We start from the raw sequence: 127,280 nt of genomic DNA, 5'->3' as shown, positions 1-127,280 counted from the left end.
GTATTTACACACTGATTTCAGTTGTAAAGAAATGAGAAACTTCAAGTATAAAAAGCTTGGGACTATGAAAACCAAGCGTTTTGTCTATCTTTTGTTGTTGTTCTTGTTAAAAAAGAAGGCTTCGGGCCTGGTGGCACGCGCCTGTAGTCCCAGCTACTGGGGAGGCTGAGGCAAGAGAATCGCTTGAATCCAGGAAGTAGAGGTTGCAGTGAGCCAAGATGGTGTCACTGCACTCCAGCCTGAGCGACAGAGTGAGACTCCATCTCTGGGTGGGGGGCGGGGAAACGCTTTCAGAAATTTCGTAAAGTTTTAAGTTTGAAGCATCCTTTGTCAATAGCTCCCCCATCCTCCCGGCAAACACATATGCACACATCCTACCACCACTGCCACAAAAATTGAATAGAGAGTAAATGTCCCAGCTTAGCTAAGGCTAGAGCAATTAAAATGTCATTAGATGCTAGACAGATTAATGGTTTTTTTGTTTGTTTTTTGTTTTTTTGAGACGGGATCTCACTCTATTGCCCAGGCTGGAGTGCAGTGGCAAGATCTTGACTCACTGCAAGCTCCGCCTCTCGGGTTCACGCCATTCTCCTGCCTCAGCCTCCTGAGTAGCTGGGACTACAGGTGCCCATCACTGCGCCCGGCTAATTTTTTGCATTTTTAGTGGAGACGGGGTTTCACCGTGTTAGCCAGGATGGTCTCGATCTCCTGACCTCGTGATCCACCTGCCTCGGCCTCCCAAAGTGCTGGGATTACAAGCATGAGCCACCATGCCCAGCCTTAGACAGACTAATGTTTATGCTAATAATCAACACAACGAGATTTGGGAATCAAGCCTTGCCCTCAACTATTCTGAAGTGGGCTAGTGCAAATGGACTTGGGCCCTGGAGCAGAAGTTGGGGCCAGGGGCCATGGTGAGTGCTGGGATACATCACAGATATTATATTTTATTTTATAATTAAGTTGCTAGTTAAGTGGTGACAGCCTGAGACATGATTTAGAGTAACTGGGGATAGTTCTCTCTGGGAATGCTCCAGCCTTAGCTAACCTGGGGCATTTACTTTCTATTCCCTTTCAGTGGTGGTAGTGATGGGGTGTGTGTGCTGTAAAAGAAACTGATAATTTGGTAAATAGATAATTTTTGTAGAAAGGCACAAAATGACCTTGTGAATCTCTTCTGATTTCCAAAGGCTTCTGATTTGCTTTCATTCCTGGACGTCTAGTCATATCTCCTTTGTATTAGTACTTCTATATATATATATATTTTTTTTTTGAGATGGAGTCTTGCTCTTGTTGCCCAGGCTGGAGTGCAATGGTGTGATCTTGGCTCACCGCAAGCTCCACCACCCAGGTTCAAGTGATTCTCCTGCCTCAGTCCCCCTAATAGCTGGGATTACAGGCATGTGCCACCATGACTGGCTAATTTTGTATTTTTAGTAGAGACGGGGTTTCTCCATGTTGGTCAGGCTGGTCTCAAACTCCCAACCTCAGGTGATCCGCCTGCCTCAGCCTCCCAAAGTGCTGGGATTACAGGCGTGAGCCACCGTGCCTGGCTCTTATATTGTTTTTTTTAGAACTGAAATACATTTAAGTATAACTAAACATATGTAAAATATTATTCATGCAGTCTATTTTTTTTTTGAGGCGGAGTCTCGCCCTGTCCCCCAGGCTGGAGTGCAGTGGCGCGATCTTGGCTCACTGCAAGCTCCGCCTCCCGGGTTCACGCCATTCTCCTGCCTCAGCCTGCTGAGTAGCTGGGACTACAGGCGCCCGCCAGCATGCCCGCCTAATTTTTTTGTATTTTTAGTAGAGACAGGGTTTCACCGTGTTAGCCAGGGTGGTCTCGATCTTCTTGTGTTCGGAATTGGTGGGTTCTTGGTCTCACTGACTTCAAGAATGAAGCCGCAGACCCTCGCGGTGAGTGTTACAGCTCTTAAAGTGGCGTGTCTGGAGTTTGTTCCTTCTGATGTTCGGATGTGTTCGGAGTTTCTTCCTTCTGGTGGGTTCGTAGTCTTGCTGGCTCAGGAGTGAAGCTACAGACCTTCGCGGTGAATGTTACAGCTCTTAAGGCAGCGCGTCTGGAGTTGTTCGTTCCTCTCAGTGGGCTCCTGGTCTTGCTGGGTTCAGGAGTGAAGCTGCAGATCTTCGCTGTGAGTGTTACAGCTCATAAAAGCAGCGTGGACCCAAAGAGTGAGCAGTAGCAAGATTTATTGTAAAGAGCGAAAAAACAAAACTTCCACAGTGTGGAAGGCAACCGGAGCAGGTTGCCAATGCTGGCTCGGGCAGCCTGCTCTTATTCTCTTATCTGGCCCCACCCACATCCTGCTGATTGGTAGAGCCAAGTGGCCTGTTTTGACAGGGCGCTGATTGGTGCGTTTACAATCCATGAGCTAGATACAAAGGTTCTCTAGTCCCCATCAGATTAGTTAGATACAGAGTTTCGACACACAGGTTCTCCAAGGCCCCACCAGAGCAGCTAGATACAGAGTGTCGATTGGTGCACTCACAAACCTTGAGCTAACCACAGGGTGCTGATTGGTGTGTTTACAAACCTTGAGCTAGATACAGAGTGCCGATTGGTGTGTTTACAATCCTTGAGCTAGATACAGAGTGTTGATTGGTGTGTTTACAATCCCTGAGCTAGACATAAAGGTTCTCCAAGGCCCCACCAGAGCAGCTAGATACAGAGTGTCGAATGGTGCACTCACAAACCTTGAGCTAAACACAGGGTGCTGATTGGTGTGTTTACAATCCCTGAGCTAGATATAAAGACTCTCCACCTCCTCACCAGACTCAGGAGCCCAGCTGGCTTTACCTAGTGGATCCCGCACCAGGGCTGCAGGAGGAGCTGCCTGCAGTCCGGCGCCGTGCACTTGCACTCCTCAACCCTTGGGTGGTCGATGGGACTGGGCGCCATGGAGTAGGGGGCGGCGCTCGTCAGGGAGGCTCCCGCTGCACGGGAACCCACGGAGGCAGGGGAAGGCTCAGGCATGGCAGGCTGCAGTCCCGAGGCCTGCCCCACGGGAAGGCAGCTGAGGCCCGGCAAGAAATTGAGCGCAGCGCCAGTGGGCTGGCACTGCTGGGGGACCCAGTACACACTCCGCAGCCGCTGGCCTGGGTGCTAAGTCCCTCATTGCCCAGGGCCGGCAGGGCCTGCTGGCTGCTCCAAGTGTGGGGCCGGCCAAGCTCACGCCCACCCGGAACTCCAGCTGGCCGGCAAGCGCCGCAGGCAACCCTGGTTCCCGCTCACGCCTCTCCCTCCACACCTCCCTGCAAGCTGAGGGAGTGGGCTCTGGCCTTGGCCAGCCCAGAAAGGGGCTCCCACAGTGCAGCGGTGGGCTGAAGGGCTCCTCAAGTGCCGCCAAAGTGGTAGCCTAGGCAGAGGAGGTGCCGAGAGCGAGCGAGGGCTGTGAGGACTGCCAGCACGCTGTCACCTCTCCTTCGGACCTCGTGATCCACCCGCCTCGGCCTCCCAAAGTGCTGGGATTACAGGTGTGAGCCACTGTGCCCGGCCCATGCAGGCTATTTTTTTTCTCCTAGAATAGTGATTAAAAAAAAAAACTGAAAAATTAAAGTGAAAAGAGCATGGGCTTTGTAGCCAGACAGACTCGAGTTTGATTCTCCACTCCACCTGCATATCATGATTATTTACAGTTCCGGGGTGGGTCAGCTTTATGTTGGCATGTCACCAAGTTCAGAGCTTCTGTGCACCTTATTTTCATCTGTGTGTGTGTGTGTGTGTGAGAGAGAGAGAAAGAGAGAGAGACAGAGAGAGTGTTTTGCTTTGTCGCCCAGGCTAGAGTGCAGTGGTGTGATCTCAGCTCACTGCAGCCTCAACCTCCAGGCCTCAGGCGATCCTTCCGACCTCAGCCCTTGACCTCAGCCTCCTGAGTAGCTGGGACTACAGGTGCATGCCACTGCACCCAGCTGATTCTTTGTTTTTGTAGAGATAAGTTCTCACTATGTTGTCCAGGCTAATCTTGAACTCCTGAGCTCAAGCTATCCACCAACGTTGGCCTCCCAAAGTGCTGGAATTATAGGCCAGAGCCACCACACCAGGCATTTTTATCATCTTTTAAGTCGCTATAAAAATATTTATCTTCCAAAGATTTTGATAAAAGTTAACTCTAAAACACATAGAATTGCTCAAAGCAAATAGTAGAAGAGAAGTTTAGTTTTCTCATGTCCCTTTCCAACCCCATCTTTTGGTCTTACAAAAGATGCCCTGCTAACTTTCAAACCTTTCCTAGTGAGTTCAAGTCTCAAACATCAATTGCCTCATTATAATTAGGCCCTCATAACCATTTATTATTTGGGAAACTCATGGTCACTTTTTTGAGGTTTGGTTATTTTTTTTTTTTTCCACTGTGGCTTTCTTTTCATTTCTACTGCTTGGCAGGACTGGGAGGAGATGGCAGTACCTGGCTACATGCCTCACATCCACTGGTCAAAGTATAGGCTTGTTCATTATGGATTCTACTGAGAAATACAGCAAACAGACTCTGTGTTCTGTGACTCCTGTCCCTCCATACGCCCACCTGCATACTTCTAGTCATGGCTATGAAACTTGGTAGGCTATGAGTTTCTAGGTTTCTTTCTTTCTTTTTTATTGAGACAGGTTCTTATTCTGTCACCCAGGCTGGAGGGCAGTGGTGCGATCACGGCTCACTGCAGGCTTGGCTTCCCGGGCTCAGGTGGTTCTCCCATCCTAGCCCCCTGAGTAGCTGGACTACAGAAGTGCACCACCACACTCGGCTAATTTTTTCATATTTTTGGTAGAGAGAGGGTTTTTGCCATGTTGCCCAGGCTGGTCTTGAACTCCTGGGCTCAAGTGATCGGCCCGCCTTGACTTCCCACAGTGCTGGGATTACAGGTGAGCCACCACGTCCTTTTGTGATAAAGCTAATTAAGCAAGAGCAATAGAAAGAGCAATAGAGAAAGCATGCTCTCCCCCGCCCCCATAAGTTTCACTTAATTAAAACTATTCCCATTTTCTAGATGAATAAATTGAACCTGTTGACAAACGTGTACGGCTACTTTTAAAGCCATGGGAATGCCTTTAAACCTTAAGCATGTGCTCCATTTTTTTGGAGTTAAAACATAGCGCTCATGCCTGTAATCCCAGCACTTTGGGAGGCCAAGGCGGGTGGATTGCCTGAGGTCAGGAGTTCAAGACCAGCCTGACCGACATGGTGAAACCCCGTCTCTACTAAAAATACAAAAATTGGCTGGGCGTGGTGGCGGGTGTAATCTCAGCTACTCAGGAGGCTGAGGCAGGAGAATCGCTTGAACCCGGGAGGCAGAGGTTGCAGTGAGCTGAGACTGCGCCATTGCACTCTAGTCTAGGCAACAAGAGCGAAACTCTGTCTCAAAAAAACAAAGACATAGCTACTTATCTGCTTTATCACAAAATGAAGTTGAGTACACTCCAGCTCGCACAGCCACTTTTAGTGAATGGTTTCAGCTTAGATCATAATTCCCTCAGGCTTAATTCTTTAGGCTTTAGCAGCTTAACCGTACACAGTATAAAGAAGGATTTTGTTTGGGGCTTGGAAAACAGTAAATCATTAGACATCTTTAAAATGTTCAGAATAAAAATAAAATAAAATAAAATGTTCAGAATATTTGAATAAATGCAACTGCACTGCAACTTGCTAATGTAACATATTAGATGAACCCTAAGTAACGACAACAGCTTGGAGAGACTCTAATGGTCCCTCTTTAATTTTGTTGCTGACACCTGGCAACATTTGGAACTATAAATAGAGTAGCAGGGGGGGGAAGAAAGCCAAAGAGATTTCCTGTTGCTGTCTCAACACATAAAATGAGGTCTTTAAAGAAAGAAGAAGAAAAATCACATCTGGAAAAAAATCAGGGGCCCATTCTACTAAAAAATGCACCTGCTATAGGCTCTAGCAGAGTATATTGTAGTTTAAACACCCTGAATTCTGGCCGGATTTGCAGGACTTGTCATAATTATGGGTGAAGCCGCAGGAAGCTGCTTAATCGTTCCAATATTAAAGCTTGATTTAGAGCCCCAAGACTTTAGGCTATAAAATTAGGGTGTAGGAGCACTGCCTCCTCTATTTGGATTTCCATTCCCAATTATCCAATGTTGGATAAGGCAGAGGGAGTCGAACAAAGAAGGGAGGTAGAGGGTTACAAAATGGCCTTGACTGGGCCCTGGGTAAGGATCTAATTAGTGGTGTCAGCAAAGTAACCTATAGCCAGAGGGTATTCTAAAAATTCTGCTTAATAGATAGACTGTTAAAGTTATTACAAGGCAGACAGAAACAGAATCTCTGCCTCTGTCTCATGTGAATTGGCTTCTTCCTTAATTCTCCCTCTTTCAGAAATCTAGGAATATATGAAGCAGAAATCATGACTTTTGGTAGACTAAATCAAATGTTAGCAAGTGTGAAGGTGTCAAGAGCATAAACCATGAAGGTTAAGCAGACTGCGCTTCAATCTCAGCCCTGCTTCCACTAGCCTTGTGATTTTTTTTTGGACAGAGTTTCACTCTTGTCTCCCAGGCTGGAGTGCAGTGGTGAGATCTCAGCTCACTGCAACCTCCACCTCCTGGGTTCAAGCGATTCTCCTGCCTCAGCCTCCCGAGTAGCTGGGATTACAGGTGCGCACCACCATGCCTGGCTAATTTTTTGTATTTTTAGTAGAGACAGGGTTTCACCATGTTGGACAGGCTGGTCTTGAACTCCTGACCTCAGGTGATCTGCCCCACCTTGGCCTCCCAAAGTGCTGGGATTACAGGCATGAGCCACTGTGCCTGGCCTAGCCTCATGATCTTACTTAGGCTTCGCAAGTCTTGGTTTCCAAAAATCCCCACCTCATAAATATGCTATGAGAATTAAATAAGATGATCCCCATCAACAGCCTAGTGTAGTGCTGATGCTTAACCCCTTTTAGTTTCTTCCCTTCCCCTGAATACTGAGACATTCATTTTTTGGATACATTTATTTAAGTTTTTTTTTTTTTTTTTGCTTTATTATTTTAACATTGCTATAATGCTAGAAGAGAAAAAAAAATCACATGTTTTCTTACACAGGGGAAACTCCAGCCATCTCAAATTTAGGAGTAAATTTAATGATGCACAGGTCTAAAACATTTCTCTATAGCCAAGTTTCTAATCCTTGTCTTGTACCAAAGGAGTCTAAGAGATTCGAGCATAATATTCAGCTATTTTAATAGGATTTCTAAGACTGTGAATTGGCTTATAATACAGGAAGCTCCTTCTTTTCATGCTAGGATTGAAAGTCAACATTTTTTTCTTGAGGATTATAGGATTACCTTTTATACTGTATTTCATAAACTGTTATAAGAACTAGGGAACTCAATAAATATTAAATAGTGATATCAAATGTGAGTTTTCTTCTTTTTTTTAACACAAATATATTAAATTGTCAATCTTTAAGTTTCTCTACCCAAGCCATTTATTCCAACTTAGTCTAGCAAAACAAACAAACAAAAAAGTGAAAAATTCGCAATATCCTTTATTTGCAAGTGGTCAAGCAAAACCAAATTGACACAGGTATCCCTCTAAACTAACTTGTGACATTTTCTCTGCACGTGACCCAGCCTGAGCAGGACTCTAGTTTCTATCAGTTTTCTTCTATTAACCTCTGATAGCAGCCTCCACACTAGTTTAAAGATCTCTTGCCCCAAATCAAATCTTTCCATGCTACGGAGCAGTAAAAGATTCTGTGTGACACAGAACTTTGCAGGGAAAGTTTTGGTGCACCCATACCAGAAGAAAAGTGACGTTTACTACCATATGTTATCAGTATCGAGACACACATTTAACATTTCTGAAATTGGGATGTGTCTAGGGTGTCATATATGAACGATCGTACCATCTAGGGCATCTTACATTAATTGTCAGCCAGGGTAGATGTGACTAGTTGCCATTACCCGGGTATGAGAGTCCAACATTATTAGGACTTGTTTCGCTCTTGTTGCCCAGGGTGGAGTGCAATGGCGCGATCTCGGCTCACTGCAACCTCCGCCTCCTGCGTTGAAGTGATTCTTCTGCCTCAGCAACCGGAGTAGCTGGGATTGCAGGCATGCGCCACCACACCTGCCTAATTTTTTTGTGTTTTTAGTAGAGATGGGGTTTCTCCATGTTGGTCAGGCTGGTCTCGAACTCCCAACCTCAGGTGATCCACCCGCCTTGGCCTCCCAAAGCGCTGGGATTACAGGCATGAGCCACGATGCCCTGTCGAGAGTCCCACATTATTATTCCTGGTGGAGTGACTGGAAAACTGCAACTCCTCAGCATTGCAACCAATGGATCATTTCAGGAACATTTGAGAACGACTATAAATCCTGGTTGTGGATTAGAAATCTTATAGTGAGATTTCTCTAAATCTCACACTTTATAGTGAGATCACAAAAGCCCCCAGAGATCACAGTGTTCTTTTGCTCTGACGGTATAATGGACAAAGTTGGCGGAAAACCTTGGGCATCAGTAATACTGAGTTGAAAAGTAATTCAGAAAATCCAGCCTGTGAATGTGAAGAAGTGTTAGGAATATCTTGACCAATTTCTTTTACTTACATCGTCCTTTTAATAAAACACAAGAAAGCATATAGATGGTATTTAAAGTCATGAGATAGAATGAGATCACCAAGGGAGTGAAGACAAAGGAGTAGGCGGGTGCAGTGGCTCACACCTGTCATCTCAGCACTTTGGGAGGCTGAGGCTGGGGAATTGCTTGAGCCCAGGAGTTTAAGATCAGTCTGGGCAACATGGTGAAACCCCATCTCTTCAAAAAATACAAAAACATTAGCTGGGTGAGGTGGCATGTGCCTGTAATCCCATTTCCTTGGGAGGCTGAGATGGGAGGATTGATAGAGCACGGGAGGTCAAGGCTGCAGTGAGCCAAGATCAAGCCATTGTACTCCAGCCTGGGAGACAGAGTGAGACCCTCTCCAAAACAAAACAAAACAAAACAAAACAAAACACCAGAAAAAAAACCCCAAAGGAGTTAGGTATCCTGAAAGCTAAGACAGAAAGCATTTCAAGAAGGGGAGAGGCATCAGGTTAGTCAAATGCTTCGATGAGGTCAAGTAAGATGACTGAGGATCGACTAGTGAATTTAGCCCACGTGGATGTTACTGATTACCTGATTGGTGCAGTTTGGTGTTTGCTGTGGGGTCGGCCTGATTGTAGTGGGATCTAAAGAGAATTCTAGGGGAGGAATAGGAGACTGGGAGCATAGATAATTCTTTCAAGGAATTTTCATGTTTAAAAAAAAAAAGAAGGCTGGGCACAGTGGCTCACGCCTGTAATCCCAGCACTTTGGGAGACTGAGGGGGGCGGATCACGAGGTCAAGAGATTGAGACCATCCTGGCCAACATGGTGAAACCCCATCTGTACTAAAAATACAAAAATTAGCTGGGCATGATGGTGCGCACCTGTAGTCCCAGCTACTCAAGAGGCTGAGGCAGGAGAATTGCCTGAACCCAGGAAGTGGACGTTGCAGGGAGCCACGGTCACGCCACTGCACTCCAGCCTGGTGACAGAGCGAGACTCTGTCTAAAAAAAAAAAAAAAAGAAAAGAAAAAGAAGAGAAATGAGAACATAGCTAGAATAGAAGTAGTTTTGTTTTTGTGTATTGATAGAAAAACAGAGTGTTGATAAAATTGTCCAACTGAGGCCAGGTGTGGTGGCTTACTCCTGTAATCCCAGCACTTCCGGAGGCTGAGGCAGGCAGATCGATCACCTGAGGTCTGGAGTTCGAGACCAGCTTGGCCAACATGGCAAAACCCCATCTCTACTAAAAATAGAAAAATTAGCCAGACGTGGTGGCAGGAGCCTGTAATCCCAACTATTCTGGAGGCTGAGACAGGAGAATCACTTGAATCCAGGAGGTGGAGATTACACTGAACTGAGATCATGCCACTGCATTCCAGCCTGGGAAACAGAGCAAGACTCTGTCTCAAAAAACTAAAAAAAAATTGTCCAACGGAAAGACGAGAAAAAAAATTAGAGAGGAGAGATTTGCCTAGGCTGGCGCAGGTTGTAATGGGCAAGTGGAAACACTGGGTTTCATAAGGAGCTACCAAGAATGCAGTTTTCAGACTTTCCAATCATGTTTTGTGCTATTCTCTCCTGTTCTTCTCTTTGCCTGAGTCCATTCTATCTTTCATTGACAGAAGACCCATTTTTATCTATTCAGTAAAGTGTTTCCTTTTTATCCCAGCTCATGAATTCATAGAGATCGCTCTCTCCTCTGAATTCATTGCTCTTGTAATCTGTTCCATTAAATTGATTATTAGTCATTTTTTTCTATGCACAGCTGTCTTTTCCATTAAATTGTAAGCCCCTTGATAGTGGAAATTATGCCCCGCCTATGGTAAGTATCCAGTAAAGCTCGCTGACTCTGTCTCTGCCACTTTCACTGAAAATGATTTCCTTGCCTATAATCCCCTAAGGAGAAAAGCCTATTATTCTCCAGGTAAAGGTCCTTCATGAGTTAAAAAGTACTGTTAAACTGCTGCTTGGTCTCATCTTTTTCATTCTTTATTTTAATTCTCTGTTTTCATCTCTACTTTTTAAATTCTGTTTTTGGTTTCTTTCCTTTGGCACCTCTCCAGATACATCTCTTTTTCTTTTCTTTCTCCTTCTTAAATGTTCTTCCTTTGTTCCTTTATTCCTCTGTGAGTTTAACTGGGGAATCAAAGATGTGTGCAGAAGATGGGAACCCAGAACAGATTGAGGAGTAGCTGCTTTCTACCAGAGAGAGGACAAAGCGTGGGGGTGCTGACCAGATCGTGGAGGGGGGTGTGTGTGTGTATGTATGTGTACGTGTATGTGTACTTGTATGTGTATGTGTATGTGTGTGTATATATGTGTGTGTATGTATGTATGTGTATGTGTGTATGTGTGGACATTCCAGGCAAAGGGAAGAATATGTGAAAAGGTACAGAGATAAAACCATGACATTTTGTCTCATACATAGTTAGATATTTATTCTCTAGCCCTCAAATATTTGTTAAATGAATAAATCAATGAGTTAACTACTCTCATAATGATCAATTTTTTTTCTTTTTCTTTTTTTGAGACAGAGTCTCCCTCTGTTGCTCAGGCTGGAGTGCAATGGTGCAATCTCAGCTCACTGCAACCTCCGCTTCCCGGGCTCAAGTGATTCTCCTGCTTCAGCCTCCCGAGTAGCTGGGATTACAGGCACGTGCCACCGCAGCCGGCTAATTTTTTGTATTTTTAGTAGAGATGGGGTTTCACCAAGCTGGCCAGGCTGGTCTCGAACTCCTGACCTCAGGTGATCCACCTGCCTCGGCCTCCCAAAGTGCTGGGATTACAGGCGAGAGCCACTGCACCCGGCCTCAATCAATTCTTTTTGTTCTTTTTTTTTTTTTTTGAGATGGAGTCTCGCTCTGTTGCCCAGGCTGAAGTGCAGTGGCACTATCTTGGCTCACTGCAAGCTCCGCCTCCCGGGCTCACGCCATTCTCCTGCCTCAGCCTCCCGAGTAGCTGGGACTAGAGGCACCCGCCACCACGCCCAGCTAATTTTTTGTATTTTTAGTAGAGACAGGGTTTCACCGTGTTAGCCACGATGGTCTCGATTTCCTGACCTCGTGATCTGCCCGCCTCGGCCTCGAAAAGTGCTGGGATTACAGGCGTGAGCCACCGCGCCCTGCCACCAATCAATCCTTTTCTATCAGTGACGGCTAACCACCAGTTTCTTTCTATGTAAACACAGGCACAGGCTCATCTTTTATTTATTTATTTATTTATTTATTTATTTATTTTTCAAGGAAGCTTTAGGGGATTTGGGATTGAGGGAAGAGAGAGACCCTCTCATATTGTTTTATATTGTTTTATACTCAGTACCTGTTTTAAGAAAAAACAACAAGGAAGTAAAACCAAAGACAAGCAGCCCGGCGCCAGGCCCGAAACCAGGCCTGGGCCTGCCTGGCCTAAACCCAGTAGTTAAAAATCAACTCATAACTTAGAAACCAATGTTATTCATAGATTCCAGACATTGTACAGAGGAACATTGTGAAACTCCCTGTCCTGTTGTTTTTCTCTTTGACCACCGGTGCATGTAGCCCCTGTCACGTACCACCTGCTTGCTCAAATCAATCACGACCCTTTCATGTGAAATCTTTAGTGTTGTGAGCCCTTAAAAGGGACAGAAATTGTGCATTCGGGGAGCTCGGATTTTAAGGCAGTAGCTTGCCGATGCTCCCAGCTGAATAAAGCCCTTCCTTCTACTACTCGGTGTCTGAGAGGTTTTGTCTGTGGCTCGTCCTGCTACAGGACAGCCCTTACTTTTTTTTTTTTTTTTGAGACAAGGTCTTGCTTTGTCACCCAGGCTGGTGTGCAGTGGCGATCCTAGCTCACTGCAATTTCTGCCTCCCTGGTTCAAGCGATTCTCATGCCTCAGACTCCTGAGTAGCTGGGATTACAGGCGCACACTATCACGCTTGGCTAATTTTTGTATTTTTAGTACAAATGGGATTTCGCCATGTTGGCCAGGCTGGCCTGGAACTCCTGGCCTCAAGTGATCTACCTCCCTCGGCCTCCCAAAATGCTGGGATTACAGGCTTGAGCCACTGTGTGCGGCCCAGGTTCATATTTAGAATATGATTTTAGTTATAATCTGTTCACTACCCTAAATTCCCAAGCAGTAATAGTTAATATTAAGTGAACAAGTATGTGAGACAATAGAGCAGAGTGATAAAAAGTTTATACTTAGGATCCATATGCCAGTTCAAATCTCAGCTCTGCCACTTGGCAGCTGGGTAACTTTTGGACAGATCACTTATCCTTTCACCTGTTTCCTTACTTGTAAAATGGAATTAATAATCATATATATTTCAGCCGGTGGTTACAAAGGTTCAATGACATAAAGTATTTTAGTAATCCTAATCTTAAATCTAAATCTAAATTTAAATCAATATAAATCTTAATCTTATCTTCATTTTTAAAAAGATGAGTTAACTGAGGTTTAGAGAAGTTAAATAGCTTCCCCACAGCTATCCAGCTAGTAAACAGTTAGGGTTTGGTTCATCTTTACTACATAGTCTGTCCACTGTGCTGGCAGGAAAGACCCAGACAATCAAATAAGATGTCTCTACTAAGGCTTTTTTTTTTTTTTTTTTTTTTGATGGAGTTTTGCTCCTGTTGGCCAGGCTGGACTGCAATGGCATGATCTTGGCTCACTGCAACCTCCACCTCCTGGGTTCAAGCGATTCTCCTGCCTCAGCCTCCCGAGTAGCTGGGACTACAGGTGCGCACCAGCACGCCTGACTAATTTTTTATATTTAGTAGAGATGGAGTTTCGCCATGTTAGTCAGGCTGGTCTCGAACTTCCGACCTCAGGTGATCAGCCCACCTCGACCTCACAAAGTGCTGGGATTACAGGTATGCGCCACCACGCCCAGCCTAAACGCCTCTTTTTAACATAAAAAAGCAAAGCTGGAACTGAGGACGCATAGCTGGTGGAAGTAATGTGGTGTTCTTGAGGAAATGACTGTGGGGAGCAAATCTGAGGAAAGAGGAAGTTAATGGAGAAGTAACTAGAATGCCTGAAGTTTGGTGTTCACACAAGCTAAAGGAAAGAGGCAATTGTCAAGAAAGAAGAGGGTGATGAATGTTCCTCCCCTCTGGACTCAACTCACTTCTACTTCCAGAGCTTGTTCTTAGATGCACTGTCGGCTGGGCGTGGTGGCTCACGCCTGTAATCCCAGCACTTTGGAAGGCCGAGGTGGGTGGATCATCTGAGGTCAGGAATTCGAGACCAGCCTGGTTAACATGGTGAAACCCGGTTTCTACTAAAAATACAAAAAATTAGCCAGGCATGGTGGCGCGCGCCTGTAATCCCAGGTACTCCGGAGGCTGAGGCAGGAGAATTGCTTGAACCTGGGAGGCAGAGGTTGCAGTGAGCCAAGATCTCGCCATTGCACTCCAGCCTGGGCAACAGGAGCGAAACTCCATCTCAAAAATAAATAAATAAATGCACTGTCTTGGAAAACCTAAAGACCATATTCCCATTAGAAAATCAAAATTATTTCCAGACTCTCCTTGCCGAGTTACGACTTGGACATTGCATGAGGAAACAAAGCAGGATGGACGGCCTTGTTTCCAAGCCCCATTTGCAGTCTTCATTTCCAAGGATTTATTGCCATCATTTTTCTTGCAAATGACTAAATTATTTAATTATGCTGCCTAAGAATGGCAGAGCTATAAACCTTAATTATTCAACAATTTACCCCTTTAAAGTTGTTCCTGGGACAATATTTTGATAATCTTCAGGAGCTATTCTGGTATTCTGGTATCTCTACTATTTCCATATTCCTTTTTTTTTTTTTTTTTCTTTTTTCTTTTTGAGATGGAGTCTCACTCTGTCGCCCTGGCTGGAGTGCAGTGGCGTGATCTCAGCTCACTGCAACCTCTGCCTCCCAGGTTCAAGCGATTCTCCTGCTTCAGCCTCCTGAGTAGCTGGGACTACAGGCACACGCCACCACAACTGGCTAATTTTTGTATTTTTAGTGGAGATGGGGTTTCACCATGTTGGCCAGGCTGGTCTCAAACTCCTGGCCTCAAGTGGTCCACCCGCCTCGGCCTCCCAACGTGCTGGGATTACAGGCGTGAGCCACTGCGCCCGGCCTCTATTTCCATATTCTTCTCCCTTCATTCATCATAATTCTGAAGGAGGAAGTCTAGAAAGAAAAAAAAAAATCGGAGGTAAGGTTTTGGGGGCGCGGGCTGCAGCTGCCGCTGGGTGCCTGGTGTGAGCTGCCTGAGCCCCGGGCTTACTTGCGCAGGGCTTTCTTCCCGCCTGTGCTTGGCGCTGCTCACAAACGCGCTCTCCTCTAGCACCGCCTACTGGGTCCACCACAAGGCGCCTGGACTCCGTGTAGCGGAAAATGCCGTGTGTTTCTAGGGAGGTGAAAAAGGAGTCCTCCACCGAAAGGCAGAATCAGCCGTTTAAAGTTTTGGCAACGAAAACCGTAAGTCATGAGGCATTAGATGGAGATACATACAGTGCAATTCCAACAGAAAAAGCGGACGGAACATGTTGTTACGTTGCTACTTGCAGAGATACATTTTGTTTTGATTAGATAGAAAACCTAACAAACAACCTGTTAAAAGATTTTAAAATTTTTTAGATTCAAAAGAAAACTTCAAAGAATTTTCTTGGAATGTTGAGGAGTACTTCAAGGCTACTCCAGAGTGCTGGCTAGCAGCAAAGGAAACAGAAAAATTAAACAGGAATCTGGTCCATGATGAAACATGGACACATTCCTGGTTGGGCACCAGTAGAGAAAAATAACAAATAGCATTACTGGCATTCCTCTGTGGTTAATTATGAATTTGCAATTGATCTGGTACTAAAGCATCATCCTGAGGACCCTAGGCTTTTGGAAATTAGTGCAGTGCCATTATCAGATCTCTTGGAACAAACATTGCAGCTTATAGGAACAAATATCAATGGAAACCCATATGGGTTAGGAAGGAAGAAGCATCCACAATATGTTATACTGCATGGACCATTTCAAATAAGAAATCTGCCTACATTGGGCCAAGTGTGGTGGCTCACACCTGTAATCCCAGCACTTTGGGAGATTGAGGTCAGAGGATCACCTGAGTTCAGGAGTTCGAGACCAGCCTGGCCAATGTGGTGAAACCTCTTCTCTACTAAAAATACAAAATTTAGCTGAGCGTGGTGGCGGGCGCCTGTAATCCCAGCTACTCAGGAGGCTGAGCCAGGAGAATCGCTTGAACCCAGGAGGCAGAGGCTGCAGAGAGCAGAGTCGCACCACTGCACTGCAGCCTGGGTGAAACAGCGAGACACTGACTCAAAAAAAAAAAAAAAAAAGAAACCTGCCTATGTTGAAGCACAATGATTTGCTGTCCTGGTTTGAAAGCTGCAGAGTAGGTAAAGTGAAAGGAATAGTATGGGGTTGCAGTGATGGCTGTTTAACTAAGGTCCATTACCATCGTCTATCGTCTTTGTTTACACTGGCCAATTGCAGATGTTTACATGAATTCAAAACCAGTAATTATCAATATGAAACTTAACAAATATGACTATGCTTTTGATACTGTTTTTTTTTTTTTTTTTGAGACGAAGTTTCGCTCTGTTGCCCAGGCAGGAGTGCAGTGGCGTGATCTCGGCTCACTGCAAGCTCCGCCTCCTGGGTTCACACCATTCTCCTGCCTCAGCCTCCCAAGTAGCTGGGACTACAGGCGCCTGCGACCACGCCCGGCTAATTTTTTTGTGTGTTTTTAGTAGAGACGGGGTTTCACCGTGTTAGCCAGGATGGTCTCGATCTCCTGACCTCATGATCCGCCCGCCTTGGCTTCCCAAAGTGCTGGGATTACAGGCGTGAGCCGCTGAGCCCGGCTTGATACTATTTAATAATTTTTTTAAATCAGAAATTTAGTAGGCTTAAAGATATAATACTTGACATATAAAATGCAAGTGCACTTAAAATTAGTTTTATTTATTTAGTTTTTGGAGACGGGGTCACCCACGCTGGAGTGTAGTGGTGTAATCACAGCTCACTGCAGCCTTGACTTCCCAGGCATAAATGATCCTCTCACCTCAGCCTCTTGAGTAGCTGGGACTATAGGATCATGCCACCATGCCTGGCTAATGTTTTTAATTTTTAAATTTTTTGTAGCGACAGGGTCTCAGTGTGTTGCCTAGTCTGGTCTTGAACTCCTGGACTCAAGTGATCCTCCTGCTTTGGCCTCCCAAAGTGATGGGATTACAGGGGTAAGCCACCTCACCTGGCCAGAATTAGTTTTATTATTTAAAAAAAAAAAAAAAGACAATCTGCGAAATAGAAAAAAGAATATGTCTGTTAAAAACTACAAAAGATAGCTGAGTGCGGTGAATTGTTTGAGCTCAGGAGTTTAAGACAAGCCTGAGCAACATGGTGAAACCCCGTCTCTACCAAAAATACAAAAATTAGCTGGGCATGTTGGTGCGTTGCCTGTGGTTCCAGCTACTTGGGAGGCTGAGGCTGGAAGATGGCTTGAGCCCGGAAGGTGGAGGTTATAGTGAGCTGAGATCATGCCATTGCACTCCAGCCTGGGCAACACAGTGAGACCTCATCTCAAAAAAAATTACAAAAGACTGGGAGAAAGCAGAAACAAGTATTGGGAAGATTGTGCTATGTGTAGAACCCTCCTGTTCCACTAATAAAGGAATGTGATCTTTGATAGACTGAGTATAGGGAACATATAATGGAAGCATTAAAGGGGTGCATCTTCCTTACTTTTTGCCTCCACTGTACACTTTTAGGTCAGACATTCCCTGAGAGGGGTATTATCAGGCCTAGAGTAGAGACAGATGAGAGGTGGTTGAAATTACTCTATTGTATAACATAATTAATACAAGCAGTGACTCTATGGGATCCTTTAAAGCTTTTATTTTCTGGGTAAACATTTGCACCGGGGCCAGTGCTGGAATTAGTGACTGCTTCCCACTCTTTCTGCTTTTCTTCTCTTGATCACCAGTGGCAGGAGGGTGAGGCTAGGTAGGAAGGAAAGCTTGATGTAGACTCTGGATGTGCCCAGGGAGGGTTTGGGTTGTAGCTGCTCCTCTAATTCCACCTAGAGGTAAGAACTGGATGTGGTCAGGGAGAATCCTCTTGCTACTGCTCTCTTGCTACAAGCTGGCAGGCTCCAGTTTTACTAAGGAACACAAAAGAGTCCGGAATAGGGTACACACACACACACACACACACACACACACACACACACACACACACACACACACACACACACACACACACACACACACACACACACACACACACACACACACACACACACACACACACACACACACACACACACACACACACACACACACACACACACACACACACACACACACAATCATATTTTTTGGTTCATTTTAAATTTTTTTATTGTCATATAATATACACAATAAAGTGTACCAACCTTAAGTGCTCCATGAACTTTTACATATGAAAACATCTTTTAACCACAATTCCGTTAAAATTATCTGAATACATGCAGCAGCTCAGAAGGTAATATGAGCTGTGTTTTCAGTAAATACTGTCATCCAAAGTAACTAATATTTACTTTTCCACCCAAATATAGATGGGCATTGGATTAACTTCTGGTGTGGACTATTATAAATAAAGTTACCTTAAATATTCGTGTGTGTATGTGTGTGTGTGTATATATATATATATATATTTTGTTTTTTTTTTTTGAGATGGAGTCTTGCCCTGTCGCCCAGGCTGGAGTGCAGTGGCCCGATCTCGGCTCACAGCAATCTTGGCCTCCCAGGTTCAAGTGATTCTCCTGCCTCAGCCTCCCAAATAGCTGAGATTACAGGCATGCGCCACCAAATCCATCTAGTTTTTTTGTATTTTTAGTAGAGACGGGGTTTCACCATGTTGGCCAGGATGGTCTTGATCTCCTGACCTCGTGATCCGCCCACCTCAGCCTCCCAAAGTGCTGGGATTACAGGCGTGAGCCACCGGGCCTGGCCCACAATATACATATTTTCCCCCTACTTGCTTTTTAAATTTTTCCATGTGTCATGAGTATCATGTCATGGCATACACTGAAAACAAAATTCAGATTCCTGGCATCTACAGAAAAACCTCCTGAACAAAAATCTTTAAGAGCAAAATTTAGAAATTCATATTTTTTAAAAGGACCCCAGGGAATTTCGCTGTAAAAACTAGATTTGAGGCACAGGCCCTGATTAACTCCTGGAGAGCAGAAACTAGAGTCACACATATTTTGGATGAACGACTCCAGTGTACTCTTGACTTTGTTAAGTGAATTTTAATGGTTCTGCTTTCTCTTCCATATTGATTTTCTAGACCAGATTTTATGTTTGACCTCTCTGGAGAAATGAGGAGGAAAATCTTGGTCAAAGATAACTTCATTGATGCCATTTTAAACACAAAATAACTCAGGGATCAATTGAGTGTCCCTAGAAAATGGGTTGAAACCTTTTTCTCTGCTGCTGTCTTTATCAGATCATTTAGTTATAAGGTATTAATAACTGAAGCTGGATTGATCAAAACAGAGAGATTTCGTTTTTCACTGTGAAAGCTAAGTTGTGTCGGGATAGGGACTCTTAAAAAATAAAACCCTCTTATCAGGAAGCTTAAAAAGCACATAGTAAAGAAAACTTCAGTGGCCCAGAAGAGTTTGGAAAGAAGTAAAAGCACTGGCAAAGATTTACTTTGCAATTTATAGTACATATGAATTTTTTTTTTTTTTTTTTTGAGACAGAGTCTTGCTCTGTTGCCCAGGCTGGAAAGCTGGAGTGCAGTGGCGTGATCTTGGCTCACTGCAACCTCTACCTCCTGGGTTCAAGTGATTCTCCTGCTTCAGCCTCCTGAGAGCTGGGATTATAGGTGCTTGCCAACACACCTGGTTATTTTTGTATTTTTAGTAGAGATGAGGTTTCAGCATATTGGCCAGGCTGGTCTCAAACTCCTGACTTCAGATGATCTGCCTACCTTAGCCTGTCAAAGTGCTGGGATTATAGGCGTGAGCCGCTGCCCCAGCCAAATATGGGATTGCTGATGTAACTTTTTCTTGAGACCAGATTTCGCTCTTGTTGCCTAGGCTGGAGTACAATGGCACGATCTCAGCTTATCGCAACCTCCGCCTCCCTGGTTCAAGCGATTCTCCTGCCTCAGCCTCCTGAGCAGCTGGAAATACAGGCATGCGCCACCACACCCGGCTAACTTTGTGTTTTTAGTAGAGACGGGGTTTCGCCACGTTGTTCATGCTGGTCTTGAACTCCTGACCTCATGTGGTCCGTTCTCCTGGGCCTCCCAAAGTGCTGGGATTACAGGCATGAGCTAACTTGCCCGGCTTGCATTACTTTCTTTGGACTGCCGTAAGAAATTACCACAAGCTCAGCAGCTTAAAGTAACAGAAATTTATTGTCTCACAGTTTTGGAGGTTAGAAGTCTGAAGTCAAGATGTTGGCAGGGGTGGTTCCTCCTGGGGGCTTTGAAAAAGGATCTGTTCCATGCCTCTCTTCTAGCTTCTGGTGGTTGCAGGCAATTCTTGGAGTTCCTTGGCTTATAGATGCATCATTCCTATCTCTGCCATTGTCTTCACAAAGCATTCTCCCCATGCGTCTCTGTGTCTCCGTGTCTTTACAAGGTCTTCTTAAAAGGACACCAGTCATTGGCTTATGGACCACCCTACTCCAGCATGATGTCATCTTAACTAATTACATCTGCAAAAATCCTACTTCCAAACAAGTTTACATTCTGAGATTCATGATGGACATGATTTTTGTAGGGGACACTATTATTGTCATCATTATTTTAGAGATGGGGTCTTACTATGTTGCCCAGTCTGGACTACAGTGGCATGATCATGGTGCACTGCAGCCTTGAACTCCTGGGCTCAAGCCATCCTCCTGTCTAAGCCTCCTGATAGATGGGACTGCAGGCACATGCCACTGTGCCAGACTGGGTTGACACTGTTGAACCCAATACATTACCTGCTTTAGCAGACAATCCTACTATAGCTGAACTAGAGAAACTGGAGCTGATGTTTTTGTACATTCTCTCTTTTTTTTTTTTTTTTGAGATGGAGTCTTACTCTGTCGCCCAGGCTGGAGTGCAGTGGCGTGATCTCGGCTCACTGCAACCTCTGCCTCCCGGGTTCAAGCTATTCTCCTGTCTCAGCTTCCCAAGTAGCTGGGATTACAGGTGCACACCACCGCGCCCAGCTAATTTTTTGTATTTTAGTCGAGATGGGGTTTCACTGTGTTGCCCAGACTGGTCTCGAACTCCAGAGCTCAGGCAATCCACCTGCCTTGGCCTTCCAAAGTGCTGGGATTACAGGCGTGAGCCACCACGTCCGTCCCATTTCTATACATTCTTAGCAGAAGTTTTAAAAAGGGGAGAGAATATTGTTAGATTCTTTCCTTCTTCTTTTTCCGGAAATGAAGCATTTGGGCTTCCCTCTGTCTTTGTTACTTTGTTAAGGGAAGAGCAGAAATAGGTGCCTGAGAGACAGCAGCAGCCCTGGCACCATCTTTCAGGCCCCCACAAGCTCTGTGCTTATAGTTTCATGGCCCTGCTTGGCTTCTCAGCCACCCCTTCCCTAGAATGCTAACCAATACAATTTCTTGGGGGGCTCCTTTAATTCTCAGTGTGGCCCCAGTAGTGGAGAAAGATAATATGAATTTTTCTTCTTCCTTAAAGAGTTATAGCTAGTTCCTATTTGGCTTTTAATTTTTCTTTTTGGAGTTGTAATCTATATCTTTTCTTTTTTCTTTCCGCTGGTCCCCAAGGCAAATGTCAGGGCAAGAGTAGCTCCTCTTGCCAAGGAAAGCTTCCAGAAGCTGCTGTGTTGGCTCCTATATAAGCTGGTTACATAGGTACTTTAAGTTTTTGTTTTTCTCAGCTTCATTTCTAGATGTCAGCTTGTTATTTTGTTCCTACTGGGCTGTTGCTAATGGTATTCATACTATCACACAGATCATCCAAGGACAAACTTCACCAACCTGCCTAACCTTATAGAGTGGCCTATACCCAACTGCTCCAGCTAAACAATTCTTGGGAAATTTGGCACCTGTATGTATGAGAGAGAGAGAGAGTGTGTGTGTGTGTGTGTGTGTGTGTGTGTGTGTAAGAGAGAGAAGCAGGGGGCTTGTCTGAGTTTGGGCTGCTATAACAAAATGTCATAGACTGAGTGGTGTTAACAACAGACATTTATTTCTCACAGTTCTGGATGCTGAGAATTCCAAGATCAAGGTGTTGGCAGATTCGGTTCCTGGTGAGGGCCCTTTTACTGACTTACAAATGGACACTTGCTTTCTATGTTCTCACATGGTTGAGAAGGAGAAAAAGGGGAAAATCTCTGTTGCTTCTTTTAAGGGCGTCTCTCCCATCATGAGGACCTACACTCCTTGCCCCACATAAACCTGATTATGTCTCCAAATCCCCATCTCCAAATGGGATCACATTGGGGGTTAGGGCCTCAACACATGGATTTTGAGGGGACACAATTCAGTTCATAGCAGGGCTGTTTAATATAATGTGGTTGTCATCTCCTGGACTCAGAAAACTTGAAGGCAACAATAAATTCAATGTTGATAGGAAATTATTTCAGTCAGCTTTCCTTGTTTCCTTAAAATAAAAGAGACTTTTAGGAGATGTCTAATGTTCTCTTCCTTACATTTTTACTTTTGATGATTTTTAATGAATGGGGAAGAGTTACAGTGACCTTCTCTTTTTTTCCTCCCGATCCATTGAGAGAGGGCATTTCAATTTTTAAGCCCAAGACAAACATATTTATTTTGTTTTCCTTTCCTGCCCAGATGGTTAAAGATCATTAGCTTTAGGCCATTCAAACATTTTCAGTCAGGACTCATTTTTTTTGTTTTTGTTTTTTTTGAGATAAGGTCTCACTGTGTCACCCAGGCTAGTGCAGTGGTGCAGTCTTGGCTCACTGCAACCTCTGCCTCTTGGGCTCAAGCGATTCTCGTGCCTCAGCCTCAATCAAGTAGTGGGGATTACAGGTATGTGCCACCACACCTGGCTAATTTTCGTAATTGTAGTAGAGACGGGATTTTGCCATATTGGCCACGCTGGTCTCAAACTCCTGGCCTCAAGTGACCCATCTGCCTCAGTCTCCAAAAGTGTTAGGATTACAGGGGTTAGCCACCGCACCCAACCTAGGACTCATCTTCTAAAAATTGTTGTTTTTGTTGTTGTTTTGAGACAGGGTCTTGCTCTGTTGTTTAGGCTGCAGTACAGTGGCACGATCACTGCTCACTGCAGCCTCAACCTCCCCAGGCTCAGGTGATCCTCCCACCTTAGCCTCTTGAGTAGCTAGACTACAGGTGTGAGCCACTACACACAGCTAATTTTTTTTTTTCAGACAGAGTCTCACTCTGTCACCCAGGCTGGAGTGCAATGGCACCCTGTGGGCTCATGGCAACCTCTGTCTCCTGGATCCAAGCAATTCTCCTGCCTCAGCCTCCCGAGTAGTTGGGATTACAGGCAACCACCACCATTCCTGGCTAATTTTTATATTTTTAATAGAGACGGGGTTTCACCATGTTGGCCAGGCTGGTCTCCAACTGCTGACCTCAGTTGATCTGCCTGCCTTGGCCTCCTAAAGTGCTGGGATTACAGGCATGAGCCACCATTCCCGGCCAATTTTTATTTTATTATTTTTCTTTTTTTTTAATATATATATGTTTTTTTTTTTTTCTTTGAGATGGAGTCTTGCTCTGTCGCCCAGGCTGGAGTGCAGTGGCATAATCTCGGTTCACTGCAATCTCTGCCTTCTGGGTTCAAGCGATTCTCCTGCCTCAGCCTCCCGAGTAACTGGGATTACAGGCATACGTCACCATGCCCGGCTAATTTTGTGTTTTTAGTAGAGATGGGGTTTCTCCATGTTGGTCAGGCTGATCTTGAACTCCCAACCTCAGGTGATCTGCCCGCCTCGGCCTCCCAAAGTTCTGGGATTACAGGTGTAAGCCACTGTGCCGGCTTTATTTTTTCTATTTTTTATAGCCATTGTGTTTTATTTTCTGGAAAGTGTTACTCATTTTACTATTAAGTCATAGGTTTATTTATTTTTATTTTATTATACTTTAAGTTCTGGGATACGTGTGCAGAACGTGCAGGTTTGTTACATAGGTATACACATGCCATGGTGGTTTGCAGCATCCATCAACCCATCATCTACATTAGGTATTTCTCCTAATGCTATCCGTCCTGTTGCCCCCAACCACCTGACAGGCCTCGGTGTGCGATGTTCCCCTCCCTGTGTCCATGTGTTCTCATTGTTCAACTCCCACTTATAAGTAAGAACGTGCAGTGTTTGGTTTTCTGTTCCTGTGTTAGTTTGCTGAGAATGATGGTTTCCAGCTTCATCCATGTGCCTGCAAAGGATCTGAACTCATTCTTTTTTATGGCTGCATAGTATGGTGTATATGTGCCACATTTTCTTTATCCAGTCTATCATTGACGGACATTTGGGTTGGTTCCAAGTCTTTGCTATTGTAAATAGTGCTGCTATAAACATACGTGTGCATGTGTCTTTATAGTAGAATGATTTGTAATCCTTTGGGTATATACTCAGTAATGGGACTGCTGGGTCAAATGGCATTTCTGGTTCTAGATCCTTGAGGAATCACCACATTGTCTTCCAGAATAGTTTAACTAATTTACACCCCCACCAACAGTGTAAAAGCGTTCGTATTTCTCCACATCCTCTCCAGCATCTGTTGTTTCCTGACTTTTTAATGATCGCCATTCTAACTGGCGTGAGATGGTATCTCATTGTGGTTTTGATTTGCATTTCTCTAATGACCAGTAATGATGAGCTTTTTTCCGTATGTTTGCTGGCTGCATAAATGTCTTCTTTTGAGAAGTGTCTGTTTATATCCTTTGCCCACTTTTTGATTGGGTTGTTTGTTTTTTTCTTGTAAATTTGTTTAAGTTCCTTGTAGATTCTGGATATTAGCCCTTTGTCAGATGGATAGATTGCAAACATTTTCTCCCATTCTGTAGGTTGCCTGTTCACTCTGATGATAGTTACTTTTGCTGTGCAGGAGTTCTTTAGTTTAATTAGATCCCATATGTCAATTTTTGCTTTTGTTGCCATTGCTTTTTGTGTTTTAGTCATGAAGCCTTTGCCCATGCCTATGTCCTGAATGGTATTGCCTAGGTTTTCTTCTAGCGGTTTTATGGTTTTAGGTCTTATGTTTAAATCTTTAATCCATCTTGAGTTAATTTTTGTATAAGGTGTAAGGAAGGGGTCCAGTTTCAGTTTTCTGCATATGGCTAGCCAGTTTTCCCAACACCATTTATTAAATAGGAAGTCCTTTCCCTATTACTTGTTTTTGTCAGGTTTGTCAAAGATCAGATGGTTGTAGCTGTGTGGTGTTATTTCTGAGGCTTCTGTTCTGTTCCATTGGCCCATATATCTGTTTTGGTACCAGTACCATGCTGTTTTGGTTACTGTAGCCTTGTTGTATAGTTTGAAGTCAGGTAGCGTGATGCCTCCAGCTTTGTTTTTTTTGCTTGGGATTGTCTTGGCTATGTGGGCTCTTTTTTGGTTCCAAATGAAATTTAGAGTAGTTTTTTCCAATTCTGTGAAGAAAGTCAATGGTAGCTTGATGGGGATAGCATTGAATCTATAAATTACTTTGGGCAGTATGGCCATTTTCATGATATCGATTCTTCCTATCCATGAGCATGGAATGTTTTTCCATTTGTTTGTGTCCTCTCTTATTTCCTTGAGTAGTGGCTTGTAGTTCTCCTTGAAGAGGTCCTTCATATCCCTTGTAAGTTTTATTACTAGGTATTTTATTCTCTTTGTAGGAATTGTAAATGGAAGTTCACTCATGATTTGGCTCTCTGTTTGTTATTGGTGTATAGGAATGCTTGTGATTTTTGCACATTGATTTTGTATCCTGAGACTTTGCTGGTTTCTCATCAGTTTAAGGAGATTTTGGGCTGAGACGAGTTTTTGGGGTTTTATAAATATACAATCATGTCATCAGTAAACAGACAATTTGACTTTCTCTCTTTCTATTTGAATACCCTTTCTTTCTTTCTCTTGCCTGATTGCCCTGGCCAGAACTTCCAACACTATGTTGAATAGGAGTGGTGAGAGAGGGCATCCCTGTCTTGTGTCTGTTTTCAAAGGGAATGAGTGCAGCTTTTGCCCATTTGGTATGATATTGGCTGTGGGTTTGTCATAAATAGCTCTTATTATTTTGAAATATGTTCCATCAATACCTAGTTTATTGAGTGTTTTTAGCATGAAGCAGTGTTGAATTTTATCGAAGGCCTTTTCTGCATCTATTGAGATAATCATGTGGTTTTTGTCATTGGTTCTGTTTATGTGATGGATTACTTTTGTTGATTTGCATATGTTGAACCAGCCTTGCATCCCAGGGATGAAGCCGACTTGATCGTGGTGGATAAGCTTTTTGATGTGCTGCTGGATTTGGTTTGCCAGTATTTTATTAAGGATTTTCGCATTGATGTTCATCAGGGATACTGGCTTCAAGTTTTCTTTTTTTGTTGTGTCTTTGCCAGGCTTTGGTATCAGGATGATGCTGGCCTCATAAAATGAGTTAGAGAGGATTCCCTCTTTTTCTTTTGTTTGGAATAGTTTCAGAAGGAATGGTACCAGCTCCTCTTTGTACCTCTGGTAGAATTCGGCTGTGAATCTGTCTAGTCCTGGACTTTTTTTGGTTGGTAATTACTGCCTCAATTTCAGAACTTGTTATTGGTCTATTCAGGGATTCGACTTCCTCCTGGTTTAGTCTTGGGAGGGTGTATGTGTCCAGGAATTTATCCATTTCTTCTGGATTTTCTAGTTTATTTGCATAGAGGTGTTTATAGTAGTCTCTGATGGTAGTTTGCATTTCTGTGGGATCAGTGGTGATATCCCCTTTATCATTTTTTATTGTCTCTATTTGATTCTTCTCTCTTTCCTTCTTTATTAGTCTCGCTCTGTTGCCCAGTCTGGAGTACAGTGGAATGATCTTGGCTCACTGCAAGCTCCGCCTCCCGGGTTCATGCCATTCTGCCTCACCCTCCTGAGTAGCTGGGACTACAGGCACCTGCCACCACGCCCGACTAATTTTTTTTATATTTTTAGTAGAGACGGGGTTTCACCACATTAGCAAGGATGGTCTCGATCTCCTGACCTTGTGATCTAACCACCTCGGCCTCCCAAAGTGCTGGGATTGCAGGCGTGAGCCACTGCACCCGGCCATGGATTCATTGATTTTTTGAAGGGTTTTTCATGTCTCTATCTCCTTCAGTTCTGCTCTGATCTTAGTTATTTCTTGTCTTCTGCTAGCTTTTGAATTTGTTTGCTCTTGCTTCTCTAGTTCTTTTAATTGTGGTGTTAGGTGTCGATTTTAGATCTTTCCCGCTTTCTCCTGTGAGCTTTTAGTGCTATAGATTTCTCTCTAAACACTGCTTTAGCTGTGTCCCAGAGATTCTGGTATGTTGTGTCTTTGTTCTCTTTGGTTTCAAAGAACTTATTTATTTCTGCCTTAATTTTTTTATTTACCCAGTAGTCACTCAGGAGAAGGTTGTTCAGTTTCCATGTAGTTTTGCGGTTTTGAATAAGTTTCTTTTTTTTATAGTTTAATATATTTTAATAGCATACTTATAGGAACAGCACAGCAGACAGACAACATTAAAAACATGTAATTGCCCGGGTGCAGTGACTCAGGCCTGTAATCCCAGCACTTTTGGAGGCTGAGGCAGGCGGATCATGTGGTCAGGAGATGGAGACCATCCTGGCTAACACAGTGAAACCCCATCTGTACTAAAAATACAAAAAATTAGCCAGTGTGGTGGCACATGCCTTTAGTCCCGGCTACTCTGGAAGCTGAGGCAGGAGAATTGCTTGAACCTGGGAGGTAGAGGTTGCAGTGAGCCAAGATCTTGCCACTGCACTCCAGCCTGGGTGACAGAGCAAGACTCCATCTCCAAAAAAAAAAAAAAAAAGAAAAAAGAAAACAAACATGTACTTGCATGTAGGACAACTCAGAAAAACATAGTGAATGGATGGAATCTATTGTATGATAAAAATGCTACAAACACTATTTAGTTGTTGCCAATAAGAAATTTACTTGTTTTTTTAAAAAAAAAAAAAAAGAATTAATGTAATATATTATGTCTTTAGATGGAAGAAAAAAAAAAGAAATTTACTTGTTTTTAAAAAAATGCTAATGCCGGCATTGTCTAGAAAAATTTAACAGGTTTATTTATAATTATTATAAAGTTGAACTGTTGAAACCTGTTCACTGAAACATTTTAACTTGCATTAATGCTTTACATCTTCACATTTATATTAAAAATTTACACACAAATGAAAATTGAAAAACTACCATTACCTGATTTCTATCCCCTGTTTTTCCACTTGCAATCATATACTTCGGTATCTTTTGACCCCATGGAAAAAAATATCTAAGCTTCAGAACCACCAATAACAGGAAGAAAATTTTTTTCTTTTTGAGAATGAAATGTTTCCCATCATAGTGGATTCTTAAGCACGTCTTCCATGTATGCGGCATGTTAGCTGGATGTCTTTTGGCATAATCGTTGCACGTTTGGGGTGGATAGCACACAGGTTGCTGTCTTCAAAAAGGCCAACCAGATAGGCCTCACTTGCCTCCTGCAGAGCACCCATAGTTGCACTCTGGAAGCGTAGATCTGTTTTCAAGCCCTGAGCAATTTCTTGCACCAGACGCTGAAAGCGAAGATGGCGAATCAGAAGTTCAGTGGCCTTCTGATAACGTCTGATTTCACGGAGTGCCACAGTACCAGGCCTGTAACGATAAGGTTTCTTCACCCCTCCAGTAGAGGGCGCACTCTTGTGAGCGGCTTTTGTACCCCGTTGCTTCCTGGCTGCTTTACCGGTCGATTTGCAGGCAGTGCGCTTTGTACAAGCCATGGTATAGAGGCTTCCCTACTTACCTCCCTTATGCTTCAGCTGGAGCTCTGCCAGCGAGAGGCGGCGCTGGCGTTGGAGAGTGATGGCGGCATGGACGCGCGGAAGCGGCGGCTGCGAACACCTTGAGTGAGTTTCTTAATCCGCAGTTCTAATTTGATTGTACTGTGCTCTGAGAAACTTTGTTACATTTCCGTTCTTTTGCATTTGCTGAGGAGTGTTTTACTTCCAATTATGTGGTCAATTTTACTTTTATTTGTTTATTTATTTTTGAGACGAGTCTCGCTTTGTCTCCCAGGCTGGGGTGCAGTGGCGCCATCTCGGCTCACTGCAAGCTCCGCCTCTCGGGTTCACGCCATTCTCCTGCCTCAGCCTCCCGAGTAGCTGGCATTACAGGCGCCTGCCACCATGCCCGGCTAATTTTTTTGTATTTTTTTAGTAGAGACGGTGTTTCACTGTGTTAACCAGGATGGTCTCAATCTCCTGACCTTGTGATCCGCCTGCCTCAGCCTCCCAAAGTGCTGGGATTACAGGCATGAGCCAACGTGGCTGGCCTATGTGGTCAATTTTAGAATAAGTTCTATGTGGTGCTGAGGAGAATGTACATTCTGTTGATTTGGGTGGAGAGTTCTGTTAATGTCTATTAGGTTTGCTTGGTCCAGAGCTGAGTTCAAGTCCTGAATATCTTTGTTAATTTTTTGTCTGGTTGATCTGTCTAACATTGACAGTGGGGTGTTAAAGCCTCTCACTATTATTGTGTGGGAGTCTAAGTCTCTTTGTAAGTCTCAAAGACGTTGCTTTATGAATCTGGGTGCTCTTGTATTCTTTAATTTTATTTATTTATTTTTTGAGACAGAGTCTCGCTCTGTCGCCCAGTCTGAAGTGCAATGGCGGGATCTCGACTCACTGCAAACTGGGCTTACCGGTTGCGAGCGATTCTGCCACCTCAGCCTCCCAAGTAGCTGGGACTACAGACGTGCGCCACCATGCTGGCTATTTTTTTTTTTTTTTTTTTTGTAGAGACAGGGTTTCATCATGTTGGCCAGGCTGGTCTTGAACTCCTGACCTCAAGTAATTCGCCCACCTCAGCCTCCCAAAGTGCTAGGATTACAGGCATGAGCCACTGCGCCCAGCCTAATTTTTATATTTTTTCTAGAGAAGGGGTTTAACTATGTTGCCCAGGCTGAGAACTCATCTTTCAAGGAAGTACAGCTGTTTGTTTCTGATTAAATATTTTGAATTAAAAGATTACTTTTTTTTATATCAATGGCTTTTCGTAAGTCCATGCCTCTATTTAACCGAGAGGACAATACTGAGAGTTCATACTAAATTATAAACGGGCCGGGTGCAACGGCTAACACCTGTACTCGTAGCACTTTGGAAGGCCGAGAGGGGAGGATTGCTTGAGTCAAGGAGTTTGAGACCAATTTGGACAACATAGGGAGACCCCATCTCTACAAAAAATAAAAACAAAATTAGCTGGGCTTGGTGGCATGTGCCTGTAATCCCAGCTACTCAGGAGGCTGAGCTGGGAGCCCAGGAAGTTGAGGCCTCTATGAGCCGTGATCAAGCCACTGCACTGCAGCCTGGGTGACAGAGTGAGACCCTGTCTAAAAAATATATATTAACACATAATAATATATATTAAATATTAAATAAATAATATATTATATAAGAAATGATCTATAATAATTAATTAATATATAATATGTATATTTATATAATATATATAAATGAAAAATAAGACTATACAGTTCCAATTTCCTGACACGTATCTCACTCTGGGTCACTTTTAGATAGATTTGGATGGTCTCAGGGTTAGGCATTTCTGAGATTCAAAAAGATCACTTTTTTCTGTTATTTGTCATATTTACAATTTTAATAGTAACATGGTCATTACTACTGTTTTCTGCATGTTAGATTCTAGGTTCTGATTTTGAGGTTATAAGCGACCTAGAAAATGATAATATTTAGAGTCGATATAATAATCAGCTTTTGTGTATTTTGTATATTGGGGAGTAAAATCTTGAGTTAGCCATAACCTAGAGTCTAGGACTACCAGTTTTGTCATCATTTTCTGATTCTTCTCAGTTCTCTTTGTTTTGCTACACTAGCGTAAATGTATTCCCTTGTTTCAATATAATAACCCCACATGTACATAGGCCCCTCCAAAACAGACAACAAGCAAAAATGTAGAGTTTACTATTCTAAAGTGTTTAAGATTTCTACTCAGATGCTTTGATTTGCTTCCACAATCAGATACTGAATGTATCTTCTGTTTAAAGAATAGAGATGAGGAAAATAGCACTCTGTGTGTGTGTGGTGTGTGTGTGTGTGTGTGAGAAATAGACTGATGAGATGCATTGTGACAACAGGTTGGGTTAATGACATCCTCTTTTTATAAGGACACCAGTCATATTGAATTAAGGCCCATTTTAATGACATTATTTTAACTTAATTCTTAAAGACCCAATCTCCAAATACAGTTACCTTGTGAGGTACTGGGGGTTAGAACTTCAACATATGAATTTTGAGGGAACACAACTCAGCCCATGATGCACCCATAAAGGTGGAGAAACAAAGGGAAGAATTTGAAATTACCAACCATTAAAGGCTTACAATAAGGGCCCTGCAGATCTAATACTCAGACCTTTGAGAAAAAGGGGGAGTTGGTCTGGTGCTTATATCTCAGAGCTCAAAAACCTATACCACAGCACAAATATAAGATGCAAATATCTCACTACCAAGATGGAATAAGAATTACTGGAGTTTACGGTCTTCTCTGAAAAAACAAAGAAAAAAACCAAATAATAGATAAAAATATATAAAACCTGTTTTTAAGACATCAAGCAATGAAGGGCAGTGATCTTGGAAAATGGGAAACAAATGAGCCCTGTGATTACACAGCCTCCTGAACTGAGGGAGATCCCAGGTTGTGACAAAGAGAGGGGGACCCCAGGCGGGGTCTGGTAGACTCTGTATGTTGAGGAGACAGAGTTGAGAGTCTGGGGAAACGGAGGCAGCTAGCATTCTCAGGACGGAGTGCCAGAAGTGAAGGAGCTGCCCCAGAGAGAACTCTGGAGATCTGTAGAGGGTGCCCCTTAGTATTCAGGAGAAAGCTGGTCAGCACATCCATGAGAAGAAATGACTCAAAGCTGGGGAAAAACCACTGAGAGGATTAGAGAGAAGAGCATATAACACTCACACAAGGCCGGAGAAACTGCTGTCTTACTAGCTAGACTGGAGAAGCTCACAATTCATAGGACGCTGGGGACAATACTGAGAAGGGCCTTGACTCAGTAGTGTGGAATAGTTAAGTTAACCCAAGACTAATCATGGCTCTGGCCATTCCTAATTTTTTTTTTTTTTTGAGACAGAGTCTCGCTCTGTCACCCAGGCTGGAGTGCTGGAGTGCAGTGGCACGATCTTGGCTCACTGCAAGCTCCACCTCCCGGGTTCATGCCATTCTCCTGCCTCAGCCTTCTGAGTCGCTGGGACTGCAGGTGCCTGCCACCATGTCCAGCTAATTTTTTGTATTTTTAGTAGAGACGGGGTTTCACCATGTTAGCCAGGATGGTCTCTATCTCCTGACCTTATGATCTGCACCCCTCGGCCTCCCAAAGTGCTGGGATTACAGGTGTGAGCCACTGCGCCCGGCCCCCCCGGCCCTTTTTTTTGGAGCCTTACTCTGTTGCCCAGTCTTGTATGCAGTGATGGGATCTCAGCTCATTGCAGCCTCCACCTCCTGGGTTCAAGTGATTCTTGTGCCTCAGCCTCTCCAGTAGCTGGAATTACAGGCATGCACCACCACGCCTGTCTAATTTTTGTATTTTTAGTAGCGATGGGGTTTCACCATGTTGGCCAGTCTGGTCTCGAACCCTTGACCTCAAGTGATCTGCCCACCTTGTCCTCCCAAAGTGCTGGAATTACAGGCATGAGCCGCCACACCCGGCCCATTCCTAATAAGTCTCAAAAGCAAGACCAAAAGAGGATCCACCCATTTCCAAGTAACTTAACTATATCTGAGAACAAAGCTCAAGAATATTTATTGAGATACAGAAAAGATGCAGAACTCATCAAGGTGAAATTCACAATTTTACTAGGCATGAAAAAAGGCAAACAACAACAACAACAACAAAAACTGATGCATAATGAAGAGAAAAATCAATCAATTGAATTGGATCAAGAAGTGATACAGAGGCCGGGCACGGTGGCTCATGCCTGTGATCTCAGCACTTTGGGAGGCCGAGGTAGGCGGATCACCTGAAGTCAGGAGTTTGAGAGCAGCCTGGCCAACATGGTGAAATGCTGTCTCTACTAAAAATACAAAAATTAGTACCGGGCATGGTGGTGCGTGCCTGTAATCCCAGCTACTCAGGAGGCTGAGGCAGGAGGATCACTTGAACCTGGAAGGCGGAGGTTGCAGTGAGCGGCGATCACACCATTTGCACTCCACTCCAGCCTGGTGACAAGAGTGAAACTCTGTAAAAAAAAAAAAAAAAAAAAGAAGTAAAGGACATTAAAGCCAGTTATTATAACTCTATTTCATATGCTCAGAAAGATATTTTTTTGTAAAGACCTAAAGTGAGTTTCTACAGGTAAAAATGACAATGCCATCACAACAGCTTTATTTGTAATAGCCAAAAAAATGGGAAATAATCCATATGCCACGAACAGGTGAATGGTAAACTGTAGTATATCTGTACAATGAAATACTACTCAGCAATAAAAGGGGCAAACTATTGATACACACAACAATGTGGATGAGTCTCAAAATAATTATGCTAGGTGAAAGAAACTGGGCAAAAGGAGAACACACAAAATGTGAATTCACCTACAGTAATAGAAAGTAGATTAGTAGTTGCCTGGAGATGGGAGTGGGAGGAATTACAAAAGATTATGAGAAACTTTTCAGGGGATGGTTGGACTTGTTCATTATCTGGATTGTGATGATGGTTTCATGAATATACATACATCTGTCAAAACTTATAAAATTGTACACTTTGAATATGTGATGTGCAGCTTATGGCAAGTCAATTGGTAAAGCTGTATTTTTTTTTAAATAATGATTGACAGGAGTGTTTAAGGTCTGTCTCAAAACTTATCTCTTCTGGAGGCTGCTACACACCAACCTGTACTTGTACTTTATACTCAGAAACACTAATGTGCAGTTGCCCTATCAGTTACTTGCTTTGATGGGTAGTTCTACCCACAGACTCTTAGTAGGAACATTAGCTAGCATTTGCCTTCAGCTTTGCTTCCAGTGACTCTTCTCTTCCTGACAGGATTTTTGCAGCCCCAATAACCTCATATGATATTTAGAGGGTGAGACATTTAGTATTAACTCACAGCATTCTCACTCACTGGGTCAATGGAAAGAAGTATGGACAAGGAATAGAGTCTTGCTGAAATTGTGCTGCCACTAAGCAGACACACGTAGAGGTAAAGCGTTCACTGCATGGTAATGGTCTGTTCTCAGCTTTCTAGTATTGCATTGTCTTCTGTAATTGTGCAGTATCTTCTGCCTGGAAATCTTCCAACTCTCCCACAAGATATTTGATTCCACAACATCCATGTAAAGAAAAGTTACAATAATCATGACTTGCTAACCTCAATAAGGTCAACAACAGGTTTTTAAAATCTTTCTTTCTCTTTCCTTATCTCTGCCATTGTTAAATAATTCAGGAAATACCTAGCGAGGGCTTAGTGCGGGGCACACTTAGCTGTCAGGTACATCTACAGCCTTGTTATTCAAAGGGTATTTAGTGGAGGACAGTCTCTGCATCGGCTGGGAGCTTATTAGAAATGCAGAGTCTTAGTCCTCCTCCAGACATACAGGATCAGTTTCTGCATTTTAACAAGATCCCTCAGTGATTTGTATGTACATTTAAGAAGCTGTATTCTGGAGAATTCTTCTTAGCACTACCACTTAAATACTGCCATGACTTTGAGAAAGAGAATCACTTCTTTAAGTCATTAACAAATGAGGGGTATGGGAATAATAGTAGAACCCACCTCATATTTGTTGGGAGGATTTAGTGAGACAAACCTTCTAAAACCCTTAACATACTAGCTACTAAGTGCTTTTAAAAAATTACCCTTTATTATTATTATTATTTTGTAGTTGAAAGAAAAAACACACTTTTTTAATAAAACATATGTCATAGGCACTTCCTCTGTAGTTTATGTGTTCATAATGACGGCAGAGAGACATTATTGCAACAGACATGAAAAATAAATATGACACTTGATCCTGAATTAGAACTTGAAGAAGAAAGGAAATGAGGGAAAGGGAATGTCTTAGCTTGAACTCTCTTAATAAAATACCACATACTGGGTGGCTTAAACAACAGATGTGTATTTTATTTAATTATTTTTTTGAGATGGTGTCTCACTCTGTTGCCCAGGCTGAAGTGCAGTGACGCGATCTTGGCTCACTGCAACCTCCATCTCCTGGGTTCAAGCAATTCTCCTATCTCAGCCTCCCGAGTAGCTGGGACTACGGGCACACGCCACGACGCGCAGCTAATTTTTGTATTTTCAGTAGAGACAGGGTTTCACCAAATTGGTCAGGCTGGTCTTGAATTCTTGACCTCAGGTGATCCACCTGCCTCGGCCTCCTAAAGTGCTGGAATTACAGGCGGGAGCCACCGGGCCCGGCCTCAGAAATGTATTTTCTTACAGTTCTGGAGGTTGTGGTGCCTGCATGGCTAGGTTTTGGTGAGGATGCTCCTCCTGGCATGCAGATAATTGCCTTCTCATTGTGTCTTCACATCCCCTTTACTCCACAGTTGCACCTGGAGGGGGAGAGAGATTGTTCTTTTGTTCTTTCTCCTTTCTCTCTCTGTTTTTTTTTTTTTTTTTTTTTTTTGAGGTGGAGTCTCACTCCGTCATCCAGGCTGGAGCGCAGTGGCTGTACCCTTGGGTCACTGCAACCTCCACCTCCCTAGTTCGAGTGATTCTCCTGCCTCAGCCTCTGGAGTAGCTGGGACTACAGGCACGCGCCACCACGCCCGGCTAATTTTTGTATTTTTAGTAGAGATGGGGTTTCATCATGTTGGTCAGGCTGGACTCAAACTCCTGACCTCAAGTGACCCGCCTGCCTTGGCCTCCTAAAGTCCTGGGATTACAGGCATGAGCCGCCGTGCCTGGCCTCTTCCTTTCCTTATAAAGCCACTAATCCCATCAGGAGGGCCCCACCCTCAACCATAATTACCCTCAGAGGCCTCATCTCCAAATACCATCACATTGGGGGTTAGAATTTCAACACAGAAATTTTGGGGGGATACAAACATTCAGTCCATAGCAGGGAATATGTTTGTTGATGCTGTTGTTTTTCTTCCTGTAAGTGAGACCATTGGACATTTGAATTCAAGTGATATAGAATTTGATAATGATGAATCTCTTCTAGGTGAAAAGCTGAACAAGAACTTTCAGAAGAGGACTGGATGTATTTAAGGGCTTTAAACAATAATAATGTTGCGATCCAGAGACTGCTCTTGCTGATACCCCCTTCCTTTTGCTCAGTTTCCTCAAGAAAGGGTCTGTGGGTGGCTGGCTACCTTGGACCCTGTAACTAATAAGCTCCAGGTTATACTTGTTCCACTCAAGTCTATTATTCTTTCCTTAGGGACGGGTCTCATTATGTTGCCCAGGCTGGACTTGAACTTCTGGGCTCGAGCAATTCTCCCACCTCAGCCTACCAAGCAGCTGGGACTACAGGTCTGCACCACTGCACCCTACCCATTCAAGTCCACATCCCCAGAAATGAGGATAATGCTTGGCACAAGGTAGGCATTTAATACAAACATGTTGAATGTATGAATAAATATACTGGCTCTTTCTCAAGGCCAGAGAAGCCTCTCTTCTTCTTCCCAGGACTTCCATTACCTACTTTTTTTCTGGAGGGCGGAGGGGGAATAATTTCAACCTACAGAAAAGATGCAGATGCAAGAATAATGAAAAGAACTCTTAGATACCCTTTAACTGCATTCACCAATAATGTTTTAGTTTGTAAAATCTAATTTGAAATAATTTTTTTTACAAACATTTATTTTCTCCTCAAATTTCTTTTTCTTTTTTTGACTTAAGAATCTTCATGTATTTATTTATTTATTTATTTATTTATTTATTTTCTGTTTTTGTTTTTTTGAGACAGAGTCTCACTCTGTTGCCCTGCCTGGAGTGCAGGGCATTATCTAGACTCACTGCAACCTCCACCTCCCGGGTTCAAGTAATTCTTGTGCCTCAGCCTCCTGAGTGGCTGGGATTACCGGTGCACGCCACCACGCCGGCTACTTTTTGTATTTTTAGTAGAGACAGGGTTTCGCCATGTTGGCCAGGCTGGTCTCGAACTCCTGACCTCAGGTGATCTGCCTGCCATGGCCTCCCAAAGTGCTGGGATTACAGGCTCATGCCTGTAATTGTTGCGCCCAGCCTCAAATTCCTTTTTTACCATGAAATAATTTCAAATTTATAGATTTGCAAGAAAAACACAAATAATACAAATAACTACCTTATACCCTTCACCCAGATTTCCTGATTATTAATCATTTACATTTGTCTGTTTTTCTTTCATGTACCATTATTTTATTCCTGATACATTTGAGATTAAGTTGCAGACATGCTGACAAATTACCCCTAAATACTTCAGTGTGTATTTCCAAAAACAAGGATACTTTTCCATATAACCTCAATACTCTCATCAAAATCAGGGTATTAACATTGCTACAATACTTTAATCCACGAATTCCACTTAAATTTCAACAATTGTAGGGATAGCATTAGGAGAAATACCTAATGTAGATGACAAGTTGATGGGTGCAGCAAACCACCATGGCACGTCTATACCTATGTAACAAACCTGCATGTTCTGCACATGTATCCCAGAACTTAAAGTATAATAAAAAAAATTTCAACAGTTGTTCAATAATGTCACTTATTGAAAAGAAGAGCAACAGCATCATCAACAAAACTTTTCCTCTTCCTCCTTTCCTTTCTGTTTCAAGATTCAATTCAGGATCATGCATTGTATTTAGTTGTCATGTCTCTCTCTCTCTCTTTTTTTTGAGACAGGGTCTTGCTCTGTTGCCCAGGCTGGAGTGTGGTGGCATGATCTTGGCTTACTGCAACCTTCGCCTCCTGGGTTCAAGTGATTCTCCTGCCTCAGCCTCCCAAGTAGCTGGGATTACAGGCATATGCCATCATGCCGTCACCCCTGGCTAATTTTTGTATTTTTAGTAGAGATAGGGTCTCACCATGTTGACCAGGCTGGTGTCATGTCTCTTTAGTTTCCTTCAGTCCTTAGTTTTTTCCTCATTTTTCATGATCTTGCCATTTTTGAAAAGGATAGGTCAGTTATTTTATAGTATTTCCCTCAATTTGGGTTTTTCTGATGTTTCTTCATGTCTGGATTCAGAGTATGGATTTTTGGTAAGAATGCTACAGAACCAATACGATTTTCCTCTCAATGCCTCATATTAGGAAGCACAAAATACCAATTTTCCTCATTAATAATGATAGTAACTTTTTTCATACTGTTAAGATGATGTTTATGTTTCTCCACTGTAGAGTTCATTAATAACAGATATTTTATTGAGCTTTACTTTTAAATTTCATACATATGTATCTATTTTTTTATCAAAATTTTAATGAGCTTAACATCTATGGATAATTCTTGTCTGAATAATATATTACAGCAGTGGTTGCTGAATGTTATTTTCTAATTCTTTTTTTTTCCTTTTTTGAGATGGAGTCTCACTGTGTTGCCGAGGGTGGAGTGCAGTGGCACAATCTCAGCTCACTGCAACCTCCGCCTCCTGGATTTAAGTGATTCTCCTGCCTCAGCCTCCTGAATAGCTGGGATTACAGGCACCTGTCACCGTGCCTGGCTAATTTTTGTATTTTTAGTAGAGATGGGGTTTCACTATGTTGGCCAGGCTTGTCTCAAACTCCTGGCCTTAAGTGATCTGCCCGTCTCAGCGACCCAAAGTGCTGGGATTACAGGTGTGAGCCACCATGCCCGGCCTTGTTATTTTCTAATTTGATCATTTCTTGTACATTTATTAGTTGGCATTGTACTGTAAGATAGATCTTTTTTTTGAATATCAGTATGGGCTCATGGATTCTGATTTTATTGAATCAGTTATGCTCTATTATTATCCTTAACTATTACTTATTACAGCTTTATTGATGTGTATTTGACATACAAGAAATTGCATATACATAAAGTGAACAGTTTGAAGAATTTCATGTACCTATAAAGTGAATAAACCATTACACTAATCAATGAAATAAACATTTTCATTAATCCCTAAAAGTTTCCTTGTCCTTCTTAGTAATCCAATCTCCCTTCCTCTCTCTCCATCCTCAGGAAAGCACTAATTTGATTTCTGACACTGTAGATTAATTTCCATTTCTTCTAGAATTTCATGTAAATGGAATTCTACAGTATGCATTTTTGGAGTGAGGGTTCTGGCTTCTTTCACGTGGTAATTATTTTGAGATTAATCCATGTTGTTGAATCTATCAGTGGTTTCTTATTTTTATTGGTGAGTAATATTCCATTGTATTGATTTACCAAAGTATGTTCACCCATTCACTTATTCTTGGGTATTTATTTTTTTCTAGTTCGTGACTCTTACTAATGAAATTGCTATGAGCAAGTAAGAAGTCTCTGTACAAGTCTATGTCTGTGTCTTTGTATGGATATATTCTTTGATTTTTTTGGTAAAATATCTAGAGTTGGAATGGCTGGATTATACAGTAGATGTATGTTGAACTTCTATGAAACTGCTAAGTTATGAAAGTGTTTGTACCACTTTACGGTCTCCCCAGCAATATATGAACATGTTCATTGTTTGATGTCTGCACCAGTACTTGGAATGGTCATTCTCTTTAATTTTATCCATTACACAACGGGTATACTAGTACTACTTTATGGTTTTGATTTTCATTTTCCCAATAACTACTGACGTTAAACATTTTTAAATGTTCTTATTTACCATTCATGTATCTTCTTCAGTGAAGTGTCTGTTCAAATCTTCTGCCTATTTTTACTGGGTCATTTGTCTTCTTCTTCTTGAGTTGTAAGAATTTATTTTATTTTATTTTTTTGAGACGGAGTCTTGCTCTGTCGCGCAGGCTGGAGTGCAGTGGTGCGATCTCAGCTCACTGCGAGCTCTGCCTCCCAGGTTCTCGCCATTCTCCTGCCTCAGCCTCCTGAGTAGCTGGGACTACAGGCGCCCGCCACTGCGCCCGGCTAATTTTTGTATTTTTAGTAGAGACAGGGTTTCACCGTGTTAGCCAGGATGGTCTTGATCTCCTGACCTTGTGATCCGCCTGCCTCGGCCTCCCAAAGTGCTGGGATTACAGGCGTGAGCCACCGTGCCCAGCCTGAGTTGTAAGAATTTTTCATATATTCTAGAAGTAAGTAATTTATCAGATTGTATGTTTTGCAAATATTTTCTCCACTCCTGCCTTTTCATTTTCTTTTCTTTCTTTTTTTTTTTTTTTTTTTGAGACAGAATTTCACTCTTGTTGCCCAGGCTGGAGTGCAATGGCATGATCTCAGCTCACTACAACCTCGGTTTCCCGGGTTCAAGCAATTCTCCTGCCTCAGCCTCCTGAATAGCTGGGATTACAGGCATGCGCCACCACACCCGGCTAATTTTGTATTTTTAGTAGAGACGGGGTTTCTTAACAGTGTTATTGGAAGAGCAAATGTTTTTGATTTTGATGAAGTCAGCTTGGAAGTAGATCCTCCAATCGCAGATGACTACATCCCAGGCCAACAGTTTGCCTGAAACCCTGTGAGAAACCCTGAGCCAAAACCACCCAGCTAGCCACTCCTGGCTTCCTGACCCTCAGAAACTATGTGGAATCATAAATGTTTGTTGTTTTTAGCTACTAAGTTTTGGACAAAATGATATGCTGTGATAGATAACTAATATACACTGGTATAAAGTGAATATGCCTTGTAATTTTCTTCATATATAAATTTTTAATAATTTCAACTATTATTTTATATTCAGAGGGTACATGTGTAGGTTTGTTACCTGGGTATATTGCATGATGCTGAGGTTTGAGGTATGTATGATTGATTCCATCACCCAGGTACTGTGCGTAGTACCCAATAATTAAATTTTCAACCCTCTCCTCCAATAGTCCCTAGTGTGTACTGTTACCATCTTTATGTCCGTGAGTACCCACCATTTAGCACCCACTTACTTACAAGTGATAACATGCTGTATTTGGCTTTCTGTTTCTGTGTTAATTCACTTAGTGTAAGGCCTCTAGATGCATCCATGTTGCTGCAAGGGAAATTATTTTATTCTTTTTTTTATGGCTGTGTAGTATTCCATGGTGTATATGTACCACATTTTCTTATTCTAATCCATCATTGATGGGAACCTAGGTTGATTCCATGTCTTCACTATTGTGAATAGTGCTGCAATTAACATACAAGTGCATATGTCTTTTTGGTAGAATGAGTTATTTTCTTTTGGATATATACCTAGTTAATGGGATTGCTGGGTTGGCTGGTATAGTTCTAAGTTCTTTGAGAAGTCTACAAACTGCTTTCCACAGTGGCTGAACTAGTTTATATTCCCACCAACAGTGCATAAGCTTTCTCTTTTCACTGTGGCCTCACCAGCATCTGTTATTTTTTGATATTTTAGTAATAGCCATTCTGACTGGTATGAGATGGTATCTGGTGTGGTTTTGATTTATATTGATTTGTATTTCTCTGATGACTTGTGATGTCAATCATTTTTCATTAGTGACGGAGAGCATTTTTAATTATTTCAGCGTATATATGTTATATAAAATATATATTTTTTATTTGGTGTTCATTGAGCTCCTTTGATCTGTGGGTCTTTTTATTTTTCTATTGCTTTCTTCAAGTTCACTAACTTTTTCTTCTGCAGTGTCTGGTGTTAATTTAATCTGGCACATTTTTTCCAGAGACTGCATTTATTATCTCTTGAAATCAGTTTGTGCCTTTTAAGTATTTTAGCATGCTTACCATTTACCATACTCTTTACTATGCTTACCATTTACATTCTTTTATATGGCGTATGTTTACAGTAGCTGTTTTAATAACTATTAATTTTATTATCTGTGTCATTTCTGTGTCTATTTCCAATCATTAATTTTATCTTTATTATAAATCACATTTTCTTGCTTTTTTGCATGCCTTTTAAATTTTATTGGATGCCAGATATTTTGAATTTTATGTTGTTTGCTGGGGTTGTTTGCATTCCTTTAAATAGTTTTGGTCTTTTTTTTTTCTGGCAGGCACTTATCTGGAAACAATTTTTTTTTTTAAGGTTTGCTTTTAAATTTGTTAGGTGGGTCCTAGGGCTAATTCGGCTCTAATACTGAGGCAACACCTTCCGAAAATTCTACTTGATGCACCATGTGTTAACAGGCCTTCCCACACTGGCTAGTGGCAATATGAACTCTTGACCGGTGTGAGCTCTGGTGATTGTTTCACTTGATTCTTTCTGATGTTCTCTCCCTGGCCCTGGGACGTTTTCTCAAACACATGTGCTAATCAGTGGGCAGCTGAAGAATCAAGGGCAATCCTCTATAGATCTCTGGAGCGTTTGCTTTATCAGCTCTCTCTTCTCTGGTAATCTGGTCTGTAAATTCTAGCTGTCTTGGTGTCCCCAAGCTCTAAACTTTGTTTCCTCACCTCAGGGAACCCTTGTCCCTTTAGGGGCTTCCTTCCTGAGCTGCACCCTGTAAGCTCTCTCTAGGCAGTGAAGCAATTTTAGGGCTCACATTGTTTGCTTTCTTTCAAGAATCACATCCCTGTGCCGTTTTCACATATCTGAAAACCATTGTTTCATATATTTCTCATTTTTAAATACTATATATATATAAAATATTTATTTATTTATTCTTATTTTTTAAGACAGAGTCTCACTTTGTCACCCAGGCTGGAGTGCAGTGGCGTGATCTCGGCTCACTGCATCCGCAGCCTCCTGGGTTCAAGCGATTCTCCTGCCTCAGCCTCCTAAGTAGCTGGGATTACAGGCACCAGCCACCACAACTGGCTAATTTTTGTATTTTTAGTAGAGACGGGGTTTTACCATGTTGGCTAGGCTGGTCTCGAACTCCTGGCCTCTAGTGATCCACCCTCCTTGGCCTTCCAAAGTGCTGGGATTGCAGGTGTGAGCCACCGTGCCTGGCTCAGATTTTATTTTTCATAGCAGTTTTAGAATTTCAGAACAATTAAGAAAGTAGTACAGAGTTCCTATATACCCCATATCCAGTTTTCCCTCTTATTGTCTTACATTTGTATGATACATGTCATAATTAATGCACCAACATTGACACATTATTATTAGCTAAAGTCCATAGTTCTTTTTATTTCCTTAGTTTTTACCTATTTTTTTCTACTTTTCTTTTCTTTCTTTTATTTTTTTGAAACGGGTCTTGCTCTGTCACCCAGGCTGGAGTGCAGTGGCATGATGATGGCTCACTGCAGCCTCGACCTCCCAGGTTCAAGTGATCCTCCCACCTCATCCTCCTGAGTAGCTGGGACCATAGGCACACACCACCACACCTAGCTAATTTTAAAATTTTTAGTAGGGACAGGGTTTTGCCGTATTGCACAGGCCAGTCTTGAACTCCTGGGCTCAAGTGAACCACCCACCTTGGGTTCCCAAAGTGCTGGGGTTACAGGCATGAGCCACCACGCCCAGCCCCTAATGCTCGTTTTCTGCTTTAGAATCCCATTCAGGATACTGCATCACTTTTGGTTGTATCTCTCTAGGCCTGTCCTGGCTGTGACAGTTTTTCAGACTTTCCTATGGTTCCAATGACCTTTACAGTGTTTTTTTTTTTTTTTTTAAAGTTAAAAATTCCTTAATTTTTTATTCCTGGTACCACTACCACAATTTACAGGGCAATATACCTGATGTAATGAAAAGAAAAAGAAAAAGACAAAGCTACAACAGATAAAAGACCTCAGGAATGTGCATCTAATTGACACTACATTGCATTAATCAATAGCTGCACTTTTTGCAAACTGTGGCTATGACAGTCCTGAACAAGAAGGGTTTCCTGTTTAAGCTGCAGTAACTTTTCTGACTATGGATCATCGTTCTTTCTGTGGCAGATTTTTACAGTTCCTCTAATGCATTTGGGATGACTGTCTCAAAGTAACCTGCAGCTTTCCTGACAACTCCTCGCTCTCTCTCCTGCTAAGAACTGTAGCCCTTTTCTGCTGTTTTTAGAACCTTCTGCTACCATATCCACCACTTCCACCACCAGGTCCATAACCACCACCATAGGGACTGCCCGAGCTTCTTCCACCAAAACTGCCCCCTTTCATGGGTCCATAATTTGATTGCTATTGTCCACTGTAATTTCCAAAATCATTATAGTTCCCACCACCACCATAGTTAACACCGCCAAAATTTCCTCCTTCATTGTAACCATCATATCCTCCGCCACCTCCACCATATCCACCACCTTGGTTTCCATATCCTGGTCCACCACCACCATAGCCCCCTCTACTACTATAACCAGGACCACCGCCATAGTTGCCACCATTACCTCCAAATCCATTATATCCACCATCACCTCCTCCATAACTACCTCTGCTGTCACCACCTCCACCACCATAGCCTCCTCTTCCACCAAAGTTTCCACCACGGCCAAAATTACCACCACCTCCAAAATTTCCTCCGTGACCCATAAAATTGCCAGATCCACCTCCACGACCTCTCTCTGATCCAGCAGACTGCATCTCTTGTTTAGAAAGGGCCTTTTTCACTTCACAATTATGCCCATTAATAGTGTGGTATTTCTGGACAACAATTTTATCAACTGTATCATGATCATCAAAAGTTACAAAAGCAAATCCTCTCTTTTTTCCACTCTGCCTGTCTTCCATGACTTCTATGGTTTCAATCTTGCCATACTTTTCAAAGTAGTCTCTCAAATTATATTCTTCTGTATCTTCTTTAATACCACCAACAAAAATTTTCTTCACTGTTAGATGGGCACCAGGCTTTACAGAATCCTCTCTAGAAACAGCTCTCTTTGGTTCCACTACACGCCCATCAACCTTGTGTGGTCGAGCACACATTGCTGCATCCACCTCTTCAACACAAGAATAAGTCACAAAACCAAAGCCCCTGGAACGTTTTGTTTGGGGGTCTCTCATTACCACACAATCTGTGAGTGTGCTCCATTTCTCAAAATGTTCTCTTAAACTATCATCTGTAGTTTCAAAGCTCAGACCACCAATAAACAGTTTTCTCAACTGCTCTGGTTCCTTTGGATCATGGCCTTCCTCCCCCCGGTGGCGACGGCGACGGCGACGGCCGGAGTCGGGCTGGGGGCGACCGGGCGGCGGTTTTACCTCCATTTTGAGACCGGACTCGCCTCTTCCAACTCGAGTTCAATATGGGACCGAGAGGAAGACGACCTTTACAGTTTTGAGAAATACTAGTTTCTTGTTTTACAGGATGTCCTGCTATTTGACATACAGACCAATGGAATAAAATGGAGAATTCAGAAATTAATCCATATACTTATAGCTAACTGTTTTTTTTTTTTTTTAATTTCTGTAGGTTATGGGGAACAGGTAGTGTTTGGTTACATGAGTAAGTTCTTTAGTGGTAATTTGTGAAATTTTGGTGCACCCATCACCCAAGCAGTACATACTCTACCCTATTTGTAGTCTTTTTACCTTCACCCCCCCCAACCCCTTCCCCCAGAGTCCCCAAAGTCCATTATGTAATTCTTATGTCTTTGCATCCTCATAGCTTAGCTCCCACTTATGAATGAGAAGATACAATGTTTGGTTTTCCATTCCTGAGTTACTTCACTTAGAATGATAGTCTCCAGTCTCATCCAGGTTGTTGCAAATGCCATCAACTCATTATTTTTTATGGCTGAGTAGTATTCCATCACATATATATTATGAGATATATATACATCACAATTCTTTCTATATATATACCATATATACCACAATTTCATATATATATACACATGCATACACACACACACATACCACAATTTCTTTATCCACTCATTGTTTGATGGGTATTTGGGTTGGTTCCGCATTTTTGCAATTGTGAATTGTGCTGCTATAAACGTGTGTGCAAGTATCGTTTTTGTATAATGACTGGGTAGGTACCCAGTAATGGGGTTGCTGGATCAAATGATATTTCTACTTTTAGTTCTTTAAGGAACCTCCACGCTGTTTTCCATAATGGTTGTACTAGCTTACATTACCATTAGCAGTGTAGAGGTTTTCCCTATTCACCACATCCACACCAACATCTATTATTTTTTTATTTTTATTTTTATTTTTTTTATTTTTTTATTTTTTGATTTTTTTGATTATGGCCATTCTTGCAGAAGTAAGGTGGTATTGCATTGTGGTTTTGATTTGCATTTCCCTGATAACTAATGATGTTGAGCATTTTTTCATATGTTTCTTGGCCATTTGTGTATCTTCTTTTGAGAATTGTCTATTTATGTCCTTAGCCCACTTTTTGGTGGGATTGTTTGATTTTTTTCTTGCTAATTTGTTTGAGTTTGTTGTAGATTCTGGATATTAGTCCTTTGTCGGATGTATAGATTGTGAAGATTTTCTCCCACTCTGTGGGTTGTGTGTTTACTCTGCTGACTGTTCCTTCTGCTGTGCAAAAGCTCTTTAGTTTAATTAAGTCCCAGCAATTTGTCTTTGATTTGTTGCATTTGCTTTTGTGTTCTTGGTCATGAAATCCTTGCCTAAGCCAATGTCTGGAGGGGTTTTTCTGATGCTATCTTCTATAATTTTTATAGTTTGAGGTTTTAGATTTAAGTCCTTGATCCATCTTGAGTTAGTTTTTGTATAAGGTGAGAGACGAGGATCCAGTTTCATTCTCCTACATGTGGCTTGCCAATTATCCCAGCACCATTTGTTGAATACAGTGTCATTTCCCCATTTTATGTTTTTGTTTACTTTGTCGAAAATCAGTTGGCTATAAGTATTTGGCTTTATTTCTGGGTTCTCTATTCTGTTCCATTGGTCTGTGTGCCTATTTTTATACCAACACCATGATGTTTTGGTGACTATGTCTTCATAGTGTAGTTTGAAATCAGGTAATGTGATGCTTCCAGATTTGTTCTTTTTGCTTAGTCTTACTTTGGCTATGCGGGCTTATTTTTTGTTCCAAATGAATTTTAGGATTGTTTTTTTCTAGTTCTGTGAAGAATGATGGTGGTATTTTGATGGAAATTGCATTGCATATGTAGATTGCTTTTGGCAGTATGGTCATTTTCATAATATTGATTCTACCTATCCATGAGCATGGGCTGTGTTTCCATTTGTTCGTGTTGTCTATGATTTCTTTCAACAGTGTTTTGTAGTTTTCCTTGTAGATGTCTTTTACCTCCTTGGTCAGGTATGTTCTTGAGTATTTTATTTTATTTTATTTTTACAGCTATTGTAAAAGGGGTTGAGTTCTTGATTTGATTCTCAGCTTGGTTGCTGTTGGTGTATAGCAGAGCTACTGATTTGTGTACATTAATTTTGTATTCGGATACTTTGCTGAATTCTTTTAACAGTTCTGGGAGCTTTTTTGAAGAGTCTTTAGGGTTTTCTAGATGTACAATCATATAAGCAGCAAACAGTGACAGTTTGACTTCCTCTTTACCGATTTGGATGCTCTTTATTTCTTTATCTTTTGTGTTTTCTCTGGCTAGGACTTCCAGTACTATGTTGAAGAGGAGTGGTGAGAGTGGGCATCCTTGTCTTGTTCCAGTTCTCAGAGGGAATGCTTTCAACTTTTCCCCATTCAGTATTATGTTGGCTGTGGGTTTGTCATAGATGGCTTTTATTATATTGAGGTATGTCCCTTGTATGTTGATTTTGCTGAGAGTTTTAGTCATAAAGGGAAGCTGGATTTTGTCAAATGCTTTTTCTGCATCTATTGAGATGATCATGTGATATTTTTGTTTTTAATTCTGTTTATGTGGTGTATCACATTTATTGATTTGCATATGTTAATCCTGCATCCCTGGTATGAAACCCACTTGATCATGGTATATTAGGTTTTGATATCTTATTGGATTAGGTTAGCTAGTATTTTGTTAAGGATTTTAGCATCTGTGTTCATCAGGGATATTGGTTTGTAGTTTTCTTTTTTAGTTATGTCCTTTCCTGGTTTTGGTATTAGGGTGATACTGGCTTCATAGAATGATTTAGGAAGGGGTCCTTCTTTCTCTATCTTGTGGAATAGTGTCAAAAGGATTAGTACCAATTATTCTTTGGATGTCTGGTAGAATTCAGCTGTGAATTTATATGGTCCTGGCCTTTTTTTCTTGGTAATTTTTAAATTACTATTTCAATTTTGCTGCTTGTTACTGGTCTGTTCATGGTATCTAATTCTTCCTGATTTAAGCTAGGAGGGTTGTGTCTTTCCAGAAATTTACCCATCTCCTCTAGGTTTTGTTGTTTATGTGCATAAAAGTGTTCATAGTAGTCTTGAATAATCTTTTTTATTTATGTGTTCTCAGTTGTAATATCTCCCATATCATTTCTAATTGAGCTTATTTGGATTTTCTCTCTTGGTTAATCTTGCTAATGGTCTATCAATTGTATTTATCTTTTCAAAGAACCAGCTTTTTGTTTCATTTATCTTTTGTATTTTTTTTTGTTTCAATTTCATTTAGTTCTGCTCTGATCTTGGTTATTTCCTTTCTTCTGCTAGGGTTGGGTTTGGTTTGTTTTTGTTTCTCTAGTTCTTGAGGTGTGACTTTAGATTGTCTGTCTGTGGTCTTTCAGATTTTTTGATGTAGGCATTTAGAGTTATGAACTTTCCTCTTAGCATCGCCTTTGTGGTATCCCAGAGGTTTTGATAGGTTATGTGACTATTATCATTCGGTTCAAAGAATTTTTAAATTTCCCGCCAGGTGCAGTGGCTCACGCCTGTAATCCCAGCAGTTTGGGAGGCCAAGACAGGCAGATCACCTGAGGTCAGGAGTTCAAGATCAGCCTGGCCAACATGACGAAACCCTGTCTCTACTAAAACTACAAAAATTAGCCAGGCATGGTGGCGGGCGCCTATAATCCCAGCTACGCAGGAGGCTGAGGCAGGGAGAATTGCTTGAACCTGTGAGGTGGAGGTTGCAGTAAGCCAAGATCATGCCACTGCACTCCAGCTAGGGCAACAGAGTGAGACTCCATCTCAAAAAAAAAAAATTTTTTTTAAATTTCCATCTTGATTTCATTGTTGACCCAATGATCATTCAAAAGCAGGTTATTTAATTTCCATGTATTTGCATGGTTTTAAAGGTTTTCTTTGGCGTTGATTTCCAGTTTTAGTTGCCTGTGGTATGAGAGAGTGCTTGATATAATTTCAGTTTTCTTAAATTTATTAAGGCTTGTTTTGTGGCCTATCATGTGGTCTGTCTTGGAGAAAGTTCCATGAGCTGTTGAATAGAATGTATATTCTGTGGTTGTTGGCTAGAATATTCTGTTAATATCTGTTAAGTACATTTGTTCTAGGGTATAGTTTAAATCCATTGTTTCTTTGTTGACTTTTTGTCTTGATGACATGTCTAGTGCTGTCAGTGAGGTATTGAAGTCCCCCACTATTATTGTGTTGTTGTCTATCTAATTTCTTAGGTCTAGTAGTAATTGTTTTATAAATTTGGGAGCTCCAGTGTTAGGTGCATATATATTTAGGATAGTGATATTTTCCTGTTGGACAAGGCCTTTTATCATTATATAATGCCCCTCTTTGTTTTTTTAACTGCTGTTGCTTTAAAGTTTGCTCTGTCTGATATAAAAATAGCAAATCCTGCTTGCTTTTGATGTCCACTTGCATGGAATGTCTTTTTCCACCCTTTTACCTTAAGTTTGTGTGAATCCTTATGTGTTAGATTAGTCTCTTGAAGGCAGCAGATGGTTAGTGAATTCTTATTTATTCTGCAATTCAGGCCATTTACATTCAATGTTAGTATTAAGATATGAGGTACTATTCCATTCATCATGCTATTTGTTGCCTGTATACCTTTTTTTTTTTAAATTGTATTTTTGTTTTATAGGTCCTGGGAGGCTTATGCTTTAAAGAGGTTCTGTTTTGATATGTTTCAGGATTCATTTCGAGATTTAGAGCTTTTAGTAGTTGTTGTAGTGTTGGTTTGGTAGTGGCAAATTCTCTTAGCATTTGTTTGTTTGAAAAAGACTGTATCTTTCCTTCATTTATTAAGCTTTGTTTAGCTGGATACGAAATTCTTGACTGATAATTGTTTTGTTTGAGGAGGCTGATGATAGGGCCCCAATCCCTTCTAGCTTGCAGGGTTTCTGCTGAGAAATCTGCTGTTAATCTGATAGGTTTTCCTTTATAGGTTACCTGGTGCTATTGACTCACAGTTTTTAAGATTCTTTCCTTCATCTTAACTTTAGATAACCTGGTGACAATGTGCCTAGGCGATGATTTTTTTGAGATGAATTTCCCAGGTGTTCTTTGTGCCTCTTGTATTTGGATGTCTAAGTCTCTAGCAAGGCTCGGAAAGTTCTCCTTGATTATTCCCCCAAATATATTTTCCAAACTTTTAGATTTCTCTTCTTTCAGGCCGGGCGCAGTGGCTCACGCCTGTAATCCCAGCACTTTGGGAGGCTGAGGCGGGTGGATCACGAGGTCAGGAGATCGAGACCATCTTGGCTAACGCAGTGAAACCCCGTCTCTACTAAAAATACAAAAAATAAGCCAGGAGTGGTGGTGGGTGCCTGTAGTCCCAGCTACTCAGGAGGCTGAGGCAGTAGAATGGCGTGAACTCAGAAGGTGGAGCTTGCAGTGAGCCGAGATCGTGCCACTGCACTCCAGCCTGGGCGACAGAGTGAGACTCTGCCTCAAAAAAAAAAAAAAAAAAAAAAAAAAAAGATTTCTCTTCTTTCTCAGGAACTCTGATTATTCTTAAGTTTGGTTGTTTAACATAATTCCAGACTTCTTGGAGGCTTTGTTCATATTTTCTTTTTTTCTTTGTCTTTGTTGGATTAGATTAATTTGAAAACCTTGTCTTCAAGCTCTGAAGTTCTTTCTTCTGCTTGTTCGATTCTATTGCTGAGACTTTCCAGGGCATTTTGCATTTCTATAAGTGTGTCCATTGTTTCCTGAAGCTTTGATTGTTTTTTATTTATGCTATCTATTTCCTTGAAGATTTCCCCTCTCATTTCTTGTATCATTTAAAAAATTTCCTTACATTGGGCTTTGCCTTTCTCTGGTGCCTCCTTGATTAGCTTAATAATTGCCCTTCTGAATTTTTTTTCGGGTAAATCAGGGATTTTCTTCTTGGTTTGGATCCATTGTTGGTGAGCTAGTGTGATTTTTTTTGGGTGTTAATGAACCTTGTTTTGTCATATTACCAGAGTTGGTTTTCTGGTTTCTTCTCATTTTGGTAGGCTCTGTCAGATGGCTGAAGGCTGTTGTTCAGATTCTTTTGTCCCATGGGTGTTCCCTTGATGTAGTACTCTCCCTCTTTTCCTAGGGATGTGGCTTCTTGGGAGCCAAGCTATAGTGATTGTCATCTCTCTTCTGGATCTAGCCACCCAGCAGGTCTACCAGGCTCTGGGCTTGTACTGGGGGTTGCCTGTACAGAGTCCTGTGATAAGAACCATCTATGGGTCTCTCAGCTGTGGATACCAGCACCTGCTCTGGTGGAAGTGACAGGGGGGTGAAATGGACTCTGTGAGGGTCCTTAGTTTTGGCTGTTTAATTCACTATTTTTGTACTGGTGGACCTCCTGCCAGGAGGTGGTGCATTCAACAGAGCATTAGCTGTGGTAGTATGGGGAGGATCAGGTGGCGGGTGGGGCCCTAGAACTCCCAAGAGTATATGCCCTTTGTCTTCAGCTACTAAGGTGGGTAGGGGAGGACTATCAGATGGGGGCAGGGCTAGGCATGTCTGAGCTCGGACTCTCCTTGAGCGCGTCTTGCTTGGGCTGCTGTGTGGGATGAGGGTGTGGTTCCCAGGTCAATGCAGTTATGTTCCCAAGAGGCTTATGGCTGGCTCTGCTGTGTCATTCAGGTTGTCATGGAAGTGGGGGAAAGCCAGCAGTCACAGGCCTTACCCTGTTCCCTTGCAACCCAAAAGGCTGGTCTCACTTCCACTCTTCCCCTGTACCCCCACAACAGCACTGAGTTTGTTTCCAGGCAGTGGGCAAGCAGAGCTGAGAATTTGCCCCAGGCTACCAGTCTCCCAGCTGCAAAAGCATGTAGGGCTTTCGTACTTTCCGCCTGTGGAGTCTGCACACCAGATTCATGCCCTCCCCTGAGTTCCCGCCGGGAGACTTCTCATTTGGTTGAAATTGTTACAAAGTTCAGCTGGAGATTTCCTTCTCCCTGTGGCCTTTTCCAAGTACCCCCAGGCAGCCTGCTCCTGTGAGGACCCCTGTGAGGCAAGGCAGAAATGGTTTGTTAGGAGACCCAGAGAGCCCACAGGGCTTTTCCTGCTGCTTCTTCTACCACTGTGTTTTGCTCTGCTCTCTAAATTGACTCAGCTCCAGGTGAGGTTAGAATCTTCTCCCATGCGCTAGACCTTGAGATTCCCCAGTGAAGGTGTATGTTCGAGGACAGACAATCCCCCTTTCCCATTTTTACCTTTTGGGCACTCACAGTATTTGCGGTGTCTCCCGGGTCCTGCAGGAGCAATTTGCCTCCTTCAGTGGGTCTGTGGGTTCTCTCAGCTTTCCTGATTTATTCCTGCAGTAGTTCTAGAGCAAAAGTTCATGATGTGAGCCTCCACATGCTGCTCTGTCCGTCCGAGTGGGAGCTGCAATCCAGTCCTGCCTCCCATCCACCATGATCCTCTCTAGTCCCCACTGTTTGAATTTGACTGATGTTTTCCTCATGATAAGACAGGTTTGTGAGTTATTGGGAGGAAGACTACAGAGGTAAAGTGCCATTTTCATCTCGTCATATCAAGGATACGTATTATAAACACAGTTTATGGTTGCTGATGTTCACCAAAATCACCTTATTTATGTTTGCAGGGACTAGGATATTTATTTTATACTTTGAGTTATAATCCAATACTACTTTATTTATTTATTTTTTTGCTTAACTCCTTCCATTTTTGGTGACTGAGAGCTCTTTCAGTGGCTCCTGTTGTTATAGAACTGAACTGGGGTCCACTTGCCTGGCACAGTAAAAACAAATGCCTACACTGAGGTTTTTGCAGTGCTAGAAAGGAAGATGTTTATTGCATAGTACTACACAAGGAAGATCAGACAGCTAAATGCCCAAGTCTAGACTCCCCAATGAGTTTTTTAAGGCAAGGGTAAATTTCAGAAAAGCAGAAGTTACAGGCAAAATCAAATCAAAGTAAAAAAATCAAATCAATATGGTGGTTACGTGTTGGTTTGAACTTAAAAGGGCAGGATATCTTGCAGTGGGGGTTTACAGGTTGTAGGTAGATTCAAGAGCTTCTGATTTGCCATTGGTAAAGAAGAGAAGCTTTGTTTAAAAATTTGGGGTCCGTGGAAAAATGTTAACTGGCCTGGCTAGGGGGACTTTTTTTCTCCAAGCCCCTCAGAAAGAAACAGAATACAGGGTGAATAAAGTTTAGTCTTCACATCCTCTTTATTGGGGGTATACGTGCCAATGGATCCATTTGTGGGGGTCCTAAGTGGGAGTACAAGCTCATGAAAGACAACTCAGTGACATATGTTGTTATTCTTAGTTTCTATAGGGAAAGCAAACATCTCTGGAACTGTAATTTCCTTGTCTATTGTTTTAGGCTACGATTTGCTTCTTGCTTAACGAGTTACTTAAATTTACTTCTGGGGCTAACTAGATGCCTGGAATTTCGCTTGAAGGAATTTCAGGATTTTCCTTTATGTTCATGCTTGAGATTTCCAGGTTCCCCAAAAGGGACCCCCTGCTGTGTCTAACAGTGTCTATAAACAATATGGCTTTTTGTTTTTATTTTCAGCCGTTCCTTACTTTTTGACATAAGATACTCCAGGCTCATCTTGTATATTTCCTCCCCCAGGCTTAAGCCAGCCATTTCTTCAAGGATCCCTTATTCCTTTTGTTGGAAATGGTTGGTGCTTGCCTGTAATCCCAGCTACTTGGGAGGTTGAGGCGGGAGAATCGCCTGAACCCGTGGGCGGAGGTTGCAGTGAGTCAAGATTGCGCCCTTGGACTCCTGCCTGAGCAACAGAGCAAGACTCAGTCTCAAAAAAAAAAAAAGAAACCAAGTTCTGGGACCTAATGAGTTTTTGTTGCTACTTCTTTAGGCCTTCTCAGCTGCAGAGCAAAAAGTATATGTGCATATACTAGCCCATGCATACATAGGTATCTATACATATCTGTATCTATATTAAGCTAAACATGAATTTAGATTGATATATAGAACTGAAATCCATTATTACTACACAGGTTACTATTGATTTTTTTTTCTAGTTTTATTGAAATACAACTGCAAATAAAAATGTATATATTCAATATTTGCAACATGATGATTCGATGTATGTATACGTTGTGAAATAATTGCTACAACCAAATTAACACATTTATCATCATCCATAGTTACTATTTTCTGTGTAAGTGCTGTGTGTGTGTGTGTGTATGTGTGTTTGTATGGAGAAGACACTGGAAAACTGTTCTTTTATCAAATTTTAAGTAAACAACACGGTATTATTAACCATGGTCACTTTCTTGTACATTAGATCCTCAGAACTTATTCCCTTTATAACTGAAAATTTGTACCCAATGACCAATATCTCTTCAGCTCCTCCACCCCCAAGCCCTTGGCAGCTACCGTTCTAGTCTCTGCTTCAAGTTTGACTTTTTGGGAAATGAAATCAGTGTCTCAAAGAGATATCTGGCTGGGCGCGGTGGCTCATGCCTGTAAACCCAGCACTCTGGGAGGCCGAGGGGGGTGGATTGCTTGAGTCCAGGAGTTTGAGACCAGCCTAGGCAACATAGCGAAACTCTGTCTTTACTAAAAATACAAAATGTTAGCCTGACGTGGAGGCACGTGCCTGTAATCCCAGTTACTCCGGAGGCTGAGGTAGGAGAATCACTTGAGCCCAGGAGGTTGAGGCTGCAGTGAGCCGGATCACGCCACTGCATTCCAACTTAGGTGAGAGAGTGAAACACTGTCTCAAAAAAAAAAAAAAAAAAAAAAAAGAGCTATCTGGGTTTTCATTGCAGCATTATTCACAATAGCCCAGATATGGAAACAACCTAAGTGTCTATGAACAGATGAATATTTATAGAAAATGTGCTGTATAGATACAAAGGAGTATCATTCAGCTCTGAAACAAGGAAATCCTGCCATTTGTAACAACATGGATGAAACTGGAGGAAATTATGTTAAATGAAATAAGACAGACACAGAAAAATGGGTACTGTATGATCTCACTTATTTGTAGAATCTAGAAAATTATCTTTAAAAATTAAATTTTATTTATTTCTTTGATCAGTTAATGTAGTTACATGGCTAAAAAAGTAAAAGGGGCATGTAGTGAAAATTCTCCCTTCCTTCCCTTTCATACAATCACATTGATTGCCTTCTGAAGGTGACTAACGTTACCAGTTTCTACAGGGGAATTGAGATGAGAAGATCATCTTTCTTTCTTTGTTTTTTTAGAGATGAACTCTCACTCTGTTGTCCAGGCTGGAGTGCAGTGTTGCGATCCTAACTTATTGCAGCTTTATACTCCTGGGCTCAAGCAATCCTCTTGCCTTAGCCTCCCAGGAAGCTCACTACAGGTGCGTGCACCATGCCTGGCTAATTAAATTTTTTTTTTTTCTTTTTTTTTTTTTTTGTAGAGATGGTGTCTTGCTATGTTGCTCAGGCTGGTCTCGAATTCCTGGCCTCAAGTGATCTTCTCACCTCACCCTTCCAAAGTGCTGGGTTCACAGGCTTGAGCCACTGCACCCTCTACTTTAATTTTATCTTACAACAACAATGTTGAAGATAGTACCAGTTGAAGAAGATAGTACTAATACCATTTTAAAAGTAAGGAGAATGGGAAATAAAAATTTGTTTTTCTTTTAAATGAGAAAATTGTATAAATTCATAATGTGGACAATTTGAGAAGCACTACAGAAACACTCAGACTTTAGAGTCAGGATTTGATTGTGGTATAAATCTGATCTCTGCTGGTTCATAACTATTTAAACCTGACATATCTTTTAAGCAATCCGAGTCTCAATATTTTCATCTGAACATTGGACTAATAATACCTATTTAATGGAGTTGTTAATTGTATTTGTAATGTGCTGAAGCCAGTGCCTGCCACAAACAAATCGCTCAAAGAATGGTAGCTATTATAATTTTAAGTTGTTTTAGTGGTTGAGCATAAAAACAATTGTTTTATTGTATGTTGGTAATATTTATATAAGTTAGCCTCAAATATTGGATGGAGAGATCGCTAGCTATTTTTTTCCTTAGCCATCTAGCCAGGTCCATTGCTGGAAAGTGGCATGTTCCTTATTTTAACAGCAAATTCTGGCTTCCTCCTCTCCATAGAAATGCAAAGTCAAATTTTTGGAAAATAAATGCTAAAATTGTTTTTTTTCCTCCCGTAACTATATATTGGAGCTCTCTTCAAGTATATAAAGCATTTTTGGGAATGCCGTTATAAAACAGATAATTCATACCCTGAGAGAAAAACCTTAAACATGGATAAGATTCTAAATAAGTCTAAGGGGCAGTTTGGCAGTAAGAGAGGGCATTTCTATCTCCCTAAGTTGCTCTTGACAATGGATGTTTAAGCAGGCTAATCAAAGGTGACTTCTATCATCAAAATTAGTAGGGCATGAAAAACTTTTATGAGCTCATTCATTACATTGCCTGTTTGAAAATATGATCTCATGTGCCTTCTTAAGAGTGGTCACTTTGGGCTCCCTCTGCAAAGCGAGGATTTCAGATTTTCAGGATGTTGCTAAGCAGACCAGGATTTGCTAATCCCTATGAAAGTCATTTAATGTTTTTTATTTGTTTGTTTTGTTTTTTTGAGACAGGGTCTCACTCTGCTGCCCAGGCTGGAGTGCAGGGGTGCCATCAAAGCTCACTGCAGCCTCTACCTCCTGGTCTCAGTTGGTCCTCCCATCCCAGTATCTTGAGTAGCTGGGACTACAGCTGTGCACCACCATGCTTGGCTAATTTTTGTATTTTTTTGTAGAGATGGTGTTTCACCATGTTGCCCAGGCTGGGCTCAGACTCCCCAGCTCAAGCAGTCTGCCCATCTTGTCTTCCCAAAGTGTTGGGATTACAGGTGTGAGCCATCATGCCTGGCAATGTTTGTGTTTTTGAAGGAGCAATAGACTTCTTGCATTTGGGTAGTCCCATTATTAGAACTCTTTCTCTTTTTACTCTTTTTCACTTGGGCAGTTTGTAAATAATTAGTGCTGTTTTCACCAAAGGTCATATTCTTTTCTAAGTTTATCTTCTTGGTTTTATATTACTCCTATCTAGAAGAAGGAAATCTCTAATTTAGTAGGAATAAGTTAAGTAAGACAAAGAATGTATGCAAGTATTTCCCAGTTTATTCATATCTAATAATTTTTTTGTATTCAACAAATATAGCCATCAAATCTTAGATGTTGTAGCACACCTAGGGATACATATGTAATATTAATAACACACATGCATTTGCTTTATTTTTCATCCTCAGGAATTTTCACTTCAACCTCTAATTTGGTCAAAAAGTCATTCATTTTTCTAATTATTCATCATGCAATGGTGTTTTCCCTGTTTATGTCTTATTTTAAACAATAATTTAGCAAGGGATTTCTAGCTAAATAAACCTCAATGAGCTTGTTTTTGATTTAGAACATGCAGATTTTATTTAATTGGTGAATTAATCTTTGTCTATTAGATATCCTCCTGAAGTGCAAAGTCTAGGGAATAATTTAATACCAGAGACTTGTCATTTTGGATACACATGCTTCTATGGACCTTTAGAAATAAGATGCATATTTATCTGGCTAATTATGGCTTGGCAGATGTGTTGCTGAGGTCTAGTACATAGTCAGTTCTAAAGGTGAATTGTCAACTAGAGGCAAGACTTTCAACCAGTGCCCATCAGAGGAATGCACAAGTCCACAAATGCCAGGAGTCAGCAGATATAACTTAAAGAGATAGTCTCAGGCTTTGAAGGACTAAATAAAAAGAAGTGGCTGATGATGTCAAATGGTGTTGGGGTTTCTCAATGGTTGCTAAACTTTAAATATGCACAATTATCTGTATTAAATAAATGAAAATATTTGGGAGAAAGTGAAATCAGAGAAAATACTGATTTGGTCACTCTAGATACTGGGCTGATATGGAGTACTTTATATAACTTTGTGTGTGTGTGAGCTTGTGTCTTATTTCTCTAACTTGTAAAATTCTGGCTGCTTCTATGTTATAATGCATCATGGTATGGACCAGAACCATAAAATAGGATTTTCCATGATGATAGTCGTGTTCTACATCTGCACTGCCTAATATATAGCCACTAGACTCATGTGGCTGTTGAGTGCTTGAAATGTGGCTAATGCAAATGAGTTATATAATTTTTAATTTAATTTCAATGAAAAGAACCACATATGGCAAGTGGCTACTATATTGGACAGTGCAGTTCTAGTCATTGACATACAATAAATACTCCTTTTCTAAGCCCAAGTGAAAAAAATTGCTAGTTTCACATGCATTGTAGAGGAGTAGCTACTAAATACTTGTATTTCAAATGTAAAACCACAGAATTTTCTCCTCTCTTACACCAGAGTAAACTATATCACTGATCTGAGCTGTATCACGTATTGATTAGTATCACGTGTTTTTTCAGGTCTTTCTTTTTCTATGTCTTTTCTCCATGACAAAAATTAATAGTCCATGGTTTCTTTGTATTTCTCCTTGATTTAACACATGTTTATTGAGCATCTACTATGTGTCAGGCACTGTCTTGGTGCTGGATATGCAGCAGAGAATAAGACTGATCTCACTGAAATTAGTTTAACACATAATTATGTAAAAATTATTTGAGAACAATTATGGTAAGGTTTTAGTGTATTTATCTAGAAATAACTAAAAAATTGTTGATTGATTGAGAATTGTCACTGTCTACAAACTCTGTTTCTATTAGGCATTGACCTTGACTACTTTTTTTTTTTTTTTTTTCTTTTTTTGAGACGGAATCTCGTTCTGTTGCCAGCCTGGAATACAGTGGCGTGATCTCGGCTCACTGCAACCTCTGCCTCCCAGGTTCAAGCGATTCTCCTGCCTCAGCCTCCTGAGTAGCTGGGACTCTGGGACTACAGGCGTGCCCCACCACGCCCAGCTAATTTTTGCATTTTTAGTGGAGACAGAGTTTCACCATATTGGCCAGGTGACCTTGATTACTTTAAAAGGGCTCTCAGTTTATTTTATTTTTTTTTAGAGATGAGGTCCTGCTTTATCACCCAGGCTGGAGTACAGTGGTGTGATTATAGATCACTGCAGCCTTGAACGTCTGGGCTCAAATGATCTTCTTGTCTCAGCCTCTTGGTAGCTGGGGCTCCTCAGTTTAAATTAGGTATGTAGGAGTGGGGAAAAGATGAGTGGTAGAGCAGGGGGAGAGAAAAAAGGAATAACATTTCTTCTTTAGTTCTATATAACTCCACTTGAATGTAACCTCCTTGCAGGAGGAATTATCCTATTCCCTTCCACAATCCTCCACTAGCCTGTGTCCCTAGCACCTGAGCTAGCGTCTAGTGAGCATTATAAAACAAAACCAAACACCACATAAAATCTTTCTGGATTTTCCTTTTAGATTGTTTCTGATTTTGTGAGGAATTTAATGATTTTTAAAATCGTTCTTCTACAGTCATTTTTGTTTTGTTGCCTTTTTTCCTTCAACCGATTAAATGCTTCAGGTGTCCAAACTGGAGTGGCTGAAAATTATTATAGCGCTGCCGCTTTCATCATCCCATTTCCTTCTTTCTTCCCCTTTTGGTCTTTGCTATGGTGTGAATGTTGGAGTCCTTCAAAAATTCCTGTGTTGGAACCTAGTATCCAGTGTGATAGTATTAAGAGGTGGGTCCTTTTGGGAAGCGATGAAGTAGTAAAACCTCAGCTCTCATGAATGGGATTGGTATCCTTATAAAAGAGTTAATAGGGAATTGCCTTGCCCCTTTTGCCATGTATGGACACAGCAAGAGGTGCAATCTGTGAGGAATAGGCTCTCACCTGACATCAAATCTTTGGCACCTTGACCTTGGACTTCCCAGCCTTCAGAACTATGAAAAATAAATTTCTATTGTTTACAAATTACCCAGTCTAAAGTATTTTGTTATAGTAGGCTGGACAGGCTGAGACAGTCTTTTTTCTTATTTTCCCCATTAAGTTTGAGGTAGGAGATGAGGAAGGAAACAGATAGATGGTCAGGGTTCTGAAGTTTATAATTCCAGTTCTTTTTTCTTTAATTTCCTTTCTCTTCCCATCAAGCTATGAATCCACAGCTGACTTTTCCCTTCATTTGCATTTCTTACATTTTAAGGCTATTTCCAAATTCTCAATATTTATCTCCTTCTATTCTAAAATTTTGGCTCACTTTTCTTTGAAGAACAGGTCAATATAAAAGAAAACTAAAAGTCAATCTTGATGTCATTGGTTGCAAAGTGTATGTCCTGCTTGATTCACATCATATTCTTATCACATTCTTTTAATCAACTTAACATTTTGGGGAAATGTCCCTATAGGAATTTTCTTCTGTATTTTTCAGCTTTGTGGTAATTATCAATGTAGACATTAAACTAGATTTACAGAAAATCTATATTTATTCCAATAAGAACACCTTTATTTTGTTTGGATAAACCATTGCTCTCTGGTGTTAAAATATACTCAAAGTAATTACACCATTAAAAGTTAATTTTGGCTCCACTTTAGAATCAAATCTGAGATTGGATTCATGTTTTCAATAACTTCACTCCTGAAGCTTTGCATTTTTTAGTAAGTGTGGCGATCCATTTAGGAGGTTGAGCTTCTTGTTCATAACTGGTTTTGAATTGTTCATGGGCACAATAATCATTAGGAACAATAATCATAGGCAGTTATAAGTGCCAGAATGATAACTGCTTCCTTTCCTACTGCTGTTGTAACAAAATATTATGAACTGAGTTGCTCAATGCCACACAATTTTTTTCTGTTACAATTCTGGAGTCAAAAGTCCAAAAATCAAGCTGGGTAGGCTAAAGTGAGCAGGGCCATGTTCCTTTTTGAGGTTCTGGGGGAGAATTTGTTTCCTTGTCTTTTCTATCTTTTATTGGCTGCCTGTATCCCTTGACTCCTGCCCCTTTCTCTGCATCACTCTGACCTCTATTTCTGTTGTCACTTCTTATCTCTGACTTCGATCTCTTTCCTCTGTCTTTTAAGAATCCTTGTGATTACATTGGGCCACCTGGATAATCCAGGATAATCTCTCCCTGCCAAGATGCTTAGCTTAATCACATCTGCACAGTTCCTTTTACCATGTAAGGAAACATTCATAGGTTCTGGGGATGCAGAAGTGGGCACCTTCAGAGACCATTATTGTGCCTAGCCACACCAACTCTTAAGATAAACAAGAAAATAGCACATCGAGTTCAGAGCCCCATGTGATGTCACTAGGGCTCCCTCTCTCTCATTTGTGTTCTTTTGTGTTGGTCTCCTTTTCAGGCAAGATCTTTCTATAAAGTGAAAACAAATGGTCACTAGAAAACATGACCTAAAATTCTATCAGTGCCTCATTCTCGAAAGTTTCAGGGATGACTCTCTTTGTCAGAGTTTATATTTTCATGCTCCTTCTGTAGACAGTCTGCAATCTCTGACTCTGATTTGGCTGCCTTAATTGAGGAGGGGAGCAAGTTTATCCTTACTTAAGCCTCATGAACTTAACTGTGAAGAAAGGGTGGTTTGCCTAATGAAAATTGATCTGCTTTTACCAGAAGAAGAGAAAATGGGATATTGTGTAGAAAAACTAATATTCATTCAGTACATACTCCTTAGGATGTAGGAATCTATGTGTTTTCTTTGAAAGGTTTATGATTCACAGAACACTTTAAAGCCCAAGAAAGTTTATTATCAGGCTCACAAAGTTGATCTAATTCCTCTAGAAAGACCCAGCATTGATTCCTCCGGGTGAAAGGCACTAATTCATTATCAATCATCATTATCAGGGTGCACACATGATTTAGGTGCTTTGCCATTCCCCTGCTAGGCAGTAATGAAAGTAGCTAAACATGGGAATTTCTTTATGCTTTGTCTATAAAGCATTGCTCAGAAGAGAAGGGTTACTTCAAAAAAGATTTCTTCTTATTCACAGTAACAAAAATGCATTCCTCTCACACCTCCCCCATAAAAAAAGTGAAAAATAAAAATAAAACTTTATAGATAAGGCTAAATTTCAATAGATAACCCTCTCCTACTTCATAATGTTCCCCTTCTGATTCCACAGCCATCAGCTGGGTTTTCAGACATTGTTCTGAACATATAAACTAGGTTATATGTAGGTTACTTTGAAAGCCTTAAATGACATGATGTTTACCCTACATTAGAAGTTATACGTTATTTGATTATAATTGATTCAATCTTCTATTAGAAGTTATAATCAATCCTATTACCTATTCTATCAAGTAAGTTTCTACAATGAAGAAAAGTTTTCTTGTCTTCAATTACTTGGGGAATGAGAAAGAAAACAAAGTTTGTTTATTATATAACCATTCCAGATACTTAATCAGATTGACTTTCACTTGTATCTGGGCAAAGCTCATACTAATTCTTTTAGTTTTTCCCTCTAGGTCAACTTTTCTAATTATTTCATTATCTTTGGTTGGGGAAATGTCAAAGGTACTTTTAGACAAGTAGGTAATTTATTAAAACATTTTCATTTCTAAAATTTTAGCCGTATACAAACCCACATATAAGCTACACAAGATGACTCTTATGTATCTATTCTTCAGTTTCAGTACTTACCAACTCATGACTAAATTATTTTAGAACAAATCTCAGACAAAAATTTAATTATAAAGATAATTATTTATTAAAAAAAATACTATTGACCAAGGAGGTGGAGCAAGATGGCTGCATAGAAGCCTCCACTGATTACCCTCCTGACAAAAACACCTAATTTAACAACTATCTCCACAAAAAAACACCTTGTTAAGAACCAACAATCAGGTTAATGATCACAATACCTGGCTTTAACGTCATATCACTGAATGGCACTGAAGAGGGTAGGAAAGACAGTTTTGAATTGCCTGCAAACCCCTTCCTCATCTCTTGGCAGTGGCAATGTGGCACAAAGATGGGTGTCACATGGGGTGTGCTTGGTGGAGGGAGACTGCATCAATTGTGGGACTTTGCATTGGAACTCAGGGCTGCCAACACCAGGCAGAACTCAGCCAAAACCCAGAGGAAGCATTTAGACTAGCCCTAGCCAGAGGGGAATCGCCCATTCCAATAGTCAGAACTTGAGTTTCAGCAAGCTTTGCCATTGTGGGCTAAGAGGCTCTGGGGTCCCAAATAAACCTGAAAGGTAGTCTAGGTTGCAGTTCCAGGCAAGACTCTAATTCCTAGGCAAACTCCAGTGCTGCGCTGGGCTTGGAGCCAGCGGACTTGGGGGACACCCAGCTTGTGAGTCACAAGCTAGAGTGGATAAGGGAGTACTTGCATCACCCCTCCTCTCAACCCCAGGCAGCACAGCTCACAGCTCCAAAAGAGACCCCTTCCTTGCACTTGAGGAGAGGAGAGGGAAAAGTAAAGAGGACTTTGTCTTGCAACATGGAAACCAGTTCGGCCACAGTAGGACAGGGCATCAAGCAGAGGTGTGAGGTTCCCCATTCCAGGCCCTGGCTCCCAGATAACTTTTCTTTTCTTTTCTTCTTTTTTCGTTTCTTTTGTTTATTTTCTTTCTCTTTCTTTTTTCTTTCTTCCTTCCTTCCTTTCTTTCTTTTTGAATATACCATTGAGTCTTTTTTTTTTTTGGACAGAGTCTGGCTCTCTGGCTCTGTCACTGTTCCCCAGGCTGGAATGCATTGGCACGATCTCGGCTCACTGCAACCTCCGCCTCCAGGTTCAAGTGATTCTCCTGTCTCAGCTTCCCAAGTAACTGGGATTACAGGTGCCTACCACCACAAAAAATACAATTTTTTTTAACTTTTAGTAGAGACAGGGTTTCACCATGTTGGTCAGGCTGGTCTCAAACTCCTGACCTCAAGTTATCCACCTGCTTCGGCCTCCCAAAGTGCTGGGATTACAGATGTGAGCCACTGAGCCCAGCCACCATAGAGCTTTAATTATGATTCAGCATTCATAATTGCATTTACAGACAAATGTTCAGTTATTAATGGAAGGAATGTGTCTATAATTATGGGCCCAAGGTTTTGAAAAGTTCATACCCTGCGCCATCAGCAGCAAGCAAAATGGAACAGGTGGTTTTTGTCAAAGAAAAAGTTCTTTTTTAAATATTTATTTATTTATTTATTTTGAGATGGCATCTCGCTCTGTTGCCCAGACTGGAGTGTGGTGGCATGATCTCAGCTCACGGCAACCTCCGCCTCCCAGGTTCAAGCGATTCTCCTGCCTCAGCCTCCTGAATAGCTGAGATTACAGGCATGTACCATGATGCCTGGCTAATTTTTGTATTTTTAGTAGAGACGGGGTTTCACCATGTTGGTCGGGCTGGTCTCGAACTCCTGACCTTGTGATCCACCCGTCTTGGCCTCCCAAAGTGCTGGGATTACAGGTGTGAGCCACTGTGCCTGGCCAAAAATTTATTTTTTATTTCAATAGATTTTTAGGGAGCAGGTGGCATTTGATTACATGAATAAGGTTTTTAGTGATAATTTCTGAGATTTTAGTGCACCTATCACCTGAGCAGTGTACACTGTACCGAGTGTGTAGTCCCTGATGACATTTCTAGACACACCTTGTGCTAGAAGGAAACCGCTGCCTTAAAGGGAAGGACCCAGTTGTGGCAGAATTCATCACCTGCTGACTAAAGAGCTCTTGAGTCCTGAATAATCAGCAGCAGTAACCAGGTAGTGCATAGTGTGAGCCTTGGGTGAGACTCTGAGATGTGCTGGCATCAGGTGTGACCCAGCATATTCACAACTGTGGTGGCTATAAGGAAAAACTTCTGCTTGAGAAAAGTAGAGGGAAGAATAAAGGGGACTTAATCTTGCAGCTTAGGTACCAGCTCAGTCACAATGGGGAAGAACACCAACTGGGCCCTTGGGGTCCCTGATTCCAGGCCTTGGCTCTTGGATGGCATTTCTAGACCTACCTTGGGCCAGAGGGCAGCCCACTGCCCTGAAGAGTGAGTCCCAGGCCTGGTAGCATTTCACACAAGCTGACTGAAGAGCCCTTGGGCCTTAAATGAACATCAGCAGTACTGTCCATGGGCCTCGCGGGTGGTGGATATGGAGACAGACTTCCCTGGTTGGAGAAACAGGAGTGGGGAGGGAAAAGGACTTTGTCTTGCGGTTTTAGTGCCAACTTAGCTACAGTAGAATAGAGTACCAGGTAGATTTTTAAGGTTTACAACACAAGGCCCTCGATCCTGGACAGCAACTCTGGACCTGCCAGGGCCCAGGGGAACTTACTACTCTGAAGAGAAGAACACAGACTGGCTGGTTTTGCCATCTGCTGATTTTAGAGCCCTAGGGCCTTGAGCAAACATAGGCAGTAGCCAGGTAGTGGTTACAGTGGGCCTTGGGAAGACCTAGTCGCGTGCTGGCTTCAGGTCAGATCCAACATAGTCCCAGTGGTGGTGACCCCAGGGGTGCTTGTGTCAGTGCTTCCCCAGCCTCAGGCAGCTCAGCACAGAGAGAGGGAGTCCATTAGTTTGAGAGAAATAAGGGAAGAGAACAATAGTCTCTGTTTGGTAACCCAGATAATTTTCTTTTAAAATAATTATTTTTTTATTTGTTTGAGACAGAGTCTCACTCCGTCTCCCAGGCTAGAGTATAATGGCATGATCTCAGCTCATTGTAACCTCCATCTCCTGGGCTCAAGTTATCTTTCTGCCTCAACCTCCCAAGTAGATAGGACTTACGGGTGCACACTACCATGCCTGGCTAATTTTTGTATTGTTTTGTAGAGATGAGGTTTTACTATGTTGCTCAGGCTGGTCTTGAACTCCTGGGCTCAAGCAGTCCACCTGCTCAGCCTCCCAAAGTGCTGGAATTGCAGGTGTGAGCTACTGAGCCTGGCCCCAGAGAATTCTTCTGGCTCTTATCCAATACCACCAAGGCAGTACCTCTACAAATCTGTAAGAACCACAGCATTCCTGGGCTTGCAGTGCCCCCTAATGCAGATACAGCTACAGTAACTAGAAACTTAGATTACAAAAGCTAAGTCCCTTTGAATAGATGAAAAACCTTCCCGAGAAGGAAGGGTACAAACAAGCCCAGACTGTGAAGACTACAATACCTAACTTTTCGATGTCTAGACACTGACAAACATCCACAGACATCAAGATTATCTAGGAAAACATGAACTCAACCAAATGAACTAAATAAGGCACCAGGAGCCAGCCCTGGAGAGAGAGAGATATGTGACTTTTAAGACTGAGAATTCAAAATAACTTTTGAGGAAACTAAGAAATTCAAGATAACACAGAGAAAAATTTCAGAATCCTATTAGATAAATTTAACAAAGAAATTACAGTAATAAAAATAATCAAACAAATTTTGGAGTGGAAAAATGCAGTTGACTTACTGGAGGATGCATCAAAGTCTCTTAATAGCAGAATGGATCAAACAGAAGAAAGAATTAGTGAGGTTGAAAGCAGCCTACTTGAAAGTACACGGTTAGAGGAGACAAAAGACAAAAAAATAAAAAACAATGAAACACAGTTAAAAGATCTGGAAAATAGCTTCAAAATGGCAAATCTGATAGTTATTGAACTTATAGAGGAAGAAGAGAGAGAGAGAGAGATAGGGGTAGAACATTTATTCAGAGAGATAATAACAGAGAACTTCCCAAACCTAGAGAAAGATAACAATATCCCAGTGCAAGAAGGTTATTGAACACCAAGCAGATTTAACCCTAAGAAGACTACCTCAAGAGATTTAAAAAACTCCCAAAGGTCAAGGATAAAGACAGGATCATAAAAGCAGCAAGAGAAAAGAAACAAACAACATACAACGGAGCTCCAATACAACTGGCAGCAGATTTTTCAGTGGATCGCTTACAGGCCAAGAGAGATTGGCATGACTTATTTAAAATTCTGAAGGAAAAAAAATTACCCTAGAATAGTATATCTGGCAAAAAGTATCCTTCAAATATGAAGGAGAAATAAAGACTGTCCCAGACAAACAAAAGCTGAGGTATTTTATTAATACCAGACATGTCCTACAAGAAATGCTAAAGGGAGTACTTCAATCTCAAAGAAAAGGATGTTAATGAGCAATAAGAAATCATCTGAAGGTACAAAACTCACTGGTAATAGTAAGTACATGGAAAAACACAGAACATTATAACACTGTAACTGTGGTGTGTAAACCACTCTAATCTTAAGTAGAAAGATGAAAAGATGAACCCATCAAAAATAATAACTGCAGCAACTTTTCAAGCCATAAACTGTACAAGGAGAAATAAATAGAAACAATAATAAGTTAAAAAGCAGGGAGATGAAGTTAAAGTTTTTGTTAGTTTTCCTTTTTCTTTCTTTTTTTTTTTTTGAGATGGAGTCTCTCTCTATCACCCAGGCTGGAGTTAAAGTATAAAGTTTTTGTTAGTTTTCCTTTTTCTTTTTTTGAGAGGGAGTCTCCCTCTATCACGCAGGCTGGAATGCAGTGGCGCATCTCAGCTCACTGCAACCTCCACCTTCTGGGTTCAAGCAATTCTCCTGCCTCAGTCTCCCAAGTAGCTGGGATTACAGGCACCCACCACCACACTCTGCTAGTTTTTGTATTTTTAGTAGAGATGGAGTTTCACCATGTTGGCCAGGTTGGTCTTGAACTCCTGACCTCAGGTGATCTGCCTGCCTCGGCCTCCCAAAGTGCTGGGGTTACAGGTGTGAGTCACTGCACGTGGCCTAGTTTTCTTTTTACATGTTTGTTTATGCAATCAGTGTTAAGTTGTTATAAATTTAAAATAATGGGTTATAAGATATTATTTGCAAACCTCATGGTAACCTCAAATCTAAAAACATATAATAGATACACAAAAAATAAAAAGCAAGAAATTAAAACATACCACCAGAGAAAATCGCTTTCACTAAAAGGAAGACAGGAAGGAAGAAAAGAAGAAAGAAAAGACCACAAAACAACCAGAAATCAAATCACAAAGTACAGGAGTAAGTCCTTACTTATCAATGATAACATGGAATGTAAATGAACTAAACTCTTCGACCAAAAGACATGGAGTGGCTAAATGGATTAAAAAAGAAAGACCCAATGATCTGTTGCCTACAAGAAACCATTTACATTGTCTATGTGTGTCTATAAAGACACAAATAGACTGAAATAAAGGGATGGAAGAAGATATTCCATGCAAATAGAAACCTAAAAAGATCAGGAGTAACTATACTTATATTAGACACAATAGATTTCTATACAAAATCAAAAAAATAGAGAAAAATAAGACCCTTGTATAATGGGTCAATAAAGGATAAATAAAAAGGGCATACTAATTGTAAATATATATGCAGCCAACACTAGGGCACCCAGATATATAAAGCAAATATTATTAGAGCTAAAAAGAGACAGACCCCATTACAATAATAGCTGGAGACTTTAACATTCCACTTTCATCATTGGACAGATCATCCAGACAGAAAATCAACAAAGAAACATCAGACTTAATTTACACTATAGACCAAATGGACCTAATAGATATTTACATGGTATTTCATTCAATGGCTGCAAAATACACATTCTTCTCAGCACATGGATCATTCTCAAGGATAGACCATATGTTAGGCCACAAAGTTTGAAATATTCAAAAAAATTTCAAATAATATCAAACATCTCTGACCACAATGGAATAAAACTAGAAATCAATAATGAGGAATTTTTGAAACTATAGAAAAACATGGAAATTAAACAATATGCTTCTGATGACCAGTGGGTCAATGAGGAGATAAGGAAGGAAATTGAAAAGTTTCTTGAAACAAATGATAATGGGAAAACAGTATACCAAAACCTTTGAGATACAGCAAAAGCAGTACTAAGAGGGAAGTTTATAGCTGTAAGTGCCTATATCAAAAAAGAATAAAAACTTCAAGTAAACAATCTACTAATGCATGTCAAAGAACCAGAAAAGCAAGAGCAAACCAAACCCACAGTTAGTAGAATAAGAGAAATAATGAAGATCAGAGCAGAAATAAATGAAATTAAAATGAAGAAAACAATATAAAAGATTAATGAAATGAAAGTTTTTTTAAAGCCGGGCACGGTGGCTCACGCCTGTAATCCCAGCACTTTGGGAGGCTGAGGCGGGCGGATCACAAGGTCAGGAGTTCGAGACCATCCTGGCTAACACAGTGAAACCCCATCTCTACTAAAATACAAAAAAAAAAAAAAAAATTAGCTGGTGTAGGTGGTGCACGCCTGTAGACCCAGCTACTCGGGAGGCTGAGGCAGGAGAATGGCCTAAAACCTGGGAGGCGGAGCTTTCAGTGAGCCGAGATCGTACCACTGCACTCCAACCTGGGAGACAGAGCAAGACTCCATCTCAAAAAAAAAAAAAAAAAAGAAAATTTTTTTAAAAGATAAAGAAAATGAACAAACCTTAAGAAAAAAAGAAAGAAGATCCAAATAAATAAAATCAGAGATGAAAGAGGAGACATTCCAGCTGATAACATAGAAATTCAAAGGATCATTAGAGACTACTATGAGTAACTGTATACCAATTAATTTTAAAACCTAGAAGAAATGGTCAACTTCCTAGACCCATACAACGTACCAAGATTGAAGCATAGAGAAATACAAAACCTAAACAGGCCAATAATAAGTAATGAGATATAAGCTGTATCTGTTATCCCTTTGAATAAATGTTATACCTCTGTCTCTCTCTCTTCTTCCTCTTTAAGGCTAATAGTTCTTACATTGGCCATTTTGAGGCTAGATCCTGTAAGTATATTTTATTGTTTTTTATTCTTTTGTCTACTCTGGCTTTGTGTTTTCAAATAGCCTGCCTTCAAGCTCATTGTGTTTTTCTTCTGTTTGATTCGTTCTGCTGTTAAGAGACTCTGATGCAGTCTTCAGTAGGTCAACTGCATTTTTTCCACTCCAGAATTTCTATTTGATTATTTTTATTATTGCAATTTATTTGTTAAGTCTCCCAGTGAAGAAAAGCTTGAGACCCAATGGTTTAACTGCTGAATTTCACCAAACATTTAAAGAAGAGCCAGTACCAATCCTACTGAAACTATTCCAAAAAATAGAAGTGGAGAGAGTAGCTTCTTTTTTTTTTTTTTTTTGGAGTCAGAGTCTCCCTCTGTTGCCTAGGCTGGAATGTGGAGTGCAGTGGTGTGATCTCAGCTCACTGCACCTCTACCTCCCGGGTTCAAGCAGTTCTTCTGCCTCAGCCTCCCAAGTAGCTGGGACTACAGGTACACGCCGCCACTCCCAGCTATTTTTTTTTTTTTTTGTATTTTTAGTAGAGACAGGGTTTCATCATGTTGTCCAGGCTGATTTTGAACTCCTGAACTCAGGCAATCCACCCGCCTTGGCCTCCCAAAGTGCTAGGATTACAGGTGTGAGCCACCGCGCCTGGCCAAGTATTTTCAAACTCATTCTCTGAGTCCAGTATTACCCTGATACCAAAACTAGATAAAAATACATCCAAAAAGAAAACTAGGCTTGGTGTAATGGCTCATCCCTGTAATCCCAACAATTTGACAGGGCAAGGCAGTAGGATCACTTGAGCTTAGGAACTTGAGATCAGCTTGGGAAGCATGGTGTAACTCTTGTCTCTACCAAAAAACACAAAAATTAGCTAGATTTGGTGGCATGTGCCTGTAGTCCCAGATACTCTGGAGGCTGAAGTGGAAGGATCACTTGAGCCTGTGAGGTTGAGGCTGCAGTGAACCATGATTATGTCACTGCACTCCAGCCTGGGTGACAGAGTGAGCCCCTCTCTCAAAATAAGAAAACCAGAGAAAAGAAAAAAAGAAAAGAAAAGAAAGAAAGAGGGAGAGAAGGAAAGAGGGCAATATCACTGATGAACATTGAGGAAAAAATCCTCAGTAAAATACTAGCAAGCCAAATTCAACAATGCATTAAAAAGATCATTTATCACCACCAAGTGGGATTTGTCCCAGTATGCACGGATGGTTCAATGTATGCAAATCAATCAATGTTATATATCATACCAGCATAATGAAGGACAAAAACCATATGATCATTTCAATTGGTGCTGAAAAAGCATTTAAGAAAATTTAACATCCCTGCATGATAAAAATCTTTAAAAAATTGGATATAGAAGGAACATATCTCAACATAATAAAAATCATATATAACAGACCCACAGCTAGTATGATACTGAATGGGGAAAAATGGAAGCCTTTCCTCTAAGATCTAGAACACAACAAGAATGCCCATTTTCATCGCTGTTATTTGATATTGTACGGGAAGTCCTAGCTACAGAAATCAAACAAGAGAAAAAATAAAGGGCATCCAAATTGGAAAGGCAGAAATCAAATTATCCTTGTTTGCAGATTATATGATCTTATATTTACAAAAATCTAAAGACTCCACAAAAGAACTATTGGAACTAGGCCGGGCACGGTGGCTCATGCCTGTAATCCCAGCACTTTGGGAGGCCAAGGTGGGCAGATCATGAGGTCAGGAGATCGAGACCATTCTGGCTAACATGATGAAACCCCGTCTCTACTAAAAATGCAAAAAATTAGCCAGGAGTAGTGGCGGGCGCCTGTAGTCCCAGCTACTTGGGAGGCTGAGGCAAGAGAATGGTGTGAACCTGGGAGGTGGAAGTTGCAGTGAGCTGAGATCATGCCACTGTACTCCAGCCTGGGTGACAGGACACAAAATCAACATACAAAAGTCAGTAGCATTTCTATATGCCAACAGCAAGCAATCTGAAAAAGAAATCAAGAAAGTAACCCCATTTACAATAGCTACATATAAAATTAAATATTTAGGAATTAACCAAAGAAGTGACAGATCTCTATAATAAAAACTGTAAAACACTGATCAAAAAAATTGAAGAGGATACCGAAAAAATGGAAAGAGAGTCCATGTTTATGAATTGGAAGAATCAATATTGTTAAAATGTTCATACTACCTAGAGCAATCTATAGATTCAATGCAATCCTCTATCAAATTACCAATGACATTCTTCACAGAAATAGAAAAAAATCCTAAAATTTATACTGAACCACAAAAGACCCCAAATAGCTAAAGCTATCCTAAGCAAGAAGAACAAAACTGGAGGAATCGCATTACCTGACTTCAAATTATACTATAGAGCTATAGTAACCAAAACAGCATGGTACTGGCATAAAAACAGACACATAGACCAATGGAACGGAATAGAGAACCCAGAAACAAATTTATATGTCTACAATAAACTGATTTTCAGCAAAGATGTCGAGACACACATTGGAGAAAAGACAGTCTCTTCAATAAATCATGCTGGGAAAAACACACACATGCATATTTGCATTACTATTGCATGCATGCATTATTCACATGCAGAAGAATGAAACTAGATGCCCCATCTCTTGTCATATACAAAAATAAAATCAAAGTGGATTAAAAACTTAAATCTAAGACCGCAAATTATGAAACTACTGAAAGAAAACTTTGGGGAAAATCTCCAGAACATTGGTCTAGGCAAAGATTACTTGAGTAATACCCCATAAGTGCAGGCAGCCAAAGCAAAAGTGGACAAATGGGATCACATCAAGATAAAAAGCTGCACAGCAAAGGAAACAATCAACTAAGTGAAACGACAGCCCACAGAATGGGAGAAAATATTTGCAAAGTACCCATCTAACAAAGTGTATATATATATGTATTTTTTTGAGACAGAATTTCGCTCTTGTTGCCCAGGCTGGAGTGCAATGGTGTGCTCTTGACTCACGGTACCTTCCACCTCCCAGGTTCAAGCGATTCTCCTGCCTCAGCCTCCCGAGTAGCTGGGATTACAGGCATGCGCCACCATGCCTGGCTAATTTTGTATTTTTAGTAGAGACGGGGTTTCTCCATGTTGGTCAGGCTGGTCTTGAACTCCTGATCTCAGGTGATCTGCCTGCCTCAGCCTCCCAAAGTTCTGGGATTATAGGTGTGAGCCACTGCTCCTGGCCCTAACAAAGCATTAATAACCAGAATATATAAGAAGCTCAAACAACTGTACAGGAAAAAAAATCTAATAATTTGATTTAAAAATGGGCAACAGATTTGAATAGACATTTCTCAAAAGAAGACATACAAATGGCAAACCGCTATGTGAAAAGCTGATCATTATCATTGATCAGTAGAGAAATACAAATTGAAACTAGAATGAGATATAATTTCATCCCAGTTAAAATGGCTTTTATTGAAGGAAGCACGTTTTGGTCTGGGTAGGAGTATTAAAAGATGTTAAGTTGGGACTTTATTTTGGGTATTTGTTTTTGTAAGACATCACAAAGGTGAAGAATAATATAACAGACATCAAGTGTCCTCTGATGAAATCCTTTATTTTCTCCCTTCCTCCATTGCATTTTTGGGGATGGTGGTAGTACTGGAGGATTTTCAGAAGAAACAAGCTAACCCTATTGCCATTTGTCATGTGTCACAAAAGTGAGGTGGGCCGGGGAGTGTACTGATTAACCCTGTAACTTAGAAACATGGATTCTTGTGGAGGACAAACCCTAATATGTCTTGATGAATAACAGAGCAGATAAAATAGAGCTCAATCTGGTCATAAATCCCTTGACTAGTGCCATCAATTGCTGCAAGAAATTCCCTGATAAATTTCCGGACAATTCTGTTTCCTGGATTCTGGGGGGTTTCTACCACTGGAGAACTCTGCCTGCTAGTGAGATGGCACATTGGTCAGGGTTCTTGTTGTAAGTAACAGAAGCCAGCTCTAACAGATACAAGCGTAAAAGGAATTTATAGAAATACATCAGAATAAGAAAAGTAGTTATACTGGGTAGTTCACAGGGACACTGGGAAGCCAGGAGAAGCAGGCTGGGGCTGTGCAGGTGGAAAATGTGTCCTCGATTATGCCACTGAACTAGTCCAGAGATATGCCTGGGACATCCATGGGAGCTTGAGGCTTGCAGTATGTGCTGGTGACACTGCTGCTTGTGGACTCTGGTGTCACGGCTAGTGGTGCCATCAGAAGTAGGTGTTTTCTTTATTGCTTTTCTCAAATTTGGATGAGGTGAATCTGTAGCTCCACAGGATGGTGTAACGCCATCGAACATCTCATTGAATATCTTTTTGAAGTGTCCATTTTACTTGAATGTTTCATGCAAAAAATTTATGTTAAAATTAATATACATACTAAAAATGGCTTTTATTCAAAAGTCAGACAATAACAAATGCTGGCAGGGATATAGAGAAAAGGGAACTCTTGTACATCTTTTGTGGAAATGTAAATTAGTACAACCACTATGGAGAACAGTTTAGAGGTTCCTCAAAAACCTAAAAATTGAGCTACCATGTGATCCTGCCATTCCACTGCTAGGTATATACCCAAAAGAAAGGAAAACAGTGTATGAAAGAGATATCTGTATTCCTGTGTTTACTGCAGCACTATTCACAATAACTAAGATTCGGAAGCAATCTGTGTTCATCAACAGACAAATGGATATAGAAAATTTGGTACTTATACGCAATGTAGTACTTTTCAGCCATAAAAAAGAATGAGATTCTGTCATTTGCAGTCACATGGTAGGAACTGGAGTTCATTATGTAAGTGAAATAAGACTGGCACAGAAGGACAAACTTCACATTTTCTCACTTATTTGTGTGAACTAAACAATTAAAACAATATGACTCATGGAGATAGAGAGTAGAAGGATGGTTACCAGAGGCTGAGAAGGGTAGTGGGAGGGTGTGTGTAGGGGGAAGTGGGGATGATTAATTGGTACAAAAATATAGAAAGAATGAGTTAGACAGTATTTGCTAGCACAACAGAGTGACTATAGTCAATAATAACTTAATTATACATTTATAAATAATTAAAAGAGGCTATTTGGGCTGACACTAAGAATAAATGCTTGAGGGGCTGTATACCCCATTTACCCTGATGTGGTTATTACACACTGTATTTCTGTATCAAAATATCTCATAGAGCCCGTAAATATATACACCTACTTTGTACCCACAAAAATTAAAAATTAAAAATATAAACAGTTATCCTTCTCACAAAACACTATTATCACTGTATTAGTCTGTTTTCATGCTGCTGGTAAAGACATACCTGAGACTGGGCAATTTACAAAAGAAAGAGATTTAGTGGACTCACAGTTCCACGTGACTGGGGAGGCCTCACAGTCATTTCGGAAGGCGAAAGGCACATCTCACATGGCAGCAGACAAGAGAAGAGAGCTTGTGCAGGGAGACTTCTGTTTTTAAAACCATCAGATCTCGTGAGACCCACTCACCATCACAAGAACAGCTTGTGAAAGACCTGACTCTGAGGCAGAGTTCTTCGGTGGATTCAACCACCTCCCAACAGGTCCCTCCCACAACACGTGGGAATTCAAGATGAGATTTGGGTGGGGACACAGCCAAACCACATCAATTACTAATAAAAATAACTCCTTAAAGAAATAATTTATCTAGTAAACATTTAAAATCTCTTATCTCCTTCTTTTTAAAATTTTTTGAACAAATAAGGTTGCCCTCCCTTGGTTGATCTAACTCTTACATGTCTTTTAATTAATAGATTCCCCTCTTCTTCATCTTCCTTTTTCCCCTCCCTTTATTTATTCATTTCCTTGCAAATTATTTGTGGAAGCAACTGGTTGTTTGTCCTGCAAAGATTCTGAGAGATTATATTTTGCTGCTTGTATCAATTATTTGACTTATTCTTTTATCTACATATTTTCTCTGCATTGATTATTAGAGCTATGTTCAGCTTATTATTTTTCTTTTGGTAAGAGAAAATTGTGGTGTTACCAGAAACCTTCTGGGGACTTACCAATATAGTGAAAAAAATTAATGTAATTTACTTTGCCACAAGCAGAAATATTGAGGAAAAATATTTAGAAATATGAATACAATCATTCTACTTGCAAGGTAAATACATTTATCTCAAAGTGGACACAGCCTGCACAAGTTGATCTTGGAAATGTTCCTTGCCTGTAATTATTTCCTGTTTATTCTAAAGCCCTGTTCTTGATATATTCCTCTTCTAAAAAAACCTATGTGAAAATCAGTCATACAAAAGAACACATATATGACATAATAAACTCTAAGAATAATAAAACATCCACCCCTATGCTTATCTTATTCTTATATTGTTTTTTTTTGAGAGAAGCATTGCATTTTTATTTTTTTATTTTATTTTATTTTATTATTATTATACTTTAAGTTTTAGGGTACATGTGTACAATGTGCAGGTTTGTTACATACGTATACATGTGCCATGTTGGTGTGCTGCACCCATTAACTCGTCATTTAGCATTAGGTATATCTCCTAATACTATCCCTCCCCCCTCCACCCACTTCACAACAGTCCCCGTTGTGTGACGTTCCCCTTCCTGTGTCCATGTGTTCTCGTTGTTCAATTCCCACCTATGAATGAGAACATGCGGTGTTTGGTTTTTTGTCCTTGCGATAGTTTGCTGAGAATGATGGTTTCCAGTTTCATCCATGTCCCTACAAAGGACATGAACTCATCATTTTTTATGGCTGCATAGTATTCCATGGTGTATATGTGCCACATTTTCTTAATCCAGTCTATCGTTGTTGGACATTTGGGTTGCTTCCAAGTCTTTGCTATTGTGAATAGTGCTGCAATAAACATACGTGTGCATGTGTCTTTATAGCAGCATGATTTATAGTCCTTTGGGTATATACCCAGTAATGGGATGGCTGGGTCAAATGGTATTTCTAGTTCTAGATCCCTGAGGAATCACCACACTGACTTCCACAATGGTTGAACTAGTTTACAGTCCCACCAACAGTGTAAAAGTGTTCCTATTTCTCCACATCCTCTCCAGCACCTGTTGTTTCCTGACTTTTTAATGATCGCCATTCTAACTGGTGTGAGATGGTATCTCATTGTGGTGTTGATTTGAATTTCTCTGATGGCCAGTGATGGCGAGCATTTTTTCATGTGTCTTTTGGCTGCATAAATGTCTTCTTTTGAGAAGTGTCTGTTCATATCCTTCTCCCACTTGTTGATGGGGTTGTTTGTTTTTTTCTTGTAAATTTGTTTGAGTTCATTGTAGATTCTGGATATTAGCCCTTTGTCAGATGAGTAGGTTGTGAAAATGTTCTCCCATTGTGTAGGTTGCCTGTTCACTCTGATGGTAGTTTCTTTTACTGTGCAGAAGCTCTTTAGTTTAATTAGATCCCGTTTGTCAATTTTGGCTTTTGCTGCCATTGCTTTTGGTGTTTTAGACATGAAGTCCTTGCCCATGCCTATGTCCTGAATGGTATTGCCTAGGTTTTCTTCTAGGGTTTTTATGGTTTTAGGTCTAACATGTAAGTCTTTAATCCATCTTGAATTAATTTTTGTATAAGGTGTAAGGAAGGGATCCAGTTTCAGCTTTCTACATAGGGCTAGCCAGTTTTCCCAGCACCATTTATTAAATAGGGAATCCTTTCCCTATTGCTTGTTTTTGTCAGGTTTGTCAAAGATCAGATAGTTGTAGATATGCGGCATTATTTCTGAGGGCTCTGTTCTGTTCCATTGATCTATATCTCTGTTTTGGTACCAGTAGCATGCTATTTTGGTTACTGTAGCCTTGTGGTATAGTTTGAAGTCAGGTAGTGTGATGCCTCCAGCTTTGTTCCTTTGGCTTAGGATTGACTTGGCGATGTGGGCTCTTTTTTGGTTCCATATGAACTTTAAAGTAGTTTTTTCCAATTCTGTGAAGAAAGTCATTGGTAGCTTGATGGGGCTGGCATTGAATCTATAAATTACCTTGGGCAGTATGGCCATTTTCACGATACCAATTCTTCCTATCCATGAGCATGGAATGTTCTTCCATTTGTTTGTGTCCTCTTTTATTTCATTGAGCAGTGGTTTGTAGTTCTCCTTGAAGAGGTCCTTCACATCACTTGTAAGTTGGATTCCTAGGTATTTTATTCTCTTTGAAGCAATTGTGAATGGGAGTTCACTCATGATTTGGCTGTCTGTTTGTCTGTTATTGGTGTATAAGAATGCTTGTGATTTTTGTACGTTGATTTTTTATCCTGAGACTTTGCTGAAGTTGCTTATCAGCTTAAGGAGATTTTGGGCTGAGACAATGGGGTTTTCGAGATGTACAATCATGTCATCTGCAAACAGGGACAATTTGACTTCCTCTTTTCCTAATTGAATACCCTTGATTTCCTTCTCCTGCCTAATTGCCCTGGCCAGAACTTCCAACACTATGTTGAATAGGAGTGGTGAGAGAGGGCGTCCCTGTCTTGTGCCAGTTTTCAAAGGGAATGCTTCCAGTTTTTGCCCATTCAGTATGATATTGGCTGTGGGTTTGTCATAGATAGCTCTTATTATTTTGAGATATGTCCCATCAATACCTAATTTATTAAGTGTTTTTAGCATGAAGGTTGTTGAATTTTGTCAAAGGCCTTTTCTGCATCTATTGAGATAATCATGTGGTTTTTGTTTTTGGTTCTGTTTATATGCTGGATTATATTTATTGATTTGCGTATATTGAACCAGCCTTGCATCCCAAGGATGAAGCCCACTTGATCATGGTGGATAAGCTTTTTGATGTGCTGCTGGATTCTGTTTGCCAGCATTTTATTGAGGATTTTTGCATGAGTGTTCATCAAGGATATTGGTCTAAAATTCTCTTTTTTGGTTGTGTCTCTGCCAGGCTTTGGTATCAGGATGATGCTGGCCTCATAAAATGAGTTAGGGAGGATTCCCTCTTTTTCTATTGACTGGAATAGTTTCAGAAGGAATGGTACCAGCTCCTCCTTGTACCTCTGGTAGAATTCGGCTGTGTATCCATCTGGTCCTGGACTCTTTTTGGTTGGTAAGCTATTAATTATTGCCACAATTTCAGAGCCTGTTATTGGTCTATTCAGAGATTCAACTTCTTCCTGGGTTAGTCTTGGGAGGGTGTATGTGTCGAGGAATTTATCCATTTCTTCTAGATTTTCTAGTTTATTTGCGTAGAGGTGTTTGTAGTATTCTCTGATGGTAGTTTGTATTTCTGTGGGATCAGTGGTGATATCCCCTTTATCATTTTGTATTGCATCTGTTTGATGCGTCTCTCTTTTCTTCTTTATTAGTCTTGCTAGCGGTCTATCAATTTTGTTGATCCTTTCAAAAAACCAGCTCCTGGATTCATTAATTTTTTGAAGGGTTTTTTGTGTGTCTATGTCCTTCACTTCTGCTCTGATTTTAGTTATTTCTTGCCTTCTGCTAGCTTTTGAATGTGTTTGCTCTTGCTTTTCTAGTTCTTTTAATTGTGATGTTAGGGTGTCAATTTTGGATCTTTCCTGCTTTCTCTTGTGGGCATTTAGTGCTATAAATTTCCCTCTACACACTGCTTTGAATGTGTCCGAGAGATTCTGGTATGCTGTGTCTTTGTTCTCGTTGGTTTCAAAGAACATCTTTATTTCTGCCTTCATTTCATTATATACCGAGTAGTCATTCAGGAGCAGGTTGTTCAGTTTCCATGTAGTTGAGTGGTTTTGAGTGAGTTTCTTAATCCTGAGTTCTAGTTTGATTGCACTGTGGTCTGAGAGACAGTTTGTTATAATTTGTGTTCTTTTACATTTGCTGAGGAGTGCTTTACTTCCAACTATGTGGTCAATTTTGGAATAGGTGTGGTGTGTGCTGAAAAAAATGTATATTCTGTTGATTTGGGGTGGAGAGTTCTGTAGATGTCTATTAGGTCCGCTTGGTGCTGAGCTGAGTTCAATTCCTGGGTATCCTTGTTAACTTTCTGTCTCGTTGATCTGTCTAATGTTGACAGTGGAGTGGTAAAGTCTCCTATTATTATTGTGTGGGAGTTTAAGTCTCTTTGTAGGTCACTCAGGACTTGCTTTATGAATCTGGGTGCTCCTGTATTGGGTGCATATATATTTAGGATAGTTAGCTCTTCTTGTTGAATTGATCCCTTTACCATTATGTAATGGCTTTCTTTGTCTCTTTTGATCTTTGTTGGTTTAAAGTCTGTTTTATCAGAGACTAGGATTGCAACCCCTGCCTTTTTTTGTTTTCCATTTGCTTGGTGGATATGCTTATATTCTTAAATAAGAATAATAAAACATCCACCGCTATGCCAGTATCTTTGATGTTCCTTGGCGTCCTTCCCTATTTCCATCCTTTTTATTCTCTTCCAGGTGTTTATTATTCCCTTGCTTTTCTTCATAATTTCACCACATAAATGTGAGTTTTAAAATAATATATTTAAAATTTTTCTTGTTTGCCAAAACTTTATTAAATGATATACATGTCAATTATATATGATTTTTCTGTGACTTGCTTTTTTTGCTCAGTAGTATGCCTTTTTGATTTACCTAGGTTAGGGTTTGTCAACCTCCACACTACTGAAATTTTGGACTGGATGATTCTTTGTTGTGAGAGGCTGTCCTGTGCATCATAGGATGTTAGGTGCATAACTAGTCTCTAGCTATTAGATGCCAGTGACTTGACCCTAGCTGTGGCGATCACGAGTGTGTCCAGACATTGCCAAATGTCACCTGGGTGTTTGAGTTTGTGTCGGGGTGGCAGATTCCCTCGGTTGAAAAGCATTGGTTTTTGTTGCTGTGTGTGGACGAATTTCATTCAATTTCACTGATACAGATCATTTTATTAATATTACCTGAGTATGCACCTGTTGATTTATCCATTCTTCTGTTGATGAAATTTGCATTTTCCCAAGGTTTGGCTATTACAAACCATGCTATTGTAAATGTATCTATGCATAGCCCCTGGTACATGTGTACTATAATTCTTCTAGGAGTGCATATATAAGGATAAAAATATTGGCTTATGAAGTTTACACATCTTCAACTTCAAAGATTAGGCAAAAATATTTTATAACTTTCTCTTTTTTTAAATTTACAGACAAGACAGACAGACACACACACACATGCACACATTTCCTAATCTCTTGTTTTGTAAATATTATAACACAGGACAATAGTATGCATGCACCCAATAGAAACAAACATGATGGTAAAGTCAAAGTTTCTTTTCGAAGTTTCTAGAAGATGATCAGTTTAGTTTAGCATTTCTGCAACTCAAAATCTCACATCTATCTCTTCATAAATTGTGGTGTCGGAAATAATACCAAGGATGGAGCAAAAAAGAATTGTGAAGCTCTAAAATTTTCCTTTGTTTATTCAGTATGTAATTGCTGCTCCTCTACTATCTGCTTGGCACTGTCAGAATCATCATGGTGAATAAAACACCATCCCTTCCTCAAGAAACTCGTATTAGTCAGCTAGAAATATATTAACAATTAAATTTAAAATAACAAGATATGAACAAAGAAAAAGGACCAGAAGAGTACAAATGAAATGCCAAATTCAGTTAAAAGAGTAAAGAATAACTTCACCTAAGAGTGGCATTCATTCATTCATTAATTCAACACATATTTATTGTGTTCTTACTGTCTCCTGGCACTGTTTTGGGACTGTGAATATGCTGCCATGTCAACAAAGCAGTCACACTCTCATGGAGCTGATATTCTAGTTAGGGGGAGACAGACAGTAAGCAAACACAAATCACCCTGAGGTAGAACTCAGCTAGGCATGTTTGGGGAATAGGAAGGTTAATAGGAGAGCTGGGCTTTGAAGGGTCTCTAGGAGTCTTTGTCGTGGTTGTAGGGAATACGGGCAGCAGGAATATCATGTAGAAGCACAGAATATCCAAGAGTAGGGAATAGGGGGTTGTTCTGGCTTCTTAGGTATGTGGAAAAGGCAAAGGATAGGAAGGGTTTTCTGGGAGAAGAGATGGGATTGAAAGAGGAGATGGGGTATAGAATGCTTATTATTAAAAAAAACCCTTCAAACATGCCACAAAAGTAGAGGAAATACTATACTGAACCCCTGTATCTCAATTGCCTAGATTTTATAATTATCAAGAATTTGCCCCCTTCCTTCTTCTATCCTCCTTTCTTCTTCTCCTCCTCCTCTTCTTTTTTGCTAAAATATTTAAAGCAAATCTCAGACATTATGTAATTTCCCTAACATAACTCAGAATATATTTCTAGAGTTACATGAATTTTTGAAAATATAACCATAACGTCATTATCACATTTGCCAAATTTAATGAAATTTCCTTGCAACATTCAATAGCCAACCCATATTCAAATTTAGCACATTGTCTCAACCAATTTTTAAACTGATTGATGTATTCAAATGAATATCTAAATGAGTTCTACCATTTGTATTTGGCCATTAAGTCTTTAATCTTTATTTTATTTTATTTTTTTGAGACAGGGTCTCACTCTGTTGGCCAGGCTGGAGTGCAGTGGTATGATCATGGCTTCACAGCTCACTGCAGCCTTGACTGCCTGGGCTCAAGAAATCCTCCCACCTCAGCCTCCTGAGTGGCTGGGAATACAGGTGCATACCACCGCCATGCCTGGCTAATTTTTGTATTTTTTTGTAGAGACAAGATTTTGCTATTTTACCCAGGCTGGTCTTGAACTCTTGGGCTCAAGTGATCTGCCAACCTCGACCTCCCAAAGTGTTGGGCTTACAAGCATGAGCCACTGTGCCTGGCCTAAATCTTTAATCTTTTAAACGTTTCTTTTGACATGGAACTTATTAGTTAGAACTAAAGATTTGAGTAGATTTAGGTCCATCGTTTTTGGTTTGGCTCTGTCTCCCCACCCAAATCTCATATTGAATTGTAATCCCCACATGTTAGGGAAGGGGCCTGGTGGGAGGTGATTGGATCATGGGGGGCGGATTTCCCCCTTGCTGGTCTTGTGATAGTGAGTGAATTTTCACAAGATCTAATCATTTAAACATGTGTGGTACCTCCCCCTTCTCTTTCTGTCTCCTGCCGCCATGTAAGACATGCCTTGCTTCCCCTTCACCTTCTACCACAATTGTAAGTTTCCTGAGGCCTCCTCAGCCATGCAGAACTGTGAGTCAATTAAACCTCTTTTCTTTATAAATTACCCAGTCTCAGGCAGTTCTTTTTTTTTTTTTTTTTCAAGGCAATGAAAAGATTTTATTAGGCTGATGAACTGCTCAGAGAAACAGCCCCAAGCATGTAAATTTTCTTCCCAATGTTGCTGTCATTGAACTGAAGTTTCTGTTGACCAGAGGAAGGATTGGCTGAAAGTAAAATTAACAAAGCAAAATGAAGCTACAGCATCACCTACATGTTTTTCCATTTAGGTGAGTAGATTATTCTACAGAACAATTATTCTAAAGAATAAATCAGGCTGCATCCAAGGATGACCAATCATGCCATCTCTAATGCCAATTATCTCTTTAAAAAAAACACTTAAAATCCATTTCACCAATCCCAAACCTACCTTTGAAATGCACAAGGTAATTTATTCTGTTCCAGTGCAGAGCACATGGACAAATTTCAGGCAGTTCTTTATAGCAGTGTGAAAACAGACTGTTCATAAGTGACACTTCATAAATGGTCTTGGATGACACTTCACAAGTGGTCTTGGATGCTGCCTATGTTTCATGTCATGAAGCATATATTTTTGGTTGCCCTACTTTAATGATGCAAAGATTAATCATTGAAATTCACATGGTGACACCGTTTCCCTCATATATAAGTTCACCGTGGAACTTTCATTTATTTTTTTCACCAGCTGTTTTTTTAAGCTACAAACATTTTGTGGAGAAGTTTCATTCTTTAGTTATATCCCTTTGGTTATCCAAAATAAACTTCACAGAAAAGGTTAGATAATTTCTCAATTCTTTCCCTGAAGTTCTACCTTAGAAAGAATGTTTGGGGTCTCAGTTACTGCCAGTGGTGACCAGTGTTCTGCCTTTCTCTGTCATACACATTAAAAACTCATGTGTTTTTATATATTCATGTGTATGAACAAATACAGTTATTATCAAACTGTTTTTCAATGGTGATAATAATGAGCTGCTCTGGAATTTGAGAAAAGAATGATACAGATTTCAAGAAAATAGGAAATTACTAGGTAGAAGAAGTTAAAACTCTGCATACAAAAATGCTGAGATGGAACTGAGGGAATTGGTCATCTCTGTTTATCACCAGTATAACTGCACTGAGACGCTCTATACGATCAAAGATGTTTAAGCTCCAGGTAATGCCTAGTTGCTTTCACAGGTGATTTAATGCAACATAGATAAATCATAAGAGAAACATAACGTCCTTTGGGGTTGATTCTGAGGAAGAAATAGGGAATACAATAAAGATAGTGAAGGGAAAGCTGAAGTGCTATATACTAAAAAAATGGGGATTAAAGTTCTGCTCAGATATTCTACCACCCACCACAGTCTAGTACAAAATTCCATTTCCAAATGAAATGATTCATATACAGGCCACTAGAGTAATGAAGAATACTTCCTTTGACTAATACAACATAGACCACTGGATCCTAGACATCATATTCTGAATTTCTCATTTCACCAATGTGGAAACTGAGGCTACAAGATATTGTTAATAATAATTCACACAATAAAAGGACAATTTTCCTGAAAAATTGTCTCTACTGGATTTTTCCCATCAACATAAAAGGTGCTGTTATTTTTCTTCTCTTAAAACACATACACATACCTTTTAATTCTAGTTCTCCCCATAGGTATATAGATAAACTGGAAATAGTTCCTGGGTTCTGACGTCCTAATTCTATACCTAATATTCCATTTTACTTCACTACTTGTCTGTTTAATGCGAACTTCAAACTTAACATGGCCATAACAGAACTCTTAATCTTTCTCCCCAGTCTTCACATCCATCTCTTCACACTCTAGTGACAACATCATTCTTGCAGTTGCTTAGCCCAAATACATTTGGGTTATCCTTGGCTCTTTCTCACTTCTTATCTTTTCCACTGGGCAACCCTGCACTATGTACCTTTCCAATATTCTAGAAACGTTTTGCCACCTTTGCTATAACCATCCTGCTCGGGGCCACCATCATTTCTCACTGCAATTGAAAAGCCTGTTAACACATTCTCTCTATCCATTACAGTCTAGTCTCAACACAGCTGTCAGTGATCTTTACAAAAGTCATATTCTTTCACTGCTTTGCTCAAGAGTCTCTAATGACCTCTTACCTCACACTGAGTAAAAGGCAAAGTCATTATAATGATCTACAAGGCCCTGTTTTATCTGACTCTTGTTACTTTTCTGACCTTATCTGCTTCTCTCCCCATCTAATTACTGTCCTTTGGCCACACTTACCTCCCTGCTTATCCTAGACTGCTTGCTCCTTCTTCTTGCACACATTCACTCCTCTATCTCTGGTTCTTTTTCTCCAAATACCTGGTTGGATGTCTTCCGTACTTCTCTTGTCCTCATCCATCCCCTACTCAGTGAAGCCCTACCTGATTGCTCTGTTTAAAATCTTCATCCCTATCTCCTATCAATAGTTAGCTCTCTCTTCTGTTTTAGTTTTTTTCATTAAATTTATCATCTTCTGCTACATAAAACTCAAAAAAATGAAATCAATAATCAACTGAAAAAAATCCACTGATATGGCAGCTTTATGTGGTTAAATAAAGAATTTGTTTACTTGCTGTATTTCTCACTGGAATGTAAACTCTGTACTTCTCATTAGTGACTGGTATAAAATAAGCATTCAATAACTGTTGGCTGAATTAAATACCTAGGAATACATTAAACAAATGAGGTGAAAGATCTCTACAAGGAAAACTACAAAACACTGATGAAAGAAATCATAGATGACACAAACAAATAGAAAAAATCCCATGCTTATGAATTGGAAGCATCAATATCATTAAAGTGACAATAGTGCCCAGTGCAATCTACAGATTCAATGCAATCCTTATAAAATTACTAATGTCCCAAATTGACAAATGGGATCTAATTAAACTAAAGAGCTTCTGCACAGCAAAATAAACCACCATCAGAGTGAACAGGCAACCTACAGAATGGGAGAAAATTTTTGCAACCTACTCATCTGACAAAGGGCTAATATCCAGAATCTACAATGAACTCAAACAAATTTACAAGAAAAAAACAACCCCAACAACAAGTGGGCGAAGGATATGAACAGACATTTCTCAAAAGAAGACATTTATGCAGCCAAAAAACACATGAAAAAATGCTCGCCATCACTGGCCATCAGAGAAATGCAAATCAACACCACAATGAGATACCATCTCACACCAGTTAGAATGGCGATCACTAAAAAGTCAGGAAACAACAGGTGCTGGAGAGGATGTGGAGAAATAGGAACACTTTTTACACTGTTGATGGGACTGTAAACTAGTTCAACCATTGTGGAAGTCAGTGTGGCGATTCCTCAGGGATCTAGAACTAGAAATACCATTTGACCCAGCCATCCCATTACTGGGTATATACCCAAAGGATTATAAATGATGCTGCTATAAAGACACCTGCACACGTATGTGTGCACTATAAAGACACATGCATGCGTATTGCAGCACTATTCACAATAGAAAAGACTTGGAACCAACCCAAATGTCCAACAATGATAGACTGGATTAAGGAAACGTGGCACATATACACCATGGAATATATGCAGCCATAAAAAATGATGAGTTCATGTCCTTTGTAGGGACATGGATGAAGCTGGAAACCATCATTCTCAGCAAACTATCGCAAGGACAAAAAACCAAACACCGCATGTTCTCATTCATAGGTGGGAATTGAACAATGAGAACACATGGACACAGGAAGGGGAACATCACACACTGGGGCCTGTTGTGGGGTGGGGGGAGGGGGGAGGGATAGCATTAGGAGATATACTTAATGTTAAATGACGAGTTAATGGGTGCAGTACACCAACGCGGCACATGTATACATATGTAACAAACCTGCACATTGTGCACATGTACCCTAAAACTTAAAGTATAATAAAAAAAATAAAGTTACTAATGTCATTCTTCATAGAATTAGAAAAAAATATTCTAAAGTTTATATGAAACCAAAAAACGGCCAGAATAGCAAAAGCAGTACTAAGCAAAAAGAATAAAGCCAGAGGCATCACATTACCTGACTTCAGATTATACTACAAGGCTGTAGTTACTAAAACAGCACGGTACTATTCAAAAATAGACACATAGATCAATGAAACAGAACAGAGAACCCGGAAATAAAGCCACATATCTACAACCAGCTGATTTTTCACAATGTCAACAAAAATAAACAGTTACAAAAGGACACCCTATTCAATAAATGGTGCTGGGAAGATTGGCAGAAGAATAAAACTGGACCCCTATCTCTCACCATGTACAAAAATTAATTCAAGATGGATTAAAGACCTAAATATAAGATCTGAAACTATAAAAATTCTAGAAGAAAACCTAGGAAAAATTCCTAGACATTGGCCTGTGCAAAGAATTTATGACTAAGATCCCCAAAACAAATGCAACAAAAACAGAAAGAGAAACGAAATTTAAAAAGCTTCTGCACAGCAAAATAAATAACCAATAGAGTAAATAGACAACCTACAGAATTGGAGAAAATATTTGCAAATTATGCCTCTGAGAAAGGACTAATATGCAGAGTCTACAAGGAACTCAGTTAGCAACAACAACAACAACAACAAAAAACAACAAAACCAATAATCCCCTTAAAAAAGAGCAAAGGATGAAAATAGACATTTCTCAAAAGAAGACATACAAATGTCCAACAAACATATGAAAAAATACTTGACATTAATCATCAGAGAAATGCAAATTAAAACCACATGAGATATAATCTCACATCAGTCAGAATGGCTATTATTAAAAAGTCAAAAACAACAGATGTTGGCATGGATGCAGAAAAAAGTGAAACCTTATACACTGTTAATGAGAATGTAAATTAGTACAACATCTGTGAAAAACAGGATGGCAATTTCTCAAAGAACTAAATATAGAATTGCCATTTGACCTAGCAATGCCTCTGGATATCTACCCAAAAAAAGAAGTTATTATATAAAAAGACACCTGCACTTTTATGTTTACTGTGGTGCTATTCACAACAGCAAAGTCATGGAATCAACCTAAGGGTCTATCAACATATGATTGGATAAGGAAATGTAATATATATATATATACACACCATGGAATACTATATGGTTGTAAAAAAGAATGAAATCATGTTCTTTGCAGCAACATGGATGGAGCTAGAGGCCATTATCCTAAGTGAATTAATATGGAAACAGAAGATCAAACACCGCACGTTCTTGCTTTTAAGTGAGAGCTAAACAATGGGCACACAAGGAAACAAAGATGGAAATAATAGATACTGGGGACTCCGAAAAGGGGGAGAGGTTGAGAGTGGGGGTGAGGGTTAAAACATTACTTATTACAATGTGCACTATTTGGGTGAGAGGTGTACTGGAAGCCCAAACCTCATCATTATGCACTATATCCGTGTAACAAATTTGCACATGTACCCCTCAATCCAAATTAAAAAAAAATCAAAAACCAAATTATTAGCTAAATGGCTGAATGAATAAATGGCCACCTGGAGGCTTCTATTATGTAGAAGAGAAAGAAAATAAATTCAGTAGTAAAGCTGGACATAATTCATATTGAGACTTTTTGATAAATGATTTGAATACCTTGGAAAGAAGAGATTCTTGTCCTGAAGTAACCTATTTTATTTTCTTCAAGACTATGGCATCTTTCTCATTATCTGACTTTTAAAGAATTAATTATCCAAAGTTTATGGGTTTAGATGTCAGTGAGGGATGGATTTCAGATGTCGGGGCAGAGTGCTGGTTCGCTTATTAAATCCATTCACTTCTTGTTCCATTGCAATAGAGCCCTGATTTTAAACAGTGAGGCAAAATGTACAGCTAAGACACCAAATTTTATAGCTATTGATAACTAGACTTTGCCAGTGAAATATAAGTGGAAGCTGTTTCCAAGAGCTCTTTAAATCAAGCTACCTTGGCTGGAAACATTTTGTTTGCATTTCTCCTCCCCTCCCACTTTTTTCCAATCTAAAGTTCAACAAATATTTCCAGGAGTTTCAGTAATCCTATTGAATTAGGATGTAACTTGAGGATGAAAGCCTTTTCTCAAGTGGCAGAATACAAAGATGAAATAAATATGGTCTAATGATTGATGTCACAGAGCTGCCATTCACATTCTGGACTGTCTACATCTGGACATGTCTTATATGCAAAAAAAGCCATATATTTTTCTCAGCTACTGTTTTTGATTTTTGTTTTGAGACAGGGTCTCACTCTGTAACACAGGCTGGAGTGCAGTCTCATGATCACGGCTCACTGTGGCCTTGAACTCCCCAGACACAGGTGATCTTCCTGCTTCAGTTTCCTGAGTAGTTGGCACTACAGGTGCATACCACCACACTCGGTGATATGGTTTGGCTGTGTCCCCACCCAAATTTCATCTTGAATTGTAGTTCCCACAATCCTCAAGTGTCGTGGGAGGGACCCTGTTGGAGGTAATTGAATCATGCGGGTGGGTTTACCCATGCTGTTCTCATGATAGTCAATAAGTCTCATGAGATCTGATGATTTTATAAAGGGCAGTTCCCCTGCACATGCTCTCTTGCCTGCTGTGTAAGATGTGCCTTTCTTCCTTTTTTGCCTAACACTATGATTGTGAGGTCTCCCCAGCCATGTGGAACTGTGAGTCTATTAAGCCTCTTTTTCTTTATAAATTACCCAGTCTTGGGTATTCTTTCATAGTATGAAAATGGACCAATACGGTAAATTGGTACTGGTCAAGTGGGATGCTGCTGTAAAGATACACAACAATGTGGAAATGACTTTGGAACTGGGTAACAGGCAGAGGTTGGAGCAATTTGGAGGGCTCAGTAGAAGACAGGAAAATGTGGGAAAGTTTGGAACTTTCTAGAGGCTTGGAGGACTCAGAAGACAGGAAGATGTGGGAAAGTATGAAACTTCCTAGAGACTTGTTGAGTGGCTTTGACCAAAATGCTGATAGTGATATGAACAATAAAGTCCAGGCTGAGTGGTCTCTGATGAAGATGAAGAACTTGTTGGGAACTGGAGTAAATGTCACTCTTGCTATGCAAAGAAACTGGTGTCATTTTGCCCTTGCCCTAGAGATCTGTGGAACTTTGAACTTGAAAGAGATGATTTGGCGTATCTGGTGGAAGAAATGTCTAAGCAGCAAAGTGTTCAAGAGGAAGCAGAACATAAAAGTTTGAAAAATTTGCAGCCTGACGATGCAGTAGAAAAGAAAAACCCATTTTCTGGGGAGAAGTTCAAGCTGGTAGCAGAAATTAGCATAAGTAATGGGTTGCCAAATGCTAATCACCAAGACAATGGGGAAAATGTCTGCAGGACATATCAGAGACCTTTGTGGCAGTCCCTCACATTACAGGCCCAGAGGCCTAGGAGGAAAAAAGGGTTTCCTGGGCTGGGTCTGGGCCCCCCACTGCTACATGCTGCCTCAGGACTTGGTGCCCTGTGTCCCAGCTGCTTTAGTTGTGGCTAAAAGGGGCCAAGGTACAGCTCAGGCTGTGGCTTTGGAGGGTGCAAGCCCCAAGCCTTGACAGCTTCCACATGGTACTTGTCCTGTGGGTGGGCAGAAGACAAGAATTGAGGTTTGGGAACCTCCACCTAGATTTCAGAGGATGTATGGAAATGCCTGGATCTTGAGGCAGAAATTTGCTGCAGGGGCAGTACGAACATGGAGGACCTCTGCTAGGACAGTGCAGAAGGGAAATGTGGGGTGGGAGCCCCCAAACAGTGTCCCCACTGGGGCACTGCCTAGTGGAGCTGTGAGAAGAGGGTCATTGTTCTCCAGACCCCAAAATGATAGATCCATCCAAGCTTGCACTGTGCACCTGGAAAAGTTGCAAACACTCAATGCCAGCCCGTGAAAGCAGCCAGGAGGTGGACTATGCCCTACAAAGCTACAGGGGTGGAGCTGCCCATGACCATGGAAACTTACCTCTTGCATCAGCATGACCTGGATGTGAAACATGGAGTCAAAGGAGATCATTTTGGAGCTTTAAGATTTGACTGCTCCTCTGGATTTCAGACTTGCGTGGGGCCTGTAGCTCCTTTGTTTTTGCCAATTTCTTCCATTTGGAATGGTTGTACTTACCCAATGTTTGTACCCCCATTGTTATCTCGGAAGTAACTAACTTGCTTTTGATTTTTCAGGCTCCTAGGTGGAAGACATTTGCCTTGTCTCAGATGAGACTTTGGATTGTGGACTTTTGAGTTAATGCTGAAATGGGAAGGGCCAGGGGTAGAATGATGTGGTTTGGCTGTGTCCCCACCCAAATCTCATTTTGAATTGTAGCTCCCATAATCCCCACATGTTGTGGGAGGGACCTGGTGGGAGGTAACTGAATCATGAGGGCAGGTTTTTCCATGCTATTCTTATGATAGTGAATAAGTCTCATGATATCTGATAGTTTTATGAAGGGCAGTTCCCCTGCACACACTTTCTTGCCTGCTGCCACGTAAGACGTGCCTTTCCTACTCCTTTGCCTTCCACCATGATCATGAGGCCTTCCCAGCCATGTTGAACTGTGGGTGTATTAAACCTCTTTTTCTTTATAAATTATCCACTCTTGGGTATTTCCTGATAGCAGTATGCAAATGGACTAATACACCTGCTTAATTTTTTTTGTATTTTTTGTAGAGATGGGGTTTCTCCATGTTGCCCAGGCTGGTCTGGAACTCCTGGGCTTGGTGTTCGGCCTGCCTTGGCCTCCCAAAGTGCTAGGATTACAGGAGTGAACCACCATTGGTTTAATATGTTTATTGTCTTTTTTTTCTTCTTCTTTTTTTTAATAGTGTGAGGCAGCTCTGTTACTCATAGCTGCTTGCTGCTCTTTATTTATTTTATTTTTTATTTTTGAATTTTTTTGTTATTTAGTTTTTATTTCATAATCATAAACTTAACTCTGCAATCCAGCTAGGCATGGAAGGGAACAAGGAAAACAGGGAACACAAAGGGAACTGAAGCGAGAGCACAAAGATTCTAGGATACTTTGAGCAAATGGGGTGGAGGGGTGTTTGCCTGAGCTACAGAAAGAATGGGCTGGTGGTTAAGATGAAACACAAATCAAACTTATTAGAGTTGTCCACAGTCTGCAATAGTGATCTTGCTGGTCTTGCCATTTCTGGACCCAAAGCACTCCATGGCTTCCACAATATTCTTGCCTTCTTTTACCTTGCCGAAGACCACGTACTTGCCATCCAGCCACTCAGTCTTGCCAGTGCAGATGAAAAACTGGGAACCATTGGTGTTGGGTCTACCAGTTTCCATGGACAAGATGTCAGGACCTGTATGCTTTAGGATGAAGTTCTTGTCATCAAATTTCTCCCCACAGATGGATTTGCCCCAGTGCCATTATGGCATGTGAACTTGCCACGCTGACGCGTAAACCCTGGAATAATTCTGTGAAAGCAGAAACCCTTATAACCAAATCCTTTCTCTCCAGTGCACAAAAGTTTTCTGCTGTCTTTGGAATCTTGCAGACAAGATTCCAAAGGAGACGTGACCCAAGGGCTCGCCATCAACAGCGATGTCAAAGAACATGGTGAGGTTGACTGTGGCTGATAGTATGGGGCTCCCAGTGGTGGTGGCGTCTGCAAAGCCTGCAGTTCTTAACAAAAAGAATGGTGTTGTCAAGTTAACAAGAAAATTCAGAAGGTGTACCTAATAGAAAATATGAAACATTCAGAAGGAATTCTACCTTACCTATTTTTGTACATAAGTCATACCTAATACTAAAATATCTCAAGAAAATGGTTGGAGAAACTCCTAATTACAGATAAGTTTCCAACTTACATATGAAAAGATCAATTTATGGCATAGCTTCTATTTTTCTTTTCACAGCTTTATTGATGTATGTTTTATATAGCATAAAATTCATCCATTTTAAGTGTACAATTCAATTTAGTATATTCACAGAGTTGTGCCACCATTTCCAATTTAATTTTAGAACTTTTTTTTTTTGAGATGGAGTTTCGCTCTTGTTGCCTAGGCTGGAGTGCAATGGCGTGATCTTGGCTCACTACAACCTCTGCCTCCCGGGTTAAAGCGATTCTCCTGCCTCAGCCTCCTGAGTAGCTGGGATTACAGGCATGTACCACCATGCCCAGCTAATTTTGTATTTTTAGTGGAGATGGGGTTTCTCCAACACTCTAAAGATAAACCTTTTACCCTTTACAAACCTGTTTTCCATTTCTCACCCTTACCTTTAAACCCTTTGCCTCCAGCCCTCGACCTAGCCATAGCTCCTGACGAGGACTAATTTACTTTTCGTCTGTATGGATTTGCCTATTCTGGACATTTTACATACACAAGTCCATATCATATGTAGTATTTTTGTGTCTGACTTATGTTTCTTAGAATATGTTTTCAAGGTTTATCCATGTAAAATATAACAGTACTTCATTTTTTATGGCCAAATAATATTCCGCTGTATGGATGTATGACATTTTGTTTGCCTGTTCACCTGCTGATGGATGCTTAGGTTGTTTCTGCATTTTGGCTATTATGAATAATGCTTCTGTGATTGTTCCTGCATAAGTCTCTGTGTGGACAAGTGCTTTCATTTCTCTTGGGAGTTTTCATTTCTCTTGGGAGTGGATTTGCTGGTCATATGATTTAACATTTTGTTTATGTTTAACATTTTGAAAAATTGCCAAATTGTTTTCCAAAGTGGCTTCGCTGTTTTACAATCTCAACAGCAATGTATGAGGGTTCCCATTTTCTACACTCCCTACAACACTTGTTATTATTTCTCTCTCTTTTTTTTTAAATAGTCATCCTAGTGAGATTGAAATGTAATCCCACTGTGGTTTTGATTTGCATTTATCTAATGACTAATGATATTGAGCATCTTTTCATGTGTTTACTGACCATTTATGTATCTTCTTTGGAGAAATGTTTATTTAATCCCTTTGCTCATTTTTTAAATTGGGTTATTTATTTTCCTATTGTTGAGTTGCATTTTTATATATTCTAGATGACTGCTTTATCAGATATATGATTTAGAAGTATATTCTTTGGTTCTGTGGGTTGTCTTTTCAATTTTTTTTCTGTCCCAACTTTTAAGTTCAAGGGGGTATATGTGCAGGTCTGTTACATGGGTAAATTGTGTGTCATGGGGGTTTAGTGTACAGATAATTTTGTCACCCAAGTAATCAGCATAATACCCGATAATTGGTTTTTCAGTCTTCTGCCTCCTCCCACACTCCACCCTCAAATAGGCCCTGGTGGCTATTGTTCCCTTCTTTGTGCCCATGTGTACTCAATGTTTACCTCCTACTCATAAATGAGAATATGTGGTATTTTGGTTTCTATTCCTGCAATTATTCACTTAAGATTACAGCCTCCATCTCCATCTATGTTGCTGAGAAAGCCATGATCTCATTTTTATAGCTACGTAGTATTCCATGGTGTATATATACCACATTTTCTTTATCTAGTCTGCTGTTGATGGGCATCTAGGTGGATTCCATGTCTTTGCTGTTGTGGGTAATGCAGTGAACATACGCATGCATGTGTCTTTATGGTAGAACAATTTATATTCCTTTGGGTGTATACCCAATAATGGAATTGCTGGGTCAAATGGTACTTCTATTTTAAGTTCTTTAAAAAATCCCCAGACTGCTTTCCACAGTGGCTGAACTAATTTACATTCCCACCGGCAGTATATAAGCATTCCCTTTTCTCCTAGGATCTTTATAGTTTTAGGTTTTACATTTAAGTCTTCAATCCATTTTGAGTTGATTTTTGTATATGGTGAAAGGTAGGGGTCCAGTTTCAGTCTTCTGCATATTCTTAGCCACTTATCCCAGCAGCATTTATTAAATAGGGAGTCCTTTCCCAATTGCTTTTGTTGGCTTTATCCAAGATCAGATAGTTTTAGGTGTGTGGCCTTATTTCTGGGTTTTCTAGCCTGTTCCAGTGGTCTATGTGTCTGTTTTTGTACCAGTCCCATGCTGTTTTAGTTACTGTAGCCTTGTAGTATAGTTTGAAGTTGGGTAGTGTGATGCCTCTGGGTTTATTCTTTTTTCTTAGGATTGCTTTGGCTATTCAGGCTCTTTTTTGGTTGCAAATAAATGTTAGAATTTTTTTTACCCTAATTCTGTGAACATGTCATTGGTAGTTTGATAAGAATAGCATTGAATCTGTAAATAGCTTTGGGCGGTATGGCCATTTTAACAATATTGATTCTCCTATCCATGAGTATGTACTATTTTTCCATTTGTTTGTGTAATCTCTGATTTTTTTAAGCAGTGTTTTGTAATTTTCATTGTAGAGATCTTTCACCTCTCTGGTTAGCTGTATTGCTAGATGTTTTATTCTTTTGTGGCTACGGTGAGTGGGATTGCGTTCTTTTTTTGTTTGTTGAGATGGAGTCCCACTCTGTCACCCAGGCTGGAGTGCAGTGGTGCAATCTTGGCTCACTGCAACCTCTGACTCCTGGGTTCAAGCGATTCTCTTGCCTCAGCCTCCCAAGCAGCTGGGATTACAGGCAGACCACCAAGCCCAGCTAATTTTTTTGTATTTTTGTTAGAGATGGGGTTTCGCCATATTGGCCAGGCTGGTCTCGAACTCCTGACCTCAGGTGATCTACCTGCCTCGCCTCCCAAAGTGCTGGGATTACAGGCGTGAGCCACCATGCCTGGCCAGGGATTGCATTCTTGATTTGGCTCTCAGCTTGGATGTTATTGATTGGTGTACAGAAATGCTACTGATTTTTGTACATTGATTTTGTATATTAAAATTTTACTGTAGTTGGTTATAAGATCTAGAAGCCTGTGGACAGAGACCATCAGGTTTTCTAGGTATAGTATCATATTGTTTGACTTCGTCTGTTCCTATTTGGATGCTTTTTTTTTTTTAATGGAATTTCACTCTTGTTGCCCAGGCTAGAATGCAATGGCATGATCTCGGCTTACTGCAATCTCCACCCACCAGGTTCAAGAGATTCTCCTGCCTCAGCCTCCCAAGTAGCTGGGATTATAGGCACACACCACCACGCCTGGCTAATTTTTGTACTTTTAATAGAGATGGGATTTCACCATGTTGACCAGCTGGTCTTGAACTCCAGACCTCAGGTGATCCACCTGCCTTGGCCTCCCAAAGTGCTGGAATTAAACAGGCGTGAGCCACTGCGCCCGGCCTGGATGCTTTTTATTTCTTTATCTTGCCTGATTGCTCTGACTAGGACTTCTTTTCTTCTCTTTTTACATTTTTTTATTAAAAAAAAATAGAGACAAGATCTCACTATGTTGCCCAGGCTGGTCTCAAACTCCTGAGCTCAAGTGATCCTCCTGCCTCAGCCTCCCAAAATGTTGGGATTACAGGCATGAGCCACTGTCACTGGCCAGCAGTTTCTCTTTTCAGTTTTGTATGCACAAAAGTTCTGCATCTTAATGAAGCTTAATTTATCTATTTTTTTTTGTTTCATGTGCTTTCGGTGTTTTATCTAGGAAATGAGCCATTGCCTAATCCAATGCCTCAAAGATTTACTCCTATGTTTTCCTTTAGGTGCTTTATAATTTTACCTCTTACACTTAGATCTATTAGCTATTTTGCATTAATATTTGTGTATATCGTGAGGCAGAGATGTCCAGGCTCATTCTTTTTCATGTGGATATCCAGTTGTCTTAACACTGTTTTTGAAAATACTCTTATTTTCCCGCTGAATTGTTTTTATATCCTTGTCAGAAATCAATTGACCATAAATGTGAGAGTTTATGTATGGACTCCTAATTCTATTCCATTGATTTTTATGTCTATTTCTTTGTCAGTATTGCACTGTCTTGATTACTGTAGCTTTATATTGTGCAAAAGTAATTGCGGTTTTTGCCATTATTTTCAATTGTAAAAGCCGCAATTACTTTTGCATCAACCTAATAGTAGGTTTGGAAATCAGGAAATGTGTCTTCCAACTTTGTTATTTTTCAATATTCTTTTGGCTATTCTTAATCCCTTGCATTCCCATATAAATTTTAGTGACGGCTTGTCAATTTTTGAATTAAAAAAGTTGGAATTTTGATAGATATTTTGTTGAATTTGTAGATTAATTTGGGGAGTATTGCTACCTTAACCTAAGTTTTGTGATTCATGATATGGAAGATCTACTTATTTAGTTCTTGTTCAGTTTCTTTTCAACAATATTGGTAGTGCTCAGTGTACAAGGCCTGTGATTTTTTTTTGGCTAAAATTTTCCTAGGTATTTTATTTGCTGCTAATATAAATGGGATCATTTTTAAATTTCATTTTCGGATTGTTCATTACTTGTAGATAGAAATACAATTGATTTTTGTATATTGACCTTGTATCCTGGCAAGTTTTTGAACTCATTTATTAGTTCTACAAGTTTTAAAATCTGATTCCTTAGAGTTTTCTATATACAAATATAGATAGCTTGCAAATAAAGATAGTTTCATATCTTCTTTTTCAATCTTTTTCTTGCACAGTTGCTTTCCTAAAACCTCAAGAACAACGTGGATTAAAGTGGTGAGTGCAGACATCCTTATCTTGTTCCTGTTCTTAGAGAAATGGCACTCAGTTTTTCTTCATTAAGCATGATATTAGCTGTGGTTTTCCATAGATACCCCTAATCAGACTGAGAAAATTCCTTTTTATTTCTAATTTTTTAAATGTGTTTTTATCATGAAAATATGTTGGATTTTTTCAACTGTGTTTTCTTTTTTCTTTTCTTTTTTTTCTCGAGACAGGGTCTTGTTCTGTCACCTAGGTTGGAGTGCAGTGGCTTCATTATGACTCACCGTAGCCTCAACACCTGAGTAAAGTTGGAACTTTAGGCACATGCCACTACGTCTGGTTAATTTTTATATTTTTTTGTAGAGTCAGGGTCTTGCCATAGTTGCCCAGGCTGGTCTCAAACTCCTGGGCTCAAGCTGTGCACTGACTTTGGCCTCCCAAAGTGCTGGGATTATAGGCATGAGCCACTGCACCCAGCTCAACTGCTTTTTCTATGTCTATTGAGAAAATAATGTTTTTTATTTTCTATTTTTCTACTAATATGGTATATTACAATGATGGATTATTGTAGCCTAAACCACCAGCCTTATTCCTGGGATAAATTCACCTTGGTCATGATGTATAATTCTTTTATGTTTTGCTGAATATAGCTTGCTAGTGTTTTGGTGATAATTTTTGTGTCTATATTTATAAGGGGAATTGGTTCATTGCTTTCATAATCCTTTTTGTAAAACATTATTTTTTTTTTTTTCCTTTATGAGACAGGGTCTCCCTTCCTCACCTAGGCTGAAGTGCAGTGGTGTGACTTTGGCTCATTGCAAATTCCACCTCCTGGGTTCAAGTGATTCTCTTGCTTCAGCCTCCAGCGTAGCTGTGTGCCACCATGCCTGGCTGATTTTTGCATTTTTAGTAGAGGTGGGTTTTTGCCATGTTGACGAACTCCTGGTCTTAAACTCCTGGTCTCAAGTGATCTGTCCGCCTTGTTCTCTCAAAGTGTTGGGATTACAGGAGTGAGCCACTGTGCCCAGTAGAAAACATTAAAAAAACTTTTTGAAAAAAATTCAGACTTAATAAAAGGGCATAGAATCCCCGTACACTTTTCATGCAGATCCATCAAATGTTACCACCTAAACATACTTCCTTTTGCATTATCTATCTATCTCTCTACCTATCTATCTATCTATCTATCTAATTTATGTGTGTGTGTGATTTTTTTTTCTCAAATCACAATTTAAACCAATTTGGACACTTTTAATGTTACAGGTATGCCCAGCTATCTTTCACATTGGGAACGTCTATTTATATAGGCATCTTTCTTTTTCTGAAGATCTTTTACTTCCTATTTTCAAGAAGTAACCTCTTCTCATCTTCCCAGCTTCAGTCAAATTTATACCTCATCAGTGTAATCTTCCAATACCCCACCTGTGTAAGGCCCACCATTCTTTTCTGTCCCTGCACCCTGATAATTTCCCCTATGAAGATTTTTGCAATTTGAAAATCTATATTTATTTATTAGTTACCTTGATTGTTCTTTGTCTTTCTCACTGGTTTATAAACTCTGAGAGGAGGGTGTCATGTGTCTTTTATCCACTATGGCATAATCGATGTTTACCACAGTGCCTTGCATGCAGTAATTATTCAAGAGATATTTATTGAAAAATAAATTAATAAAATATGGAATAAATGCTTAGATAACTAGTATATGCTTTCAGGGCTTGATTTTTCTGTGAGTTGGTTCAAGCAGTATATGTTTCTCTCTGGAAGGAGAGTGATAAACCAATGTTCAATATAGTTTGAGATGCTTTTAAATTAAATATTAGATGCCATTACTGCTGTAGTTTGGTTCTTTGTCCCCTCCAAATCTCTTGCTGAAATTTGATCCCCAATGTTAGAATTGATGCCTAATGGGGGTGTTTGGGTCATGGGAGCAGATCCCTTATGAATGACTTGATGCTGTAGTACTGGTAATGAGCATGCTGTCATTCTATTAGTTCCCCCAAGAGCTGATTGTTAAAGAGTGTGGCACCTCCCTCCTCTCTCTTGCTTCCTCTCTCACCATGCAGTCTCTGCACACATGGGCTCCTCTTCACTTTCTGCCATGAGTGGAAGCAGCCTGTGGCTCTTACCAGATGCAGATGCTCAATCTTGAACTTTCCCAGCCATGAAAATCATGACCCAAATAAACCTGTTTTCTTTCAAATTATTCGGTCTCAGGTATTTCTTTATAACAACCCTAAATAGACTTAGACGATGACTTATTTCACTTTGAAAGAAATCAAAATAGGGAGTAAGAATTTGTTTACAATTGAAATAATACAAAAAGGATAACTGTGATTTAAAATTTGAGGAAGTAAGGAAATAATATATACCAAAACTAAGATATTTAAAGTTACTATAGAAAAAATGCAAATAAATGAGTAAACAAAGAAAAGAAATAAAACCAAAACCAAAAGCCCTCTATTAACAAGAGGGGATGGGGGAGGGGTGCATTTTGTTCCTCTAAACTTAGTATCTAAGGAAAACATATTTACTAAAGATTTTTCAGGGCCTATATTAAGGATTCGATAATATCGACAAAGAGTGGCGAATATGTTTATTTTGTTTTGGTCTCTTGATTATTTTAGCAGCTGTGATTTTTAGAAAATTGTAAGTCACTTTGAGGTAGGCAGTTAGAGGCCTGGGTACCTACTGGTATTTAACAGAAACAGAACATTACATACAGCAGGAAAAGTTATTCTTTAGTATAGCTTAAGGTTAAAGTAGAGTTGGAATATATATAGAAAAGTCCAGTTTACAAAGCCAAAAATGACAACTGTGGTGCCATAATCGTTGAATATCTGAGAAAAAGAAAGCTATTTCAGGGGAAAAATACAAACAAAGTTGAATTTATTCTTTAATATATGTGAAACTTAAAAATTTTACAAATACTGTTAAATATAATTGTACATATTAGTTATTTTAAAGTTCAAGACTATAATATTTTTGTGCGTTTCTTTATGCAGTAGTACAATTAGTAGCTAAACATCTTGAAATTCTTATGGAAATATTTATTTTCTACTAAATAATAATGCATTCGTTCATTCATTGTATCATATGGGCTTTAGCAATTTTAATTAAATGATTTTGCATGTATTTGAATTAACAATAGTACAATGAATATCATGGTAACGAGTGACTGGATCACTACACAGAGAAAGAATAAACAAAGTCAATATTCCAACTTCTTTAACATGGTGATGTTTCTTTCTCTGTTGATATTTTCTAAAGACACTGTCTTAAGGAGCAGCATGCTAACTGTTGGGAAATATGGCTTAGCCAAGGTCTGGTTAGCTACAAAGAGCAGAGACCTGAGTTTAAGTGGGCCTGGGGTTATTATGCTGCCACAAGCAGTAGAAGGGGAGGGAGGTCCTCAGAGGAGACAATAAAGACTAAAGACAGACATTCAGACCAGGGAATAAGGGGCCAGTGTCTAAAGTCAGGCTAAGAGACTGAGTTACTTCTAAACAAGGAATCAATCATGAGGAGATTAGCTGCTTGAACAAAAAAGAGGGAATAAATACACTAGGAACATTAAAAAGGCCTTGGGGATATTTCCCTTTTAGATATAGTCTTTTAAGTTGGTGCTGTGACTTCCAAAGAATCATTAAAATTTGAAGGAGTGTGATTTTTTTTTCTGTATGTTTGCGCATTTTAAAACTTTCTATAACATTAGGCTGGGCACGGTGGCTCACGCCTATAATCCCAGCACTTTGGGAGGACGAGGCGGGCGGATCATCTGAGGTCAGGAGTTCAAGACCTGTCTGGCCAACATGGTGAAACCCCCATCTCCACCTAAAAAAAATATAAAAATTAGCTGGGCATGGTGGTGGGCATCTGTAATCCCAGCTACTCAGGAAGCTGAGGCAGGAGAATAGCTTGAACCCAGGAGGCAGAGGTTGCAGTGAGCCGAGATGGCACCACTGCACTCTAGCCTGGGCAACAGAGCAAGACTCCATCTCAAAAAAAAAAAAGAAACTTTCTATAACATTAGATATGTGAAATTAAGCTAGGCAGCAAACCTTGTAGTTTTGATATTAAATGGAAAATTCTCATTAATTTTTTTTTTTTGACCCAGGCTGGAGTGCAGTGGCACGATCATGGCTCACTTGCAACCTCCACCTCCTGGGCTCAGGTGATCCTCTCAACTCAGCACTCTAAGTAGCTGGGACTACAGGCAGGTGCCACCACGCCTGGCTAATATTTTGTATTTTTTGTAGAGACATGGTTTCACCATGTTGCCCAGGCTGGTCTTGAACTCCTGAGCTCAAGCCCACCGCAGGCTCCCAAAGTGCTAAGATTAAAGGCATGAACCACTGCGCCCGGCCTCATTCATTGCATTTGACTATTGCCATTACCTTTAAAAGTTGGCAGTAAACTTGAAGTCCCACCTTTTCTTTTCACTAACTAAGGAATCTTGGACAAATCACTTTACCACTCTCAGCTGCAGTTTCTTCATATGTGAAATGGAATAATGGAGTGAGAGAGAAGAGTGAGTAAATTTGTGTCTAAGGAGTAAGACAGTCATTTTAGAGCTGCAGAATACTGTATAAATAGAAAACAGAATTGCCTCATGCATCAATTCTTACATAGTCTGGGTAGCTATTAGGCAAACTAATGTTTTCCATTTGTAAAACTGAGACACTGCCTATTTACACGGTAAGTGTTAGCATTTATGTAACACCTCAGGCTCCCAAAGTGCTAATGTTTACTATGTAGCTCTTCGCAGAAAGGTTTGCTGACTACTGATATACTATATATATATATACACACACACACACACACACATACACACATGTATCTATATGTATTTATATATTATATTTGTAAATGTATAAATAAGTATTTATATATTATATTTATAAATGTATAAATATGTATGAATATATAGATATGTATAAATAAATATACATTATTGACATATTCTAGCAATAGTATATATATGTAGATTAACATATACATATACCTACACAGAAAAGATAATAATTACCAATGCTAGTGCCAAGCATTTTACATGTATAAGTTTATTTAATTATAATAACATATTTATTAGGTAGTTAAAATTATCTCCTTCCGTAGAGAGGAGGAGGAAACTGAGATCCACGGAGATTAAGGGACATATCCAAGATTGCATAGCCAATAAGTAGCTGAGTAGTGTCTAAAGTCATGCAGTGTAACCTAAGGTTCCAGCTGGCTTAAATCAAATGGTGGTGCACCTTCATATTGGCCCTTGCTGCATGAGCTCCCAAGTGAAAAGGGGGCTCTAGAGATTCACAGCTTTTCAGCCATGAGTAGGGTTTATTGAAGGAGGAAGGAAAAATACGTTTTGTTTTCCAAGTCATTCAGAAAGGGGTGTGTGTGTGTGTGTGCATGCTGGAGAGTGTGCTACAATTCCTCAGAACCCGCAGAAGGCATCTTCTGTTGTTCAAAAGGGAAGGTACATTTCACCAAACTTCCCTGTTGTTGGCATGAGTTTGCACTAATATAATAACATGCAGGTATCCATGATCATATGAAAATTCTGCCTGTTAGTTTATTAATATGACACTGAAAGTGGCAGGGAGTTAACTTTTTTTTAGAATTATGTGCAATTTGGAGAAACTATATACTTATATTTTAACAGTTAATTTTTAAGTTATCTACCAGCATGTAACATTAATTATGTGTCAACATTTGTTAACTTATACAAAGAGCAAAAATTTACAAACTGAACATCCCCACTGAGTTTGTCCCGAGGATGAACTTTTGATGAAATATAAAAATGTCTTTTATGCCCCAAATCCTCCCGCTACAAAACTCCTCACTGTCCAGAGCCTATTGCCAGAGCTAGACTGCCTGGCAGTTGAAGAGGACAAGTGCACAAGGGAACAAATATAGACTCAATTAAAATCCAACCTTGTCCTATCTCTGACAAGGTAAAAAGAAAAAAGCAATGTGAATGGAAAATTGCATTTACGTAAATTGTAGTAACAACCACACTACATATCCGTGAAACAGGTATCAGTTATAATACAGAAAAGTACACAGATCATATGCATATAGCTCAATAAGTTATCACAAACTAATACATTTATAACCAACTATCAATAAAAAATTAATAAGCACCCAGAAACCCCTCTAATGTCTCATTCCAATCTAATATTCCTTTCCTCCTCTCTTAAACGGTATGCTTTATATTCCAAAATTCTTAGTTATCCATGGAAAACTGTGTGTGGCTCTTTCAAAATTCTGTCACTAGATTCATGAACGTTGCATCTGAGAAGAAAAAAATGAACATTCGTATTTACCATAAAATATATGTGTAGGTACTTAAAATGAACTAATATTTTGCAAATAGTGCTAAAAGATACTAGGTTACTTTGGATAAGGCTATTGAAGTTTTATATATTCCTGATAGTGACCCTATTTTTGTTGCACATATTTGTACACCTGTCTTGTTTTGTGCAGCCCATTGCAAAAACAACTTTAAAAACTCTTTGTGAACAAGATCAACTTTGTAAGTGTCCTGTAGGTGGTTAATTGCTCCTTAATTATCAAGACTAATCAATAAGTATATATCTTATAGCAATAATTGCAACTTTAAAAGGATGGTAGTAGCTTTATTACAAATGAAATTAGGGGATTGAGGAGATTGGATCTTAAAAACATTGGATCTGTTGATTTATGCTAATTTTTATATAAAGTCATACCCAGTGTGGGTGCTTAAACAAATTCATATTCTTACAGTTGGTAAGTTTTTTCCAATAAAATGATACATCTCGAAATGTGCATGCTTAAAGGGTAAAGTGAAATTAAATATAAGCCATTCGTTGGACAAACATATTTTAGGGTGTTGCATGGGAATTTGTGTGTGTGGAGATTGTATCCAGCCAAGAGCAAAATAGCCTTTGAAGCTCATGTTGGGAATCTTAAGTGCAAAATTAATTGACTTCCAAAGCATAAAATGTATATACTATTTCTCATGAAACTTTATTTGATATTTAAATGTTTATTGTATAGTCTCTACTCACCCCCCAGGACTGTTCTATTAAGACAACCTTCCTATGTAGATTTTGTTTTTGTTTTTAATGCCGTTTGTGACAAATACAGTGGTAAATAATCATTGCTGGGGAAGTTATTTGTAGTCTTAGACATGTAATACTTTAAAAATATTTTTGAAGGGTTATGTCTTCATAACTTCAGCTATGTCTCAAAGTTCAATTTCAACAAGGATAAAGAAAAATCAAGTAGAGAAGAAACAAAAGACTACTAAATGATGATGAATTGTTGAATATTTGGGTGATATAACTTTATGGGAATTTCAAAAGTAGGAATAAAAACAACAGCCCAGCTCTTCATGGTTGAATAAACAAGGTGGGGCCTCTTCCCAAATTGTATTTTAATCTTTTTCAATTTTTCTGCTGTCTCTTCATATAATTAGTGGTTGATAGTTATTAATTTATTTGGCATTTATTATGCCAATGTTAATTCATGCATAGCTAATATGCCTTAATTGGAATTTGGAGGAATTTCTTATATGATGGAGTAATTCTAATGGAGCATTTATTGAGAGAAAATAAATATTTTCAAATGGATACCACTGTAGTTTATTAATTAATTAGTCTTACACTTCAGTATACAGAGTGACATTGAAATCTATACTAAATGAAAGAGCAGCAGTTTGAAAATTGGTTAATATTTATCTTGCTATTTAATGCATCTCTTTTGGAAACCACATGTAAAAGTGAATTATCCAGCAACCAAGTTATCCTACCAACTATATTTCTATTTTGTGCTTTGTAGACTGGGAATCTTACAAGCTGAGCTATACCTCTGTTAGTGAGGAGATGATGGCTGAAATGAACCCATTTAAAAAAAAATCCTTGTTACCTGATCCCTGCTCCTTCCAGAGCCCATTCCTGTGCACCAGTCACCTGCCTCTTGCTTCTCTTCCTTGTTTGGATTCATCTTTGGCCTTTCTTTTGCTTAAAATTTAATGTCCGGTTTAAGGCTGAGTTCTGGAGAATCAGGCTATGAGAATTGAGTGCTAAAGATCGTGGAACCCACGTTTTTCTGTGAATGTCATGTAAAGATTGGTAAAAGCAATATCTTTTACTGCCTTTGGTACAAATAAGTACTTACTCTGTGATTTCTGTGAGTTAACTCCATTTTTAATGTGTGGAAAGAATTGCTTAATACTGGTGTTTCCATGGGCATGTTTCTAGACTGTATTAGGTATTTTTACCTTTACTGCTGCTAATGAAACTTCTTATTCTCTTTGTTCTTTTACAAAAAGCATTCTGATTACTTGAATGGGCTGAATAGTATTCTATGGTGTATGTGTGCCACATTTTTTTCTCTTTTTTGAAGACATATTTTATTTTTATTTTACCAACAATTTTCAAACCGCCTTATGTATTAATGATTTACTTAAGTCTTGTAAATTAAAAGGTATTTAGATTTATTACTATAAATTTCTTATTTTATATGAGTACTCATTTATCTTTGAGGAATTTCTGGTTGACTGTATATCAGCTTTTACCATGTAGACACAACATATAATGTAATACATGTACATACGCAAAAATACATCCAAGCATATATGTATACATATACACACATATATATACGCATACACCAAAATACAGACCTTATAGCTTTCATTTTAGAATCTAATTCATGAGGTAATCACACAAACTTACTAGTTTATAAAATACAGTTTTATCCACATTATGTTTCTGACAAAATTGGGAAGTATTCATATGGCTAAATGTTTTTTGCCCTGATAGGTAACCTAATGAAGGCTATGGACCAAAATTTTGGGTAAAGAAGTTTCCATGGCAGTTTGATTTTTTAAAAAACAGTCTCTTTAGTCTCTTTTACTTTCTCTTTTTTCCTTTTTACAGTTTCAAATTATTTTAGAGTTAATTTTGAATTATTTACATTTTAATAGGAACTGGCTAAATTTTATAAGAAAAAGAAAATCTCCAAACAACCTTGAATTAATGAGTTTATCTCCTCTTTGCCAGTCTAGTTTGCTTCATTAGCAAATCAAATGCAAGTAAAAAACAATCTTAGCAGTTGTGTGTGTGTGTGTGTGTGTGTGTGTTTTGCTGTTTTTATTTTATTTTATGTTAAAAATTCAACTTTTATTTTAGATAGTAGGTACATGTGAAGGCTTGTTACATGGGGTATATTGTGCCCAGGTAGTAAACATAGTACCCAATAGGTAGATTTTCAACACACATCCCCCTCCTACTTCTTCCCTCTAGTAGTCCACAGTCTCTATTCCCATGCTTATGTTTATGTATGCTCACTGTTTAGCTCCCACTTGCAAGTGAGAACATGTGGCATTTTATTTTCTATTCCTGTGTTAATTTGCTTAGGATTGTGGCCTCCAAGTTCATCCATGTTGCTCCAAAGGACATGATTTTGTTCTTTTTTTATGGCTGCGTAGTATTCCATGGTGTATATGTAGAACATTTTCTTTTTTTTTTTTTTAATTTACAGAGTTTATTCAGATTTGTCCAGTTTTACATGTACTTGTATTTGTGTATGTTGGTCTTTGAATTTCTTTTTCTTCCTATTGACGTCATTTATTATTGTCTGCTGACATTGTATCATTCTGCTCCCTTAATTTTCTTTCATTTTTATTTTTATTATTATACCTTAAGTTCTAGGGTACATGTGCACAACATGCAGGTTTGTTACATATGTATACATGTGCCTTGTTGGTGATATGTAGCACATTTTCTTTATCTAATCCATCACTGAGGGGCCACCTAGGTTGATTCCATATCTTTGCTGTTGTGAATAGCATTGCAATGAACATATGAGTGCATGTCTTTTTGGTAGAACAATTTATTTTCTTTTGGATATATAACTAGTAATGGGATTGTTAGGTCAAAATGTAGTTCTGTTTTAAGTTCTTTGAGAGATCTCCAAACTGCTTTCTGGAATGGTGGCTGAACTAGTTTATATTCCCACCAACAGTGTGTAAGTGTTCCCTTTTCACTATAGCCTCGCCAGCATATGTTGTTTTTTGATTTTTTAATAATAGCCTTTCTGACTGGTGTGAGATGGTATCTCGTTGTAGTTTTGATTAGCATTTCTCTGATGATTAGTGATGTGGAGCATTTTTTCATTATGTTTGTTGGCTGCTTGTATGTCTTCTTTTGAGAATTGTTCATGTCTTTTACCCATTTTTTAATGGGGTTGTTTGTTTTTTTGCTTGTTGAATTGCTTAAGTTCCCTATAGATAGATTCTGGCTATTAGGCCTTTGTCAGATGCATAGTTTGAAAATATCTTCTCCCATTCTGTGGGTTGTCTGCTCTGTCGGTGGTTTCTTTTGCTGTGCAGAAGCTCTTTAGTTTAATTAGGTCCCACTCAATTTTTGTTTTTGTTGCAATTGACACCACATATTTTGGAGAAGAAATAGCCCTTGATGAAAAAAGTCAAGACATGTAATCTTGATCCACAGATAATGATTTGAAATTGGAGGAAAGAAAATCGTTGAATGTAGTATATAGGGTAAAAAATAAAAATAAATGAAGCCAGAATACACCATCAAGTTCAAGAATCTCATCCCTAGCTACTGCTGTAAATTGATGAGCCCCCTAGTTTAACAATACTATGGAGAAACAGAATACGAATCCTTGGGGATGGTAGAGTATTTGGAAATGGATTTTGGTAATGAGGAAGTCCACTAATAACATTTGGTAGCTTATGTCAGCCTATTTCATCCTAGGATCTCAACTTTCTTTATAAGTATAGCTTTCAATAAAGTAATCAGCCATAGTTTACAAGTGTATAACCCAAGTTGTAGCAATGAAGTAATATATATAATTAGCTATTGAATGCAAGATTGAGAATGGCCACTCACCCATTGCCTAATTACTTACCTACAATGTTCCATTTTGTTTATGTCCAACTTTTTTTTTTTTTCTGTTTTGGGATACCTGAAGGGTTAAGCTTGGCAGGGGTGAGAGTTTCAAGCTTTTTGTGTATATGTGTATCTGCATATGTCTGTGTGTATGTGGCTGTATATACACATCTTCACTCTGTTCTATTTACTATAATTATTATGTTTTCTGAAAAAAATATCGCTATTAACAAATGATTTCACAGAGAATGTCTAAGGCTGATATTTTAGAGTATTTTATTATAAAACAAACTTTAAAGTAGTAAAATTTGAGTTTGGGATGAAGTGGCTGATTAGAGGTAGAATTCAGAAAGATTTCCAGATGGGAAGCTAAGATGAAGCCGTGAGATTTGGTATACATTTATTTCCATTTGTTTTCTTTGGTGGTGGAAGCAAATGCCTGGTGAAATGGTTCTGTAAAGACCAGGGACAAACCAGAACATTAAAAAAAATCAAGTTCCTGGATTTTTTTTTCCTTTGCCAAAGATGATCAGAATATTGTTAGACATATTTTTTTCTTAAAATTATGTATTTTCAAATACGAAGTCAGAAGGAGTGTCCATCCTTTAGATCTACTCTGTGTAACATTAAGTGGTGTACTAACAAAACTGACAAAATGTGATTTTTTGAAGCACACTGACAGGCATAGAGTTTTTTTTGAGACAGAGTCTCACTCTGTTGCCCAGGCTGGAGTGCAGTGGTGTGATCTCAGCTCAATGCAACCTCCGCCTCCTTGGTTCAAGTGATTCTTCTGCCTCAGCTTCCCGAGTAGCTGGGATTACAGCCATGCGCCAGCATGTCTGGTTAATTTTTGTATTTTTAGTAGCGATGGGGTTTCAGCATATTGGCCAGGCTGGTCTCGAACTCCTGACCTCAAGTGACCCACCCTCCTTGGCCTCTCAAAGTGCTGGGATTACAGGTGTGAGCCAGTACACCCAGCCCAAAGTTTAATAATATTGGAAGCTAGAAACAACAACAACAAAAACCAGTTGAGCTCTCAGTATAAAGCTGCCTGTCAGACTTATAATCAAAATGCAAATGTCAATACAGTAAATACTTTTGCTGCAGCACAGCAAAAGAGAGAGAAACAGCTCAATGATGTACATTGCAGGAAACTGGGGTGAAAAACGCTGTTTCAATTTTCTGAAAGTTGCATAAGACTAAAACATACTCCAGTAAATTAGGCTTTTACTTTAACAGGTTTGGTGTTTCATTTAGGGAGGAAAAAAGGAGATTAAACTCCAAAATCTCTTCCCATTCCATCCATTTTGACAGCTTTAAATGAAGAAAAGTAGTTTTTTGGTTATTACCTTCCATGATAATAATATTTTTTCTCATACTTCTCTGGCACATAAGACATATCCTTTGCTGTTGTCAATGTGTCATAGCATTTTCCCTTCATATTGAACTTGCTTTCTAAACCAACTGTATCAAGTAGATGTAATTTTTTTGATGTAACTTTTCTAGCACCACAACCTGCCATTTGAGTGGAAATGCCTGGTAAACAGAATTTAATTTTCCAAAGTGTTTGTTCTTAGACTTTGTGGAAATTCAAGCTTTGCACTTCTTTCATTTTCTACTGAGTTCTGTGCTCACAAGATAAGTGATTCTTTCTGGGAACTTAGTTTATCTAGACTATAGGAGCACCCTAGTCTATAAAAAAAAATAAAAATTTACATGCAAAAAGAAGTTGGGGGAGTTTTTCATGAGTGATCTTTAGCTTACTGAAAAGATCTGTCAAAGGGTTACTTCTAGAAGCCAGCTGTAAAAGTACATCTGCTTATTTTACACATAATTAACTACTTGATAAAGAAACCAAGGCAGAGAAAATTAAAGAATTAGGAATTCACTGCCAATTATAGAGCAATTAAAAATTAAGACATATTTATCTAAATCATAGTGGAAACCAACATGAAAACATAGTCTCTATGCCTAATGGGAGCACATGTACACAGTAGTCTGCTTGAGAAGCTGACATTCTTGATATTCATTGAATCATCTATCCTGGACTGTGCTTCATTTGAAGGCTGCGAAAGTTGTTTTAGTTTAAATGTATATCAACTTTCTTCTCAAGGGACTTATAGTCTAATGAGAAGGATCAAATTGATGAATGTTTGACTCTTGCACGTGGGGAGGAATGACTTGCTCTGGAACTGAGATTAAATGCTGTAGTTAGTGGTTCTCAGTTAATCAGAAAAATCTTCCAGAAAACAGGTTTAGATTTATGACCTAACTATCAAAGGGAAATATTCCCAATCCTATGGAGCAAGCTAACAATTTAGTGAGGTAGGAAGAAGGTATAGTTTAGATCTGGAAATCTGATTTATCTCTTAACTATGTGAGTTGGGGAAGTTGCTTTCTCTAAGCTTCAGTTTTCTTCATCTTAAGACTAATGGTCTTTATCTACTTCATAGTATTGTTGTGGAAACTAAATGAAATATAGTTGGAATGTGATTTGCACAGTCCTTGGCATGATTTCTCTAATTGACTTTCTGTGTATTCTCAATCTGCACCCATCAAGGTGTCATGCATTCTAGATTCACATCTGCCTCTGAGTTACAACACCTCATCCAGGTTAGTGGACAATCTGCCCAAAGTGGAAAAGTGGGTGCTGAAGAGTGGTTGGAAGGAGAGTCTTTGAGGACATGGTTGACACTAATAAAGAGTAGCCTGTTGGCTGGACTGCTCAGCTTAGAGGCACTAAGTCTGTAAGACTGGAAATTTGAAACACTTCAGTAACAAATGGAGAAAAAACAAAAACTAAAGTCAAAATGAAAGAGGATTTAAACAGAGGAAGAATTAGAGAACTCCTTTGATGAGTGATGATTTTCTTGAGAACAGAGATCAATGTTCTGCAACATAAAAATTGGTTTGTAATTTTTTTTTTTTTTTGACAGAGGCTTGCTCTGTTGCCCAGGCTGGAGTCCAGTGGTGTGATCTCAGCTCACTGCAACCTCTGCCTCCTGGGTTCAAGACATTCTTCTGCCTAGGCCTCCCAAGTAGCTGGGACTACAGGCACGTGCCACCATGCTCAGCTAATTTTTGTATTTTTAGTAGAGATGGGGTTTCAGTATGTTGGCCAGGCTGGTCTCAAACTCCTGACCTCAAGTGATCCACCCGCCTTAGCCTCCCGAAGTGCTGGGATTACAGGTGTGAGCCACTGCGCCCAGCCTATAATTGTTTAATGAATGTATAAATAGGAAATCCCTGTTTACTGGGCACTGGCAGGGTTTTCTGCACACATGTGCCTTGACACTGACACACTGATGAGATAGGTTAGGAATGGTGAGTGCCTGTGACTTTCCCTATCAGTGCCTGATACAAATTCAAAGAAGAGATGATAGCCCTTATGAAAGCTAGGTTGCTGGTATCTGGAACTCAATTTCCTCTTTGGTTCAAGCAGAAAAGACTAGAAAGCCAGAGAGTCAGTGGTTAATGCAGCGTTAGAGTGGAGCAAGAGAAACAATTCTAGACAATGATTCTTCTACCTATGGCTAACAGGTGTCCATGGGACAGCATCGGGATGGGAAAACTCAGCAGCTTAGGGAAGTACTCATACCCTGTCACTGGTAATAACAAGATCCAAAAGTAAGATGATATATAAAATAATTTTTACATTTCTGGACCACTATTTTTTTTAAAAAAGGATTATATCAGGAGGTTTTCTGTTTCAAAAGTTCCCCATTCTGTCTGGTTAGGTACAAGAAATTGGCTAAAATATCCAACGAATACAGGTAGATCAGAGACACCCAACTGTTCTCCTCTTGGCATGAAAAAGACTTTTTTTCTTGCTAGTTATTTATTATTTTACTAAATGCCCAAAGGCTGTCAGATGGTGCCATTTTTTTCATCCACAGATAATCTAATACTATTAGAAGTAGCCACTTACATAACAGTGGACACCTGAGCCTCTCCTGTATTAACTTTTCTTCAGTATTACCTTTAGATGGGGGCCTGACACCAGAGAGATGGATGTTAGCTAGAGGTCAAATTTTAATGCATCAAGTCAGGTTTGTTTCTGAGAAGCCACCTGTTCCACAGAAACAGAAATGGTATGGCGGAAGGGAAGAGTGAAAGGTCACCCAATTTATCCCCCTATCTCTATGCAGTACATGGAGTGACCCAAATATTACATTAATTTTAATTGTACTTCTTCTTGTGCTGAGCTTGGTGATGTGTCATTTCCTGCCTCTGTTCCTCAGAGTGTAGGATTTGTTTCACTGATAACACTGATAACTGCTGCCATAATGTCATCAAATCAAACATGAATTGATTTTGTGATTGAAACTGCAGATGCTACTATTATCTGATTACTTTAAATGCCTTTCTAAAGATACATTTGGCCTCTGTCTAATTTTCTCTGCTTTGATTTTCCTAGTATCCTCAGGGTTGACTTGTTACTCAAGGATGGGTGCATCCTGTCAACATATAAATGATTCTCAGGGACTGGGGAAGAAACAGGAACCCTAGACTTCTGGACTACAGAGCCTTATTTTTGGTTCCTTTTAATTACATGTCCTTTAGATAATACTATTTTCATAGGAGAAAAACAAAATGAAGCTGAGAGTTCAGTTCTTTTTTCTAAGAAGAAGTTCACCGAAGCTTAAGTAGCCTGGGTTATACTGAAAGTGAGCGGACAACCCGGGCCTCTCCAGTATATCTGCAAGCTCCACCAAGATCCAAAAAAATCCAGCAGAACACTCTCTGTCTCTGATACCTTACACAACTCACCCAGTTTTCAACATGGTACAATCTAGCTGCAAAAAGATGACAGATGGCATTTTTTTGTTGTTGTTGTTGATTAAGTACGAGACTCTCCTACAGAGGCAGGAGATCCTAAAATCTTTTATTTTGGTCAGTGGACTAATGACAAATAGCATAACACAAAAGCATTCAAAAATTAGTCAGGCTTTTTATTGAGATTCTCCTGTCATCTAACCTTCCCAGAATTTAAAATTAGCTTGTCTGTACCTGTATTTTTGCCTCTGTGTGTGTGTGTGAGAGAGAGAGAGAAAAAAAAAAAAAAACAGAAAGAGAGAGAGAAATTGATTTTTCATACCCTACCTTATAATTTAATAATTAATTAGCATCTTCTCCAGTGATGGAATGGAGAGATTGTTCATTAAGTCTGCAGATGGTTCTATGCTGGGCAAGCTAACAACATATAAAGTTAGTTAATTGCAGAGTTGCACAAAGCAATGGAGAAGTAGATGAGATGGTCATGAAGTGTGGAAATTGGGTTGGGTCATGAATGAGAAATAAAAGAACCATCGCTTTGTAGAGAGAAGACCAAGAAAATTAAAATAGCACAGTGGAAAAAATTTTCAGAAATATAAAATTTAGGACAATACTCTTCAGTGAAAATTGAGAAGAGGTGCAAGAAAAACCTTTACAACTTTTAGATATAAGGCTGGAAAATTGCTAAAAATTATTATAGAATAATATAATAATATAAATTTATATTATGGAATGTCTGAATAATAAAAGACTAATTAAAATTAGATAACTGCATTGCATTTTATAGTGGTAAGATAGAAGTCAACTAGATCAAGTGATAATGTGCTTTAGTTGTATATAAAAATTAGATAAATTTATTAATTAAAAATATGTTTTGTTCACTTTATATGTGACCTCCTTTAAACCATTTTCCATATTGCCAACATAGTACTTTTTAAGTTTTTTTGAAATAATTTTAGATTTACATAAGTTTCAAAATAAATTCCATATACTCTTTATATAGATTTCCCAAATGTTAACATTTTACCACATTTATCACTCTCTCTTGTTTTCTTTCTCTCTTTCTTCCTTCCCCTTTCCCTTCCTTCCATCTTTCCTTTTTTCTCTCTTTATAGTTATATATTTTGAACTGTTTGAGAGTAAATTGGAAACATGATACTTCTTTATATTGAAATACTTCAGTGTGTATTTATTTAAAATAAGTAATTTTTTTATATGGCTAAAGTACAGTGGTCAGCATCAAAAAATTACCAGTATAAAACTATTATATAATATATAAATTTTGATCACATTTTCAGATTTCTCCACTAATATCATCATCGTACAATAATTTTTTTTCTCTGGTTCAGACATGTATTCATGTTCACAAGTTACATTTAGTTGTCATCAGAATAATTGCCTAAAAAAACCCGGATCTGCTAGTACCACCCCCTAGCTAAACGTTTTATGATGATTTTGTAGTTTTCTTAAGATAAAATATCCCAGGCTATGTGTGATATTCAGCTGGTATGAAGCTCTAAAACCATATTGGCTTGTTAATGGCTTGTCCAATTGTCTTGAGTTCATTCACATTGGTTAGTGCCTGTGTTAGAATGGTTGTTCAATATTTGCAACATTACTTCTGACCATGTCTCATAAAATCCTGCTTTCTTTTCCAGATTCATATTTTGAATTCTCTCCCAAGCTGTCTTTGCTGTGTTCCTACTTGTCACAAACTCCAGAGGGGAAAAGATTTTATGCTACTTGAAATCTTAACAATGCAGCTGCCACAGTTTCAAAGATGTTGCCAGAAGACACAAAACCCCTGGGTCAGAGACAAAGAATATTACTGTGCATGGTACAAGAGGGAGATTAATGTTCACATGGTTCTCTTGACCCTCAAGTGCCATGAGGATGATGTGGAGGAAGACTCAGGTGGATGCTGTGCACACAGTGAATCTGTGTTTCAGCTTAGGATGTATTCTAAAAAGTAGGCTGCTAGCAAACTTGTCCAAGCTTTGCCCTGGAGGAAGATGTTATCTTTATTGTTCTGCATGGGGAAACAGATCTGCACTTTGCAGAAGTGCAGAAACTATGTATTTTCCAAGGTTGTTTGCTATATAAATATTTTGGAAAGATAGTCCAGTAAAAGAGTTGATTCAAGTCATCCATAATACTTCTTATGGAGAAATGTCTCTCAACAACACTAACCATCTTTCAGTTTCTGTAATGGCCTATGCCCACGCTGAGTGCTGCTGCATGTGCTATTTTTCTTTTGGAAACATTTTCTCCTGCTTTCTCTGTCTCATCTAATTAACTTCTCATCATTCTTTAAATGTAGGTTTTTTTTTTTTTTTCAGTTCCTCAGATTAAGTTGAATTCCCCCATAGGTTGCTATTTATTCCATTAAGAGGATTTATTGGCTCGGTGCGGTGGCTCATGGCTGTAATCCCAGCACTTTGGGAGGCCGAGGCAGGTGGAGCATGAGGTCAGGAGCTCAAGACCAGCCTGGCCAAGATGTTGAAACCCTGTCTCTACTAAAACTACAAAAAGTAGCCAGGGGCAGTGGCAGGTGCCTGTAATCCCAGCTACTAGGGAGGCTGAAGCAGGAGAATTGCTTGAACCCCGGGCAGCAGAGGTTGCAGTGAGCTGAGATCGCGCCATGACACTCCAGCCTGGGTGACAGACTGAGATTCTCGCCCAGAGTCAAATTTTCAAAAAAAAAAAAAAAAGAAGATTTATCACACTGTGATTTATGTCAATGTAAGCATTCGATTAATGTTTGTCTCTCACAGTAGACACAATTTCATAAATGCTGCTTAACTTGAATCTCCAAAATTTAGCATAATAACTTAACACATGGTACACAATATGTTTGTGGAGTGAAAAAGAAAATATGTGTCAAACATGTAGTATTTAAGTTAGCAGGACCTGTGCTTGTGCAGTCTCATAGCAGTTATTCCAGATTTTTTGAGTATTTGATTTTGTCCAATCATCTGAAAATAATTAGAATCTGGTCTATTTATTTCTAGTATTTATACCTCAATTATTGTGTATGAGTGGGTACACATGTGTGTGTAACTGTAGTGGCTAGAATCTGTAATGTAATGACGTGAGTACCAGTGACAGTGGGTATTTCTATGTTGTTCAACTCAAACAAGAATGGTTCTAATCTTTCATTAAATGTAATTCTTCTAGAAGATACCTTTAAAGAAGTTTCTTTTTATTCATACAAGCATATTTTGGAGGTATTGCAGGCTCAGTTCTTGAGCACCAAATAAAGATAAATTTCAGTAAAGCAAGTCACACTATTTTTTTGGTTTCCCAGTACATATAAAAGTTAAGTTTACACTACACTGTAGTCTATTAAGTGTGCAGTATACGTATGTTTAAAAATATATACATACCATATAAAAAACTTTATTGCTAAAAAATGCTACTGATCATCTGAGCCTTCAGCAGGTTGTAATCTTTTTCCTAGTGGAGGCTCTTACCTTGATGTTGATGGCTGTTGATTGATCAGGATGGTATTCCGAAAGGTTGTGGTGGCTGTGGTAGTATCTTAAAATAGAAAATAAAGTTTTATGCATCTATTTATTCTTCCTTTCATGAAAGATTTGAGATGCTGTTGAATACTATTTTACATGCGTTGAACTTTTTTCAAAATTAGCGTCAATCTTCTCAAACCCTGCCATTACTTTATCAACTAAGTTTATGTAATATTCTGTAATATTCTAAATCTTTTGTTGTCATTTTAACAATGTTCACTGAATTTTCGCCAGGAATTGATTCTGTCTCAAGAAGCCACTTTCTTAGAAGCAAGTCTTCATCTGTTCAAGCTTTATCATGATATTGCAGCAATTCAGTTACATCTTTAGGGTCCACTTCCAATTCTATTTCTCTTGCTATCGCTACCCAATGTGTAGTTATTTCCTCTATTGAAGTCTTGAACCTCTGAAAAGTCATTCATGAGGGTTGGAATCAACTTCCAAACTCCTGTTAATGGTGACATTTTGACCTCTTCCATGAATCATAAATGTTTTTAATGGCATCTAGAATTATGAATCCTTTCTAAAAAGTTCTCAATTTATTTTGTACAGATCCATTGGAGGAATCACTATTTATGGCAGCTATAGCCTTAAGAAATATATTTCTTAAATAATAAAACTGGAAAGTAAAAATTACCCCTTGATCCATGGGCTGAAGAATAGATGTGGTGTTAGCAGGCATAAAAACATTAATCTTCTTGTACATCACTATCAGAGCTCTTTAGTGGCCAGGTGCATTGTCAATTAACCTTAATATGTTAAAAGTAATCTTTTTTTAATGAGCAGTAGGTCTCAACAATGGGCTTAAAATATTCAGTAAACCATGATGTAAACAGATATGGTGTCATCTAGGTTTTGTTATTCCATTCATAGAACACAGGTAGAGTACATTTAGCATAATTCTTAATGCTTTTAGGATTTTTTTTTTTCTTTTTTTTGAGACGGAGTCTTGCTCGGTCACCCAGGCTGGAGTGCAGTGGTGCGATCTTGGCTCACTGTGAACTCCGCCTCCTGGGTTCACGCCATTCTCCTGCCTCAGCCTCCTGAGTAGCTGGGACTACAGGCATCCACCACCACGCCCGGCTAATTTTTTCTATTTTTAGTAGAGACAGGGTTTCACCGTGTTAGTCAGGATGGTCTTGATCTCCTGACCCTGTGATCCTCCCGCCTCTGCCTCCCAAAGTGCTGGGATTACAGGCGTGAGCCACCGCACCAGGCCAATGGCTTTAGGATTTTTAGAATGGTAAATGAGCATTGGTTTCAACTTGAAGTCACCAGCTTCATTAACCTCCAACAAGAGAATCAGCCTGTCCTTTAAAGTTTTGAAAGCAGGCATTGACGTCTTCATTCTAGCCATGAAAGTCCTAAATGGCGTTTTCTTCCAATAGAAGGCTGTTTTATCTACGTAGAAAATCTGTTGTTTAGTGTAGCCAGTTTCAGCAATTATTTTAGCAGGATTTTCTAGATAACTTGCTGCAGATTCTACATCAGCATTTGCTACTTCACCTTGCACTTTTGTGGTATATATAGATGGCTTCTTTTCTTAAACCTCATGAACTAACTTCTGCTAGCTTCAAACTTTTCTCTGGTAGCTTTCTCACTTCTCTCAGCTTTCACAGAATTGAAGAAATTTAGAGCCCTGCTCTGGATTAGGCTTTGACTTAAGGGAATGTTGTGGTTGGTTTGAATTTCTATCTAGACCGCTAAAACTTTCTCCATATCAGCAATAAGGCTGTTTCACCTTCTTATCATTTGTGTGTTCACTGGAGCAGCACTTTTAATTTTCTTTAAGTTTTTCTTTGCATTTATTACGTGGATCACTGTTTGACACAAGGGGCCTAGCTTGTAGCATATCTCAGCTTTCAACATGCCTTCCTCAGTAAGCTTAATCATTTCTATCTTTTGACTTAAAGAGAGACATGTACAACTTTTCCTTTCATTTTGACATTCAGAAACGATTGTAGGATTATTAATTAGCCTAATTATAATGTTATTGTCTCTCAGGGAATACAGAAGCCTGAGGAAAGGGAGAGAGATGGGGGAATGGTTGGTCAGTGGAGCAGTCAGAACATAATCAACATTTACCAGTTAAATTCACCATCTCATATGGGCCTAGTTCATGGCACCCCAAAACAGTTACAATAGTAACATCAAAGATTACTGATCACAGATAATCATAATGAATATAATAATGAAACAGTTTAAAATGTTGTTGGAATTACCAAAATGTGAGAGAGATACAAAATGAGCATATGCTGTTAAAAAACATTGTGCTGTTAGACTTGTTGGACATGGGGTTACCACAAACCTTCAACTGGTAAAAAACACAATTATCTGTAAAATATAAAGTGAAGTACAGTAAAACAAAATATGCCTTTTTTTTTTTGTTATTGTTTGTTTTTTGAGACAGAGTTTCTCTCTGTTGCCCAGGCTGAAGTGCAGTGGTGCAATCTTGGCTTACTGCAACTTCTGCCTCCTGGGTTCAAGCCATTCACGTGCCTCAGTCTCCTGAGTAGCTGGGATTACAGGCATGTGCCATCACGCCCAGCAAATTTTTGTATTTTTAGTAGAGACGGGGTTTCGCCTTATTGGCCAGGCTGGTCTCGAACTCCTGGCCTGAAGTGATCTGTTCACCTCAGCCTCCCAAACTGCTGGGATTACAGGCATGAGCCACTGTGTCCATTCTATGCCTGTATTTGCTAATAATTTTTTTTTTTTAAAGAATGTATATTGAGTTTTATTAACCACTTCCTCCCCAATATTTTTGACTTTTATTAACCACTTCCTCCCCAATATTTTTTTCTTTTAACCAATTTTTATTTTATTTTATTATTATTATACTTTAAGTTTTAGGGTACATGTGCACAATGTGCAGGTTAGTTACATATGTATACATGTGCCATGCTGGTGCGCTGTACCCACTAACTCGTCATCTAGCATTAGGTATATCTCCCAATGCTATCCCTCCCCCCTCCCCCCACCCCACAACAGTCCCCAGAGTGTGATGTTCCCCTTCCTGTGTCCATGTGTTCTCATTGTTCAGTTCCCACCTATGAGTGAGAATATGCGGTGTTTGGTTTTTTGTTCTTGCGATAGTTTACTGAGAATGATGATTTCCAATTTCATCCATGTCCCTACAAAGGACATGAACTCATCATTTTTTATGGCTGCATAGTATTCCATGGTGTATATGTGCCACATTTTCTTAATCCAGTCTATCATTGTTGGACATTTGGGTTAGTTCCAAGTCTTTGCTATTGTGAATAGTGCCGCAATAAACCTATGTGTGCATGTGTCTTTATAGCAGCATGGTTTATAGTCCTTTGGGTATATACCCAGTAATGGGATGGCTGCGTCAAATGGTATTTCTAGTTCTAGATCCCTGAGGAATCGCCACACTGACTTCCACAAGGGTTGAACTAGTTTACAGTCCCACCAACAGTGTAAAAGTGTTCCTATTTCTCCACATCCTCTCCAGCACCTGTTGTTTCCTGACTTTTTAATGATCGCCATTCTAACTGGTGTGAGATGGTATCTCACTGTGGTTTTGATTTGCATTTCTCTGATGGCCAGTGATGGTGAGCATTTTTTCATGTGTTTTTTGGCTGCATAAATGTCTTCTTTTGAGAAGTGTCTATTCATGTCCTTTGCCCACTTTTTGATGGGGTTGTTTGTTTTTTTCTTGTAAATTTGTTTTAACCAATTTTTGAATCAGTAGAGCAAGTATTACATTCCAAGAAACATTATAAGGTTATTATATCATTTAAGAATGATACTTGTTTCAAGTGACAAAATACCAAAATTAACAGTGAAGTATCCCAACACAAAGTAATGTTAAATATTTGAGATAATGAATGTTAATTACATTGATCTGATCACTACACACCATATGTATCAAAACAACACTATGTATCCTGTGAATACATACAAATACCTGTCAATTAAAAAATAATAACATCAGTAGGGTTTCTATGCATGAACAATGAACTAGTTGAAAATCAAGAAGGCAATTCCACTTACAACAGCTACAAAAAATAAAACCACCTAAGAATAAATTTAACCAAGGTGGTGAAAAACCTCTACAAGGAAAACTATAAAACACTGATGAAAGAAATTAAAGAGGATACAAACAAATGCAAAGACATTCCATGCTCATGAATTGAAGAATTAGTATTGTTAAAATGACAATGCCACCCAAAAGAATCTACAGACTCAATGAAACCCCTATCAAAATACCAGTGACATTCTTCACAAAAAAAGAAAAAACATTCTAACATTTCTATGGAAACACAAAAGACCTCAAATAGCAAAGCAATCCTGAGCAAAAAGAACAATACTGGAGATATTGCACTGCCAGACCTCAAAATATCCTTAAAAAACCCCCAAAGTAAATACAAAAGATAGGCATTACATCACATTACAAGAAATCTGGAATTAAGTTGTTCTAAAATAGGTCTGACTTAACAGCATTAGGACTCAGACATAGTTCTCTGAGATTGTTCTGGCTGACACTTTATGATTTTTAGATGACTCTAGCAACTTTTAGTACCATGTTCTCATACAGAAGCCAAAGCCTTTATGTATGTCACTTTTAAATGGAAGTAGATATTTAAAAACATCAAACTTAAAGCATGCATTGACATGTAGCTTAGTATTTATAAATTGAAGCAAAATCCATTAAAATTTGATGTGTTTGAATTTATAAAAAATTTAAAAAGCAGTTTTCATGATGAGTTTGGATATGTACATTATAACTCTAATGCCACTTTTAATCGATAACTTATAAATATCTAAAGTATTATATTTGAAAGAGAAAATTATTTTATTTTTTTCCTACATTGAATAGAGGTTATTTTGAAGTGCACATTCAACATTTTTCTAAAAATGCTACACCAAAACTTTGTTGAAAATACTTGCCTTTTTCAGAAATATACGTGATTCAATCCTAGGCAAATATGGCATATTTAAAAAATAAAAACAAACATTTGGATAATATAGGCGGCATTTTATTATCAATTTATTTCAAAAACTTCACATTTTCTGCAAGTAAAGAATTAAGGGACAATTAATTAATGAGGATAATAGGAATTCCAGGTGTAAATCATAAAATCATTATTTAATCAAAGACTTAATTAGTTACTTCATCCCTCGTTGATTGATGGGCATTTGGGTTGGTTCCACGATTTTGCAATTGTGAATTGTGCTGCTATAAACATGTGTGTGCAAGTATCTTTTTTGAATAATGATTTCTTTTTCTCTGGGTAGATACCCAGTAGTGGGGTTGCTGGATCAAATGGTAGTTCTACTTTTAGTTCTTTAAGGAATCTCCACACTGTTTTCCATAGAGGCTCTACTGTTTTACACTCCCATCATCAGTGTAGAAGTGTTCCCTGTTCACCACATCCATGCCAGCATCTACTGTTTGATTTTTTGATTATGACCATTCTTGTAGGAATAAGTTGGTATCACATTGTGGTTTTGATTTGCATTTCCCTGATCATTAATGATGTTCAGCATTTTTTCATATGTTTGTTGGCCATTTGTGTATCTTCTTTTGAGAATTGCCTATTCAAGTCCTTAGCCCACTTATTGATGGGATTTTTTTTTTCTTACTGATTTGTTTGAGTTCACTGTGGTTTCTGGATATTAGTCCTTTGTCAGATGTATAGATTGTGAAGATTTTCTCCCACTCTGTGGGTTGTCTGTTTACTCTGCTGACTGTTCCTTTTGCCGTGCAAAAGCTCTTTAGTCTAATTTGGTCCCAGCTATTTATCTTTGTTTCTATTGCATTTGCCTTTGGGTTCTTGGTCATGAAATCCTTGCCTAAGCCAGCGTCTAGAAGGGTTTTACCAATGTTATCTTCTAGCATTTTTATAGTTTCATATCTTAGATTTAAGTTCTTGATCCATCTTGAGTTGATTTTTGCGTAAATTGATAGGTGAGGTTCCAGTTTTATTCTCCTACATGTGGCTAGCCAATTATCCCAGCACCATTTGTTGAATATAGTGTCCTTTCCCCACTTTGTGTTTTTGTTTGCTTTGTCAAAGATCAGTTGGCTGTATTTGGGTTTATTTCTGGGTTCTCTGTTCTGTTCCATTGGTATGTGCCTGTTTTTATACCAGCACCATGCTTTTTTGGTGACTATGGCCTCATAGTATAGTTTCAAATCAGGGAATGTGATGCCTCCAGATTTGTTCTTTTTGCTTAGTCTTTCTTTGGCTATGTGAGCTCTTTTTGGTTTCATATGAATTTGACAATTGTTTTTTCAAAGTCTGTGAAGAATGATGGTGGTATTTTGATGGCAATTGCATTGAATTTGTAGGTTGCTTTCGGCAGTGTGGTCATTTTCATAATATTGATTCTACCCATCCATGAGCATGCAATGTGTTTCCATTTGCTTGTGTCATCTATGATTTATTTCAGCAGTGTTTTGTAGTTTTTTTTGTAGAGGTCTTTCACTTCCTTGGTTAGGTATATTTTGAAGTTTTCTTTTTTGCAGCTGTTGTAAAAGGGGTTGAGTTCTTGATTTGATTCTCAGCTTGGTCGCTGTTGGTGTGTAGAAGAGCTACTGGTGTGTGTACATTAATTTTGTATCTGGAAACTTTGCTGAATTCTTTGATCAGTTCTAGAAGCTTTCTGGAGGAGTCTTTAGGGTTTTCAAGATAAACGATCATACTGTCAACAAACAGCAACAGTTTGACTTCCTCTTTACTGATTTGGATGCCCTTTATTTCGTTCTCTTGTCTGATTGCTCTGGCTAGGACTTCCAGTACTATGTTGAATAGAAGTGGTGAGAATGGGCATCCTTGTCTTGTTCCAGTTCTCAGGTGGAATGCTTTTAACTTTTCCTTGTTCAGTATTATGTTGGCTGTGTGTTTGTCATAGATGGCTTTATCATATTGAGGTATGTCCCTTGTATGCAAATTTTGCGGAGAGTTACAATCATAAAAGGATGCTGGATTTTTTTGAATGCTTTTTCTGGATCTATTGAGGTGATTATGTTATTTTTGTTTTAAATTCTGTTTATGTGGTGTATCACATTTATTGACTTGCATATGTTAAATCATCCTTGTATTCCTGGTATGAGACCCACTTGATCATTGTGGATTTTTTTTTTTGATATGTTGTTGGGCTCAGTTAGCTAGTATTTTGTTAAGGATTTTTCTATGTATGTTCATCAAGAATATCAGTCTGTACTTTTTTTTTTATTATGTCCTTTTCTGATTTTGGTATTATGGTGATACTGGCTTCATAGAATGATTTAGGGAGGGTTCCTCCTTTATCTTGTGGAATAGTGTCAAAAGGATTGGTACCAATTCTTTGAATGTCTGGTAGAATTCTGCTGTGAATCCATCTGGTCCTGGCCTTTTTTTTTTTTGTTGGTAATTTTAAAATTACCATTTCAATCTCACTGCTTGTTATTGGTCTGTTCAGGGTGTCTAATTTTTCCTGGTTTCAGCTAGGAGGGTTGTATCTTTCCCATAATTTATCCATCTATTCTAGGTTTTCTAGTTCATGTGAATAATGGTGTTCATAGTAGCCTTGAATAATCTTTTTTATTTTTGTGGTGTTAGTTGCAATATCTCCCATTTTGTTTCTTATTGAGCTTATTTAGATATTCTGTCTTCTTTTCTTGGTTAATTTTGCTAATGTTCTATCAATTTTATTGGTTCTTTCAAAGATCCAACTTTTTGTTTCACTTATCTTTTGTATTTTTTTTGTTTCAATTTCATTCAGTCTGCTCTGATTTTGGTTATTCCCTTTCTTCTGCTGAGTTTGGGTTTGGTTTGGTTTTGTTTCTCTAGTTCCTTAAGGTGTGAACTCAGATTGTCTGTTTGTGCTCTTTTGGACTTTTTGACATAAGCGTTTAGGGCTATGAACTTTCCTCTTAGCACCACCTTTGCTGTGTCCCAGAGGTTATGGTAGGTTGTGTTACAATTGTCATTTCATTCAAAGAATTTTTAAATTTTCATCTTGATTTCGTTTTAGACTCAGTGATCATTCAGGAGCAGGTTATTTAATTTCCATGTATTTGCATTGTTTTAAAGGTTTCTTTTGGAGTTGATTTTTAGTTTTATTCCACTGTGGTCTGAGAGAGTGCTTTGTTATAATTTCAATTTTTTTGAATTTATTGAGGCTTGTTTTGTGGCCTATCATATGGTCTATCTTGGAGAAAGTTCCATGTGATGTTGAATAGAATGTGTATTCTGCAGTTGATGGATGGAATGTTCTGTATATTGCTATTAAGCCTGTTTGTTCCAGGGTATAGTTTACATCCATTGTTTCTTTGTTGACTTCCTGTCTTGATGACCTGTCTGGTGCTGTGAGTGGAGTATTAAAGTTTCCCACTATTATTGTGTTGAAGTCTATCTCATTTCTTTGGTCTATTAGTAATTGTTTTATAAATTTGGGAGCTCCAGTGTTAGATGAAAATATGTTTAGAATTGTGATATTTTCCTGTTGGACAAGGCCTTTTATCCTTAAATAATGACCCTTTTTGTCTTTTTCAACTGCTGTTGCTTTAAAGTTTATTTTTTTCTCATATAAGAATAGTTACTCCTACTTGCTTTTGTTGTGCATTTACCTGAAATGTCTTTTTCCACCCCTTTACTTTAAGTTTGTGTGAGTCCTTATGTGTTAGGTGAGTCTCTTGAAGGCATCAGAGAGTTAGTTGGTAAATTCTCATCCATTCTGCCATTTTGTATCTTTTAAGTGGAGCATTTAGGCCATTTACATTCAATGTTAGTATTGAGATGTAAGGTTCCATTCCATTCACTGTGCTGTTTGTTGCCTGCATACCTTGTTTTTTCATTTTTCGTTTCTGTTTTTTAAATTGTATTTTTGCTTTATAGGTCCTGTGAAATTTATGCTTTAAAGAGGTTCTGTTTTGATGTATTTCCAGGATTTGTTTCAAGATTTAGAGCTCCTTTTCGCAGTTCTTGTTGTGGTGGCTTGGTAGTGGTGAATTCCCTCATCATTTGTTTGTCTGCAAAAGACCGTATTCTTCCTTTATATATGAAGCTTAGTTTCACTGGATACAAAATTATTGGCTGATAATTGCTTTGTTTGAGGAGGCTGAAGATAGGGCCCCAATCCCTTTTAGCTTATTAGGGTTTCTGCTAAGAAATCTGCTGTTAATCTGATAGGTTTTTCCTTTATGAGTTACCTGGTACTTTTGTCTCACAGTTTTTAAGATTCTTTCCTTCATCTTAACTTAGATAACCTGAAGACAATGTGCCTAGGCGATGTTCTTTTGGCAATGAATTTCCCAGGTGTTCTTTGAGCTTCTTGTATTTGGATGTCTAGGTCTCTAGCAAGGCTGGGGAATTTTCTTCAGTTATTCCCCCAAATATGTTTTCCAAACTTACAGATTTCTATTCTTCCACAGGAACACCGATTATTCTTAGGTTTGATCATTTAACATAATCCCAGACTTCTTGGAGGCTTTGCTTGTATTTTCTTATTCTTTTTTCTTTGTCTTTGTTGGATTGGGTTAATTTGAAGACCTTGTCTTTTAGCTCTGAATTTCTTTCTTCTACTTCTTCAATGCTATTGCTGAGACTTTCCAGAGCATTTTGCATTTCTATAATTGTGTCTGTTGTTTCCTGAAGTTTTGATTGTTTTTTATTTATGCTATCTATTTTCTTGAATATTACTCCCTTCACTTCTTGTATCGTTTTTTGGGTTTCCTTGCATAGAGCTTTGCCTTTCTCTGGTGCCTCCCTGATTAGCTTAATACCTAACCTCCTGATTTCTTTTTCAGGTAAATCAGGGATTTCTTCTTGGTTTGGGTTAATTGCTGGTGAGCTAGTATGATTTTTTGGAGGTGTTAAAGAACCTTGTTTTGTCATATTACCAGAATTGGTTTTCTGGTTCCTTCTCAGTTGGGAGGCTTTGTCAGAGGGAAGTTCTAGGGCTGAAGGCTGTTGTTCAGATTCTTTTGTCTTACGGGGTGTTCTCTTGATTTAGTACTATCCCCATTTTCCTATGGATGTGGCTTCCTGTGAGTCGAGCTATAGTGACTGTTATCTGTCTTCTGGATCTAGCTACCCAGCAAGTCTACCCAGCTCCAGGCTGGTACCAGGGGTTGTCTGCCCAGAGTCCTGTGATGTGAACCATCTGTGGATCTCTCATCTGTGGATACCAGCACATTATTTGGGGTGTCTCCTGGGTCCTGCAGGAGCAATCTGCTTCCTTCAGGTTCCTCTCTGGTTTTCAGATTTATTCCTACAGTCGTTCTGGAGCAAAAATTCATGATGCAAACCTCCATACCCTGCTCTGTCTGTCCAAGTTGGAGCTGCAGTCTAGTCCTGCCTCCCATCCACCGTAATCCCTCCTCTTTTTTTTTTTTTTTCTTTACAGAGATGATCAAGTTACAACTGATTTTGATAGAAGCACCAAGAACACTCATTGGGGGAAAAGACAATTTCTTCAATAAATGTTGCTTGGAAAACTGAATATACCTATGCAGAAGAAGGAAACTAGACTCCCACCTCTCACCCTAAAGAAAACTCAAAATGAATCAAAATCCTAAATGTAAGACCAAAAACTATAAAACTACTAGTAGAAAACATAGGGGAAATGCTTCAGGACATTGGCCTGGGAAAAGATATTGTGAATAAGACCTCAAAAGCACAGGCTGGAAAAGCAAAAATAAACAAATAGGATTATATCAAACTGAAAAGCTTCTTCAGAGCAAGTGAAACAACCAACAGAGTGAAAAGACAACTCGTTGAATGAGAAAAAAATATTTGCAAATGATTTATCCAACAGAGATTAGTGTCCAGAATATATAAGAACACAAACTTCTCAACAGTAAAAAACAAAACAAAACAAAAACAAACAACACACACACACACACACATATACACAAAGACAATTCTATTAAAAGAAGGGCAAATGATCTGAACAGACATTTCTCGAAAGAAGTTATATGAATGGCCAAAAAAGTAT

General features: G+C 39.4%; 3 protein-coding genes and 1 pseudogene across 3 annotated transcripts; 2 read left to right on the top strand and 2 right to left on the bottom strand.

Moving 5' to 3' along the window:
* The first annotated feature begins 14,910 nt into the window (after positions 1-14,910).
* On the top strand, positions 14,911-20,233 carry LOC100448319 (RNA ligase 1-like; annotated as a pseudogene).
* Positions 20,234-28,054: 7,821 nt separating this feature from the next.
* LOC103890102 (histone H3.3A-like) lies at positions 28,055-28,468 on the bottom strand. The gene has a single exon (XM_024245096.3). The coding sequence runs from the start codon at positions 28,460-28,462 to the stop codon at positions 28,055-28,057; it is 408 nt and encodes a 135-aa protein (XP_024100864.2). The 5' UTR covers positions 28,463-28,468.
* On the top strand, positions 28,367-115,495 carry LOC112132717 (putative uncharacterized protein encoded by LINC00336). Its single transcript, XM_024245095.3, has 5 exons — positions 28,367-28,588; positions 36,090-36,249; positions 79,881-79,926; positions 97,099-97,138; positions 114,459-115,495. Coding segments are annotated over exons 1-5 (291 nt in total). The 5' UTR covers positions 28,367-28,544; the 3' UTR covers positions 114,460-115,495.
* LOC100441391 (heterogeneous nuclear ribonucleoprotein A3-like) lies at positions 43,430-44,869 on the bottom strand. Its single transcript, XM_063721793.1, has one exon. It carries the CDS (start codon positions 44,844-44,846, stop codon positions 43,824-43,826), a length of 1,023 nt encoding a protein of 340 aa, XP_063577863.1. The 5' UTR covers positions 44,847-44,869; the 3' UTR covers positions 43,430-43,823.
* Positions 115,496-127,280: the final 11,785 nt, after the last annotated feature.

This window comes from Pongo abelii, chromosome 2 (assembly GCF_028885655.2).
Source record: "Pongo abelii isolate AG06213 chromosome 2, NHGRI_mPonAbe1-v2.0_pri, whole genome shotgun sequence".
NCBI lineage: Eukaryota > Metazoa > Chordata > Mammalia > Primates > Hominidae > Pongo > Pongo abelii.
The sequence above is the reverse complement of the archived record's forward strand: the minus strand, read 5'-3'. Positions and strand labels throughout refer to the sequence as shown.

Bases quoted from the DNA above. Each gene is read 5' to 3' on its own strand.
- LOC112132717 (XM_024245095.3), top strand. From the start codon at position 28,545: ATGGCGGCATGGACGCGCGGAAGCGGCGGCTGCGAACACCTTGA. The intron at 28,589-36,089 runs GTGAGTTTCTTA...TTCTTTCCTTAG, and splicing joins GGCGGCTGCGAACACCTTGA to GGACGGGTCTCATTATGTTG. The intron at 79,927-97,098 runs GTGAGTTTTAAA...TTTCTTGCACAG, and splicing joins CATAATTTCACCACATAAAT to TTGCTTTCCTAAAACCTCAA.
- LOC100441391 (XM_063721793.1), bottom strand. From the start codon at position 44,846: ATGGAGGTAAAACCGCCGCCCGGTCGCCCCCAGCCCGACTCCGGCCGT.
- LOC103890102 (XM_024245096.3), bottom strand. From the start codon at position 28,462: ATGGCTTGTACAAAGCGCACTGCCTGCAAATCGACCGGTAAAGCAGCC.